General features: G+C 37.1%; 7 protein-coding genes across 13 annotated transcripts; 6 read left to right on the forward strand and 1 right to left on the reverse strand.

Annotated features, from left to right (window-relative positions):
- The first annotated feature begins 2,832 nt into the window (after window positions 1–2,832).
- Window positions 2,833–10,055, forward strand: rab5aa (RAB5A, member RAS oncogene family, a). Its single transcript, XM_067361791.1, has 6 exons — window positions 2,833–2,997; window positions 5,141–5,373; window positions 5,449–5,600; window positions 5,724–5,846; window positions 5,939–6,032; window positions 9,497–10,055. The coding sequence occupies exons 2-6, from the start codon at window positions 5,208–5,210 to the stop codon at window positions 9,610–9,612; spliced, it is 651 nt and encodes a 216-aa protein (XP_067217892.1). The 5' UTR covers window positions 2,833–2,997; window positions 5,141–5,207; the 3' UTR covers window positions 9,613–10,055.
- Window positions 10,056–10,201: 146 nt separating this feature from the next.
- Window positions 10,202–34,246, forward strand: kat2b (K(lysine) acetyltransferase 2B). Of its 3 annotated transcripts, XM_067361790.1 has the most exons (19): window positions 12,485–12,625; window positions 14,465–14,659; window positions 16,494–16,632; window positions 16,941–17,086; window positions 17,793–17,879; window positions 18,793–18,974; window positions 20,626–20,817; window positions 21,372–21,469; window positions 21,558–21,683; window positions 23,045–23,208; window positions 23,308–23,516; window positions 25,329–25,455; window positions 25,561–25,671; window positions 25,932–26,075; window positions 26,209–26,323; window positions 27,029–27,059; window positions 27,150–27,213; window positions 27,307–27,391; window positions 32,751–34,246. In XM_067361790.1, exons 2-19 carry the CDS (start codon window positions 14,633–14,635, stop codon window positions 32,945–32,947), a joined length of 2,244 nt encoding a protein of 747 aa, XP_067217891.1. In that variant the 5' UTR covers window positions 12,485–12,625; window positions 14,465–14,632; the 3' UTR covers window positions 32,948–34,246. The 3 variants fall into 3 exon arrangements, with proteins under 3 accessions (XP_067217889.1, XP_067217890.1, XP_067217891.1); XM_067361788.1 differs by lacking the exon at window positions 14,465–14,659 and having other exon boundaries at window positions 10,202–12,625; XM_067361789.1 differs by lacking the exon at window positions 14,465–14,659 and having other exon boundaries at window positions 10,202–12,625; window positions 23,069–23,208.
- A 611-nt stretch (window positions 34,247–34,857) lies between these two features.
- ngly1 (N-glycanase 1) lies at window positions 34,858–43,796 on the reverse strand. Its single transcript, XM_067411576.1, has 11 exons — window positions 43,618–43,796; window positions 43,285–43,399; window positions 42,919–43,158; window positions 42,560–42,722; window positions 41,982–42,201; window positions 40,045–40,166; window positions 38,160–38,416; window positions 37,880–38,056; window positions 36,600–36,788; window positions 35,673–35,850; window positions 34,858–35,530 (listed from the first exon to the last, which is right to left on the reverse strand). Exons 1-11 carry the CDS (start codon window positions 43,716–43,718, stop codon window positions 35,355–35,357), a joined length of 1,938 nt encoding a protein of 645 aa, XP_067267677.1. The 5' UTR covers window positions 43,719–43,796; the 3' UTR covers window positions 34,858–35,354.
- Window positions 43,797–45,281: 1,485 nt separating this feature from the next.
- Window positions 45,282–47,629, forward strand: nutf2l (nuclear transport factor 2, like). Of its 2 annotated transcripts, XM_067412253.1 has the most exons (5): window positions 45,282–45,381; window positions 45,496–45,660; window positions 45,842–45,913; window positions 45,996–46,094; window positions 47,295–47,629. In XM_067412253.1, the coding sequence occupies exons 2-5, from the start codon at window positions 45,562–45,564 to the stop codon at window positions 47,409–47,411; spliced, it is 387 nt and encodes a 128-aa protein (XP_067268354.1). In that variant the 5' UTR covers window positions 45,282–45,381; window positions 45,496–45,561; the 3' UTR covers window positions 47,412–47,629. The 2 variants fall into 2 exon arrangements, with proteins under 2 accessions (XP_067268354.1, XP_067268353.1); XM_067412252.1 differs by having other exon boundaries at window positions 45,301–45,660.
- Window positions 47,630–49,824: 2,195 nt separating this feature from the next.
- On the forward strand, window positions 49,825–57,221 carry adnp2b (ADNP homeobox 2b). 2 transcript variants are annotated; one of them, XM_067411219.1, is made up of 5 exons: window positions 49,825–50,028; window positions 52,330–52,409; window positions 52,841–52,958; window positions 53,077–53,169; window positions 53,295–57,221. In XM_067411219.1, the coding sequence occupies exons 3-5, from the start codon at window positions 52,851–52,853 to the stop codon at window positions 55,935–55,937; spliced, it is 2,844 nt and encodes a 947-aa protein (XP_067267320.1). In that variant the 5' UTR covers window positions 49,825–50,028; window positions 52,330–52,409; window positions 52,841–52,850; the 3' UTR covers window positions 55,938–57,221. The 2 variants fall into 2 exon arrangements, with proteins under 2 accessions (XP_067267320.1, XP_067267319.1); XM_067411218.1 differs by lacking the exon at window positions 52,330–52,409.
- A 347-nt stretch (window positions 57,222–57,568) lies between these two features.
- On the forward strand, window positions 57,569–60,411 carry txnl4a (thioredoxin-like 4A). The gene is made up of 4 exons (XM_067411878.1): window positions 57,569–57,697; window positions 57,939–58,115; window positions 58,258–58,361; window positions 60,004–60,411. Exons 2-4 carry the CDS (start codon window positions 57,963–57,965, stop codon window positions 60,173–60,175), a joined length of 429 nt encoding a protein of 142 aa, XP_067267979.1. The 5' UTR covers window positions 57,569–57,697; window positions 57,939–57,962; the 3' UTR covers window positions 60,176–60,411.
- Window positions 60,412–61,373: 962 nt separating this feature from the next.
- On the forward strand, window positions 61,374–74,013 carry cndp2 (carnosine dipeptidase 2). Of its 3 annotated transcripts, none has more exons than XM_067412093.1 (12): window positions 61,374–61,392; window positions 66,818–66,919; window positions 67,152–67,295; window positions 68,085–68,247; window positions 69,160–69,248; window positions 69,947–70,147; window positions 71,209–71,293; window positions 71,531–71,691; window positions 71,968–72,132; window positions 72,255–72,396; window positions 72,927–73,074; window positions 73,267–74,013. In XM_067412093.1, the coding sequence occupies exons 2-12, from the start codon at window positions 66,860–66,862 to the stop codon at window positions 73,331–73,333; spliced, it is 1,425 nt and encodes a 474-aa protein (XP_067268194.1). In that variant the 5' UTR covers window positions 61,374–61,392; window positions 66,818–66,859; the 3' UTR covers window positions 73,334–74,013. The 3 variants fall into 3 exon arrangements, with proteins under 3 accessions (XP_067268194.1, XP_067268192.1, XP_067268193.1); XM_067412091.1 differs by lacking the exon at window positions 61,374–61,392 and adding an exon at window positions 66,363–66,412; XM_067412092.1 differs by lacking the exon at window positions 61,374–61,392 and having other exon boundaries at window positions 66,511–66,919.
- Window positions 74,014–144,179: the final 70,166 nt, after the last annotated feature.

Below are 144,179 nucleotides of genomic sequence, written 5' to 3' on the forward strand. Positions count from 1 at the left end.
CAGCCTCCAGGCATTGCTGTAAACTTACATTTAATATTGAATTGCATTATTATCAAATGAGGTCTATATTCTTTTGAGTCCAATTATTGCAGCTTACATCAGGCCCCACGGGGTCCGCAATTACAGTAGCAGACTCTTGTAATTGTGACACAGTGGGTCACAAAGGCAGCTAGTGAGATCTGAACATTGACCTTTTTCTGCCAGGAAACAGAAAAAAATGCTAGTGTTTGACCAACTACTGGAAAATCAGCATAACCATTTATACACTATAAGAGCAGCTTGACTTGCACAATCATCATGTATACATTTGAAAAAAACAACTTATAAAACAGTATAACCAGAATATTACAAATTCTACAACAAAATGTAGTTTCATTATCAGGTGACAGCACCAACATAGAAAAAAATGTATGTCATCTACAAAAAGCAAGGTCTTAATCAGATGACTTCAGCTGTTACACGAGATCCGAGAATGATAACAGCAAATTCAGCATTTTTAGTGCTCATTGATTAATCATTTGATGAATCGCCTCAATTACGGCAACGGAACCCTTTAGATCATTCAACACCTACTTTATATGACACTTCTGCCCATGATCCTTTGGGAACTGTCCTCTGCTTGACACATGGAACCAATTTAATTGTCCGATTCATCTTCATTTTTTGTCCCAAACTATTTCAGGCTATTATTTATGGTACATACAGTACTATGTCAGGGGGTTGTGTGTGTATGATATCATTTTAAAGGGCAATTAAAGTTTACTCTGTGAGCCATTTCCTGACTGCTTTAATGAACACTGTCTGTCTCCACCAAAACATTCCTTTCAGTATTAGAGCAACATATCAGTGATCTTTAGATCCATCTGATAGGCTATTTTATTGAGGTTATGCCTCTGCTCAAAACTATAGTTTGAATTACACAGTTCTTCATATCACTTTTAGATGCTTTGCATGACATCTAAAATTGCTAGATTTGTTTATTTAACCGTGTAAAAATAAAATGTTTTAGAAGAACATGAAATAAATCACATTTTAGAGGTAAGAATGGTCATGTCATGTCGATGAACAATGTCTTTTGTCATAATATCTGAAACGCCTGAATGTTAAAATCTAACTGTTCTTCTCCAGACAGTGGCACGTTTAAAGCAGAATCTAATACACTTACAGCATCCTTGCGCCCTCTGTTGATAGACATTACAACTGCATGTCAGAACGAACAGATTGAGACAGACAGACATAAATTATATATATATATATATCACATAACATTGTGACCACTGACAGGTGAAGTGAATAACATTGATTATCTCTTCATCACGGCACCTGTTAGTGGGTGGGTTATATTACGCAGCAAGTGAACATTTTGTCCTCAAAGTTGATGTGTTAGAAGCAGGAAAAATGGGCCAGTGTAAAGATTTGAGTGAGTTTGACAAGGGACAAATTGTGATGGCTAGATGAGTCAGAGCATCTCCAAAACTGCAGCTCTTGTGGGGTGTTCCTGGACTGCAGTGGTCAGTATTTATCAAAAGTTGTCCAAGGAAGGAACAGTGGTGAACCGGCGACAGGGTCATGGGCGGCCAAGGCTCACTGATGCATGTGGGAAGCGAAGGCTGGCTCATGTGGTCCGATTCAACAGAGCTACTGTAGCTCAAATTGCTCAAGAAGTTAATGCTGGTTCTGATAGAAAGGTGTCAGTGCATCGCAGTTTGTTGCATATGGGGCTGCATAGCCACAGACCAGTCAGGGTGCCCATGCTGACACCTGTCCACCGCCGAAAGCGCCAACAGTGTGCATCAAAACTGGACCACGGAGCAATGGAAGAAGGTGGCCTGTGGGAAGAAGGCTGGGAAATGTTCTGCTGGGAAACCTTGGGTCCTGCCATCCATGTGGATGTTACTTGACACGTACTACCTACCGAAGCATTGTTGCAGACCATGTACACCCTTCCATGGAAATGGTATTCCCTGGTGTCTGTGGCCTCTTTCAGCAGGATAATGTGCCCTGCTACAAAGCAAAAATATTTCAGGACTGGTTTGAAGAGCACAACAACGAGTTTGAGGTGTTGACTTGGCCTCCAAATTCTCCAGATCTCAATCCAATCGAGCATCTGTGGGATGTGCTGAACAAACAAGTCCGATCCATGGAGGCCCCACCTTGCAACTTACAGGACTTAAACGATCTGCTGCTAACATCTTGGTGCTAAATACCACAGCACATCTTAAGGGGTCTAATGGAGTCCATGCCTCGACAGGTCAGGGCTGTTTTGGCAGCAAAAGGGGGACCAACACAATATTAGGAAGGTGGTCATAATGCTATGCTTGATTGGTATATAAATAAGAGTAAATATAAAAATACCTAGTAGTAAAGTTTCCATCAATACAATATTATAATAGCGCTACAAAGGCAAATAGTGCAAGACAAGCTGAAGGTGTATGAGAATTCTTCTTTTGGGGTTTAACGGCAGCTTGCATCCAAAGGCGTTGCACTACTGCCATCTTCAGGGTCTACTTTCCTGTAATGTATGCTATTTATTACATCATATTCTCCTAATAAGACCTGTCCTTGTTTTAAAAAAAAAATGCAAATACATCTTCTGCCTTGTTCATTCACACCACTTTCCAGTATATCCTTTATTCCTGTCCCTATTAAAAAAATTTTTTTCTAATTCTTCCCTCGTGTTTTTCCTCTGTTCTTCTTATTGTCTGCAAATCATAAGCACATGTTCTATGACATATTCGATTGACGACCAAGGATGTTTTATTCGGTGGAAGTACGTCATTGCAGGGCGGAAGTGTCATCTGACGTGGCATGAGGGGCGGAAACGCTTGTTTGTGTTTTGGTTCTAAAGGGGAAGTTGCGAGAGAAAAGAAAGGAGGAGACTTGATCGGGGTTGGTAAAATTCCCACTAACCGACCCCAATAATAAGGAAAACCTCTCAAAAAATTTAGCACCCCGTCGTCGGAAATCAGTTCAAGCAACCTGTCGGCTGACTTTCAGGTAAAAAGACACCGAATACCTCCGTTGAATGTGCCGTTTTCTGGTTTGGCGTATCCCTCAAGCTAGTTAGCCACTTTAGCTTGGTAGATTTCGTCAAAAATGTTACAGGCCCCTTGTCCTAATTCTGCCTACACAAGTCATCAAATTTGATCTACTTTAGCCTAATGTATACATTAAACATGATCTTGTTTTTTCAAAATCGTGAATATATATTCATCCTGTCGTGGTATGTTTAGCTGAGGCTTATGATGTCGGAATGCAGTTTGGTGCAAACAGGGTGGGAATGCTGTAGTGAAACTGAAGTTACAAACTATATTGACGTTATTATCTGATTCTCATAGGTATATTGCCGAACACTGCAGTTTAATAGTCTTGGCATCTGACCTGAGTACTTTGCGAGTAACAAGACAGCTTGTTCCTTGGCTTTTGAGGCTCAGGGTGTGTTGAAAAATAGGGGAATTGTTTAGGTTGGCTATACTGAAGTCTAACTAATCTAAACTAGAAGTAGTGTGAAGTTGAAAATACAGGTTTATTTTGGGTAGATGATTCATGTACAGGATGACTGTGTGTCAACCTTCAACACAGAAATCACAGGTTTGTTTTTGTTAGGCCTGTCATTAAAACGGACCACAATCTGACCAGCAGCTCTTGACCAAATCGTCTCACAGGTGATTTGTCTTTTGCAATGTCATGACTTGTTTCATAAGCTGTGCTTCTTTTTATTGTTGTTTCGCTTTTGAATATTGTATGTAAGCCGTGTCATTGCACTCTGGGGAAGTGTGAAAAGACTTCTTATATCAACTGTTGTACATACCAAATGGATGAATACAGCAGTTTTGGCATGGTTTGTATCTTAAACCAGATTGATGTGACTGAGCTCAAAGCAGATCTTGGTTTCTCTCTTATAGAAAGATCAGCTTATGGTGATGCAATATCACAGCAGCCACAGGAGCATCAGGGGTCTGTTTTTATGTTCTCCTATTTCACAACAGCAGTTTAACTGTGCAATTTTGACAGGGAAAGTGTTTTCCCTGCTGTTTTAAGCCTTGAGGTCACTGCCGCAGTAAATGTCCATGAAATTCCTTGAGTTTTATAATCGTCATTTGAGTTGGTGGATGTATCTCTGGTATTGTATCAATCCCAGGTATGTGTAGTCATTCTGAAGGTACTTCGTTGGGAAGTGACATGTGAATTGCTGCTAAATTGTTGCTTCAGGCTTTTTTTTTTCAGGCTAAATGGGAATGCTTGTTTTGACTGCTTACTCAGGACATTCTGTGCTAGAATGAGTTACCATAGCTACAGACAATTATTTCTGCAAGGATTTCAGCAATGTTAAATTATGGTCAATAAAACAATTGTTTTCGAGTTCCCACAGTCATGGAAATATTATTGAATTTTTAACGTCATAAAAATCTTATGTATATGTGTGTGTTTGGAGTTGGAAAGAAGTCTGTTAAGCTTACCAAGTCAAGTATTTACCTGTATTTGATTGAAAATACAGTAAAAACAGTAGTATTGTGAAACTATTACATTTTTAAAATGAAACTTATTCCTGTAATTGCAAAGCTACATTTTTTTTTAGCATCATTACTCCAGTCTTCAGTGTCACATGATCCTTCAGAAATAATAATCTGATTTGCTGCTCAAGAAACATTTATTATCAGTGTTAACAGTTGTTCTGCTTAATATTTTTGAGATGAATTGTGTCATATAGATATATAAATATAAATGCTTTAAATTATTGTATGTGTTTTTTGTTTTGAGGCATTGTGATGTTCAGTTTGTGTGTGATTAATTTTATCATATAACAAAACATTGTAATTGAGTATTTTTAGTCACTTCATAAATTACTGAAATTAGTTGTCACAGTGTCATATATTCAGCTGTAATGTAGAAAATGACAGATGTGTAAATCGATTTATTTTTGTCTCATCCATTTTTTTTTTTTTTTTTACTAAAAATGCTCAAAACCAAAAATAGCATTGCTAATCGCTATCACTAAAGCCAAGATGTGCGATTTCCCTGTAAGTGAGCTTTGAATAGAGAAAAAAAAAAGAGAAGAAAGAAAAGATCTTTGTCTGCAGTCAACATGAAAGTGCTCTTTTTCATTTCTCTTTTTTTGGTTACATGTTGCCTTGTGCAGCCAGTACTGGGACAGCTCTCGGTGTGTGTGTGACCGCCTAAAGGAGACGGGGTGATTGACAACTGTCATGGCCAATAGGGGAGGAGCAACACGCCCCAACGGGTCCAACGCGGGCAATAAGATCTGCCAGTTTAAACTGGTCTTGCTAGGAGAGTCGGCTGTGGGAAAGTCCAGCCTCGTACTGCGCTTCGTAAAGGGGCAGTTTCATGAGTTCCAGGAAAGCACAATAGGAGGTAGGGGATTTTGTGGCTAAATTTGTGTGTACCTGTTTGTACATGTTATTAGCAACTTCTGACTTTTTCTTCCAGCTGCCTTTCTAACGCAGACGGTGTGCTTGGATGACACAACGGTAAAGTTTGAGATTTGGGACACAGCCGGACAGGAGCGTTACCACAGTTTGGCCCCCATGTACTACAGAGGTGCCCAAGCTGCCATTGTAGTTTATGACATCACCAATGAAGTGAGTCAGTTTGTACTCTTCATGAATGAATAGTTGTTTTATGACCAACTTTGTCATATTGTCATACTTTTTTGTCTCTTCGGTGCTTCTTTTATTGCACCATTGGCTGTCTTCACCTTGAAGGAGTCGTTTGCAAGAGCAAAGAACTGGGTTAAGGAACTTCAGAGGCAGGCCAGCCCAAACATTGTCATTGCACTGTCTGGGAACAAAGCTGACCTTGCCAACAAGAGAGCTGTGGACTTCCAGGTATACATGGCTTCACAACGAGACCAACCAGAGAGAGTTTCTACATGTAACCAAAGCTGTCTACCTCACCCGAGTTGTTTTATTTTCTATAGGATGCTCAGTCTTATGCAGATGACAACAGTTTGCTGTTCATGGAGACGTCAGCAAAGACTTCCATGAATGTGAATGAGATCTTCATGGCCATTGGTAAGTTTTTACCTCATAGTTAAACCTAACAGTAGCTAAATTTACATGCACTCAAATAATTTGTTAGTAATCGGATTGATGGCTCAGTCGAATTGAAAAGGCTTCATGTAAGCGCTTCAATCGATCCGCCGAGCTCAATACAAATTCAGTTTCGATCAGATTGAAAGGTGTAGTGTAGCCCTAAAATAATCCAATCAATACTAAAAAAACTTGGCATCTAAATGCTTGATTCTCAGCCGGATACAAAAATACTTTTTGTGCTGTGATGCATATGTTTACCAGAGCCTTTTTATAATAAGATTTCTGATGTTTGCATACATTTTACTTATGGATGTGCATGTTTATTTACATCTTATGAATTGGTCAGTGGATGAGTTTGATTATTTACTAAATGAATAATAATAAAAAACTCTTCTGACATGTTTGTCAGCTTTTCTTTTAGATACACTGCCCAGCCACAAAAAAAAAGTTGCTGTTTGGATTTTAATAGGCAAATACTTAATCTATGAATGGATCATTATTACAGTGATTATTATGTTTCTAGCATGTTTTATGTTTTGCAACAAATAGGGATGTGCAACGATTAATCGCGGTTAATCGTTAGCAAAATAAAAGTCTGTGTTTACGTAATATATGTGTGTTTTTTATGTATAATAATGTATATAGAAATACACACACATACATGTATAAATTTAAGAAATATGAAATTTATATATAAAATATTTATATATATTTTATAGTACATGTAAGTATAAATATTTTATATATAAATCTAACATTTTTCTTAAATATATACATGTATGTTTCTGTATTTATATATACATAACTATTATAAATGGAACACACACATATATATTACGTAAACACAGACTTTTATTTTGATTAATTAATCACGATTAATTACGGTTAAAAGAATTGTTGCCATACATAAAACATGCTAGAAACACAATAATCACTGTAATAATTATTCATTCATAGATTCTCTTAAGTATTTGCCTATTAAAATCCAAACAGCGACTTTTTTTTTTTTTTTTGTGGCCGGGCAGTGCATGTCATCAAGGCCAAAATGCCAATTATACTTGTGGTAGCTTTATGTATTCCAAACATAACTTCTGCACATGTAATTGAAAAAGTGAATCTGATTACAAAGTTTAGGGTTCATATAAACAGAACTTTCAGTATCAGACTGGATTCATTCAGATTGATTTGAAAATTAAGTGATTTACTCTGGACGCAAGTGGCGCGATGGGATGCGGCAAAAGACAATAGAACCCATTATAATCACTGATGGTGTGTACACTGGATGCGACACGACATGACAAATCCCCGACAGTAAACTGATGCTTCATTCTATTAATGATGTACGCCTAGCGTTCGTGATACTTCTCACAGGAAGGACAAATGGATTTGCAACTGTTGCTTTGTCACGTCCAGTGTAGACAGCTTCTAGCTGTTGCGGTGTGGCGACGCGTCAATGGTCACATCCGGTGTAGACACGGATAGTATTCTTTTTGATGCTTTGGTGCGTAGAAAATTGTAATATTGAATAAATATTTTATTATTATTAATGATTATTTAATAAGGTGTCAGTAATGACATTTATAACGGCTCTCACACTGCAGGATTGTGCGCCAAATGACACTGCCAGAATTTCGTCAGAGGTAAAAATTGGATCACAGAAGTCATTAATCGGCGTTCAGTGAACATGTCAAACTAGCAATCAAAGACTGCAGATTTTAGCCTAGGATTATGGGAATATTTTAGGATTTTGTCTCAGATGACCAAATCGTGGCCAAAATCGCACAGTGTGCCCCCAGCTTATGTCAGACTGTACGACGGTTAAGACACGTTAAAGACGAACGTGCACATGAAAACTCCGGAGTTTTACAACAACCCATACACATTCGGTGACAGTGAGCTGCATTACCCGCAGGTCTCAAAATGGTGGCTAACAAAGAAATCTCTCGCGTTAATTTTGACTTGGAAAAACAAGTCAATTTGACGTTCGCCGTAGAAGTCACACTGCAGAACTGTGCGCCAAATCTTCTGACACTGCCAGAATTTCGTCAGAGGTAAACTTTGATCGCGACTAGACTTGTGCTGATATTCGGTAATGCGATAAATCGCGATAATGAATATGCACGATATTGTAATCATCTGCACTTCAGAATACCGTAAATAATAATTTATTACCAATTATTAATTTTTTATAAGGCAACTAAGAAAACTTTACCCATCAATCGTATAAAATGCACAACACCGCTGTATTCTGCGTCAAAAGGACTCGCACTCAGATGTAAACAAGCCCAACGTGCACGAGAAGCACATGGCGGAACGAGTGAAGGAGATGAGACGAGCTGAATGAAAGTGCACGTTCACTCTGACAGCAGAGGGCGCTGATGGAACAGCAGAGTGCAGCGGTTACCACGGAAACCATGCAAACAAAGTAACTGCGCCAGTGAAGTTTTTAAAATGCTTCAAACAGCCATTCATTTTTTTATAATCTCAGTGTTGTTCATCACAGCACCAAATACTGAATACTTAAAAAAGACTTAAAAGGATATTTATTTTCAAACCTAAACATTTTGATATTTTAATCTGGACTACAACATGCCCTAATGATTAGAAATCTTCTGATTATTTGTTATTGTTCAGTAAAACTTTGAAAACATACAGCTTCATTAGTTAACATGTTAATTCATTATCACTAAACTGACAATAAAAATACTTATAAAGTATTAATTATTATTAATTAATGTTTATTTCTTAGTTACTGTTTAATAACATTACTAAAAACAAAATAACTTATTTAATGGACCTGAGATAAAACTAACAATGATCAGTTGTTTCTAAACGAACATTAACAAAAAAATAACACTTTCTGTATCAAATGTAGCTATTGCTCAATCTTAGTTAATGCATTAAATAAAGTGTTATCTGTTGTTCTTTATAGCCTAATTCTTTTGCATTTTAATCTGTTTGAAAATTTCAGTCAGAGTTGTTTTTGTTTTATTGCAAAAAGAGTTCTTAAACCTGTTAAACTATGACAAAAATGGTTTTGCAACTTATTTTAATATTATGATAATACCGTATACCTTGATAAAAGCTTCGTCAATTAATCGCAACAGGAAAATTTGATACCGTCACATGCCTAATCGCGACGGTCATTAATCGGCTGTCAGTGAACATGTCAAACTAACGAGCAAAGACTTCAGATTTTAGCCTAGGATCAGAGGAATCTTTTAGGATTTGCAGAATTTGTCTCAGACGACCAAATCGTGGCCAAAATCGTACAGTGTGCAATTGTGAATTAACATAATTATATTGTGAATATATTGTCTAATTTCTTAAATAAACACTACATATTCAATGATTGATTATATTAGGCATTTCTAGTTTTTTTTAAATCTTTTTGTTGTATTTTATTTATTCTAACGTTCATTTCTTGTTTTGTCTCTCTTCAGCAAAAAGGTTGCCTAAGAGCGAGCCCCAAGCTGCTGGAGCCAACAGTGGGCGGAGTAGGGGCGTGGACCTCACAGAGACAGCCCAACCCACTAAGGCCCCCTGCTGCAGCAACTAATGCAAAAAAAAAAAAAAAAAATCCCCCCTCACAAAACTCTGTTACCGCAACAACTAACGCAAGGTCCCGCCCTCCAACTTGGTTTTGACTAACTAATGAAATGCCTCTGCTTTCCCCATTTCCACAACTCCCTTACGCTGTAACAAAAGCTCTGCCCCGCCCATGTATCTGCGGTGTTTTTGTTTCATTGTTTTTCTGTAAAAACCCAGGCCTCTTACTGTATTCATGCTTCAGGTCATGCCTTGTCTCCAAACTGTAATATATGCCGTCACAAATATCCATCAGAAAAAAAAAAAAGCCTTTTGCCTGACAAGGATGAAAAGGGGTGGGGCCTCTGCCCTGTCATAATTCAGAACTCTACTTTGTCGTTTCTTTTCCTCAAATCAGTTTTTTATGATTTTGTTTTATAAAAATGTACTTTTCAGAGTAATGGATGCATGTATCACTACAAAGCCTGAAAGAGGTAAATCAAAGTTTTAACCTTATCCACATGGTGAGAGAGGACGTGACAAATTACCCGGCCCCTTTGCTCCACCCCGCCTCGTTTCCCTGCTCGTTCCCTCTCGCTCTGATTCTGGATGTCCCAGCGGCTCTGTTCAGTGGCAGACTGCCCACTTCCTGAGGCTGCGCCGCTAACAAAAAGCCCACCTCCTTCTTAACCACACACACACACACACACACACACACACACACACACACACACACAGCCAAGATCCTGCCCCCCTGTTATTCTCTCACCAGTTAGCAAGCCTTCACTTTTTATTTTATTTTTTTCAGCATTATTGGCACCATCCTATAACTGAGTGAATATCTGGCTGCGCTTTCACTCAGCATGAAAGGCTTACACAAGGATGTGATATTCAATTAGTAAAAAAAAAATCCCTGTCTACATACAAAAGTAACTTCCCCTTCACAAACATGCACCAGTCACACTCACACTCTTCTGGTTCTAACTCACCCAGGTGTTTCTTACTTCATGCCTTGCACTAATTTTTGGTCTTGATATTATCTCTTGCAAGAACAGCCAGAGTGATATAAATATATATAAATAATTTACTGTAAATAGGGTGTTGCAATGTATTCGTCTTTTCCATTTACTGTTGCAGGACTAATGCTTGATAGGGAGTTAGATAATCATTAAAGAAAAAAAAACAAACAAAAAAAAAACAATTGTACAGTAACCAGGAATTGCTTTGATAGGGGGTTGGAGTTATGTTTCTTTTTCACAAAATGGTTAAATTATAATCAATGGTGGTCTTATAAAAATGTATGTAGTGTTATTAACAAAAAAAAAAAAAAAAAAGCTTTTCTTTAGTGGTCTGTTTTGTAATTTTCATGAGAAAGCAAAAACGTTCACTAACAGTGTCCACATGAACAGATTATGATGGTTCTTCCTCTGCTTTTCTTCCCAGTATCAGACAACACATCCACTTTTAACATACTCTCAATATTCTACCCTTCAGGATACTGGTACCACATAAATTCGCTGCTACATTAAATTTTTGTCTTTTTTTTTTTTTTTTTTAAGCTTTTCCCCTTTGAGACTAAAAATGCAGTTACCTTAATATTACTGTTAATGTATCAAATAAATTTCTTATAAATGGTATTGATAATGTTGTGTGTTCAGAGGGCCAAATTAACTTCTTGTCTTATCACTGAGTGGAAATCCCCATCCCAGTGCAGATTCTTCTGTAATCGCATTTGTTTGTGATAATGACGCATAATAAGTAAATTGTATACCTTGAATCACAACACTTATTTGTTTGCTCATAAAGAACTGATTGCTGATTTTATTCTATGACTGATTGCGGATAAGCTTCATTTTACAAAGTGTTTCTTTTACTGTTTTCTTGATCACCTGTGTTTTAGTGCATTTTTGAGAATAGGTGATCATCTGTATTTAAGTCCCAGTGTTATTTTAGTTTGATCTATCTTCTATTATAGTATTTATTCATATTTCAAATTAGTTAAATTTTTTTTTTTTTAGTCTTCAAATTAAATTTTTTAGTAATTTTGTATTTTTAAAAATATTTCTATATAGCTTTTACATTTCTAAATGAATTATTTTCCATCTAAAATCTATATATGTAACACTAGCTGGCCTCCGTTACACACACACACACACATTTTTATATATATAATTATAAATATAAATTATAAAATATATATAAATAAATTTCAATTACCAAAAAACAATTTTTAATAGTTAATAAGTCCCTAAGCATTCATCTGCCCTTTAACAAAGTTGGTCTTCTTTTTGCCTTTAACTTTATTTAAATCCTTTTCATAAAGGTTATAGAGGGATGGGCAGGTCTAAAGTATGTTTACTAAAAAGATGACATTACTACTAGGCCATTATTGTATCACAAGCATAGTTTATGGCTTTTTATTTATTTATTTTTAACTTTTTATAAATATCCTAAAACCAGCCGAAACTGGTCAGGCTTGTCTGTTGGCTGAGTTTAAAGCGGTTTTGGTGGCTTTTAGGAGGGAGACTACTTTTAGCAGGGTTATTGAAAAGTATGTTTCTAGCTCGTCATTTTTTGGAGCAATAATGTCTCTACAAATCATGTCCAACCCTTTTAATGTATTTGACCTTGAACGGTTCGTTCAGAATCATGACATATTTGTATCCCTCTCCGAATCATAACGGGATTCATTTTGTGCCTCCCCTAGCGGAGACGAAGCGGATTTACAATGTCATAAAAAGCAGGGATGAACGCCATGTCTGATCCCGCTGTTGAGGGGTAGAGAGAGCGAATAAAAGCGGGCGGACTTCGAGGATTCGAGTCTGAGCGCGGTACCAGGCTCGATGTCGGAAAGCACCGGGATTCCTCAAGGCTCCCCGGCGGTGGGCGCGGCGGGTTCGGCTCCGGCTGCACCAGGAGTCGGTGGAACCGAGTGTTCGAGCGCTGCTGTCGGTTCTGCACGTATTGCCGTCAAGAAGGCGCAGCTCCGCTCCTCCCCGCGTCCGAAGAAACTGGAGAAACTCGGCGTTTACTCCTCATGCAAGGTACGTTAGAGCGTAAAAACATTGTTTACGTCTACAGTGCAAAGAAAAGACTCGCTTTTATTTGTTTATCTGATAGCTGAAACTAGCTGTTACCTTACTTTACCCACTCTTGAATTTGCAAGCACAGCACAAAAAGCCATCTCTTTGTCCTCCATTCTTTTAACCTGCGAATGTGTGTTTTCGCGAGCTAATACCTTAAGTTAATGCACAACAAAAACATATATCAATGGACTGATCATTTCCGTGATCTGCAGAGATAATACCGCTGTGTTAGCCCATAGTGGGTAATATGACGTGAACATTGGGTGCTCTTGGCGGGTTGTCAATGTGTTTTTTCTTTTAACTGTAAACGTCGTTTTTTATTGTATTTTGTCAAGTCAAACTGAAGTCTCATGGCGCTTTGGTGTGAGAGTTTTGCTAGAACAGGAGAGACAATCTGAAGTTGATTACTCAAGAGGCGAAAGCGGCGTCTTTGTTTTGACAGGATGACAGCTGCTGAAGGGGCGTGGTCTGTTGCCGGGGGCGGGGTCTGTTGCTGGGGGGCGTCGTCTGCTCATTGTTGTCAGATCATGCACAAGAAGCATATGGAGGGCCAAATTATTCAAACGTTTTGAAATACCCTATCATGCATGATTTATGACAACCACAGTCAGGATTTGTTTTTTCCTATGTGTTTTTATTGCTCTCAGCAATTTTTTTTTTACACATTTTAAAAGGAGATTTTCAGCATGTGCGTTTGTTTTTAACTGAAAAGATGCTGTATTAAACATAAAACAACAATAGCTCAGTAACTTTGTGTATTTAACAAACCAGTTAATATAATTAATACTATAAAATATGTACAATACAGCTTCGATTATTGCAAATGCAACTGAGTTTGTTCCCGTTCGACCAGCAGACATACAAGTTAAATGTCACGTGTGTTTGATATCAGAACATGAGGACGTGATTCCATCAAAGATCTCTGTAACCGGTGAAGATACAACTCTCTGGAAGCCCAACTCAGACCATTTAGATAATGCTCACACAACCTCCAGTCTACCAGAGTATGTTCATTTACCCTTATTAGCTGATAATTCTGATTATATTCAAAATGGACAAATTTAGCTCTCCTCTCTCAGACTGCATTGATCTATTGTGGAAAAACTAGTGACCAGGTGTTTTCAAATGTCATCTGGAGCAGTGTTGCAATAACGCATTACAAGCAATGTGCATAATGTAATCAGATTACTTTTTTGATGTAACGAGTAAAGTAACTCATTACAAGAAAAAACCCCGAACACACCAAGCCAAAGCCAACAAACTAGTGGTGACGAAAGCAGACTGCGGGATTGGCTCACGTCGGCAGCGTCTGGGTCCAAAGTTGCCCTGACACACCAAACCAACGCTCGACACCCGGCCAAGTAGCACGTTCGTTCTGCGCCTGCGTAAGAAGAAATGCCTTTCAGTAACAGCAGGTGGTAGTAGCTGGACAGTCAATCAGAATGATCAAATGGCCCGACAAATCGGCCGAAAAAAGCCTCCAAGGACCAGTTTCAGCTGACGGCGTGGAACGCACTAAGAAATCTTAGTTGGCTTCAGTTTAATTTTTTGACAAAACTGCAAATTATTTGCAGCCAAAATAGTTACTACAGATTAAGTATTTTCAAGAACAACAGTCACAGTAATAGTATGAATTGTGGCTGAAATATAGATAGTGATGCATGATGTCCAATTTAGTGGACTGATGATTAATCAGAATTTCCTCCCAATCAGTACTTGGAAAATTTAACAATGATATGACTCATTAGATGTTACTTGATGTTACAACAATTTTTTTTGTTTTGTTTTACCTGCAAGAGTCTCCTAGGATAGAAGGAATGGATGGATATTCCGGAGCAACTTGGCATTTCTGACTGGCCGTCGGCCATCTTGGTTTGGAGAAAAACAAATTCCACATACAAAGGCTTGCCACTTGGTGGCAGTGTATAAGATGATGCACTAGAGTCCAGTCCACTTTAGTGGTTGATGTGCAACTATGCCATCAAAACCCAGGTATAAAATGGCTTTTTATTAGCTGTCCACTGTAGTAACCTCTATGCGTGAAAGGGTTAAATACGTAAATTGTTAATAAAACATAAAAATCATTAAATTCATTAATTCCTCAAACAAATTAATAAATGTCTGTATTTCATTATAGTACTAGTTTGCCTTCACGTTTCATTTTCATCATTTTCTTTGCATTGATATTTAATTTAAAATCACCATGAAATAAAAATGGACCATTCTTGTTTGTTTATGGAATATTGCAATATTTATTATAAATTATTTATTCTTGGGCATAATTAAAAAAAAAAAAAAAAATTCATGTGCCCTCATAATCTTTAATCTAAATAAACTCCTCTACCCCTTGCAATGACATCTCTTCTCTGGTGTTGTGTTTCGGCATGACATTGCAGCAATAACAGACCACAGCATTCCAATCAATTCCTGATAGACAAAATCAACATTTTTTCTTGTTCGTGAAGCTGTTTCATTTGGATATACGTCACAATAGGGAATTTCTTTTCATGCCGACTTGAAGCATGAGCAGCATGTGCCATTTCATTTCCATACGCGGGGTTACAGTTGTCGGTATATCACTCAACAATAGTGGGCGTCACCTTTTAAGCTTGAGTGATGATTTAATTTTGATTAATTAACAGTGTTGGGAAGAGTTACTTTTAAAATTAATGCATTACAATGTTGCATTACTCCCTAAAAAAGTAACTAATTGCGTTACTTAGTTACTTTTATGAAATGTAATGTGTTACATAACTTTTTTGTTACTTTTTCTCACCTGGGCAGGGCTTGCTTGTTTGTATTTTTTTAATAAAAGTTGTATTTTTGGCAAATGTTAAGGCCCTTTCACACTAAAAGTGAAATGAACAAGCTTCAGGCTGAAGGAATGCATATTAAATCTGTACAGTAGAGAGCACAGCTCAAATAAACCTTTCAACTGTGCTGCCATTCTGGATTAAAGATGAATTGGATACAGGAGAAGGAAGTTCAACACTCTTATTTCTAAATCTAATCTATAGGAATTTTTGCTTATTAGTATGGTTGAATGAGATAATTGAAGGTCATCAGCAAATACATTGGTTAATAAAGTGAGATTAAATACATAAAGTATGTTTATGTAATTTAATATAGTTAATTATTACAGGTTTGTATAAAACCTGCATTTCACTCAGTTTTTTTTTTCTTTTCATTTTGAGGAATACTGAATGTTTAATGCAAGTGAAATGAGTAAATGCATGTACACATTTAGACTAGAAGTACTATAACCATCATGTTCACACAGCGCACACAACACCTCTGCAATTTATTTCTCTCAACAGGAGAGCTGTCAGTCAGTAAATGTCAAAAAGTAACTTGCATTACTTATTTGAAAACATAACTTCGATATTTTGTTGTAAATTGAAAAAGTAATGCATTACTTTACTAGTTACTTGAAAAAGTAATCTGATTGCATAACTTGAGTTACTTGTAATGCATTACCTCCAACATTATTAATTAAGCCCTCCACAGAAAAAAGCATTAAAATCATAGATTAAGCAAGGCTAAATAGAGTATTAAAATTTGTACTCCTAAAACCTGTAAATCAGGAATTCTCTATGGACTTTAAGGATGCCAGCATTTAAGAACAGACTTTAAGGTTTTTGGATTTATGCATAAAATAATAAAATCAAGTTTTTTTTTGTTTTTTTTAAAATCTATACTAGATTCTATTGTTTCAACGCCGTGTTTCAGTACATGTTGTAGTAGCTTTACTGTTTATTATGAACTTATTCCTAATGTAGCCATTTTAGTGTCTGTTTTTTGACTGATCTGTTTTGTCCTCACACAGGCTGAAGGAGCTTGTAAGTGTAATGGCTGGAAGAGTCAAAATCCACCACCAACTCCGCCCCCTCCAACCCCGCCCAGGGCCGAGCAGCCAATTGCTGTTAACCTAATGGAGCCATGCAGAAGCTGCAGCCACGCCCTTGGTAATGACTGCTTATGTAATAACAGAGCACAACAGTAGAGTTCCGGAAGATAAAATCCCGTTTCTGTCATCCATATAGAAATTTATGTTTAGTGTTATAAAATCTAAAATGATTTATATGCTATAGGTTGTTAAGCAATAGTATGTTTTTACACAAACGGCTTACACAAATGACGTATTTGAATATTTTGCAGTAAACTAAAAGTGTATGTTATTTTATATTTAAAATGAATACCTTATAGTTAACAGTTTTATGATTCAGCTACATCATTTGTATGGCTTCTTTCATTCTTTTGTGTTTCTGGCCAGGTGACCATGTGACACACCTGGAGAATGTGTCAGAGGAGGAGATGAACAGATTGCTTGGAATCGTACTGGATGTGGAGTACTTGTACACATGTGTCCATAAAGAGGAGGATCCTGACACTAAACAAGTTTACTTCTCTCTCTTCAAAGTGAGTCTAATGTACATGTTGTGCAGTGGTGTTTTGCTGTTTTGGAAATATTAAAAATATTGATCACTAAATGAAACGGTGACAGTTATCTGTTTATATATTACAATGAATATAATTATCAAAAGTTGAAAGAAGCCTAAGACTGCATTTATTTGAACAAAAGAACAGTAATATTGTGAAATATTATTACAATTTAAAATAATTGTTTTCTATTAATATGTTTTATAATGTCATTTATTCCTGTGATTGCAAAGCTAAATATTCAGCGGTCATTACTCTAGTCTTCAGTGTCACATGATCCTTTAGAAATCATTCTAATATACTGATTTCGTGCTCAAGAAACATTTCTTATCAATGCTACTTAATATTTTTTGTGGAAATTAAGAACAGCATTCATTTAAAATAGAATATTATGATCTTATGTCACATTATAAATGTCTTTACTGTCACTTTTAATCAATTTAATGCCTCCTGTAGTTGCTGAATAAAAGTATTAATTACTTTCAAAAACAAAAAAAAAATCTTATTGACCCTAAACTTTTAAATGGTACTGAATATTAATGTAAATTTACATTTGGCTGTATTCTGTTTGCTACTATTTGTCCATCTTACCTACTTATATATATATATATATATATATATATATATATATATATATATTTATATTTTTTTTTTTTTTTTTTTTTTTTTTTTTTAATTTTCTTAGTTGCTACGGAAATGCATCCTGCAGATGGGAAGGCCAGTCGTGGAAGCTCTGGAAAGCCCACCTTTTGAAAAACCAAGCATTGAACAGGTATGCTTTGAACTGCATTGAATATCTAGTATTAAATATTTGGTTGCATCCTTGCTAAATAGTACTAAACAGTAATAACTTTTTACAGCAATAACTTTTTCTTCACCATCATGTTCAAACACCATATCAAAAACAATATCAGCATCAGGAAGTGTGAAGCTGCAGACATAGATAAACCGCCAAAGAGCTCAACAGTAGCTTTCTTCTGAAACAGCCATTGATAAAAACAGGACATTTTGAGGAACCTCTTTAGTGTGTAATGTTGCTGTTTGAGCATGAACAAGGATGTGATATGATTCTCTATATCAGTAAGCGACGTTTCTGAACTCCCTGAAATACCTCGATTGTAGTCTTGAGTTTTCTTCCGGGAGCACACACATTACAATATTCCTCATTTAAATAATTCTCATATGTCCAGGGCATATGCAAAAAAAGGGGCGAGGCCTGGTTGAGTTAAGTTAGTAGTGTGTTGAAACTCACGGTTGTGGTAAGAGGGTGTAATTTTTCCAAAGCACACTTGAAGCAGTTGGCCAACCAATCAGAGCATATTGTGCTTTTTGGAAAGAGGGGCTTTATAGAGACAGGAACTAAACAGAGCGTTACTGAAAGACAGGGAGGGAGAAAGGGGAAAGGGAAGTGCTTCAACTATGTAAAATATGTGAAAAAATGTTTTTTGAACAAGCATGCCTGAAAACCTATTCTAGTAGACGTAAAAAAGTAAATCAAGAATTTGAAAAAGGGCTTTAACAACATTTTCTGGGTTACCACAGCTCTCACGTTTCTTGGTTAATTTGTAGGCAGTGTACTTTGCATGTGATTAACGAGTCAAAGAGATACCAAATAACACTAGACACATTCCTGACATCCTTGCTGTTGGTGTAACACATGTTTTTTCTTGTTGTTTTTGTTGCAGGGTGTGAACAACTTTGTACAGTACAAGTTTAGCCACCTACCTTCTAAGGAAAGGCAAACGATTGTGGAGCTCGCAAAGATGTTCCTCAACCAGATAAACTACTGGCAGCTAGAGACGCCCTCACAAAGAAGGCAAAGAGCACCTGATGATGACGTAGCTGGTTATAAAGTCAATTACACCAGGTGACTGATATTTTTTTTAAATTCAGGGTCAGAGAGGAGGGTCTAATTTTCTTTAAAATATATATATAAACCTTATTCCCTAGGTTTCACAGACAAGGCTTAAGCTTGTCCTAGACTAAAATGCATGTTTGCACTGTTTTAACTGAAAGTAACTTGCACTGACATGACATATCTTAAAATATGTCAGTGTAATTGTTTTGTCTTAAGATGCACACCAGTAATGTTTTTTTCTAGTGAACGTTTATAAAGCTACTTAAATGTGCAATATGTAAACTTTTTGCAGTAAAATATCCAAAAACCACTAGGCCAGTGTTATATATTTTGTTCAGTTGAGTACTTAAAATATCCCAAATGTTTCCAACTATTTGTAAATCGTGAGAATAATGCAATTTTAACCAGGGCTCCGGGACGTGTGAGGAGTCCCCTGTCAATGATGTCATACCCGCGTTAACCCTCGGTCTGCCTCGGTTTCTGGTTTTATTTTGTAGAAACCATGGAAACGCCAAAGACGCTTTAATATATTACACATTTAGATAAGGGAACAACTGTTTTGATATATTTATAGACAGAAAACTAATTGTTGTTATATACTGTAGCTCAACACGTTTAGTCTTATTGTTTAAATCTAATTTCCTTGATTTTTTGCGAGTACCATGCTTTACCATGCCTCAGAGAAAAACACTATTTTGTCAAGTAGCTAACATAGCATAATCACATGCAGCTTTATTTTTAGTAGCAGTAATACAGAATTTTCTCCATCATACAATACATTTTAAAATTAATTGCATGCCATTTATCAACACAAGCCATCAAGCATTTAATATGACATTCTAAAATCGATCTAGCTTACTGAAGTGTGCAACAAGTGTCTCACCGCAGCCACCGAGCGAATGCTCAGAGTAACATTATAACATCATTTTCAACACACACAAATGTATCTAATATGATAAACAGAGCTGCGTTACCTCATACTCATGACCGGAAAAGCGGAAGCGGCGCCGGCGACTGTGTCATAATAAAAGCTCCGCTGCTCTCGGCGTGTGTTGCGCAATCGCTCCAGCGGCCTCGTTCAGCTCTCACAACACACAGTCCTGCTCTGCTGCTTCATACTACAGTAACGTTAATAATCGCTTCCATGAACATGATTTCTTCCCAAGTCCTATCCCTATTCTTTTGCACTGTCCGTTGAGGTAAAGACCACATGTCCCAAGATTCCGCGCTCAAACTTGGCGTCTTCAAGCTACGCCTTTGTTTTGAATAGGCATCTAGCGACCTCTAGCGGATAGAATTCTAACTAAGGCCTAATCCTGGCTTAAGCTAAGCCCTGTCTGTGAAACCGGGCCTTAATCATTTATTAATTTATTAAAGTGAAACTGCTTCTCAAACAAGAAAAAAATGTAGAGCCAGACTTAATTTTATCTATCTGGAATTGATTGGATCGTTGGATGTTTGTGGTTTGATATTGCTGTAATCAGTTGTCCCACCCTCACGCCGAAAACAGAAATTGCAAGTGCATGTCATTGCAAGTGGCAGGGGAAGTTCTTTTGATTTAAAGATTATGAGGCCACATGAATTAAAAAAGATTTGTAAATTTTGATTTCATGGTGACTTTAATACACATTTCTGGTCTTCTTGTGTGTTTTTGCTGCAGGTGGCTGTGTTATTGTAACGTGCCCCAGTTCTGTGACAGTCTTCCTCGGTATGAGGCCACACAGATTTTTGGACGCACTTTTCTGCGCTCTGTGTTCACTGTAATGAGGAAACAGCTGTTAGAACAGGCCCGACAGGAGAAAGATAAACTACCGCCTGAGAAACGCACACTCATTCTCACACATTTCCCCAAGTAAGCACACAACCACACAGACAGACATTACCACAAATAAAGCCCAAAGCACACTTTGGTTTTTAGGCTAACATACTACGTCAATGTACAGTGTGCATGATGCAAATTTCATCACCAGAATAGTACATTTGTGCTGTTTGCACGACGCCCGATTTGCTCTGCTTGCTCTGCCCCCACTCTGCTTACTTTGTACATGCAGGTCGCACATGTGCATTGAATTTGTTTTGCACTAATTAGTTGTTCCACAAGGTGGCAACACTGACCCAGGCCGTTGTTTCACAGTAGAAAACTAAACTAAAGAGACGCAGCAACAACAAAAGGCAAAAGACATTTTTATCGGTCATAACTTCTGAAGAAAAATAGCACAGACACTAGACAAAGATGAAACTTTCTAGAATGCATGTCTCTACCGCCTGTGTTCAAATGGAGTGTACTTTGAAGGGCTACACGTTCGACTGTACACATACATTGGCGTGTGCATTAAAAAACAAAGTATACTTTGGGCTTAACAGGTCGATATTGTGTGTATGTGAATGTGTGTTTGTTGTGCCTAGGTTTTTGTCTATGCTGGAGGAGGAGGTTTATAGTCATAATTCGCCCATCTGGAGTGAAAACTTCATGGTTGGTTTATCAGGTGGACAGATTCCCACAGGTGATTAGCAATGTTAGAGTTAACTTTATTCAGTCACATATGTGGCATGGCTATGTAAACAAACGTTTCTCTTTTCTGATTGGTGCAGTTATCAGTGCTCCACCCGTGACCCGCCCCCTGTACTATAGCAGTAGTCCCGCCCCAGTGGAGCTGGCAGGAGGAGGCAGCGTAAGCCCAGCCCGGAAAGCAGCATCCGGTCTGGAACCCAATCAAGGTATCAACCTATTTCATAGTATTTTATTCAAAATTGCTTTGCCATTTATGTAGTCTTAATGATAAATCTACTCTACTGTTCAAAAGTTTGGGGTCAGTAAGATTTTTTTTTATTATACTTTTAGGATGCATTAAATTGATCAAGTCAAGTGACAGTAAAAATATTACTTTGTTATAAAAAAATTCTATTTAAAATAAATGCCTTTCTTTTGAACCTGCAATTCATTAAAGAATACAGAAAAAAAGCATCACAGTTTCCTCATAAATATTAATAGCACAACTGTTTTCAATATTGATGATCATAAGAAATGTTTTTTTGAGCATATAATTTCTGAAGGATCATGTGACACTGAAGACTGGAGTAATGATGCTACATTCAGATTTGGGAATAAATTACTTTTTAAAATGTATTCAAATAAAAAACAGTTATTTTAAATTGTAATTCTACACTGTAAAAAAATCCCTGTAAAATTTACAGTAAAAATCATCAGCTGTGGTTGCCAGAACTTCACTGTTAAAAAAAAAAAAAAAAGCTGTAGTGGTTTTTGGTTTTAAGGGAGTTCAAAACTGTATAATTTAAAGGTTTATATTGTAATAATTACAGTTCTATAATTATGGTAAAAACAGTTTAACGGTATTTTACCGTAAAATTACATTAAGTGTATCCTTAGATCTATTACAGTTATTCACTGTATAAAGTACAGAAACTTTCTGTAAACCAATTAACTGTTTTTCACCATAGCATTTTTACAGTCTTTTACCATTAAAATCAGTCATTTTTTGCAGTGTAGTTCACAATATTACAGTTTTTACTTTTTTTTTTACTTGAAGTATAATATTACAATAATTTAACAACTCATTTGTAGTTCATGGTTCTCGGATGATGTTGACATTCAGGTAAACAAACAAAATATAACATTTTTGTAAGGTTTTTATTTTAATTATTTAAAATTATCTATTCATTTTTTATGCTTTGAATATTTATTAGCTGTTTATCAAGTCACAAACCCACTGCAGCTCCTCAAATTAATAGGCATTTTATTGTATAGTTATAACTTAGAATAATAACACTCTATATGATTGTATCATTACATTATGATTTGTCTTTTTCTTAATTTTATGTTATTAAGTAACTTTAAAATACATTTTTACCTATTTAATCCATTCATTTAAATACCATAACATCATATTTTATATGATAATATAGAATATAATACGATATTATACTACATGTTCCAAATACATATGTACTGCAGAGAGTTGATGTATTAAAGTTGCTAAATCCTTTTGAATCCGATTAGAGGGACTGTGAAGAGTTTTACTAAAGCATCACAGTGACCACTGATCTTAATATCTTAATAGATTTGACCCTGTGCACACATGTAGGTGGAGAAAAGCGAAAGCCTTCTGAGCTGTTATCTCACGAGGACTGCAAACGACCTCGTGTGGTTGGTGACATTCCTATGGAATTAATTAATGAAGTCATGTCCACCATTACAGACCCTACAGCCATGCTGGGACCAGAGGTAAACACAGGGAGTGTGTCTGATGACATATGGCAGTGCTCAAACTGGAATTGCAGAGACTGGACCATGAAAGTGTTTAACTGTATCTCTTTCTCTCAGACCAGTCTTCTCTCAGCTCATTCTGCGCGTGATGAAGCTGCTCGATTAGAAGAGAGGCGCGGCGTCATCGAGTTCCATGTCATTGGAAATTCCCTCAACCAAAAGCCCAATAAGAAGATCCTCATGTGGCTTGTTGGCCTGCAGAACGTCTTCTCACATCAGCTGCCTCGCATGCCTAAAGAATACATCACACGCCTTGTATTCGACCCGTATGTTTTACTATTATACCTGTTTTAATGCATTAACCCTTAAATGCATACCTTGGGTCTTTAGTGACCCGGGAAGTCATTCATTACCCTCCTTCTCATTAATTTTTTAAAGTTAGACATCAACATTCTTGGTATTCCTCGATCAATTCATTATAAAGAATATAACAAGAAAAAAATCATAAAATTATAAAAGAATGCCTATTTTTGAATTCATTTTTTGTAAAAATTGTAATAGGGTCGCTAACGACCCGAGGTATGTATGAGTGTACGTAAATTTTGGCATAAAACATCTGCTCAAACTGAGCCCTTTCAAGCTCCAAAAGGTAACAAAATATGATTTATTTTATTCTTCTGTAATTGTTACTCTAATAGCAGAGGAGTTTTATATTATTGCGACAGGAAGAAATCCTTCCGTGTTAGATATAGATCCGGGTCGATAAAGACCCGAATGTGTAAGAATGACTGGTGAAACAGTCATGCATTTAAGAGTTAAAGACCTTTGTCTGATGCTCATAGTAACAAGTCTGTTGTGGAGTATTTAAACCCCTATTATGCTATTTTAAAGGTTCCTAATTTAGTTTTGAGGGTCTCCTACAATAGGTTTACAAGGAATTTTTGGTATGCATACTTGTAGTGTATGCTGGAAACTAAACACCGATTACAAAATCTGAATTTCAGATTCAGAGGCATACTTAGCACTTAAAGGGTTAGTTCACCCAAAAATGAAAATAATGTAATTTATTACTCACCCTTATGTCGTTCTACAGCCGTGAGATTTTCGTTCATCTTCAGAACACAAATTAAGATATTGTTGATAAAATCTGATGGCTCAGTGAGGCCTGCATTGAAAGCAAAGCCATTAAAACTCTCAAGATCCATAAAGGTACTAAAAACATATTTGAAACAGTTCATGTGAGTTCAGTGATTCTATCTTAATATTATAAAGCGACAAGAATACTTTTTGTGTGCCAAAAAAACAAAATGATGACTTTTCAACAATATCTATATGGGCTAATTTCAAAACACTGCTTCATAGCTTTACAAATCGAATTAGCGAATCAGAGCGCCAAAGTCATATGATTTCAGCAGTTTAGCTGTTTGATAGGAGATCCGAATCACCAATTTGAAACATAAGATTCATAAAGCTCAGAAGCTTCATGAAGCAGTGTTTTGAAATCGGCACATATAGATATTGTTGAAAAGTCGTTATTTTGTTTTTTTGGCACACCAAAAATATTCTTGTCACTTTATAATATTAAGATAGAACCACTGAACTCACATGAACTCAAAATCTGTTTTTAGTACCTTTATGGATCTTGAGAGTTTCAATGTCTTTGCTCTCAATAGAGGCCTCAACAAGCCATTGGATTTGATCAAAAATATCTTAATTTGTGTTCTGAAAATGAGGTCTTACGGGTGTAGAACGAGTAATAAATGACATTATTTTAATTTTTGGTTGAACTTACCCTTTAATACGCAGTGATGCGAATAGTAATGATGGCGTCGATTTTACCATATCAATTCAAGCCCAAGTCCGCATACTCATCCTTTGGTAGTGAATGCAAAGTTGATGCAACTACAGAAGGCAGGTCAAAGTAGACATTTGCGGGAACTTTGCAGACCTTTTACATTCACAAACAGCTATACAAAACTACATTATTTGGGGTACTTATAAACTGGTGCTTTTCTAAAATTTTAACAGTTAACTTTGTTTTGGTTTAGGGTTAAATCGTATTTGGTTAAAGTTAACTTATTGCTTCCCGTTATGGCATAACATTGTTATGAGTCAGTCTATTTCCTTCTTTGAAACAGGAAGCACAAGACTCTTTCTCTGATTAAAGATGGCCGTGTTATTGGGGGAATCTGCTTCCGGATGTTTCCGACTCAGGGCTTCACTGAGATTGTGTTCTGTGCCGTCACCTCCAATGAACAAGTCAAGGTGTGTTTTCTTATAAATACTGTGATGCTTTTCCATTATTATCTGTCATACCTCCTTCCTCACTCATTCCTAGCTTGATCTTTATTCATTTAATTGCTGTTTAAGGGTTATGGGACTCACCTGATGAACCATCTGAAGGAGTATCACATCAAGCATGAAATTCTCAACTTTCTCACCTATGCTGATGAATACGCCATTGGCTACTTCAAAAAGCAGGTTAGTGCAACCGTTCTGACCATGTTTTTTTCATTCTTCCATTACAACTAAAGTGGATGGTGAAGTCTGACAAGCTCCAAAAATGACAAAAAACATGGATTTTCTGCCTAACATTTCAATTTGTGTTTTATTATATATTTTTTAAAAATAAAACAATGATGGGTTGGAATAACATGAAGATAACAATGAGAAATATTTCATTTTTGGTCGCTTTAAGTATATGTCCATATCTTTATTTTGTTACTCTTGTTTCATGTCAGGGATTCTCAAAGGATATTAAAGTGCCGAAGTCTAAGTATGTGGGCTACATTAAGGACTATGAGGGAGCCACTCTCATGGGCTGTGAACTGAACCCCTGCATCCCTTACACTGAGTTCTCCGTCATCATTAAGAAACAGAAAGAGGTGTGTGTGTGTGTGTGTGTGTGTGTGTGAGCATGAGATCTGATGTGTGTCAAAGAGGTTACTCAGTATGGTAATATTCATGATTCTGTTATCGCTTAAAGGCTTTTCTATTTCTTTCTCACCCTTCTCTCAGATCATTAAGAAGCTTATAGAGCGCAAACAAGCGCAGATTCGTAAAGTCTACCCAGGCCTATCCTGTTTCAAGGAGGGAGTTCGCCAGATTGCAATTGAAAGCATTCCAGGAATCCGTATGTCTTACTTTGATATATAATTTTTAGATTTTTTTTTATAATTAATATATTTATAATGATATTACAATATTTTATGTAATTTATTTTACAGTAAATTATATAATAAATTATATGATTATATGATGTTACTGGTTTTATTATAATAAATATTGTTATTTTAATTTTTTTAACTATATATATATATATATATATATATATATATATATATATATATATATATATATATATATATATATATATATATATATATATATATATACAGTATATTTATTTTTTTTCTGTAAGATTTTTAAAATGTTTTTAAGAAAAAGTAATGTTCTCTTATGCTCACCAAAGCAGATTATTTTATCAAAAATACAGTATTATTACAATTTAAAATTTGTAATGTTTTCTATTTTAAAGTATTTTAGAAAAGCTGAATTTTCAGCATATTACAGTCACATGATCCTTCAGAAATCATTCTAATATGCTGATTTGCTGCTCAAGAAACATTTCTTATCATTATCAATGTTGAAAACAGTTGTGCTGCTTAATATTTGTGTGAAAACCATGATATATTTATTAAGGATTCTTTGAATAGAAAGTTCAAAAGAACAACAATTATTTGAAATATTAATGTAAATATTACTGACTAAATATTTCTGAATATTAATGTTTATATATATTTAATTTAAACTTTAATTTACTTCTGTCTTTGGACAGGTGAGACGGGGTGGAAGCCTTTAGGGAAGAGGTGAGTGTGTATCTATTAGTCACAGCTAAATAAATCTTATGTAACTAGTTTGGTGTAGTTTTGAAAAGATGTTTCTTTTTTGTGTCACAGCAAAGAGCTGAAGGATCCTGACCAGTTGTACAGCACCTTGAAGAACATCTTACAGCAGGTCAAGGTAATGTATATCTGTTTGGCTTTACATGTTTCAAAAACAATATTTATGAAAGAACATAAAGGACTAATGAGGAATATGTATTGTACCCCTCAGTCACACCAGAATGCATGGCCCTTCATGGAGCCTGTAAAGAAGAACGAGGCACCTGGTTATTACCAAGTCATCCGCTTCCCTATGGGTATGCAAAGATCTCTTATGTACTGGTATAACGATAAACACGATAGATCGGTAGAAATTTGTCAACCGGTGGAGATTTTGAAATATTGTCTCTGTTGTGGTTGTGGTCGCCATCACGAAAACGTATAATTTGAATGCATTTTTAAACCTTGTGGCTTAAAAACAAGTGATTTAAAACCATTCAAGTGCAATAATCAGCAAAAGAAAACTCATTTCGGTATATGCATGGGCTGTCTGAGAGACTGTTTCTGAGTGCACACACCTGAAAAAGAACTTAGTTCAGTACTCACACGCTGTAAGAGCAACAGCTTTATGCGTGCGCGAGTACTGAACCGAGTTCTTTTTGCCGCCTTATTGGGCTTGAATGGTCAAATAGACACACTTATATGCCAAAATGACCATTTTCGGGAATATCCTTGTAAACATATTCATAAGTCGTAAGTGAACATAAACCGTTGAAAAAGAAAGCTCTTATGTAACTGTTATGATATAGACACGGAGGCAGAGATAAAAGCAATCCAGGTGAGTTTATTGGAACAATATGTGGAACACAGAGTGGTAATGGCTGTTATCAGGTTCTTGAGAGATGAATATAAAGTAATACTGTCCTTGTGTGGTTTGTGGATCCAGGAGTTGAGCTGAGATGGAGGGAGACGTTGGAGACACTCACACACACAGATGGGTAAGCACACGAAGGGACCGGGAGACGAAGGAGATGAAGGAGATCGCTGGAGCAGGTAAGTATGTTGAAGGGGAGTCCTTAAGGTAAGCATGTACATGGCGTAGTGCAAACGAGACCGGACAGTGAGTGTGTGTGAGAGTGGTGGTTTTGTAGTGCTGGTGATTGCAGAGTGAATGAGGTGCAGGTGGCGGTGATTAATAAGCTGGTGATTGGGTGCGTGGGTACTGTGGTGAGGTGGAGCCTGGCGTGTCTGTGACAGTACCCCCCCTCCCACGGCCCGCTCCTGAGGGCCGCGGACCCCGACGTCGTGGTGGTCTTCCCCTGGGTCGCGGGGCAGGTCTGTCTGGATGGTTGGTATGGAAGTTCTGTAACAGAAGAGGATCAAGGATATCGTTCCTGGGAATCCATGAGCGTTCCTCGGGACCATAGTCCTCCCAGTCCACGAGGTATTCGAGTTTACCACCACGGCGCCGGGAATCCAAGATCTCGTGGACCACGTAGGCTGTGCCGTCTTCTAGGAGAAGTGGAAGGGGGGGCTCGGCGGCTGCCACGTCAGGCTCTGTGGAGGGAACAACAGAAGGGTGGTGAGGTTTAAGTAGAGACACGTGAAATGTAGGATGGATTCTACTATACTGTGCCGGGAGTTGGAGACGATAGGTGACGGGGTTGATCTGCCGAAGGATGGTGAACGGGCCAATGAAGCGGGGACTCAGCTTTTTGCAGGGCAGACGCATCCTGATGTCCCGGGTGGACAGCCAGACCTTCTGCCCCGGCTGGTAGACAGGAGCCTCGGAGCGTCGAAGGTCGGCTGCCATCTTGCGTCTGCGCAGGGCCCTCTGCAGCTGGTGGTGAGCTGAGTCCCACACCCTCTCGCTCTCCCGGAACCAGTAGTCGACTGCCGGAACGTTGGAGGGTTCCCCGTCCCAGGGGAACATCGGGGGTTGGTAGCCGAGTACGCACTGGAAGGGTGTTAGTCCCGTTGAGGCTTGGCGGAGAGAGTTTTGTGCGTACTCGGCCCAACCCAGGTACTGGTTCCAGGAGTTCTGGTGGCCGTGACAGAAGGTACGCAGGAAGCGGCCGATCTCCTGGATCTTCCGTTCCGTCTGCCCGTTCGACTGAGGATGGTATCCAGACGATAGGCTGACGGTCACACCCAGGAGGGAGAAGAAGGCTTTCCAGACGTGTGAGACAAACTGGGGTCCTCTGTCGGAGACGATGTCTTCAGGTAATCCATAATAGCGAAAAACATGATTAAACATTAGTTCTGCGGTGGCCATGGCGGTAGGTAGACCCTCCAGGGGTATCAGACGGCAGGACTTTGAGAAGCGGTCCACCACCACCAGGATGCATGTGTGACCGTCAGACTCGGGGAGATCGGTGACGAAGTCCACTCCCAGGTGTGACCAGGGTCTCTCAGGAACGGGCAGAGGAAAGAGCTTGCCGGTGGGAAGATGGCGTGGGCTCTTGGAGATGGCACACTCCCTGCAGCCCTGCACGTACCCCAGGAACTGGACGGAGGGTTGGTGGAATGAGCATTTTTCAGCCTTGAGGAAGAGATGGAACTGCCGTAAGCGCTGGAGGACCTCCGCAACGTGGTGGCGATGTTCGGCCAAGCTCCGGGAGTAGATGAGGATGTCATCTATATAAACCAGAACGGACTTATGGAGAAACTCCCGGAGCACCTCGTGGATGAAATCCTGGAATACGGAGGGGGCGTTGACCAGGCCATACGGCATCACGAGGTACTCGTAGTGTCCAGTGGGCGTGACGAAGGCGGTCTTCCACTCGTCCCCCTCACGTATCCGGATGAGGTTATACGCGCTGCGGAGGTCCAACTTGGTGAACACAGTGGCACCGCGGAGATGTTCCAGGGCCGCTGGGACGAGGGGAAGTGGGTATCGGAACTTGATGGTGATCTTGTTGAGTGCACGGTAATCGATGCATGGCCTCAAGCCTCCGTCCTTCTTTGCCACGAAGAAGAAGCTTGAAGCAGCAGGGGAAGTAGACGGGCGGATGTAACCTTGTTCGAGTGCCTCCTTGATGTATTCCTCCATGGCCTTCTCCTCCGGTATGGACAGGGGGTATATGCGTCCCCTGGGCACTGGTTCACCCGGCAGCAGATCGATGGCGCAGTCCCATGGCCGGTGTGGAGGAAGCTTGGAGGCGCGTTGCGGGCAGAAGACGTCGCTGAAGGGGGCGTAGTCAGGGGGAACATCCACCGAGCGCTTCTCAACAGGGCTCTCGATGGACGTGGCATTCACGAGAAGAGACTTGGAGAGTGGAGGTTTAGGAACAGGAAGCGCTGGGAAGCAGTCTGGGAAGCAGTGATCGCCCCACTTCAGGACTTCGCCCGTGCGCCAGGAGATGTTGGGGTTGTGTTGTTCCAGCCACGGGCGCCCTAGAACCACGTCAGCGGTGGATTCCTCCAGAACCAGCAAATGGATGTGTTCAGTGTGCAGGATACCGATGCTGAGTTGTAGTGGACCCACGCAGTGACGGATGTGTCTGCAGCTTAGGGGTTTGCCTGTGATGGAGTGGATTTGATAGCTCGTCGGTGAAGGAGAGATCTTAAGGTTGAGTTGTCTACAGAGGGTGCCTGAGATGAAGTTTCCGGCTGACCCTGAATCAAGGAGCGCCACCACTGGAACAGAGATGTTAGCAGCAGTAAGAGTTACAGTTGTAGTGAGTGGTTTCATTTTCTGAATGGAGGGAAATATTGCACTCACCACGGGTCGAGGAGGACGGATTGGGCATGTGGAGAGATTATGCCCCATTGTTCCGCAATAGAGACAGAGATTCAGGGCCAGCCTTCTTTGTCTTTCGTTAGGGGTGAGACGAGAGTGATCAATTTGCATGGGTTCGTTGGCTGGTTCTGGGGAGCTGACGGGTTCGGACCGACGGAGGAGGTTAGTGGTGGATGACTGGCCCTGGTGTTCTTGAATGCACGACTGCATACGGGACCCCACGCGGATGGCGAGTTGGATGAAGCGTTCTAATCCCATGGAGTCCTCGTATGCAGCGAGATGCAGCCGCACGGAGGGTTCCAGCCCCTGACGGAACGTGGTGATGAGGGCTTGCTCGTTCCATCCGCTGGTGGCGGCTAGCGTTCGAAACTGCAAGGCATATTCGTTAACAGATAGGTTTCTTTGCTTTAGATTATAAAGTTTCTCACCAGTCGAGGAATCAGTCAGAGGTTTCCCGAATACTTCCCGGAAGTGGGAGACGAACGCCGAATAGGATTGGACGACTGGGCCTTTCTGGGTCCACAACGAATCTGCCCATTGCAGAGCCTTCCCTTGCAGTTGTGAAATAATGAACGCTATTTTAGCCGTGTCTGTGGTGTAGAGGTGCGGCTGCATCTCCAGGACCAGCTCACATTGGAGAAGAAATCCGCTGCATTCCTCCGCCGATCCAGAGTAGGGCGCCGGTTTGGCCATGGGACTGGCGGTGAATGCAGGTGAAGGAGTGGTGCTGGTGGGTGCGGAGACAGCCGTGTTGTGGGATGACGATGTTGAGGGCTGTGGTGTGAGTGCTCGACGCAGCACGTCCACGAGTTCCTGGAATGGATCGTTTGTCATCATGCCGTTAGTTGTTATGGTCCGGTCTTCTGTTATGATATAGACACGGAGGCAGAGATAAAAGCAATCCAGGTGAGTTTATTGGAACAATATGTGGAACACAGAGTGGTAATGGCTGTTATCAGGTTCTTGAGAGATGAATATAAAGTAATACTGTCCTTGTGTGGTTTGTGGATCCAGGAGTTGAGCTGAGATGGAGGGAGACGTTGGAGACACTCACACACACAGATGGGTAAGCACACGAAGGGACCGGGAGACGAAGGAGATGAAGGAGATCGCTGGAGCAGGTAAGTATGTTGAAGGGGAGTCCTTAAGGTAAGCATGTACATGGCGTAGTGCAAACGAGACCGGACAGTGAGTGTGTGTGAGAGTGGTGGTTTTGTAGTGCTGGTGATTGCAGAGTGAATGAGGTGCAGGTGGCGGTGATTAATAAGCTGGTGATTGGGTGCGTGGGTACTGTGGTGAGGTGGAGCCTGGCGTGTCTGTGACAGTAACGGTATATTAGATAAGTGCGGCAGTGACAGCAGCCTAATAAACCTGCTGCTGTCTGTGTCATTAATGTTAATCAAGCAACAAAAGAAATAAGAATATTTCTCCCTGATCTTGACTGAATCACTTTTGTAACTTTAATACAAATGAATGTAGTGACGACTGTGCAGTGTGCTGTGTATGCAGTTGTACATTTGATTACTTTATACAATTTATGTAGTATTTCTTATTTCTAATGCTTAAAGCTTTTCAGGTAGGTCTATTTCATTTGTGTGTCTTTTTTTTTTCTATTGTAGTTTTTGTGCTTTTGCTTGTAATTAGTTTTTTGTTCTTATTTTATCACTGTTTACTTGTCTTCAGTAAGCTTGTTTTTTACTTATTAGTTAGGCTAGTATTAGTTTTCTGTGATACTGAAGTTGATGAGATTTATGAAATTCCACGAACATGAAATGGTTTCAAAAATGTTGATATAATCATAAAAACCTTATTTAAAGCAAAAATAACTACATTGTGATATGCATGTCATTATAGTGAATTGAAATGACTCATATCAGGATATATGATTTTGGTCTTACTGCCCATCCCTGAATGAATGTTCTTGTGCATTGTAGACTTGAAGACGATGAGCGAGCGCCTGAAAAGTCGTTATTACACCACGCGGAAGCTGTTCATGGCCGACATGCAGAGGATCTTCACTAACTGTCGAGAGTATAACCCTCCTGAAAGCGAATACTACAAATGTGCCAACCTACTAGAGAAATTCTTCTACACCAAGATCAAAGAGGCGGGCCTCATCGAGGCTATGTAATCCAGCTAAGGGGTGCAAGCAGTCCGTTTCCCTCTTCCCCTCCCTTTTCTCTACCTCTTTTTCTCAACATTTATCATATATAACTCCCTCAGTGTTTTTGCATCAAAAGGAGGGTTGTTTGAAATGCAGGCGTTTGGTGTGTGTGAATATCCGCATGACCACCATATGTGGAAAAAGTCTCTTTCTTGTCTTAAAAATTCCTTCTGCCAAAATTGCGGAACAATTTTATGGTATGTACGGCTGTATGCATTTGGCGTGCATGTGTTCATGCTAGCGTGTGTGTATATAATAGTGAAAATCTGTTTATATAGATCAATTTTATGAAAAACTGTATATTTTATATAGTACCAACCAAGAAAAATTACTCTAATTACCTAATGTTATACCTTCAAACAGCACTTATTTATTATTAAAGAAATTGTGGTAAATACTAATATTCATATGATGAATATTCCTAATCAGAAACCCGCACATTTGCGGTCTTTACCAGAGCTTGTACGTGACATGGTGTAATGAGGAGCATTCCCTGTGCAGTGACAAAAACAGTCTTAATATGCTAACGAGAACGTACGGAATCTGTATGTAAAGATGACACGTGCAATGACTCCTACTATTGTTGTTTTCTAAAATATTTGTACTTTTAAATACTTAAGAAGAGATAGGCTTTGTACTACATTCTGGGAATTGGGGGGGAAAGGCTATTTTAAGGTCTTTGTACCTTTGCTTTTAAAGACATATTATGTCTTTTAAAGATTTTTGCTTTTAAAGCATATTTTATAGAATGATTAAATCTTTAGAGCAACTAATGTGAAAGAAATGTCTACTTTTGTGTTTGGACTCTTTCAGTAAAGTTGCACAAACTGCACATCTTTTTTTTTTTTTTTGTTCTTGCACTTTTTTAGATCTAGAAATTGTTAAAGAAAAAAATCACAATCATCCATTTCTTGTGTTAATACACCTGTTAATGTTTATTTTATTAGTAATCGGGTGACATTTTTTGTCAGCTGACCAATTTAGGTATGTTATTAAGCAGAAAATGCATATGTCTGTATATTTTTATTGAAAATGAGTCAACAGACTGGAGTTTCTGGATTTGTGCTGAATTTGCTGGTCTAGTCTAGCATATCACCATGTAGCTTATAACAGTGTTTCAAATACTATAAAGCCAAGTTAAAAAGTTTATTTACTCATCCAAGAAACCTGTTTCCTACATAGCTGTGCTTGTGTTTTGTCTCTCCACGATCTCTACAAGACAATAAAATAATAAAATCATTTCAAATCAGTAATACCAGCATTTATTTATTTATCATTAGTTCATTTGTGCTAATGACCGGCTGCCTGTTTTTTTCCACCTTTTTCCTGAGTAATCGATGAGCGCCATCATGATGGATTCTAACCCGTTTGGAACCCATCGTTAAAATGGGGTAAAAAGAGCAACTTGTATATAAGAGTGAACACAAATTAAGATATTTTTGATAAAATCTGATGACTCAGTGAGGCCTCCATTGACAGGAACATAATTAACACTTTCAAATGCCCAGAAAGCTACTAAAGACATTTAAAGTTACAGTTCATGCGACTACAGTGGTTCAACCTTAATGTTATGAAGCGACCAGAATACTTTTTGTGTGGCACAAAAACAAAATGACGACTTTATTCCACAATATCTAGTGATGGGTGATTTTAAAACACTGCTTCAGGAAGCTTCGAAGCTTTATGAATCTTTAGTTTCGAATCAGTGGTTCGGAGTGTGTATCAAACTAGATTTTAATGATATTACAGTGGACATACTGAACATCACACACTGTGCAACATCTACTATGAAGCAGTCTAAATTATAGTGTAGTAAAGATTTTACACACAACTGAAGAATGAAATAATTTAATGTATGAGTTCAAGGTCATATTTATTACAACTTATGAACAGGAAAAGATGATGTAGTCTTTTAAAATGTACAACAGTGATGCATTAAACTAAAAAAAAAATAAAATAATAAAAAAAATAAAACTTATGCAAGAACAATGCCAAACTATACATTTCCAAATCTGGTGATCTAAAATCTAGTGCTGTCAAATTGATTAACCACATCTAACATAGAAGTTTGTGTCACATCTAACATAAAACTTTTATGTTTGATTAATCAATTTTTCATTTATTTGACATATTACAATTAAACACAGTTCAATTTGTAGAAACAACAAATAAAACAAATGGTAAGAAAAAAAAAAATCATCCATAAAATGGTATACAGTAAGAAGACATGCAGATAAGACTTAAGCAGGGCTTTAAAAGAAAACACGCTAGTGCCTTTAGTAGTGGGTTGCATTTAAAAGAAACCTAAAAACTTTTGATACTTCAGTAAATGCGTACCTGAAAGAGATATGAATTTGTACGTGCTTATCTCTCATCAAGACTCTTCCATTTCAACCAACATTTCAAATAAAACTTTCTCTGTGTCTTTTAAACTCTGTCTGAAGAGCTGAGCGTGTTGCCATGACACTTCACCCTCTCCTCCTGTGAGTTCCGCCTCCACAATCAGCTCTTTGCCTCCGGACAGACTTGAAGAGGAGTGCAGTTCACCATCTGTGAAAACAAACCGATTACTAATATTATAATCAAGCTTAATTGGTGCTAATCATGTTATATTTAAAAACCATTTCAGTTTTTGAAGCACAACTTAATACACAAAGCACAGAGCTGATGCATTCAGCAGTGAGACTGATACCTCCAGGGAACTCTACGGTGGTCTCGGCGGAACGTAAACTCCAACGCACGCTGCCTGAATGGAAGGTCTGGCTGAAGGCTCGGACTGAAGCGGACTTGATCTTCATCCCTACTGGAGAGCAGTTAAATTTCCAGCTTATTTTTCCAAAGGGAGAGCCCTCTGTTCTAGCCAAATACACCTACAATCAGAGAACCAGCAAAGTAAATATTTAAACCAGCTGCATTTAAACACAAGTAAATGTGTTCTTTAGGACAATGGCTAATATGACAGAATGGCCAACAATTAGGAATGCATGGATACTGTATTTCTGGTCGGTACGATAAGTTGATCATTATTTTAAATGTAATTGCCTAAAAGTCTGGGGTGATGTATTAAATTGATCAAAAGTGACAGTAAAGACATATTACAAAAGATTTCTACACATTTAACTTTCTATTCATCAAAGAATCCTGAAAAACTGTATCATGGTTTCTACAAAAATATTAAGCAGCAATACCATTTTCTAATAATTGATTTGTAATATTTCACAATATTACCGTATTTTTGATAAGATAAATGCAGTCTTGGTGAGCAAGCATAAAAGACTTCTTTCAAAAACATTTCAAAAAATCTAACTTTTGAACGGTACTGTATAATAAATCTATATTACTTTGCCAACTTTTTCTAATTCATTGAAAATAAAGAGTATACAATTAAATAAATTATATCACCAGGTTAATATTAAACAATATCAAAAATAAATATGAAATATAAATAAATAAAAAAACATGTTAAACAATGAAGAAATGAAATTTAACATCAAATGATATCATTACATTAAATTAAGTCAAATTAAGATAGAAAAATAGATATATCAGTAATATTGGTTAAATAAAGAAAGGAATTTTCCTTCATCTTCAAAAAAAGAAACCGCTGAAAGAAACAAACCATCTGCCAGTCAAGCTCCTCTTTCCGGAACATATTTTCTGTCCTCCAAACACCTTTCTGCCATCCTGGGATAGTCTCTTGGCCATTGCTCACTCTGAAGTAACAGTCTTTGGTCATATTGTAGCAAATGTGAAAGAACTTGTTTTGCTTCTCAGATTCTGAAGGAATGAAGACACATTCCTGTGCATTCTGGGAGGAAACATACATAAAATGTTAGTTAAGTTAATTATAGATCTAAACAAACACACATATATACACATATATAATACACACAATATATATAATATATATCCAGTACAGTCCAAAGGCTACATTTATTTAATTAAAAATACAGTAAAAAACAGCAATATTGTGAAAATAAAAAACATTTTACAAGTATTTTACAAGTAAAACATTTTAGTATTACAATTTAAAATAACTGTGTACTATTTAAATATATTTCACAAAGTAATTTATTCCTGTGATGGCAAAGCTAAATTTTCAGCATCATTACTCCAGTCTTCAGTGTCACATGATCCTTCAGACATCATTCTAAGATGCTGATTTGCTGCTCAATAAATATTTATGATTATTTTCAATGTTGAAAACAGTTGTGTACTTTTTTTTTCAGGATTCCTTGATGAATAGAAAGTTCAAAAGAACAGCATTTATCTGAAATACAAAGCTTCTGTAGCATTATACACTACCGTTCAAAAGTTTGGGGTCAGTAAGAATTTTTATTTTTTTGTAAAGAAATTAAAGAATTTAATACTTTTATTCAGCAAGGATGCATTAAATCAATCAAAAGTGGCAGTAAAGACATTTATAATTTACAAAAGATTAGATTTCAGATAAACGCTGTTCTTTTGAACTTTCTATTCATCAAATAATCCTGAAAAAAATATTGTACACAAATATTTTGTACAATTGTACACATTAAATGTTTCTTGAGCAGCAGATCAGCATATTAGAATGATTTCTGAAGGATCATGTGACACTGAAGACTGGAGTAATGATGCTGAAAATTCAGCTTTGCCATCACAGGAATAAATTACTTTGTGAAAAATATTCAAATAGAAAACAGTTATTTTAAATTGTAATAATATTTTACAATATTACTGTTTTTACTGTATTTTTAATTAAATAAATGTAGTCTTGGTGAGCAGATGAAACTTCTTTTAAAAACATTAAAAATCTTAGTGGTTCCAAACTTTTGGACTGTACTATATATATATATATATATATATCACACCAATGGAATAACCAGTAATGAAACACTGGGTTACAGTTAAGCATCTCACCCCTTTAGAGTCGCTCATACCAGTCTCCCCTCGAGCTGCCCTCCAAGCCAGAGATCCTGAGACACGACCACCCAACTCTCCAGATGCAGGGGTCTTGGGAGAAATAAACTCTACCAGCTCCACCAGCAGTCTTTGCAACAGCTGCTTCTTCCTCTCTTCTCCTAGAGACTGCTGCCTCTACAGGTATGGAGTGGTATAGAGTTACAGTCAGATACATTTTTTAGAGGCAGTGATGAAAGGAGCTGTACTTTGGATGAGGACATGAAAATATGAAACATACCGTAGAGTTGAGTGTGTTAATCGTATGAAGTAGCCATGTCTCCTGAACCTGTGTGCGTCTGGAAAGGACCTCTGGGTGTTTACAGGAGTACCTCCACGTCACATCCACAACCTGGTCCTTAGAGAACGCCAAGATGTAGGAGAGTTTCTTCCCCCAGCCGACTTCATACAGGAGGGGTTTATCACACGTGTTCTCGCAAGGGTCACAGTGTAGCCAGCGATGCTGTGACTGAGAATACACCTCCGTCCACACGTGATCTGAAAGCAGGACAAAACTTTATGTTTCTATTCCAATACAATATCATTGTGGTACAGCAAAGGCCCTGATATACTTCAAATGAAATACTGGTGTGACATCATTTCAAACATATCAGGCCAAAACAAAGTTAATTTGGAGTTTGTTCTGGGATTTCGAAATAGCTTGCGAAAGCAAACTTCCTGGAAAAGTAGGCTCCAGCTGGTAAACAACTACCATTCGTCCATGGCGATTATGTAATAGATAAGTGTGGCTCTGAGGCTCTGCTTTTTTAGACATGGAAATGTTCTCTTGTTCATTTCTTCTGTTCAGTCCATCAAGGTCAGACGCAAGTAAAAACATGAACAGCCACTTCATAGTACAAACTGTTGTAGTATAAAAGTTGTAATTCTAAATGAAAGCAACACTGGCACTGTTTCACGTTTAATACTGTAAATTGCTTGCTTCAAAGCAATCTATTGTATAAAAGTGCTATACAATTTAACGTGACTTGACTGAAGTGAGCTGGTGCAAATATACGTTGCTAATATGATCACATGCTTTCTTAACTGCTGTTTTGTCACTGTCGCTTTTTGTTATGCGTTTATTTTGTTATTGAGAGGAAAGCGTGCAGCACCGATTTACACACTCATCTAAACGATGCTTCCAGCACAGAATGCTGCTGCACATACCTGCCAAGGTGTGTTGAATTTCTTTTTACCCCTAAGCTAAGAACAAAAAAAAGAACGTCACTGGGAGTATATCAGGGCCTTAAAGGGGTACTTCACCCCTGGAAAGATGAATGTGTATTTAAAATTGGTCATTTATGTAGTAGAAATGTGAAATTATTTTTGAATTTGGAACTTTCTAGACTGAGAAAAGGCAGAAAATGTATTTTTGACTAATGTGGATGAAAGACAACAACTCCCATAATGCACTTGTTTTGCTGCCCTTGCGAGGCCACGCCCAAACCACGCCTAGCGGTTACAGGCGGCATTCAGGAAAATTCAAACAAATAAATCGTGAGTTAGTTCATACATTTACAGCGAAATGGTGCTAAATTGCTTTGTACCTGGATGTACACCCAAAACCAGGAAAGGACAAGTACGTTTCCGTCATTTTCCGATTAAGTTAAAGATTTGGAGCGATGTAAACAGTGGCTGCGGACCATCAAACACCCGAAGTTTGGAGATGACACCATTATAGAAAACCTAAAAAAACGCAGAATATGTAGTCTCCATTTCAAGCACGAGGACTACGAACCAAATATCTTTGCAATGAAGAGAACCATTCTGAAGGACACCGTGATAACATCTATATTCACTTTCCCAGAGGACGAACAGCCTGGCCTGATCTATGTCCGTGAGTAACCACAAACGCGCATATGTATGGGCGTGGTGAAAAAATGCGGAACTACTTGCTATTACTGGCAGTAGTTTTAAGCCTCTGGCCAAAAAAGCCTCCGATGACGCAAAATGACGATTTTTGCGTCATCGGAGGCTTTTTTACAGAATAAAAATGCATAAATCTCTCATCTCGGGCTGATATGAAGGGGGAAAGCACGCTAATTCGAAAATACTAGTGGTATTCTACTAATACAAAGCTTAATGCTAAATCCTGAAGTAACCCTTTAATGCTGTAGGATTTCTACCTGTGCTGTCCCAGATATATCTGGCCTCAAGGCCTAAGGCTCGGCAGAGCAGCGTGAAACAGTTGGCCCATTCCCCACAGCGCCCTCTCCTGGTCTCCAAAAGCTTCTCTGGGTTATTGTACCTGTGGAAAGGAAAAGTAATGTGAATTTGGAATTATGATATGAATAACATTGCCCTTTTCCCAACCAAAACACCATAAAAGTGTTGTGTGGTGGAGAGGAGGATTTTTAGTGAATTTTAGTCTGTTCCTCACACTAACCTATTGTATGACTTTTAACAGCAAACAGATTCATATAGATTACTAGATAGTTTTGTGGTAGTTTTATAGTGGTTTTTTTTTATTTTTTATGAAAATTCTGTCTTTCGTTCATCTTTGGAACACAAATGAAGATCTTTTTAAATGAAATCTAAGAGCTTTCTGTCACTTTATTGACAGCATACGCAAATACAATGTCTGCTCTCTTGTCAACGCACCATGCATGCGTCGTGGTTCTCTCGTGAACATGGTTTGGAGATTAATATTTTGTAAATAAAGTGGTAAATTATGTTTTTTTGCACAAACAAAGGTCTCGTGTTGCTTCATAAAATTGAGGTTGGAATCACATGGACTACATTAATGATGTCTTTACTACATTTCTGGGGCTTGAAAGTGGTAGTTGCATAGGCTGTCAATGTAGGGACATAAAAGCTCTCAGATCTTCATTTGTGTTCTGAAGGTGAACTAAAGTCTTACGGGTTTGGAGTAATTAATGACAGAATTTTCATTTTTGGGTGAACTAACTCTTTAACAACCCCTGGTCACTATCTCATTTTGTTTTTTGCAGCATAAACATATAAAATTTATGATTTTGTGTTCCACAGAGAATTTTCGGGTGAACTATCCCTCTATGATTATTTATTAATTTAAAGCGTTAGTTCACCCAAAAATGAAAATGATGTCATTAATGACTCACCCTCATGTCGTTCCAAACCCGTAAGACCTCCGTTCATCTTCGGAACACAGTTTAAGATATTTTAGATTTAGTCCGAGAGCTTTCTGTCCCTCCACTGAAAATGTATGTACGGTAGACTGTCCATGTCCAGAAAGGTATTAAAAACATCATCAAAGTAGTCCATGTGACATCAGTGGGTTCGAAAAACTAAGACTTTATTCAGCATTGAATTCTCTTCTGGAATCCTTTCCATTGAATTGATTCCATTGAATTGATTCCATTGAATTGATTCCATTGAATTGATTCCATTGAATTGATTCCATTGAATTGATTCCATTGAATTGATTCATCTGTCGGCGTTGGTAATGCACTTTTACGTCATTGTTTTTGGCGATTAGGACATCCGTGACATGCAACACTTACGCACCATCTTAAAAAATATAGCAATACCAAAATGCAAACAATGTAGAATAGCTTGAATACAGCGTGCGTCTCCCTCAGACAGTAAACGAAGCTCGGGCGCACCGGATAACACGTCAGCAGCGTCTTACATCAGCAGAGTCACTGCGGAGTCGTGAACCCGGATTGACAACAGACCCGGAAGAGAAGACAATGCTGAATAAAGTCGTAGTTTTTGTTATTTTTGGACCAAAATGTATTTTCGATTCTTCAAAAACTTCTAACTAACCCACTGATGTCACATGGACTACTTTGATGATGTTTTTAATACCTTTCTGGACATGGACAGTATACCGAACTTACATTTTCCATGAAGGGACAGAAAGCTCTCGGACTACATCTAAAATATCTTAAACTGTGTTCCGAAGATGAACGGAGGTCCTACGTGTTTGGAATGACATGAGGGTAATTTATTAATGACAGAATTTTCATTTTTGGGTGAACTAACCGTTTAACATGGAGAATATGGAATAAAATTGCTGCATAAAATTTAATGCAAGATGCTAGTCCTTCAGTATCATTAACAGTGTTAACTGTAGATGTACCTTGGAAATCTAGTGGAGATTTGGCAGGTGTGACAGAAGTGGTTCTCTACACGGCCTGCATCCCAGCGTAGGTCATCACTTGAGGCGGGGAGGGATCCAGAAGGCTGGGTTGTACCTCCACACCGGCTACATGGCAGATTGTCTACCCAGGAAAAGAAGTCCCCTTTGAACCACTGCAACAGGTCTAGAAGTAACATGTCCTCCTCACCTAGATTACATGCTGAGAATAGATTACAACACAAACATGAGTCAACTTGTGATAATCTTCATTTCATACAAGTATAAATCAGTTTAAACAAATGTCTTTGCATAAAACATTTAAATGAGAAATATGAATTGTTTAAAGTGTCAGAAAAACCCTAAACCACATTTTTTGAGATGTTAACAGATGTGTACATCAATGAATATAACAATAGCACTCATTATGTTTATTACTAAGGGTAAAGAGGTTGTTTTTTCCTTTTTGGAGCCGTTTCGTTGAACCAACATCAAGAAAAGTGAATTAAATGTAAATGAATCAAATTTTATATTACGAGTATATGCGTTAATTCAGAGTGGTGATATCATGTCTTGCTAACCTGGATCTGCATCCTTGGCTTGTTTCAGCCGTTCTTTAGCCCTGGACCTGAGCAGTTCATGAGGTATGCAGTTCAGAGCCTTCTGCTGCAGTTCAGGGCTCTCGTATATCATCACATGCTGGAAGTTTGACTGTACAGTCCTAAAGAATGTCACGCTGCTCGACTAATACAAAAAGAAAAAGGTGAAATGACTGAATATGCAAAGGATGCAAGTCTTCAAATCATTTATTAATTTTGCTGTTTTATTTGGTAGTGCAGAAAGTTTATGATATCATCCTTAAAAGAAAACATGCAAATAGGACTCCAAACCTGTAAAACGAAAACTAAGAAGTAGGAAGAAAAAAAGAAAAAAAACTCACAGTGAAAGGCATAGCAGCTGGTGCAGGCATAGGGGCAGCAGTGGCAGACGCAGGGCCTGTAGAAGAAGAGGAGGGTAGTGGTGGTGGTTGGGCAGGATTTGGAGGAACTCTGGCACTTTGTGGGTTGGATGCAGCTTTGCTCGTACCAAGCCTCTGGTCTCGCTCAGCGGCAATTGTCTCCCGCACCTGCCTCAACCTCTCCACAGATGCTGACTTCGGAAACACCAAGTGGGTTTCAGCCTAACAGGGACACATACAAATAGCAAATCAAAAATGTGATCATGCTTTGAAAACATAAAAGGTAACTATATATGCTTTTACACAAACACACATTATATAATATATATATATATAACCAACACCAACCTCTTCAAATCCCATCTCAAAGAGACATTCAACTGCTCCTTTGACAGGCAGAAGCTTGGTGGAGAATGTTGGGTTTCCAATACGGATTGATCTGTATTTATCCTCATTTGGGTTCCTACAAAACACACAAATGCACAAACTAGAAAGTGAAAAAATCCAGAGATAGAAATAATTTGTAATTTAGATGTCGAATACAATATGGTGGATATAGAACAAGGAATTAAAAAAAAAGAAAAAGATAGTTGGACACACTGTCCTATGGACAACATACACACACATCAAGCATAACAACATTCCACCGGCACCGTGGAGTCTCCGAAACACTTCACTCACCTAAGAATGTTGTCCGCGTATGTAATAAGCAATTTAGAAACATCCAAAAACACCTCGGTAGGATTTTCGCACAAAGCAGTGACTCCTTGAGACCCAGACATGGTTTTACATTTAACTTCTACAATTACAGTAAGTACATCCGCGAGAGAAGACGTAACCTACTTCTACTGCAGGGTTGCCAGGCCACGTCGGAAGTGCGTAACAAAATTAGCCCAATGGCCAATTAAAAGTTGCCCAAAAGTAGCCCAATGACCATATCACAAACATCAAAACTCAAAATATGCAATTCCCTTACATAAAATACATATTTTACAGTCACTGTTATGTAAATTGAAAACCACTATATCATAGTTATCATTAAAAACAGTGGCCCTCCTTCACAAAACTTAACATCTAGCAGTTTATCATTGGTAGAATATAAACTATTTCAATACAAGCATTTCAGTCAAATATAATTTATGCAATATGTCAAATCTTTACCCACGGGAGGAAAAAAATCAACCCGTGGAAACAATTTAAAAGTATCCCAAATCCGCAGGAAAACAGCGGACTTGGCAACCATGTCAATGAAAGTTGCGAATTTATAGCTGTCCTTTATGCGCCTGGTTGATATTTTCTATAAAGAAATGTTGTCTGATATGTTGCCTTGTTGTTTAATTTTTCATATAACTATAAATTAAACAAAATGTCTTTAAACATATTTTTAAGTGCACGTTTTGGCACAACTAAATCGTCTACATGCAATCATAGATGGACAGGCGATCCCATAGCGACTTCAGAAATTATGGTATGATAAGAGTCTTTTAAAAGTCCTTACAAATCAAATAAACCAATTCTTCAACCAATTTGTCCTGCTTTTTATTTAATTTTTTTTATTATAATGATAATTTACTTTTGGTACATTGTGCTTAGAATGATCATTTTACACCAAAACACAAGATAAGCTGTATATTTCACAGGATTTAAAATATCATATATTATACAATTATTATAATAATTGAATAATATATTACTATAAAAAAAATGTTTTGAAAATGCATAAAATATTGATATAGCTAATATTACTGGGGGAGTTGGTTACATATAAAAGTAGATCTGGCTCCAGACATTTTAATTATTATAATTAAATGTAATGTATAATTATAATAATTAATTAATTAAAAATAATTATTATAATTTTATATTACACATACCTGTTTAATTATTTGCGCAAGCAATTTTATGCTGCACAGCTGAATATTTTAGAGTATATTTCTCTATTTATATATTCTTTAAATATTTTAATGTATTTAATGTTTACTATTTTTGTTTTATGTCATAATATTAAGATCTTAATATCACTATGATATGGATAAATAAGTATTTTCCCTGTTTTTAATTCTTCATTTCTTCACCATAATTTATACTTTATTTTTCATAATGCAATATTTATACATGCTATACTATAACATGCTGTATAGTGTAGTTCACTTTTAATTGTGAATAAACAAATGTCTATTTTACTTATATGTCTATTATTATTTATGTTCATTTGCATATAATAATTAAATTTCTCAGCAAGTGTCAGTTCTGCATTTATTTTATAAGACCGAAAAATGTATCCAGTTTCCCAACATCTGAATTCCTCTGATTCATCTGCTCTGCTAAAAGCTGATCTCAGATCTGCCGGTACTCCTTCACTACTTTGAGCTGCTTCTTGTTCCGGCCAATAAGGCGCGAAGTTATTCAGCCCAGGTAGCGTGCCATCACTTTGAGGTGGTCTTTGTAAGTTTGAAAAATAATATCTATAGCAATAATGTTTTAAACACGACGTTACCTAAAAATACTATACTTTAGTTTAAATCTATCAAACAGCTCATTGTCAGTGTTTGTTTGCAGCTACAGCTACACGTGGAATTGTCTGTTCAAACTTGCGCAGGAGCTTTTTCATACAGTGAAAAAACAATGGCAGAAAAACCGATGTGGGAGCAAATCGGCACTGGATTCGTGCAACACTATTATCAGCAGTTTGATACAGACCGCGTGAAGCTCGCCGACCTCTATGTAAGTGAATTATTGCGAGTAAATGACTGTCAATGAACTTCATTATCTCGCGTAATGAGTGTAAGTTACGATAGCAGAATTATTTTGATTTCATCCATGATTTTTGTGTTTTAGCTTTTATTATTACTCAATTCTATGCTTGTATGCCTGATTATGATATACATTTTTTTTTCTCTTGTAGACTGATGCTTCCTGTTTGACATGGGAAGGGGAGGGATTTCAAGGGAAGACTGCAATCATGACCAAACTAAATGTAACTTACCTTATTTACTCCTGTCATTACAGTCATATGCAAAGTTGTCTTCCTAAGTTTAACGGAATGTTCCTATCTGCAGAGCCTTCCCTTTCAGACCATTCAGCACAGCATCACCGCTCAGGACCATCACCCCACTCCAGATAGCTGTGTCATGAGTATGGTCATGGGCCAGCTCAAAGTAAGATGTGATAATAGATTGCATTTATTAAAACGGTTTTGTTTCATCAGACAAGTGTTTGTAAAAATTGAGATTAATTGGTAGATTTATGCAATTTTGTTTAAAGGGTCAGTTCACCCAAAAATGAAAATAATGTCATTTATTACCCACCCTCATGCCGTTCCACACCCGTAAGACCTTTGTTCGTCTCCGGAACACAAATTAAGATATTTTAGTTGAAATCCGATGGCTCAGTGAGGCCTTCATAGCCAGCAATGACATTTCCTCTCTCAAGATCTATAAAGTTTCTAAAAACATATTTAAATAAATTCATGTGAGTACAGTTGTTCAATATAAATATTATAAAGCCACGAGAATATTTTTGGTGCGCCAAAAATAAAACAAAATAACGACTTGTATAGTGATGGCCGATTTCAAAACTGCTTCATTAAGCGTTATGAATCTTTTTGTGTCGAATCATGATTCGGATCGCGTGTCAAACCGCCAAACTGCTGAAATCACGTGACTTTGGCGCTCCAAACCTCTGATTCGACACAAAAGATTCATAAAGCTCCAAAGCTTCATAAAGCAGTGTTTTGAAATCGGCCATCACTATCTAAGTCATTATTTTGTTTTTTTTGGCGCACCAAAAATATTCTCGTCGCTTTATAATATTAATATTGAACCACTGTACTCACATGAACTGATTTAAATATGTTTTTAGTACATTAATGGATCTTGAGAGAGGAAATGTCATTGCTGGCTATGGAGGCCTCACTGAGACATCGGATTTCAACAAAAATATCTTAATTTGTGTTGCGAAGATGAACGAAAGTCTTACGTGTGTTTAACAGCATGAGGGTGAGTAATAAATGACATTATTTAAGTAAATTATTATTAAAGTCAAAATCACGATATAAATTTGCAGAAAAAAATCGATTAATTTTGACTTGATTTCGTGCAAATCCGAGTTTAAAACTTTTTTTCTTATAATTGTGAGATATAAGTTAAAACTTCCTTTTATATTTTATATAAATTCTCAATTCTGACAATAAAATCCAGATTTATGAGATAAAAAGTTGCAATTATGTTTTTAACTTTTTATTTAGTGGCAGAAACAAGCTTCCGTAATTATAAATGACTTATTATTATTATAAATGTCTTACAATGTAGGCTGTAAAAAATCATGAACATTTATATTGTTTTTGTGTGTTTTTACAGGCTGATCAGGACCAAGTTATGGGCTTTCAACAGGTCTTCTTGCTGAAGAATGTAGATAACAAATGGGTCTGCACCAATGACATGTTCCGATTAGCTCTTCATAACTTTGGAGCATAGTGTTGTAGTATTTACAGTCCATGCAACTTTTGTATCCGGAGTATGGTTACACATTTCACATTCTGAACTGGTTTCTTCTTACTTTGCCAAAGATCTTGAAGTTCCATGATCATCTCCAGATTAGAAAAAGACATGTTAAAAACAACTGATTATAATAATCGTAATTTGTATGTTGTGGCATGCACTGTGTGAAAACTTTTGATAATAAATTTCCTGTTCGTACAATCCATCTTTGAAAAACTGTGTTGCAATGTTTTGGTAAAACATCTTGGATCCTGATTTATGATCATTTAAATAATAAACAGATTTTACATTATTGAAACAAGGCCATGACAAAAGTTATAAACTAGCAGAAAAACATTAACAGATTCCCCAGTCATGATTTTTACCTCAAAGATTCATTTAAATTCATAAGAAAACATTTCTGCCATTGCAAAAAAAAAAAAAAAAAACTGGAATGTTTTTGTAGGTTAAACATTGTCTATCCATCAGAGCACAGCTACCAGTTCAGATCAATATATTTATGTAATATAAATAGTTCTTGACTGGTACTGGATGCTGATTGGTCAATACAGTATAGTCAAGTGAAGAGGTTTATTGTCATTTCTGTCAGAGGAAGAAACAAAATAGTGTCTGAAAACATTTTACATATAAAACAGGTCCTTATAAGGCCAGAATTATAAAAAAAAAAAAAAAACTATAAATACAGACAAAATAGAAACAAGACAAATACACTCCAAAGTAGCTGATCTGACCCCCCTAATGAAGGCTTGATCCCCCTGATGGACATCAGAATAAGATATGGGGGGAGGGGGGGTCAAAGAAAGTAGTCTAACCGTAATGTGAAGCATTACCTGTAAATATGAAGATTGCAGCATTGCATTTACAGTAGATTTGTTCATGTTACATCATATTTATAGTCATTTTCTTTTACGTGTAATTGGAGTGTTGAACATTACAACCAATCACACACATCTTTGTTGAGCTTAGGAATGCAATGTCCAATCAGAGGCGTTTTGATTTGTCACCGCGCAAATGCCGGTGTCATGAGTGTTGTGTGTGAGTAGTGCGAGTACGCCATTTTATTTATGGACAATATTTTTGTAGTGGAAGGTTGACACTTAAATTTGCTTAACATTTTAATGAAAATCTGTCCATAATTATATAATAATAATGTAACTTGTTATTTTTTTATACAATATTTAATCATTTTAAATAATTCAACATTACATTTATTTCACGTACAACATAAAATTGCAGAATTTTGCAGAAGATTAGCACTGTGATTTTAGAAGATTTTTAAAGGAAATTCTGATTGACGATATTAAAGATCAATACATTATCTAATTTGGTATATAGGTGCAATGCCGTCATGAAAGGTACGTCGCGATTAATCGCGATAAAACGTTTGCAAAATAAAAGTCTGTGTTTACGTAATATATGTGTGTGTGTGTTATGTGTATAATAATTATGTATATATAAAAACACACACATGTATATTTTTAAGAAATATATGCATGTATAAATAAATGTATATATACAATTTATATTATATATAAATATAAATATTTTATATATAAATATAACATTTTTCTTAAATATATACATGTGAGTGTATTTATACATAATTACTATACACATATATTACGTAAAAAGACTTTTATTTTGCACATGATTAATCGCGATTAATAATTGTGCAGCCCTACCGCATAGTAACCATTGTTTGAAATGTTATCAGGTCATTGAATAAAAAATAAATAAAAAAAAGATTTCTGAAATTTGCAAACACGCATTGTTTGTACATATTTTTACATTGGATCGGAAATTAAAATTTTGAAAAATGCGAACGGAATGTATGATCAAATCCTTCAAAAATTGCTTCTCGTGTTGTCCAATGTAACTTTTTTGTCATGCAATTAAAAACATAAGTGAATTGTTAAAAAAATTCATGCACCGTCATTGCAAGTAGCTATAAGCCGTTTTTTATATGCCTATGCTAGTATCAGTTACTTTCTACCCATTGGATGAAGACTAGTGGTGTGATATGACTTCAGCAACAAAACCCCTCCCATCTTGTGCTGTTGCTCAGCAACGAGCTGACTGTTCAAGGTGCCATCTAGTGGCTATGCCTGTAAATTACAAGCAACTGCGCCCCCTCATGACCAGACCACTTCTAAGAAAATCCATTATCATGATGAATATTTGAAAGACTGAAACTAACCACAACCGGACCAGGTCCCAACTTAAAAGTTGTGCATACTTCTCCACGTGATTACCCCTGAGAGCCAGCAGGAGTGATATATAAGAACTTTTTTCCATTTCAAGCGTACTAAATTTCGATTGGCCAGCCACGCAGTATGATAATTATGCCCTGACGTCACTTCCCAGTTGTTCAATGCGCCATTTTCTCGAGTCTAAACGGCAAGCACAATAAATGAGTCCTACTTGCAAAAATTAATAAATACTCTTCATTGCTGGTTTCCATAGTTGAGAGCGCAGAATTATTGTTTCAACATCCTACACCGCGTCCACATCTTCTATCATCGGTTTTGGCAAGCACGCGGATTGGTGAAAGTAGCTAAATCCCCTCCCTGAGTCTGTGTGGCGGTGAAAAAAGGTAATGTCCTCACAATTAGATAGCAGCGGGAACATTAGCTTTTGCGTTTAGTTGTTGCGGGTTCGGTATGATCAGGAAGTAGAACGAAGCCCATTAGCCGAGAGCTGCGAAGAGGTTACTTTATGACATCACTGCGTTATTTAGAATCGCGCGTTCTAGAAGGGAATCAGTTGTTCTGCGATGTGAAATAATTCCTGTCGAATTCTTAGTGATGTGGGGCGCATGGAAAATTACATTTCGCTAGTTTAGAGTTACGGTAGACTCTTTTGTTTCGAACATTTAGTGTGCTTTGGCGGGCGTGGATATGTTTGGTCACCGGTCGCAGTTGATGCTTGTATTAAATAAATAATTACAGCTTGAATTAAATATTCGCTCTGGCACATATAGGCTATGACAATGTAAACGGATTCTGTCGTAAAGTGTTTTTATTTGACTGATGCAGGGCTGAGATGTGATTTTGCACAGTGTCTGTCATAGCACTAAATATATATGGGTAATAGCGTGTTGATTTCGTGAATACTAAGTTGTAGATATTACACGAGGTAGTCCTCCATGTGAGTGAGATGTTGTATTATTTGCTGTGGTACTGGATTCATCAGATTGTGTTATCACTGCATGCATGTTCAACAGGCAGAGATGTGAAGCATCTATTAAGAACATCATACGAATTTTCACCACAAAATAAATAATTTTTTATTTTACCAAAAGAAAATGAAGTACTGTCTTTTCATGTCAAATAAGCACAGTTATCTCCAAATTCAGTTTTTGAATTGAGTAATGATGATGATAACCTTCCAGAAATGAATCCAGTCAAAAGTGACTAAGTTCCCAAAAATATTTCAAATTTGCACAGGCAAAACACCTTTTTATTCAGACTGACTATTTTAATAAGATAAATAAAAAAATCCTGAAATACAGTTGCAGGTGGGAAATACCATATAAGCTAATCACATTTTATATATAAATTGAAACTTAATGGCTATTATAGAAGAAACCTTCAAAAGTAAAATATCCACACTGGCATTACTGTAATGAACGTGAGAGGGATAATATGTATGTAACTAATAAAATAAAAATCATAATGGTCTTTTCGGGGGATGAAATGTGACAAAACATGTAGTCATGAAATTCTACTGCTTCTTGAATTTTGCAGTTGGATTAATGGAAGTACTCACACTCACCAATGTTACATCTATGATATAATTTGAAGTATATGAACATTATGCTGTTTTCATGTTACCACAATTAGTTAAAGGGTTAGTTCACCCAAAAATGAAAATAATGTCATTTATTACTCACCCTCATGCCGTTCCACACGTGTAAGACCTTTGTTAATCTTCGGAACGCAAATTAAGATATTTTTGTTGAAATCCGATGGCTCGGTGAGGCCTGCATAGCCAGCAATGGCATTTCCTCTCTCAAGATCCATTAATGTACTAAAAACATATTTAAATCAGTTCATGTGAGTTCAGTGGTTCAATATTAATATTTATAAAGCGACAAGAATATTTTTCGTGTGCCAAAAAAACAAACAACGAACTTATATAGTGGTGGCCGATTTCAAAACACTGCTTCATGAAGCTTTGGAGTGTTATGAATCTTTTGTGTTGAATCAGCGGTCTGGAACGCCAAACTCACGTGATTTCAGCAGTTTGGCGGTTTGACGTGATCTGAATCATGATTTGGCACAAAAGATTCATAACGCTCCTACGCTTAATGAAGCAGTATTTTTAAATCGGCCATCACTATATAAGTCGTTATTTTGTTTTTTTGGCGCACCAAAAATATTCTCGACGCTTTATAATATTAATATTGAACCACTGTACTCGCATGAACTGATTTAAATATGTTTTTAGTACATTAATGGATCTTGAGAGAGGAAATGTCATTGCTGGCTATGGAGGCCTCACCGAGCCATCGGAATTCAACAAAAATATCTTAATTTGTGTTCCGAAGATGAATGAAGGTCTTACTGGTGTGGAACGGCATGAGGGTGAGTAATAAATTACATTATTTTCCATATTTGGGTGAACTAACCCTTTAAGTTACTTTGAGTGGAGTTCCATATTTTGGGTTATTTTCTGAGAGATTATGCAAGTATTTAATTCTTCTGATTCACTATTAATTAGGGTTTAATAACAAAACATTTTAGGCTTTTTTTCTTCACAAAATAGCACACTCTTGATTTGTGTATTCAAATCAGAACTGAATGTCCATACTATTACTTTGCAAGGGATGAATTTGGATCCATTGCTCAGACACTGTAGTCAATATGCGGTATATCTATGTTGTTTTCCATAGTAATGATGTCGGTGTCCACATGGTATCCGAAGAGTTTCTACAAAAGCTGAGAGTAACAAACTACCAGGGCTTGGAATTTAGTAAGGATGCTAAGGACATGTCTCTACCAACATTTAGTTACTACTTACCATTTTTGATCAAACAGTTAAAACATATATAACCACTGTTGTCTATCAGTGTCTTGTTGTTATAGACAAAGTCTAGGTTGAGATTTTCTGGTGTTCTGAATGGTTTTGTAAAAATTGTATTGTGTGTTTTCTGACTGTAAAAACTATTCTGACTGTAAAAACTAAAGTGATTTAAATCAGCAATGCAAAACAATTTTTTTTCTTCCTTTCTGAACAAAATGATTGGTTAAGAAGTGTATGAAATACTCCTAAATCTGTCACTAAGCATTTATTGTAGTCTTACATAATCAGGCTATAGGATTTCAGGGTTGGTCAATAAATCAAAATAAAAATCACAAAATAAAGACATCATCCAAATGGAAACCAAAGTGATTCTTTTTCAGGCGTACAACCATGTACCAGTTTCCAGTCAGAGGGTTGGAGAAGATCCGCAGAACAAGACGAAAAGTGAAAAACATTCTTGGAGAATTTGGACTTGAAGAATGTCTTAATTTGGGCCAGGTATGTTTATTTGTAAAAATGAAATAACTGAAATCTCATGTCCATGTGTATCAAAATAGCCTTTTATTTTAAAAATGTATTTCCATTTGAAATGTCATCTCTCCTTTTTGTTTATCAGGAACTCCAGGAATTTTACCCAGGCGACAATGTTTTTGATGCCACCGACTGGTGCAGTTTATCTGATGGCTTTGATGGCCGGTGGAGGAAGAAGGTGAATGTCACTTCAATAAATGTGCTTAGCTTTACTGAGCAAAAACTATTTAGCTAAATAATGAGCATCTCTGAATATTGTGTGACAACTGGTTGAAATTCTAACCAAGCGTTCTCCATTCTCAGTGGGAATATCGTACACAAGGATTGTGCTGCACCTTGTGCGAGTTCTCTACAAGATCCTGGCATGCCTACAAAACCCATGTTCAGCGCTACCATGATGAAGAAGAGCGCCTGTGCAAGCTTTCAGCCTGTACTTCCTGCCCATTTATAGCTCACCCAAGATTGGTCTCCAGGCACCTCAAATTGTTCCACGTTGAGGACGCAAAGATAGAAACCCCTGCTGTCCCACAGTTGCCTCCAAGGGCTGTAAACGGCACCACATTTCAGTGCCGAAGATGCCATATACAAGATACTCTTTTGTACAGTGTTAAAAAGCATGTTCTTCTATATCACTACACTTCCACGTTGAATAAATATGCCGGGCAGAGATCGGAGCGGGAACTTGTGGCTCTCGGAGATAGGTCTCAGAAATTCTACTGCAAAAAGTGTTACGTATCAGCTGAGACATCCGAACACTTGCTGTATCATCTTCTAACCTCAGAAAAGCACAAGGAGCTGGATGTGCATATCAGAGCTCTAATTTTTGAAACAGATAGTAAGAAACAGTACCCTGCTCTAGCACCGAAAACACAAGGCCCTCCTGCTCTCTTGATGATGAAAGATCCGCCAGCGGTGACCGCTACACTGGCTGCTGGTGGAATTAAAGGGCCGGAAAGTGGTGGTTCTGCAGTCATTGCTGCCCCAGGAACCAGCCAGGCATTTCTCCCAACTCAAGCTTCTGCTCTGGTTCAGCTTGCAAGCGCTGAAGCGAAGGGTTTACTGAGGCCTGGAGTCCCATTGGCTTTTCAGAACGCCCAAATCACCAGACCTGCTGTGCCTCCTGCTCCTATTGGTGTTCCTCAAAACCAGGTGTCCGTCAGAGTAGGCCTTCCTAATCAGTCACAACTGCAGCCTGTTTCCCGCCAAATTGTCCTACCACCAGGTGTTCGTCTTAATGTACCTGCTGTTAGGCCACCGCCACCTCAGTCCCTCGCTGCTAATCCAAGATTGCCCATAAATCAACCCACCTCTGGAGGCACCATGCTAACCTCTCAATCCCTTCTGAGTCATTTGATCCCCACCGGCAACAAAGTTGATGGTTTGCCTACCTACACTCTTGCACCTTTGCAGGTCCTATCAGTCCAGGGAAATAACTCCCAAGGAGTCAGCAAACCAGCTCTGCCTGCATCCCAGAACAACCCTCCTGCTCAGCAAAACAAACAAATCAGCTCTTTGCCAGCCCCTAAACAAACCAAGAAGTGGATCACATGTCCTATTTGTAATGAACTCTTCCCATCTGATATCTACGAGTCCCATCCAGAGGTTCACAAAGAGGCAGCTAAAATGCCCAAGATTGGTCTAGCTGCTCGTGCTCCATTTTTGAAAAAGATGCCAGATAAGACGGTGAAATGCTTGACATGCAAGATCTTGATTTCGGAAAAGGGAGTTTTTGAACACCTGCTTCATGGCATGAATTGCTTGTTTTGTTCTGGGCTCTTCTACTCCATCAAGCAGCTTGTCGACCATATCCAGATGGAGCATAATGTGAACCGAAAGAGCAACTGTGACTTCATGAGGCGTGAATACAGACTGTATACTGATGATTCGGGGAATCTGCTTTTCCCTTACTTCGACATCCGAACCACGGCTCCTAAACTTATAATGGGTGAAAAAGAGCTCAATCTTGCATTGGTCACAAGCTCCCTCGATCTGATCTTTGTGAAGATGTTGCCCAACAATCCTCAGGGTGTTGGGAAGCTATCCACACCCTGCAAGATGCCCACACCCAATCCTGACAGCACCGAGTGCCCCTTCTGCTCGGAGAAGCTTCTGAACAAGGAATGCTATCAAATGCACCTCAAAGAGAAGCATTTCATTGTGCCCACTCTGCATGCTATACTTAAAACCCCATCGTACAGATGTCTCTACTGTGGTGGTGTGTACACTGGGAAGACCACTACCAAGGCCATCATTGTCCACTTGGCTAAATGCCGCAGTGCACCGAAGAGTCTCAAGGATAGTGATAAACTGACTTCAGGATTAGCTGTTACTCCCAGAGCAAACCGAGCACTTGTGTCATACCCAGCTCATCCAAAACAGATCACTGGTCCAACCCCGACTTCAGTTCAAGCCTCGGTTCCTGCCACAAAGCCACTAGAAACCGAAGCGGAGATGCAGAGCAAGTTGCGCCTGGAAATAGCCTTCAGAGAAGCTATGGAGGCCAATAGAAGAGAGCGGGAGGAACGGTTGGCAAGGAAGAGAAAACTCGAGCGAGATAGGTTGGCTGGTCTGACGGTCCCCTCACCTGAAGTAGTAATCGATCCTTCCGTAAAATTAGCATTGGATCCTTCTGGAATGGAGTCAAGCTCCTTCGAAGAACGACGCGAGTTTGTCAATAAGTACTTTAATACACAGCCTTACCCGCTCAAGAAGGAGATCATTGCCCTGAGTAGCCGTTTACTGCTTAACAAAACTGACGTGGCTTGCCAGATTGGCACAAAGCGCACCAGATGTCTGAAGAACATACAGAAAACCAAGGCCGTGGTACTTTTAGGCTTCAATATGGCAGAGCTGAATAAACTGAAGCATAATCTTTTCATCCCAGAGATTGAGCCCGAGAAGCTGAGCACCGTGACAGACACAGAGATGGAGGTCCTCCAAGAGTAGTTTCCCAATAGTAATAAAGACAAGGAGGACTTGAAATGCAAATTTTACGGAGAGCCTAAACTGTTACGTGTTTCTTGAAACAATGCAAAATATGTTCCATTCTCACCAAAACTAGTGTTAAACTGTTAACCTAGTAGAACTTGAGAGATTGAAACAAGTGAAGATGTGTTTGATATTGGCTGCTGTTCATTAACGTACGTATGTGTGTGAATGCTTGCGTTTTGTTTCATATTAATCATTTTAAAGTATACATCCATTACGTTTCACTGAGACATCACTTCAAGCAAAGTTCATGTACAAATAGATGTCTGTAGCCCATTTATAGTTCTAGGGTTGAAGAATTTATGTGATTATACTTTTTATATTTTCCAAACCTCATAAACTGTTTTTTTGTTTTGTTTTGTTTTGTTTTTGACATGTTCTTTATATATTTGTTGGAATGTTTAATGGTTACCTGTTTCCTTTTTCTGTTAGACCATGTATATTTCTATTAATCAATTCCATTTATTGTTAAATTTCATTTCTATTTTGCTTGCCTTATACTTTTATAAATATGATATTCAAATTATTGTTTTGATCAGATTTTTTGCCAAAAAAAAGTTTTGTCTTATTAATTCATGCTGCTTACCTAAGTGACTTCCTCTGCGAAGCTCCACACTTTAGTTGTGAGGATTTTCATTTGTTTGCAGTTCATTTCAATTGTATAATGATTGTAAGCATCAGGATATCTTGTAGACCCTTGGTTTCCCACTTTATTTCCCCTGTTCAGTATTCATAAAGTAAATGACATGTTCATATTCACAGTAAATGACAACATCTAAGCTTACAAAATTAAAGCTGTGTAAATAAATTAGAGCATATAAATATATATTCAAGTTCACTTTTTTCAGTTGTATGTTCATGTGAGTAATGGGCATTGTTAAAAACTCAATCCTATTTGTCATTATCAGGGAACAACATTTATTAGTTACCCATTATGTAGTTTATTTAAACTAGTGTTTATTTACAGAACACAAATGAAGAAAATAAATCTTCTAAAATGTTATCAGTATACATATTTGCTAACACAGTGTTCATGCCGCCAGTTGTGAGATAGTCCTTGAAATTTAAAGAGTATTCTGTCATAAGCTATATGAATAAGTATTCCAGTCTTTTAATTAAAATAAGTTCACAGAGGATGAATGCATAGTAATTAAGAAACAAACAGCAAAGTACTATTTTGAATAGTTTTAGCTGCAAGACACACTTTCCAAAAGTATTCCATGTTACCCATTTATTTACAGTACGAAAATGGGGGAAATAAACATTTAGCTTTAAATAATGCTGTGATCAGATCTTTTCTGAATAATTGATTCAAGGAATAAAAATCTTTCTTGTTTGCTTGCCTGCGCATTTCATGTAGGACATTCAGCAACATACACAAAAGGTGTTGTCACAAGACAACATTAGACAGTAGTAGAATTCATTGCTGTGCACATTTGTTCATAATTAAGGCCATATAATAATAATAAATATTAATCTTAAATCTTGATTCCTGAATGACCCTTTGAATACATTTTAATAATTTAAACAATACTCGGACGAGTCTCCAATCCAGCAGGGGGCGATATTGATATCTGTTCATACGCATTGTTCACTAACCGCGGCAGCCGCCGTCGTTGTTGCAGTACGCTTCTTAAAACCGTAGTAAGCCGTGTTATACATCTTATAAAGTCAGAATAAACACTTCATCTACACAAAAAAATCATTTAAACTGTAAGGTAAGGATTGCATTTCCCTTTAATTTTGTTCCCTGTTTTATTGCTCTAATATTTAACTGAAGAAAACTTCTGTCGACGTCTGACAGTATTTTCTAGAATTTTCTGAGCTAATTGCTAACGAGAAATCAACGTGTGAAATGTAAACAAATCAGTTTTGCGTTTTATTTTGTGAAGTTTGAATAGTATATTCTCCTGGGTGGTTTGTAAGCGTATATAACAACAACCTCATGTGCATTTTTAGAAGTGTTTTTGGATTACCATCAAAATGTCGTACATGCTCCCTCATCTTCACAATGGTTGGCAAGTGGACCAGGCTATTTTATCCGAGGAGGACCGTGTGATTGTTATACGATTTGGCCACGATTGGGACCCTACGTGTATGAAAATGGATGAAGTATTATACAGCATCGCCGAGAAGGTATTTACAGTTTACCAACTTGAACAGATAGTATTTGGTGTAGGACTTGTTGATGAAGATGTCTTTGGGAACAGTTATTTATGTACCATTATTCTATCGGTGTTTTGTGTGCCTAATTCCTAATATCATGTATTTTCCTCAGGTAAAGAATTTTGCAGTAATTTATCTTGTGGACATCACAGAAGTGCCAGATTTCAACAAGATGTATGAGTTATATGATCCTTGCACAGTCATGTTCTTTTTCAGGTAAGTCTTCAGATTGTATAATGACTACAGCAGGTGAGGCAGTCAATCCAAAAATGAGAAATTCTCTCATTTACTCACTCTTACGACTTTCTTCTGTGGAACACAAATAGAGAATTTTAGAAAAATAAAATGTGAGATAATTTTCATTTTTGGGTGGAGTGTCCTATTAACCAAATGGGAGTCCATCATTATGCAGGGTGTTTTACTGAGTATTTAAAGGGTTAGTTCACCCAAAAATTAAAATTCTGTCATTTATTACTCACCCTTATGGTGTTCCACACCCGCAAGACCTTCGTTAATCTTCGAAACACAAATTAAGATATTTTTGCTGAAATCCTATGGCTCCGTGAGGCCTTCATAGCCAGCAATGACATGTCCTCTCTCAAGATCCATTAATGTACTAAAACATATTTAAATCAGTTAATGTGAGTACAGTGGTTCAATATTAATATTATAAAACGACGAGAATATTTTTGGTGCGCCAAAAACAAAACAAAATAACGACTTGTATAGTGATGGCTGATTTCAAAACACTGCTTCATGAAGCTTCGGAGCGTTATGAACGTTTTGTGTCGAATCAGTGGTTCGGAGTGTCAAAGTCACGTGATTTCAGCAGTTTGCTGGTTTGACATGCGATCTGAATCATGATTCGACACAGAAGAATCATAACGCTCTGAAGCTTTCTTACTTTTCTGGACCTTGAATGTGGTAATTTCATTGCTTTCAATGGAGGATAAAAAATCCTCTTGGATTTCATCAGAATATCTTAATTTGCATTCCGAAGATGAACTAAAATGTTAGGGGTTTGGAATGACATGAGGGTGAGTAATAATGGCTGAAATTTCATTTTTGGATGAACTAATCTTTTTAAGGCCAGTGCTGCCTTCCCAAACTGTGGGCCATAGCGGTATTGGAGGGAGGCCACAACCTTGGCTAAATCAAAATTTTAAAACATTCATTGAAAATGAAGTATTCTAAAGTATTCACAGACATATCTGTCAATCTCTTGAACGCAGTGGCCACTCAGAGGTTAAGTTAGTCAGAATGTGCAATGCAGACTAATAGATTAATGGGAAAACAGTGTAATTTTTGTATCGAAATTACAATCCAATTAATAAGAGCCTTATAAAAGACATGTAAATAATCTTGTAAATCTCTCAAAAGGCAGTGACAACATCGTATGAGGTATCAAGACTGATACCTCATACATCTGGAAAGACTAATGCTATAGATAAATATGTAAGTTTACCAGCCGCTAAGCAGATGATCAGCAATAAAGTGCAGGAGGCAATAACATCTATTTATTTTGCAATTTGATCTCTGAAACATTGACATTTTACATTCACAAACAGCTATACAACACTACAAGGTAATATCCAAAAGAAGCATAATAGGGGCACTTTAACTGTTGTCACAAGTGTAATGTGATAGAATCACTTTCTGAACTTGTCAAAGTTATAGACAAAAATAAATATCTCCAATGCAACAGTAGTGGATCAAAAACATTCATCAAAGTTGTCCTAAGAACTAAGTTGTCCAAAGAAGAAGGTTTCAGAAAAACTTTGAAAGGTTTTGATCCTCTGTAGTTTTACAGTGCATATTTATCCTAATGTATATTTCTGCTTTTGCTTGTCTATCTCAGGAATAAGCACATCATGATTGATCTTGGCACTGGTAACAACAACAAGATAAACTGGACCATGGAAGATAAGCAGGAGATGATAGACATTGTTGAGACTGTCTACAGGGGGGCGAGGAAAGGACGGGGTCTTGTGGTTTCTCCTAAAGACTACTCAACCAAATACAGATACTGATCTCTGTGTGCTCATTTAGTCATTGCATATATATTTTTTTCTTTTCATCAACATTGTACAAGATCTGAGTATTCAGCAGTATGGTCATTTGGACTGTTTAATGGCCTTGTTTAGGATTTTCAACTTTATATTTAAATGTGTTACTCTGTTGCTGTTGTTATGGTTACCAGTCTTTTATAATTTTGTTCGTCTGAAAATGTCCCTGTGTATTGAATAAATTAATAAATATTGAATGTGTTTTGTATTACTAAGCACTAATTTATCATTGCAGTGCTAATTATTAGGTTTCTTAATATAAACCATGTCAGAATTAAAGTATGTTTAGCTGAATCAACATGAACTACCTTTATTAAGCTCAAGGATACTCCATACTAGTATAGAGGCAAAACGGGTGCAAATATGCTGTGGCACTATGTAGGTTAAGACAATATTTATATATATTTACACTACTTAGCCTATTTAGTGTAATTTTTAATGCTTACAGTAATTAGACTAAGTAGATCAAAATATAATGTGTGGGTGTTTGAATTGCTTTTTCACATTTTACAGTACAATAATATCTCAGCTGTTTTTCTAGTCATTAGGATTTTATGCATCACAGTAATTTGAGTCTTTTGAGTTTGATCACCAGAAAGATTAATTTACTGACTTTCAAGGGCCCGTTATACAGTAGTCACCATTTGAAATGGATCAAAACCTTTTATCAAAGTTGTCCTAAAACCTACTTAGGACATCTTAGTTCTTAGGATAACTTTAATGAACTTTTTTGATCAACTTCAAATTTTGAGTACTGTAGTTACCTGTAGCAACAAGCAAGAATATTTTTTGTGCTTCCAGTTCATTATTTGAGTCATTAGGCTTGTTCGAGATGCATCGACGCTGCGCAGACCGATCGGAGTATGACATCAAAGTATCGCGAGAGAAATTCAAAAGCATTGGAGTCAATAGGCTTGTTTGAGATGAGCAAATTCTGCGCAGAACCGATCACCGGTGATCACCGCGAGATGCATGCCGGTTAGAAAAGTGTCCGAGGGTGGTCCGCCTTGCTCTGATGTCATGCTGACGTGTGTCAAAAACCTCTCGCGAGGGCGAGGCGGACGTGTCGGATTCTGCAGTCGAGCGCAGTTCCTCTCCACCGACTGCGCTGACAAAAAGCACGATGGGAAACGACTTGATGAGGACACAGCTTAAAGCTTATTGGTTTAAACAACCGTGATGTATTGATCTCTTTTAAAATGTTTGATTTTGAAACACTAATACCATGATTTTATGCGTATAAATTATGTGTGAATATTCCAAAAATCTCTGACAGTGCGATCTCTCTGTGGGTTATGTGATTGTTAGGCTATTTATAAAAATATATAAAAACATGCCTGTAATTAAAATAAAAATGATTGATACACACATCCTTCGAATGGAAATAAATAACAAGTACTCTGGGTGTGTTGTTCATTATGTTTATTTTCATATAAAAGCAACAGAACGTAAATTACATCCAGTTTATCAGCAACACAGCGCACAAGTGTGAATCCCGCGATATCCGCCTTTGATCTCGCAGGTGTCTGTGCACCACGAGAACGGAGAATTGTCCATCTTGCCTGCACTTTTTTTCACTCCTCCCCTCACTGCAGCCGCCTACTCTCGGCTGAACTTCAGGCGAGGCTAGGCGCATCTCAAACAAGCCTGTTATGCTCTCCAAGCGCTCTCGCGGTACTTTGATGTCATACGCCGATCGGTCTGCGCAGCGTCAATGCATCTCGAACAAGCCTTACTCGACCAATTCGTTAATAAAAATAAACAATTAAAGTCGTTTATGACCGAATCAAATTATATTATTCTTTATTAAAATGTTTGTGTCTACAAATTTAAGAGACTCCACAAACATTGTCTAAGCATCACTACAAATCACCTCTTTCATTTATTTGCCTTATGTTTGATTAACTATAGCCTACATAAAATCTGTTCATCAAGGACACCAGAAAAATTTGGATGAACTAGTAGTGTCTGATATCTATCAGCCATTGTTTAATTGTGACAGTGAAATCCTTTCCATCAAGTTTGCCATGACCCGGCACTCAGATCCTCGCCTGATAATCAGTAAGTACTTTTGAAATAGTATTTGACAGTACTAGATTTTTTTTTAAAGATTCAGCTGGAAGCACATCTAGCAACTAATTAAGTTAATTGATATCAGGTCTGTAACATGATTAGATATGTCTTAGAGAAGCAGAGTCTCTCCAATCTGTTACAGAGTGCGTAGAAAGATTGTGGAATACTTTAAAAACAATGTTCCTCAACGTCAAATTGCAAAGGTTTTGCAAATCTCATCATCTACAGTGCATAACATCATCAAAAGATTCAGAGAAAATGGAGAAATCTCTGTGCGTAAGGGACAAGGCTGAAGACCTTTATTGGATGCCTATCGTCGTCTGGCCCTCAGACAACACTGCATCACTCATCGGCATGATTGTGTCAATGACATTACTAAATGGGCCCAGGAATACTTCCAGAAACCACTGTTGGTAAACACAATACGCTGTGCCATCTGCAGATGCCAACTAAAGCTCTATCATGCAAAAAGGAAGCCATATGTGAACATGGTCCAGAAGCGCCAGCGTGTCCTGTGGACCAAGGATCATTTAAAGTGGAAAAGTGTTCCATGGTCAGACGAGTCTAAATTTGACATTCTTGTTGGAAATCATGGATGCCATGTCCTCTGGGCTAAAGAGGAAGGAGACCTTTTAGCATGTTATCAGCATTGAGTTTAAAAGCCAGCATCTCTGATGGTATGGAGGTGCATAAGTGCATACGCTATGGGCAGCTTGCATGTTTTGGAAGGCACTATGAATGCTGAAAGGTATAAAAGAGCAGCATATGCTCCCCTCCAGATGATGTCTATTTCAGGGAAGATGATGTGTATTTCAGCAGGACAATGCAAAAACACATACTGCAGCTATTACCACAGCATGGCTTCGTCGTAGAAGAGTCCGGGTGCTGAACTGGCCTGCCTGCAGTCCAGATCTTTCACCTATAGAGAAAAATGACGACCACAAACTCTTCAGCAGCTGGAATCCTATATCAGGCAAGAATGGGACCAAATTTCAACACCAAAACTCCAGAAACTCATAACTCGATGCGTGACACTGTTTTGAAAAGAAGAGGAGATGCTATACCATGGTAAACATGCCCCCATCCCAACTATTTTCAGACCTGTAGCAGGCATCAAATTTGAAAAGAGCTCATTTTGTGCATAAAAATTTAACATTTCTCAGTTTAAACATTTATGTTATCTATGTTCTATTGATTTATGTGATTTGAAAGTCTTTTAGTTTTCATTTTATTCAAATTTAAAAACATCCCAACATTTCCGGAATTCGGGTAGTAGATTTTGTTGCTGTCTAGCTTTTTATTTATTTTATGTTCCCTGCTTTTGTTCCTAAATACGTTCTTTTGTTCCCTGCAAGGTTGCAGTCTTGTTTTATATAATTTGTTTGCAGTTCCAGTCACTTATTCCTAGTAACCATTTATTTTGCTTTTATTTCTTTTATATATTTTGTTTTTCTTTTCTAATTCATTTCTAGTTATGTTTCTAGTTTATCTTATTTTCTCTAGTTACAGTTTTGCCAGTTTTTATTTTACTCTTGTTGTCCTGCTTCCTGTGTCCTCCCTGGTCTCTGACTTTCCTGACCTGGCAGCCAACTCTGGTGCTTCTGCAGTTGTGTCTCGCTGAGCCACTGCCTTATCTCCATGATTGCCTTGGCATATGGAGATGCTTTATCCCTGACCAGCCTCCTATTGTTTTGATCAAGTTTAGTATCTGGCACAGAAGCAGATGACATATGGACAACAATGTGCAATAAGCTTAAGTTCTGGCGAGCAAACCTTCACTTCAAGCTACCTTTGTATGCGAGTTCCAGATTAAGGACCTTCTGCACCTACATCAGGGTTCCAAATTTTAGGATTCTTTTTGTGCTCCAGGAGATCAGTATCCCACTGAGTTTTGTGTTCAATGTTGTTAAAACGGATTCCGGCTCCTTTTCCCTCTGCATTGTTATACCCAGCACAACCAGTGGAAGAAGTCATCGCCATCGGGACGCTCACTCGACCACGCGGAACGCAAATATCACTTAACCAAACCCCTTTCAAGAGACCTTGCTGTTGCTGTATATTATCAGTATATGATTTTCTAATTTAAGTTGAACAGTATGTTTATTTTTCTAATTTTCATTTATTTGTTTTATGCATAATAAGGCTTTTGTTTCAAAGAAATTACCATTTCTTTCCACAAGATAATGTAACTCTGCCAACTTAATCACTTGTATTTTATGCATCTTATGCACTTTGTTCTTTTATCCTTCATGATATTTAGTAGTTGTGTTGGTTTACTTTTATCGTTTTGTTAATAAAATTAATGTGTCTTGTGTTGATTAATACAGAAGAGGCTCTACAAGTTAATGATATCTCACAAATCCTTCAGATTGGTCAGATGACAAACTCCCTCCAATTTACATAATTTTATTCATTCAACAGTCATCTTTAATTGTTATTTTACTGTCAAGATGTAATTCCTTAGCTGGTGCCCCGAGGTAAAAGGAGTAAGTGGTCATCTCCTCTGACACTTTCACACTCACCTTAAGTTACGTGACTAAAGCTCACAATATTAATTTGGTGCCACCTGTAAAACTTCTATGTAACCGGTGCCTTGTGAGAGAGAAAGCAAAATCATTACACCCTCAGTAATCAGAATCAGATGCAGCATAACTGTTCGTGAGGTAGATTGTCTGGTGCCCTGTGCTCTATATTGCCAGCCAGACTGCAAAAGTTCAAAGAGAAGATGGCTTGGATGTGAGGGATACAGAGTGATTTCCTCACTCTGGATGTATACAGTTTTTGGAGTGTTGGCAGGGGAAGGGAGCACCAAAAGACCTCTCAGTAGTCTGAACTGTCCTTTGTTGTCTTGGTAGCTGAGCCAAAACAGACAGTTATTGAAGTTCAGAGGACAGCCTCAATGACTGCTGAGTAGCTGCATCTGAAGTGCCTGTGGCAAATTGAACTATCATCTCCACTGTTTTGAGTGTGTTCAGTACCAGGTTGCAATTACTGCACCAGACAGCCAGCTGTTCAGCCTCTTCAGCTCTTCTGAACCAGAGGTATAGTTCCTGATAAGGGTCTGTCCTCATATGCAGACTTTGCACTGGAAAACTTTTCTGCTTACGTGACATATTTCTGGTATTTGGCAAATGGCATGAACGTGTTTTACTTGATTACCTTATGGGAAACACTTGTGTTGTAAAAATGCAAGTAAAGGTTTTACAGACCTTTATTTACACAAAATCTTGTGAATGTCTGTTCGGTAGTCCGTATGTGACAGATGAGTTTTTTTTAGTAAGTGTGATGCTTCTAATTAAGTGATAAAGCAGTGACAAACATTTCACAAAATACATATATCTGCGCACCCACAAAATGTGCTGGAAAGTTTTCCTCAACATTTCAGGGCACATGAGTTCCTGTATTTGATGAATGATGGAATACGCTTAGCCTAAGTGTTCATATAGTGTGCATACTTCCTGTTGAATGCACATGCTCTCAAGTCTCCAAGATCAGAATGGAATGGGTTTTTGTTGAGGGAACCAGGGTGATGCTAACTTCTGGGTAAGCCTACAAAAATATGTAATCACTGCAGCACTCTACTGGGACAGGCACTAAGGATGGACAACTAGGAAGTGTCTTACTCTTATGAAGATTAACCATTATTATTGTAAAAGTGTAGTAACCATGTTTTTGTTTTTTTTTTGGCAGATTGAAAACCACAGTTTTACTACAAATACCATGGTTAAACTATGGTTATAGTGTAACAAAACCATGGTTAATTTGTGGTTACATTAGTTTAACTACTATAACCATGTTTTTTAAAAAAAAAAAATTATTTGTATTAAAGCAATGGTTAATTTTCATTAGGGTATTTTTTTAATCGTAATATTAATCTATAGGCTAATTAAAAAATATAACAAACTTATTTTTGTGAAATGTTTTTCTTGAAAAGTGATAAATGCCACTTGATTCATATTTTATTATCTACTGTAATGACATGCATGCACAAAGTGTGGCTTAAATTTGTAGACATTTTTTGAGGCAACTCTACAGGAAAGCTTTTATTTTGAAAGCCATTAAACTTGTCGGAACTCATGAGTTGCTTCTGATAGCGTTCTTCACAGCACTGATGCAAAAAGATCTAGGGTAACGTCAGAGCAGCTCAATTTCAGTTAACTTTAAGACGTTTAAGTATTTTTTACTCAGTAACTATGCAGTTGTTGTTGTTGTTTTGTTAGCCATTGCAAGCTATATTTTATGAATTTCGGAGAACGACGTATTAATTACCACTGGAAATAGTTTTAAGCGAAATATTTCTTCTTATCATTATTATTTAAATTGAAACAATAGTTGAGATTGACATCAAAATACGTTTTTGTTCAACACATTTTTAAACAACATTTATGTGTCCTGTTTTAAAGTTGTAGAGCAGAGTCTTCCTGCCCTTCTACTCAGATAGTGGGAATGATTTTGTCAGCAGTTACAGAGTTGGGAGGAGTTTCTTTTCCTCTCTGTAAATCTTTATTACACGTCAATCTTCCTTTCCTTTAGGTCAGTTCTTCTGTCACTGAATGATTGGATCACTGTGCAGCAATGTCTTACCTTCCAACTCTCTTCAAATACGTCGATGAGCACCAGGACCAGTATGTTGAGGTATTGAGACTTTCTTTTATATTATACTACATTGTGTTATATTATATAGCCAAAACTGGAAAATGTGTCTACATTAAGCTAAAACTAGTTTCGATTTTTTTTTTTAATATATCTTTTTTTTTTTTTTTTTATTCCTATATTTCCATATATTATTCCAAATTTTGCATGACATTACTATAACTTGGACAATGAGAAAATTATTTTCTAATGGAAAATTTTGTGTTTTTTAAAGCGCCTGGCAGAATGGGTTGCTGTACAGAGTGTGTCTGCCTGGCCAGAGAAACGAGGAGAAATCAAGAAAATGATGGAGATGGCAGCCAAGGATATTGAGAGACTTGGGGGAACTGTGGAGATGGCTGACATCGGCATGCAGAAGGTGTGTTTTCTTAAATTTACAGTTAATATAAATCTTTCGCCATGAAGTCAGGAATTTCTATTTTAATGTCTGGCTTTAGATGTCTGGCGTTACTGATAATAGCTTTTAGCTCCAACAATACAAGCTGCTTCCTGCTTTGTGATTTTTGTGGTTGACCATCTGACTGCATGTCACATGTGCCACAAGACTGCAGTTGTGTAATTATACTTTGAATGTCATAAACTCAGATCAAGTAGTGAAATTTATTTCCATTAATGAGTTGTTCAACACAAATTTTGGTCATTATTTGCTCACTCTCATGTTGTTCCAAAACCATAATTATTGTGAAAATGCAATGAAACATTCCAAATTGTGTGAACATATTTTTTGGCCCGGCTATCATACAAAGAAATTATAAACGCATGCAAAAACAAGAGAGAACTAACAAAATATAATTAACTAATTATGTTGTAGTCATTGTATGCTTTTTCCTGTGAGCTGTAGTTTTTTTGCTGCCAAATAATTTTGACAGATAAATTCGTTAACCAAGCTTAGTGTTTTGTTCTTCCCTCATATTTAAAAATATTTAAAAATATAAAATACTTTCCTCATATTTTGATGGTTGAATCAAAATTTCCAATTCAACCAATTTCCTTCTGGACATCACTTATGGCCACTACTGTATATAAAATGACTAGAAAATAAATGTAAAATGTATAATAAAACATTTAATAAATATTTTGAAAATAAATAAAGTTTAAAAAGACATAATTTTAAACTCATTAATTCCCTCTACTGGTTTTAATTTAGTTGCCAAGTGGAGAACAGATCCCTCTTCCTCCAATAGTTCTGGGCAGACTTGGCTCAGACCCAGGCAAGAAGACCGTGTGCATTTACGGACACTTGGATGTGCAGCCAGCCAACATTGAGGATGGCTGGGACTCACCGCCCTTCACTCTGGTGGAGAAAGATGGTATGAGTGTGCATGCACACGTGATCCTTTTTTTCTTTTTTTTTTTAACTGTGTACAGTAGCAGTCTCTTGGGATTGAGGATACTGATGCTAACTCAATTTATTAATGAAGCCTCTGAGCGTATTGAAGAAACCTGTTTAGACCAAATGAGGTTCTTCAATTGATTTGCTTTTTGTGCAATACTCTGCAAGCATTGCTCCCTCCAGGTAATATTTCACATTCAATTTGGCTAAAATTAGTCACCACTAGCATTTTTTTAAACAACTTTTTTTGTCCTGCTTGCATGTGGCTGTTGACACAAAAAAGGAAGAAATCTCACCGACTCAGCATGTTACATTTGTGTCCCTCCAGCCCGAAGAGATTTCAAGACAAATCCTATTGTCTCTTTTTGCTGAGATAGATCTGACGCTTGAGCTTAGCCTTGCGACTTGTCAGCTGATTCCCATAGAGTTTTTTATTTTATTTTATTTTTTAACTGGGACAAATTAATATTCATAATAAACCAAATTTTTTTTTTTAATTAAAATTTTGCATATTATTAAAAACAGTTAATTAGTTTTATGTTTATATAGTGCAATCATATATTTTCTCCTTAATAAATATTTTTTTCTGACACCAATTCTGAAATTTCACAACTAGGTTCTAATTTTAAAATGCTCTAAAATGAAAGTCTCTCATACAGGATCAGCCAAAACATCATGTTTTTGTGTAGTAATCTTTCACAATTGGCATGAAGTTATAGTTTTATAAATTAATAACAAGGCCACACATCTGTGAGGGCTTTTTATGCACTTTTATATCTATTGTAAAACTCTTGCTGAATTGAGATTGTAGATGGAAATGCATTATTATCATTACACTTTACGGCATTTTATTTGACTGTGGCACATCCTTCATTTAATTGTGTTGCAGGTAAAATGTACGGACGTGGATCTACCGATGATAAAGGCCCTGTACTGGCTTGGTTCAACATCATTGAGGCCTATCAGAAGATTGGGCAGGTGCAAACACTATTTTTTTCCCCTTCAAATGATACTGTCTGCTTACTTATTAAACCTGTAACACCTGTGCAAAGTCCTCATGCATTGCAAGCAGTATGACGGTATCAGTGGATAAAGATGTCAGTTGCAAGAATTTTAACATTGCTTGCATTACTTAATCTTGTCAATATATCTTTTTTTTAACAAGACAGAAAGTGATTTAAATTGCAGTTGCATGTGCACCTAGTATGACTGAAACTGTGAGAAACAACAGAACACTGCATATCATTGTGTTAAAAATCAATTCACATTGCATACAGTATTTTGCTTATCCATTACCTCAGCCTCTCATTATCAGAGAGTGAACTGTCACTGGTTTTAAAGTTCCTCAATTACAGACGTGAATTGAGAGCAGAACAGTTTAAAGGTTGTTTTGTGATCTTTGATCATTTTAAAGTCTTGTGTCAAGCTGATTTAATTGTAAGGTGAATTGTAAACTTATGCACTGTTTCTATAATGTAAAAAGTTTGGATAAACCTACTTAACCTTTTTGTTCCTAATGTTCATGTTTTAGTATAATAAAATGTTTGGTTGAAGAGATATTTTTACAATTTATATAGATAGATTTATATTGACTGCAGAAAGCACCATGTAAAATATTTGAAACCTCTTGTTTAATGGATTTTTTTCCACTAAAACCTACATTTACTTTATCACAGGATCTGCCCATCAATATAAAGTTCTGCTTTGAGGGAATGGAGGAGTCTGGATCAGAGGGATTAGACGATCTGGTTTTCTCTCGCAAAGATACTTTTTTTAAGGATGTGGACTATGTCTGCATTTCTGATAACTACTGGCTGGGGAAGACCAAGCCCTGCATTACCTACGGCCTGAGAGGAATCTGCTACTTCTTTATTGAGGTAGGAGTTAATGAGTAACTTTAATATCAAAAGATTTCTAGCAGTGGTGCTTAGTTAAGGTTTTATATATATGTATATATACACCGATCAGGCATAACATTATGACCACTGACAGGTGAAGTGAATGACACTGATCTCCTATTAGTGGGTGGGATATATTAGGCAGCAAATGAACATTTTGTCCTCAAAGTTGATGTGTTAGAAGCAGGTAAAATGGGCAAGCGTAAAGATTTGAGTGAGTTTGACAAGGGCCAAATTGTGATGGCTAGATGAGTCAGAGCATCTCCAAAACTGCAGCTCTTGTGGGGTGTTCCTGGTCTGCAGTGGTCAGTATCTATCAAAAGTGGTCCAAGAAATGAACAGTGGTGAACCGGCAACAGGGTCATGGGCGGCCAAGGCTCATTGATGCACATGGGGAGCAAAGGCTGGATCCCTATCACTGACACGTACCACCTACCTTTCGTGGAAACAGTATTCCATGGTGGCTGTGGCCTCTTTCAGCAGGATAATGTGCCCTGCCACAAAGAAAAAATGGTTCAGGAATGGTTTGAAGAGCATAACAATGAGTTTGAGGTGTTGACTTGACCTCCAAATTCCCCAGATCTCAATCTAATCGAGCATCTGTGGGATGTGCTGAACAAACAAGTCCGATCCATGGAGGCCCCACATCGCAACTTATAAGACTTAAAGGATCTGCTGCTAACATCTTGGGGCCAGATACTACAACACACCTTCAGGGGTCTAATGGAGTCCATGCCTCGACAGGTCAGGGCTGTTTTGGCAGCAAAAGGGGGACCGACACAATATTAGGAAGGTGGTCATAATGTTATGCCTGATCTGTGTATATTTATACATTTGAAAACAGAAAATGTTTATTATTAATTCACAGTTTTTGGAGCGACACTAGGCCAAGTAGGCAACATAATGGCTGATTACTGCCTGATTAATCTGCCCATCTGACGTTTCAGTTTATCACTATTCATAATCGTACTTAAAGAAGAGAGCAAAGGCAAAGATTTGAGAGTTTTCTCATGGCTCAGAAACAACATTTACGTTTTCAGATGGAATGCTGTGATAAAGATCTTCACTCTGGCGTGTTTGGAGGATCCGTTCATGAGGCCATGACTGACCTCATATCTCTGATGGGTGAGACTGATACATACATATTCCTTCGGTGGAAATAGGATCAGTAGGTTGGTCATAAAAATATTCAGGATGACAGGGATTTCCTAGATTGATATCTTTCTTCTGTTGTTGACATACTAACGTTACCTGTCAGCTTAGAGCAGTTGGCAATAATTTCCTCTTGATCAGCTCACCTCACAATTTCACTTTATTATTTTTGCTATGCTGAAAAGTATATTAAGTATGTTGTATTTTTAGGCACTTTGGTGGATAACAAGGGGAAAATTCTAGTACCAGGGCTATACGACCATGTGGCTAAATTGACTGATGAAGAGAAGAAGCTTTATGAAAAGATTGAGTTTGACATGGAAGAATACGCCAAAGATGTTGGAGCAGGCAAACTACTGCATGACTGCAAAGTAAATCACTCCTCTCTTTCCACATTTTCAAGTTCGCTGATGTAATATATATGTTTCTGTTCATTTAAATCAGGGTTATTGTCATTAACTAAAACTAAAACCTTTAAAAATGGCCTTACTTGAAATAAAATGAACATTATCTGAAATAAAGCAAGTTGCCAAGGATCTAAAAAATGCCTCATTTATTCAGGCTGCCTGACCTTTCTGTAAATTCTTGTTTTATGTTAAATGATGTGTATAATAAACCAAAACATTTATATTGGTTTGTCTGTGCAGGAGCAAATCCTAATGCATCGTTGGAGATACCCATCCCTGTCTCTGCACGGCATAGAAGGAGCGTTCTCCGAGTCTGGGGCCAAAACTGTTATCCCCCGCAAGGTCAATGGCAAGTTCTCCATCCGCCTTGTCCCTGACATGGATCCCAAAGTGGTGGAGAAACAGGTTTGAAGCTATTTTATCTTATTTAATGCTCTACCGCTCACATTGAGTCATCTGCATGCTTTTCAAACATACTTGTTGTGCTACAGATGTGATTTTGCTGACATGTTCTGCTTGTCTCACAGGTAATAACTCACTTGGAGAGCAAGTTTGCAGAATTGAAAAGTCCCAACAAACTGAATGTGTACATGGGACATGGAGCCAAGGCCTGGGTGTCTGACTTTAACCACCCTCACTACATGGCTGGCAGAAAGGCCATGAAGACTGGTAAGACACAATATACGGTATAACTGTAGAAACAAGATTGCTGATCTTATTCTACTCTATGTTGACATGACGTGACTAAAGTTCACATGTATACGGTGTGATATTCTATATTCCATTTTAATCTGTTTTATTTTATTTTACTTGTTTCATAATTAAGTATGTTGCTTTAACGAGCCCCTGGTAATTGATATAATACATGTATTTTTTGAAAACTTGTAATTTTTAAAATTAATTTGTCAAATTAATGAAGGGAAAATGTGATTTAAAAAAACATAAAAGAATGGACAATGATGTCCAGTTGCAGCAGCTAAATCACAGTTCATATCATACATATACATTTTATACTCATTTTTATATTGATGGATATTCAAATGCATAAGCAACCCATGCATGATATTTGTTGGTACTTCTAAAAAGGTGATGTTTTTGCCTTGTGTCTGTTATGTCAAACCAACAATGAAGCTTTTTTTCCCCTCCAAACACTATTTATTTGTGGTCTAACATAATTCTGTACCTGTCGCTGGTGTTAGTGTTTGGCGTTGAGCCTGACCTGACCCGTGAGGGAGGAAGTATCCCAGTGACTCTAACCTTCCAAGAAGCAACCGGCCAGAATGTCATGCTGCTGCCTGTCGGTTCCTCTGATGATGGAGCTCACTCACAGAACGAGAAACTCAATAGGTGATGTTTACGCATAGCTATGACAAAAATCTTGTTATCGAAGTCTGTCTGCATATGATACTGCGTATGATAGGAAGTGACACCTCTGTAATCATCTGATTGCTCTCATAGGCCAACTTTATTTATGCAGAACTCATTATCTGACAGATGCTTGAAAATGTTAATGGCAACCTCCTTTTTTTGCCTTGACAGATCCAACTATATTCAGGGCACCAAGATGTTGGGAGCTTACTTCTATGAAGTGTCTCAGCTTAGCTAACTGGAACTTCTGATTCGACATGACTATGAAGGTGTATTTTTAATCCTCTGAAGATGCGATGAAATACTTGGATAAGGGTACAGTCTTTAAAATGATGCTGAAATGAAAATGAAGTTTTCTTCTGCCATGGTGTCGTTCATTCAATGGTCAGGGAATGGTAATAGTATGGTAGTGGTCTAAGCCTGATGTCCTGATGACAGTCCAACTGTTTTATACAGTATCACATGTGACATGTAAAAACAACTTAATCGCTCTTTTTGGCATTTTGCTGCTAGATTTATCAGTATATAGTAATTTTCAGAATATCAGATGTATTTCCATCCAGCTCTTTTTTTTTTTTGTCCTGTACTCTTTAAGATAAACCATCAAACAAGTGTTTTTAAGAAGGAAAAAAATAAACTGCTGAGACCAAATAGGCATATTTAGTCTCAAATATCCCTAGTAGCTGTAATACTAGTGTGGCTGCCTGTGTCTTAATATCTAATTTTCAGCTACAGTTCACTCTGAAGGGATAGATCACCAGAAATGAAAAAAAACTTCTTCACCCTTGTAATGACAGACTTTTTATTTGAAGGTGAACAGTCTCTTTAATATGGTATATGACAATCGGTTATCTGTTGTAATCTGTTTACAAATGCATGAATTAATATGACATATGCACACCTATAAAATGCAAATTAAAAAAGAATTTTGATTACGCGTGATTTTTTTATTCACTGAATGTGGACTGTTTTGAGAACGTGAGAATGAAGCATATCACTTTTTTTTCAAACTATAGATGCTGAAAGAAATAATGCATGGTATATAATTGGTTGAAAAATGTAACCAAACTACTGGTCTCTGAGTAGTTTATACAACTGCTTAAATTTTATCGGAAATTTGATATTTCCCTGAAGTTGTAATTACGAGCTCATCGCATTCGAAATGGGAGGGCGTTCATGTGCACTTTTTTTTTTTTTTTTTACCTTGGAAACTTGTATTTACAATAATGGAGCACCTGAAGGCAACATTAATAGTCAATACATCAATACGTCTTCCAAAACGTGTTTTTGCCTTAGCCTGATGCACTATGGCAAGCCCATAGACAGTAAAAGAGCAAGCCTATTAAAGTGTTTGTATTTAAAACCTAATGAAATTTTTTTCACAGGAAATTGCATACATACGTCACTCACCCGTGCGTGGCTCATCATATCCGCCAATGGAGAAAAGTTGCTCCGTCTACTCCGTGTGTATGATGTTAGTTGTCAAAAAAAGCATGAAAGGTTGACATTGAGCCTCTAAATCTTGAACATTTTAAACCGTTTAAAACTGCCGACCAGAGGAGAGTCTGCTGGCAAAAAGAGAACTTGACAGAGCTTATAATTAAATAAGAATCAACACTGGCTTGGCTTTTTGGAGATGGCGAGAACTGAGGGATTTGAAGTGTAAAAGCAATGCAGAGATGAATTTTTTTATTTCTCAACAGGTAAGGAATTTTATTAAACAATTAAACACAAATCATCTTTTGTGAAGGGTCATTTCATTATGGGTTGTAATGCTGTGTTGGATTTTTTTTTCAAGGAAGTAAAGCTACAGTAACATCCTCAGCTAGTCAGCTTGAGATCCTTTCTATCTAAACTGCTTATATCTCTTATGCCTAGTAATGAATGTTTTATGAGTAGGATAACCATATTTATCTGCACAGTCACACAGTTTTTTCTTTTTAAACAAAATTACATAGTGGTGTACATTTTACTTTCAACTTTTGTGCAGTTTGATTTGGCCTTTAATGATTTGAGAATGTGCCAAAGAGCATCTTGTGCTTCAGTGGAAGCAAGAAAATCTGACCTTTTGTACATAAAAATGTACATATAGTCAATGTCACAAATGTCTATATTTTAATAAGTGACCTAGAAATAGAGCAGTGTCTTATATAAAATATTTCTAATTAATTTTTATTTAATAGCATGCCTTGATAAACAACAATGATAATGAGAAAAAAATGTTTCTTGAGCTCCAAATCAGCATATTAGAATGATTTCTGTAGGATTGTGACAAAAAAATAAAATCTTAACCCAAACTTGAATAGTAGCATGGGTATATAATATATTATGTATCTATATATATATATATATATATATATATATATATATATATATATATATATATATATATATATATATATGTGTGTATATATGTGTATATATATGTATATGTATATGTGTATATATATGTATGTATGTGTGTATATATATATATATATGTATGTATGTGTGTATATATATGTATGTATGTGTATATATACTACCAGCCTGCATGGAGAGCTTCTTGAGACTCCAGAGACACCAGCAGCTAAGCCTTTATCTGACCGAGTTCTGCTGTGCTCTAAATCACTCACAAATTTTATAATTCGATAATCTCCATTCAGTTTCACACAATATTAGTTGTTTTCATGCCTTTTGCACAACATTGCACCATTTCATGCTCTTCATCTTCAGAAAGATCTTTCTTCCTCCACATCCTGCATGAGAACTGTGACTTGCTTAATAATGTGCAACAAGTAGGGTTTCCATAGATCTGGCAAATTATTTTGTCTGAGATTGATACCAGTTATCTAAGAAGACATGGATAAACAAACAAACAAACAAACATTTTCTTAGAAAAACTAAAATCTGAATGTTTATTGTACTGAAATCTTACTGATATGTCAGTTGCATAATAATTTGGAACGCAGTATATATATATATATATATATATATATATATATATATATATATATATATATATATATATATATATATATATATATATATTAAATATACAGAGTAAACATATATGGTGTAAACAAAATTTTATTTTGGATGCGATTAATTGATGATTAAAAAGCTTTTTAATGCAACTGGTTCCTTGCTAATGGAAAATATCACCTCACTCGAGTTCGAGTTTGAGTATAAATAAACTCGCTAATACATATCCAAGATATCCAAACACTTTTTTTTATATATAGTTGTCATTTACTCATCCTCCATTTGCACAATTGTGCATTTAAAATAGCATGCATAGGGTGTGATGCAGTGAAAGTGTGTGTTTATGTGCGCTCTGATGTCTGATGCTCACAGGTGGACTGACAGCGCACTGGTAGCTCTGCCCTCTATGAGCAGTAGGTCACATTTATCCCGTACCTCCTCCTTTATAGCCCCAGGAACGGTGCAACCACAGCCAGGCGAGGTAGATGAATCTAAATGGACAAACTTGTCTGGTGGCGCTATTTTCCCTTGACACCCAGTCTCTAAATGTGACCAGACAGCCTATCTCTGCCCTTAAGATTTTTTTTACGTCTCTCCCTCTCTTTCGCTGGTGTTCAGAACAGTTTCAGTCCATCTGACATTTTTTTTTTGAACACACCATGTTGAAATGCACATCGGCTTTGTGAGATATCTTGGCCTGTGGCAATGGCTGTCAGTAGGAAGAGATGCAAAGCAGGAGAATTTGAATACAAAACTGTTTACCAGGCCTTGCTGTAAGGAGCAGAGCCACATTTCATCAGGTCTGACTAGTTCAAGAATGTCAGACCTCACAGAAACACAGGTTGTCCTGTCTACGATCTAAAATTGGCCATGAAATGGTCTGATGTTTACCAAGACAAAAGGTTGTTATGTGTTGTTGAGCAACAGTCCTTGCAAGCTTGTACTAATGCATTACTTGAGCAAGAACTACTGCTCTTCTGTGTACCAGCATTACAATCTTTTTTGTGCCACCTTTCAGTAGAGAAAAGTAAGTGAACATTTGTAAGCATGGTCATTGTTTAAATTCCCCTGGGCCCATTCGGTAGGATATATTGTCGAGGCCCCTACTGGGTCCCTCTCGTCTCAGGGGCCGGGACAATGGAAACTTTTTTTAAGGTGTTAAAGCAGCATTTTTTTGGTGGGTTGTTACAATAAAGTACATATACTTCATGTGCGGAGAAGCTTTTCCTTATTTTTGCCACTAGATGGCGACAAAAGCTTGTTGTTGTCAGATTTCAATACATTCGGTTTTCAATATTTAGCAACCAGGACACGTGATTTGAGTGCATTTTGAAGCACTTAAACCATATTCTTTTTTAAATGAAATGCCATAGCAACAGATTCTTCCAAAATAACACGTTTTTAATATTTCAAAACTGCAATGAATGAATATCGAAATCAGGCTATATCAAAACGGGTAAGAACCTTTCAGAATTTTGTCTTTTTTAAATTCTTTTGTTTATGACAGTTGTGAACATCAAGATATCACAATTGCATTTTAGCCTATAACTGATAATAGTAGCATTTTTTCCCCCTTTTAATAACTGTAGTGACTATAGTATTGTCGATTAAACTATGGTTAAAAGGACAAATCTTTGGCTTTTAAGGTTGTTCCAAACTTTTGAACGATGATTTCTGCTGACGTAGGCCTAACCGGTAAATTCTCCAGGTAACGTACGCTAGAACAGTTGTGAGGTAAGACATTTGCTCTTCGAGATATGACATTTTAATGACAAATATTATATGAATGTAAGTGTAGTCTGTTCAGAATTGAGTTGTGAATGTCTTTTAAATTACAATTTGATTCCTGAATTTGAATTGAGGTAAAAAAAACAAAAAAACAAACAAGGATTCAGAATTCCAGTTCAAATGTGACTCCAAGGAAATCGAATTAAAATGAAGTGAAAATCAAAAAAATTACATATAACCGATATATATATATATATATATATATTCCCAAGACAAACTCTGAATTTTGGTTCGAAAAAACGTTTAAAAAGACGGTTTTGAATAGATAGATTGAAATGCCACTTATAGAAATTATTATAATTTTATTTATTGTTAAATTAAGCATTTTGGATCAGGGTGGCCAAACACTTAATTTCCCAGAATGCTTTACAATCTTGAATTTCTTTAGTTCAACTTTCTGTCAAGAAAGTCAGTTCCTTAACTGTGACTTATTGCCAACCTTGATAGTCGCGCTGTGCATGTGTAAATTTACCACAGTATTGTTAATGTTGGTCATAATGCAAAGATAACCTATGATCCAATTTTATTACATTTCTCATTTGAAACTTCAAACATATAGACACATGCTCCATGTTTTTGTCTATCTAACATGAGATGTGCTGTACAGAACAGACAGTAAATCAGGATCAGTCTCACCTGCAGCCAGCCTCCATAAAACTGAAGGAGGAAGTTGAGCTCCACTAGTTTTATGAGGTCTGGCTCATTACCAGATTACATTAGCTTGTCTCTCTTACACATTAATAAAAAATCTGAATTTTTAAAAGTTTTCAGCAGTGTTTGCCCTTTTCCTTTCAGTGAAGTCAAACATTTCCAGCCTATGAGGACTTGTCTTGCTGCTGAAGAGATGCCAGGGCATGTGTCCGGGTCGCACCTCCTTTCATGTTGATGTCAGATTGGCACGACACATGGTAGGCACTTAAGTCAGTCGCCTCACTCTTGAACTCCTTATTTTCACTGTATCAAGTGTATTTGGACTTACTGTCCGGCATTCGTATTTTCTTGATGTCTCTCTCTCATGCGTTGTCAGTTGCAGCATGCCTCGTAGCGCGACTCATTTCAGATATTATTCAGTTCTCTAAAGCCGTTGATCAGCATACTAAATGATGATTTCTGAACAGCCTAACACTCCCTTAACACTCTAATACAATTAGGCCAAGACAGCTCGCCTGGTTATGTTTAATGGGGATGACATCAGAGGAGATAGCAGAGAATGAATAAGTCATTCTTGGTCTCATTTCAAATGTGAAAGATTCATACCAGTAATTTAGATGACAGTATTAATTTAACATGACACTGCATTAATGGTCGATTTTAGATTCACAGAACTCGTTTAAGTGGAATGGACTTCCTTAATTTGATGAGATGTGATGGCAGCGCGATGCCACGTCTCTCTCCATCTCTCTCTCCCTGCGGCATGGAAAGCACACACACATACACAGATATACGGCAAGCTTTAGCTGGTGTCCTCAACACGCATGGTAAATGACTGCGCGTGTGTGTCTGCATGTGTTTTGAAACAAACGCACTTATGGGTGCTGGTTTTTGAGTGAATATTTCTGTTCAGAGGTTAAAAAAACTAGAATGGGATGAATTTAGATGGCATCTGTGAATAAAATGCACATCTACATCATCAAAAAGATCATAATGATCCTAATTTAAAAAAACAACAAAACTGTAACAGATACTCCAGTCTTCAGTGTCACATGATCCTTCAGAAATCATTCTAATATGCTGATTTGAAAACAGCTGTGCTGGTTAATATTTTTATGGGAACTGGTACATTTTTTTCAGGATTCTTTGATGAAAATGAAGTAAAAAAAACAAACAAAAAAACAGCATTTATTTGAAATACATGTTTTGTCACAATTTTAAAAATGTCTTTACTGTAATTTTTTTATCTATTTAATGCATCCTTGCTGAATGAAAGTATTTCTCTGCAAACGTTTATAATGTAATCTATGCGTGTGTGGTAAAATTATTTAAAATTTAAATGATTTAAAATGAATTAGTATCCACTGTGAACTTTGCAAAAGATATATAAAGTAAAATAACATTATTTTAACATTTTGACATTGATAAATCTATTAAAATGTAAATAGATTCAGTTCAGTGGGGTTCAAATATCCGAGAACACTATAGTGAAAATGCTTTTGTTATTTAAATACGTAACAAAATTTTTCATTTTGATTGGAAATTTCCCATGCTATCCAGCATGATTTGTGCTTTCATTTACTCAGTCGGTTTCAAAATCTAGAGCTTTTAATTCTTTTCCTAGTTTGAATTGAAAAAAATCCCCAATTTTCAATGTGGTCTGAGACTTTTGGATGTCTCTATGCACTGTACATCGCAAAATCCCACAGCGCCCTGCTTTCTGCAACATTCGTTCTTTTATTTTAACTCGCTCCTTTGTACGTGACTGATGATTTTCCGTGATCGTCGTCTCCTGGTTGGTTGCAGAAGCCACAGGTTGATGAAAAAGTTAGGCGTATTATTGTCTGAGCTGCCGAGTCCCCAATGCGGCCGTGTGTCTCAAAGGCTTCTTAATGACTGGACTCTCCTGCACTCTGCCTCTCTGATGGATGGCAAGCAGGGACGGCCTCTCTTTCATCCCGACAGCCTGACTCGTCTGATTTATTAATGACAATAATTAGGAGTAAACCTCTCTGCAACCAAACCCAGAGTGATTAGCACAGTAACGATGGCGGGGAGGGGTTGTGGATATGGCGATCTGATTAATGTCGGCCATTTTGACCTTTCTGAGCAGGGCTTTTCTGCAGTCTGGGGAGAGATGAGGAGAGAGAGGGCGGCTATCTGTGGTGTCCACTCACAATTAGGTGCTGAATGAATTAGAATGCAAAATGTACCACTCAGGTCATTAGCTGTGCTGTTCACGACATGCTTATTCTATTGGAACGAATCCGTTGGTGAGCTTCTGTGTTATTTATATATGACAAAATGGCACTGTTCACTTTATTCGAGACTTGTTTTGCAGATTCTCATTTCAGCTGTGTGGACGATAATTAGATTCAATCTTCCTTTTCTCTTAATGATCTGAATAAATCTCATCTTACCTGCATCTTGTTCTCAGAATCAGCCCAAAGCGGCAAACACCACTGAGTTTTCTCCACAATTATCCGTTCTTCCTGCACACGTAGGGGTTGCAGACCCTTCTATTTACCTGTTTGAAAACACAAATCATCTCAAGAGATAGACACGGACTCGCTGATAAAACGCAGACTCTGTGTGACATTTGATTAACGAATGTAAATGAAGGTCAAGAGTCATTTTGTGTGGCCATCTTCCCTTTGCTGGGCTTTGACAATGAAATCTTTGCAGACACCGGCTCCAGTAATGGCCACATTTAAACCGCAGTCGTTTAAGAGCTTGTACCCAGTACAGCTGCATGTAATGGAGTTGGTCGGAAAGGTCAGAGTCTTTATCTGGGTCAGATTGGAGTCAGTGAAGTCGGCAGCCAATGAATCGGAGACAGGGGAGATCAAAGTAAAAGCCATGTCAAGTAGTGCCGGTGAACGATCGCGGAGCTACTCTTCGACGGCCAGCTTTGGGATCGGTTTCAGATTTTGGTTCACCACGGTTATGAGGTTGGCGACTGATTTCGGATCTGTTGTTACGTGTATGTTTAAACTTAGCTGTGACCAGAAGCTTCTGTAAAACTCAAAAAGATTATATTTTGAAAAATTTCTCAGTGTCTTTTTGTCCACACAATGAAAGTCAGTGGGGTTCTACATTGTTTTGTACCCCACTGACTTTTATTGAATGGACATAAAGAAACTGAGACATTTTTTTAAAAATATCTTTTGTGTTACCATTTAAAAATGTACAATTGTCAAAATTTTCAACGATTTGCATTAATTGAAAGATTATAATGAAATATAACACATAAATGCTTTCCAAGCAAAACATTTAATCATTTTTCTGGTTGTTTTTGTGGAACATGTCCATAGTAAATGTGATGGACACTTGTTGAAAACTTTTTGTTTAAAAATCATCGCCATAAAAGGTTTGTTTGCTGATGCCACTTGGTTTGATATTGTATTTTATTTGATTATTAAATACAATGAAATTAACACATTTTAAGTGTCCAGATACTTTTTGTGCCCACTGAATGACGTCGTCAAGTGAAACACTTTTTCTTAATAGTTTCTCTTCCGCAGGAAGTGAGGTTGAAATCAAGGCCGATCGCCCTGTCAATGAGTTCGCCACATTTGAAAAACGCTCTCTCCATGTAGGTCATGTAATGAAACTTCTCGTCCCTCGCAGCTCTCTGCTGCCCAAGTCTAATTTGTCCTCATTAAAAGTCCCCCTGCCTCGTGTTATTATTTTCCTGCCCCATCTCCTAAAACACAAGGAACTGATTGAACACGGGGTAAAGTCGGTCATCATGACATGACCTGCAGAAACAGCAGAAAGAGTGCGACGGCTGACCCCGGCAAACTGCCTGCCTGCACATATTGCACAATCCTTCATATTTAATGGGGAAACACGAGCCTGTGATTTTGTCTGCATTCTCTCTAGTGTCTGCTGCTCGGGGTGGAGTGAAGCCACTTAATGAGAATCCCCTGTTCTCCTCCATCATTTTTAAACAGGCAGTGCACTCAGCAGCCTTGCCTTCCCTCTAAGGACCCCCCACCCCCCCTTCCCCGACATGCTGTGCTCGTTTTTGTAAGCGCTAAATTATGTATCAGCTCCTTAAATGCTGTGAAACATTGGTTTAATATGGAGTAAACTTGTTTTCCATAATTCCACACTCAAATTAGGGCAGGATACTTAACTTTGTTGGAGGCCGTCGATTTGCTTATTTTGTCTTTTAGAAACATTTACATCAGACAGCAACATAGGGAAGCGCAATTATTGTGTATTTTTTTCCCCGCACTTTTTTTTCTTACGTTATCCTTTATCATTTATATGGTAATAAAGTCTTACGGAGTTCATAAGAGGATGGATGGAGAAACGGAGTCTGTTGCTTGATCTTCCACTTGGCGTTTCCTCATTTAGATTAAACTCCGACATCAGTAACGCTTTACCCCCAACAATAATGTCCCTCCGTTAGCGCGTGAGGCCTGTCCCTGACAGCAAACCGACATCTTGACTCGCCTCATCCCGCCGCAGCCAGCTCTTAACACAACTGCTATTGTTAAACGTCCTCCGCAGCTGTAATATCTTCTAATCCTCAAATAGAGTGGAGTTAAAACTACAAGCTCCAAACTATTTTTACTTGCCTCACTAGTTGTGGCAGATGAGAAGGGATCTCTGTGTAGATGATTATATTGTCATCCCCTGATCTTTACTGCTGGAGTAATTGTAAATCATTGCTTCATGGCACGTCAGAGGTTGTCGGTAGCAGGCAATTAAATGGCACAATATAATAGAGCAAATTATTGCCTGTCAGATTTTGAACAACACAGTTGGTATTTGAATTACACTTAATCATTACATGCATTAGAAAGCTCATTGGAATCCTGCTTAGGACTGAACATGAGCCATTGCATTATTTAAACCTCTAATTGTGAAAGCCATTTATTTGTGGTTACTGTACAACAAAAAGAGTCTCACCAAGCGGGTCAGCTTTAAAAGCTCGATATATCCAAATCAACGTCTTCAGACGTATGAACCAAATTGGCCAAAATGGGCAATTTCGCCGGGGTGGAGAAACATTTAGCCATGCAAAGTGTTTTGTAATTTCAGACTGCGAGGATGAATATTAAATATTTACTTTTAGCCAAGCCCAAGCCAGGTCCCCTTTTTGCATAATTCATTAGGCAAAACAGATGAGGTTATAATTTGTCTAGACGCCACGTATCTGTTTCTCAGGGCTTTCTCGCCCCTCCCCGCTCACACCCTGGACCCGACAACCCGATTCTTCAGTTGCGAAGCAGCCGGTGACCAAACGTCAAAATCGCGTAACGTAAATGTTTTCATTCACGCCGAAGTTTGTGGTGACTTTTAAAAAGGAAATAATCGATCTTTCGCAACCTGAGCACAGATAATACGTATATGATGCTTAAACTAATAATCAGTTTTAGTTTAGGTTTCCTGACGCCGCTAATTATTAGCAGCATATTATTCATATTCTTTCACAACATAGGAGGAAGTTACTTCACACAATCTGCCACAAGGGCCAGAACAGACACCCTGTATTAACAAGACTTAAGTACTGTTGTCATGGCCATGCCGCCAGCTCATAGATTGTAATTATTGGTTAGCACTATACTGTGATGCGTATGGGTTGAATAACAATATTAAGAAGCGCCGTGATGTTAAAAAGGATATCAATTCTACAGGTCTGTGTCTGTGTAAATATGCCACAGGGTTTCTGTTATGTTTCTTTTATGATCTTTTTTTTTTGTGTTTCATATGTCAAGTTGCCACAGCCATTAAAAGTTGCTTTGTGGTAGGGGTCCTCGATCGCCCCTGTGTGGCGTACTGAGATCTTTTTCGGAGCCCTTCCTGTTGTTGTCAAGCCATCTCGGCCCTGTCTGTCATATCATATCAGCGCGCCACTCCCACCCTGTTTAAAGTACCGCTTTGGCTCATGTTACTCCAGAAGTCAGTTCCTCCAGAAACATCTGTTTCTTTTCAGAGGGAGGAGAGACAAATAGGCCCATTGTCACCCCTGTATCTGTACTCATATCGAGTCCTTTGGCTTTTCGGACAGGTTGGAATTATCGAGGGAGGGTGAAAGGCAAATAGCCCTATAGCTCAATCACCATTGTTTGGAATCAGTCAGTGGTAATATTAGTGTTGCCCAGAACACAATTACTCAATAGCGGCGTCTTTAACGTCGTCTTGAATTTATCCTCTTGACAGATCCGGAGACTGATAATTTAATGCAAGTTATGATTAAAATCCCCTTACTGTCAAGCCCTTTGGAACAAATAACAAATACCTCTGTTTGGAAAAATGACAGTTTTAAAAATAAATGAAATTACACGTTAGAGCCGGCGCGGGGAGGGGCGCGCGGGAATTTATTGAGACGTTGCGCGGGAGATTTAGGATTCGGGCTCGGGAGGGGGGCGGGAGAAGTTAATGACTGATTAACAACAGCAATTAAAAGATGAGGAAAAGGTATATAATTAAAATGGAAGTTCTTGCTTGTCAAGTGCGCGCGTGTCATCCATTGTGAGGCTTGTTGAAAAGCCGGAGGAAAAAGAAACCGGTACTTAATTCCAGGCTTTGGCATCAGGGAAGGGCGTTGATCGCGTGCCCGCGGACGCTTTTCTGAAGGCTGTAACTCAGCTGAAAGTGAGGCCGTGTCATTAGAAGTTCAAAGCCGTGCATCTTGTGTTGACAGTCATCGGCAGCGAATATTTGGCAGTCGGGAGTAATTTCACTTAATTAATGGGATGCATATTTGATGGGGGAATGAAATATTCAAGCTCAGCAAAGTGGAAAAAAGGAAAGATTTAGTGCAGAGTAAAAAGGTGGAGGGATGTAATTTGTGCATTCACTTCAGAGGCTACCAGGGAATAGAGATAGAAAGATGCAAGGAGGTGAGGAGGAAATATGTGGGGGAATTCACAAGATAAACAGTGTAAAAGATAAAATGCAGAGGAAATGGGTACGGCAGAGGAGAATGGAAAAAGAAAAATGGAATTGGTATTGCTGTGAATATGAACTCAGAAACATGCAGATTTTATAACACTGCCACAATGTTACCTCTGCTCTTCATCTGGTTTGATTGCAAACAGTAAGAACATGGCATGTTAGCAGCTGAAGCTGACATATCCCCATTATTTTAAACATTTATACACATCCAGTTGACTTCTCATAGTGACAATCTCTGATAAATAGACTGCAATAAATAAATATAGACGTAAAATGCAGATGCATGCTACTTTCAGCTCTATGCATTTATTTTTATGGACTTATCAATTGTATTGTCAACTGTTGTGTTCGTTAAATACACACATTGAGCACGAAGCCAGAAATACCCCCTTTCTGCTTTTTGTATCACATATACGCTTTTGAGTGCTGTTTTTGTTCCAGGACGTATTCCACATATTAGAAGAAAAAGTTCTATATAGACATGTGCTTTCATATTTTTAGGGCTTCATATCATGGGATCATTTTATTTAGCTTGAATATATATATTTGTTTTAATTCATTTTTTGATTTTGATTAAATTATATGAATTAAACAGCTCGTAAACGTATTAACGATAAATAAAAGGATTTGAAGTAAATTGTTAAACATGAGAGTATTATGCAATCATTTAAGATTTTGCATAAAGTGTTCTTAAAAAAATGAGTCAAGAACCTTTTATATAGAACCCATTTTCAAAGAGTGTATTTATTAAATATTATTTTAATTATTAAATACATGATTATTATAATTATTAATGTAATGTGTTTAAATTTTTTGTATTAGTTTAATGCATATTTTCAATTATCAGTCAACTTGTTAATACAATGACTGATATTACTATAATACATATTGTCTATTCTTCATTAGGGCCACCCAGTACTGAAAAGAAATGCTAAAGTCTTTTATTCATCTTTTTTTTTTTTAAAGAAACATTTAATTGCCACAGTCCTCTGTGTGTTCGGTTTCAAATGCTGCCCGCCACATTTAGAGTAACAGCGAAGAAGGCTTTAGAGGGAAATGGAGAGCTTCCTACTAATGACTTGAGGGCTTTCTGCTTATTGTGTGTTCAAAAGCCAATGAGCTAATGTGTAGCACTCAGCCAGCAGAGTTCCACTGCTCTCTCAACCCAAGAGACTCCGCGGGCCGGGATAATTGGCCAAGGCTTGTCTTCCCTTTTTTTAATTGAGACTCGTTATTTACATGAATTTAAGTTCTTTGCTCGAAACATTAAGGCGAAGAACATCTTTCAAGAATGCAGCTAATTGAAGTTTTCCCCCTTTCTTTCTGTGTGTCAGGGCAGAACAAGAAACTGAAATAAATGATAAGGCAAGGAGATGAAATTGTCCCCTTTAAAATTTGCAATTATTTCCCAATTAAGGCCGGCTTGGATAGAGATGTTGGTGCTGTGGGGTTGTTTGGACGCTTTTGGGCAGTAGATGGCGTTAGCTTTCTTTTCCATGCAAAAGGAAGAGCTGGATCTTTGAATGGATTTAACAGTGTGTGGCGTCATCGTCAAAGTACACTAATTTGATTTGAATGTCAGAGCAAGAATTTCACCCGGACGGTTCAACAAAAATTAAAAAAGGATGTTTGACCAGCTTCATTTATTTATTTTTTTCCTCACTGAGAATATTAACTGAAGTGTTTATGGTGCAGAGCTCGGGAGAAATCATTTACACACACTATAGAGTCACACAGGGGTGTTTTCGTGTGGATCCTTTGGGCCACGCAGAGGCTAGACGATGGTGAGGTCCCCGGGGGGGGGCCCGTGGCACTATGTCCAGGGAGCTTGTACGTTAAAGTGAGAGGAGGAGGGGAAAAAAGAAAGGCAGTGGAGAATGGGGTGTCGGGAGGGCAATTATGGCAAGGACAAAGCACATGTAATAGGAACTCCCCTTATAGAGCACCTTAATTAAAAGAAGACTTACACTCCGAGAGCAGCACCGCTGCAATTAACAAGCACTGATGATAATGAGGGTGTAAGATCTGTGAGGTGTGTCTCTGTGTGATGTGTGAAGTTTGAATCTTGGGCACTTTTAGCCAGGTGTTCTTTTTCTTTTGCTGTTCAGGTGATCTTGAAATAGACTGACATTTGGTTGCTATCTGGCGTTGTAACATCTGTTTTTCTGCAGTGCACTTGTGTTCATATTTGTGCGTTTGTGGAAAGCACTGTGAAAGGGTGTGGGGACAGGTCAAAGAATGCAGACACACACTGTTGATTATTACAGATTCAAAAATGGTTCCTTGAAGAGATTATGGACTGAAACAGTGATTTTTGTGCATTATAAAAAGGAACAATAGAGTTAAAATAGCTTTATTTTAATCACATTTTATTCCTGTAAATCATATCACTTATTTTTTTTAATATTTCCATGCTTCATAAATAAAGTGTTCTTTTTTGAGCTCGTTAAATAATTGTCCAAATTTGTCTCTTCAGAATTTAAGCCAAATCTCAATTTCTAGATTTTTTTAAATAATAATAATAACAACCTTTATTTTCTATCGCGCTCTCAAAGAACGCTTTACAGAAACAAATAAAACAATAAAATTACACCATATAAAATAATACACAATATAAAATTAAAGTTAAAGGAACAAAATGCACCATATAAAATAAGCACAATGAAAGATTTATGAAATTATTCAATTAAAATTATCAATTATACTATATCAGTTTTTCATATGCAAAGATCTGCTATTATTTTACCCCCGAGAAGGCATTTAATAGCATCCCACAACACACACACACACACACACACACACACACACACACACACACACACACACACACACACACACACACACACACACACACACACACACACACACACACACACACACACACACACACACACACACACACAGCCAGATCTGATAAGAAACACACAAGGGCCTATTCAAATCATTATGTGTTGGGGAAGAATAGAAGCAAGTAAACATCAGGTCTGATAACTGTACAGATGGCAGGGGCAGGGAAAAAAATCTCCTGGTAAACAGACTTAAAATGGGATTATTATTTAAAAAATAAGAAAAAGAATTCCTGGACTATTATAGTCAAATTAGTTTATTAGTTTTAAACATATATATATTCTGTTTTTACATTTTATAATATAGACTTAAATTAATAGTCTATATTAGTTTTAGTATATTAATGCTAATATTTTTAGTAATATATGTTTTTAAAGAATACATCATTATGTATTAATATATCTATTCAGTTTTGTGCAGTCTGATTATTGCCATTTAATAGACAAAATATTCAAAAATATTCTGTTTTGATTGGGGTATGAGTTTTAATGAAATGTAAAATCTGGGGTGTGAATTGGCTATAGTGACATTATAAGGGCTATGACTGATTCTTGCCCCACCCACTGTGCGGATCTATTAAAATGAATTAGTGTAATGAGCGAACACCTAGCCAATGAATGACATTTTGTGTAGATAACATTAATTATGCATACGTTTCAGAAATTAGCATACATCTAATTGCATTTTATTACATGTATCAGATACATTAAATTGCCAAATATTGTTTAATATTACAACCAGGGAAATGTGAAATGTGAAACATATTTTGACAAAGTGATTGAAAACTTTTATGAAGAGTAAATATTACATGATTTATTCTTTTGTTCTGTAGCTGTATCAAAATTTGTGCGTGATAAAATAATAAAATGAATTAGCTTCTTGTATGGTTAATGACAAAATGACCATTTGATCGCTTCACAGAGTCTATTCAGTATGGCACATTTCTCCGCCGCTTGATGCAGCCAACTGGCCGAATACTAGTCAGTGCCATTGTGAGTGTGTGTGTGTGTGTTTTCGAACGTCTCCTCCCGTTGGGGAACCTATAAATAGTGACACCCTGTATAAAGGGATGTGGCAGAGAAAGTTTCCCCGTTGGAGAGGAGAGGGCCAGGTTCTGCCTCTCTCTCAAACCGTGATTGAATTTGTCGTGAAGGAGTGTCACACTTAATCACATGTTTATGTACAAAGGTTAGCAGGCTCTCTTTCTCCACGTCTCTCTCCATCTCTCCCTTCGTGCTTTCATCTTGAAGCTTTATTTCTATAAATTATTTCCGTTTTTGACCTTAATTTTGCGTGGTTAGGAGCTTGTGGCCGCAAAGCAATTACAGCAATCTCGCCTTTTCTATCTGCTGTCTTTCCACTCAATGGAGTTGAGGCGGGCGACGGGAACGGCTGTTTTTCAGGGATTCATATTTCTGATAACTTCTCCCTCTTTGCTTCAGTTCTTCCTTCTTCTTCATCAGCCAGCCAAAGTGATGATGCTTTGAGGACATAATTAAACATATCGTTCAAAACATATACTCTGTGCATCCTTGAATTATCACCGTCATTAAAATCGTACAAATATGGAAATATGATTGCCAGGGGCGGATAAATCAATGATCAGCCAGGCTTCCAAATCCAATAAATATGCGGAGTTAAATACTTAAATATGCAAATTGCATGCACACGATTTGCATATGGTAGTATTTAAGGGGAATGTCTGGGGCTGTAAAAAATGGTCGAGGTATAGTGAACGAGAACTGAAGAGAGGGTTGTGAGGACACAGCCGATGCATTTTCTTGCTTTTTATTTACTTATTTTTTTAAAAATCAGACTTAGTCAGCCTGATGTGATTTTTAAGATTTTAAGAAGAATGTTATCAGCATGGATATGCTTTTGTACAGAAGAGCTTGTGCTTTAGGATGTCTGAAAAATGCCTTGGAGAAACGTGAATAATTAAAGCATAATTATTCCTCCTCATTCATCTCTTAATCCAGAGACAGATTTAGGGGAAGGAATTTATAATTGTTCCTTTTTTTTTCATCTGGTGTCCTGTGTTGTCACTATATTATAAAGCAAGGTCACATTGAAGCGACCGACCTAACAATGTTTCATAAAACAATCCGTTATTGAATTTGAGAAATGCAGAAAAAAAAATACTAATAAAAAACAACCTTTGATATAGAGATGATCTAAAACCATGTCTGTTATTACATCTTTAATCTTCATATTTATTGTTGGAGGATAGAGTGAAGTTGCAATATACGCAACAGCAGAGGGTGCAGTTTTTATCTGGATCCTGTCACAAATCTGGACTCGAGGGGACAGCCGGCTGTGATTCTGCAGGGATAGTTTTCTTAATGCAATTTTTCAGTTTATACATTTTACATTTTTCAATGTCATCACACCACATAAAACGTATTTAATTTAGTTGAATAATAAATCCTCTCATGAGCGAATGCTCATTGATTGATGTGTGATATGAGAATTTACATTAGTTAATTTGATTTTCATTTTCCAAACGCACACTTGGCTCAAAGCATAAATAATATGTGTGATTTAACAAGCAGGGAAATGTATTAAAATCTCTCGAGAGATGAATTTGGAAATTCATCCGACAGTCCCAGACAAGTGATTTGGCCAGCGGTGACGTGCTTGAAGCCAGCACACCAGAGACGTCCAAATGTAAAAGGCCCACCCAAACAAAATGTAACTCCTAAATGCTGAAGAGTCAGAGAGCAGGAATCAATGGCAGTGGTGGTGTGGATATGTTCAGGGGCAAGTTGACATGGTCGGGTTAAACAGAGACGAGATCCTCATCAGGAAAATCAATGTTGTTGTAGGATGTGACCCACACGGTCTTGGAGTGAGCGAGTCACATTACTCTACCTTGCCCCGAGTGTGTGTGTGTGTGGCGCCCGCAATATTGACCAAGCCGAGAAGAGAATGACACTATCACTGTGCATACTGATGACAATTGGTGTTTCACAGAAACCAATGAATCTTGTTAAAGTACTTCTCTGTTTATCACTGGAGCTGTAATTATCATAAAATGCTTTGTGCATTAATCTCATTTTGACCATTTTTTCTTCGCAAACTTTATTAATTTCAAAATTAAAAATCTGTCAGGCACAAAAAAAAAAAAAAATCACGAACTTGCTCCCTTGTTATGCGTGTTTGTAAGTTTAAAATAAACTTTATTTGATAAAAGATACAGTAAAAACAATAATATTGTGAAATATTTAAATAGAAGAGTTTTATTATGTTTTCATTTAAAAAGTGTGAAAATTTTTGTTCTACTCTTTTGTTAAGTTTTGTAGGAATGGGGTTTATGCTGAATGAAATCATGTTAGCCAGAAATTCTATTGAATTGCCTTCACGGGCTGTATGCAAGAACAACATATTGTTTAACGCGTAGTCCGATTCATGAACAAATTACTTTTTTGTGAGCTGATTCTTTTTAGCAAATCAAAAACATACAGCACAACCACTGAGGTCTGATTCCCTAACAAATGACTCTTATGAGCTGCTTCTTTTAATGAATCATTTAAAAAGACAAGTTGAATCAGTCTTAAGAATACTTTTTTGAATCCACCAGACAGTTATAGACTAACTCAGTGAACAGGAATATTTTCTTCTTGCCATGCATATTTTTGTGTCCAAGTGCATTATTTCCTTTTAAAATAATTTGATAAATTCATGATATATCACTTTATTCTATACAACCTATTTAGTTTGAATAATTTTTTAGTACATTTAAATAATACATATTATTTTATGTTTTGTTATATTCCCCCCCCCCCCCCCCCCCAAATGTCAGGTGGTGCAACCATCTGAACAAATGAACAGACTAAGAAAACTATTTAAAATGGTGTATTAATAATAACAAATTAAAAACAAATAAAATTGCATCATTTTAGGTTTATAACCTTTAATATAAACACATTGTATAAATATCAGTAGCTGTTGAAAAACCTTTGTCCAGCCATTTGTATATTCTCAAATGTCAGGGTGGCACAACTGCAAACATGGCTTTTTTATTTTTTATAATGAATTGACAAGGTAACAAAAGTAAACTTGATAATGCATCATCCAGAGGACCCTAATTGATCCTTGTGGCAGAGTGTAAAGGTTTGTAGATCTCTCTCAAATACTGGTAAAAACTGCTAATTTCAAGTATGGGTAGGTTTGTACATTTTCCATGTCAGGTGGTACAACTACATACAACTATTTGGTTGTATCGCCTGACATGAAAACTGTCAAAAAATGAATTTAAGCACTTTGAAATGTGAACAACTGAAACAGGAAAAGGGTAATTGTGGTAATTGTAATTTTACAACATTAATTATTGGCTTTATATAAAAACAATGGTCTGCGGTTGTCATTTTAGCCAAAGTGTGTGTTTGAGTGTATGAGGGAAGAAGAAGCTTATGTGTGTATCTGGTATATTTCTCTATACCTGCCATTGCCCTTCCTTCCCAAATTTCAAAATGTTCACAATGATATAATGAAATGTAATGATAATTGTATATCTGTGCAGTGTTACTCCATGGTACCATGCAGGCTGAGGGGAAAGAGTGTGAGAAAAATGGACTCTGGAAGATGTTTTCCCTTGGTTTTTACAGCCCTTGGCCCTCTTTCACATCCCCTGCACTCATTTATTCCTTTTTCCTCGGCTTGAAAACGTCAAGGATGAAAGAGAGTGTGACATCACTGTTTTGATAATTGGCGTCTAATATTTCTGGCCGACCAAGCTGACAGCTATTGGTGGACGAACTCTTAAAAGTGGGGAAAAAATATGTGCCAATGTAACACTGGCATCTGATTCTGATTTGGTTTTTGATCCCCAAACCTATTTTGTGTGCTTAGGTTGTAAACAGTTAGGCTATGAAGTATAAATAAAAGTATATTAAATATTAATAAGAGGCCAGAAAACCTTGAGAAACGAGGCGGCTGCGTTTTTAAAAGTTATTATCTTGTTGTTGTACATCAACATTCGCATATATTACATTAACAGACCACAATGAAATCAAATACAGCAGCAGTACACTTTTTTTGTCACCAATCTAACATGTCCGTTCTTGTTACTTGTGTTTTTTCTTTTTTTTGGGAAACAGTATATAAATCAGTATGCCACTTACCTGAGGACAAGGAGAACATAAAGCGGAATATTTGCATTCAGAAGTGTAACTTTCCCCAAATAATTTCAATGGGGATAATTTGAATTTATGGAGAAACAGTCCGCACTGAATTTCAAAGTTGCTCGTAATGAAATCATCCAGCGGCAGAGACGGTGGGAGCCGCTCCTGCACACAGTAGGTGGGGGTAGTTATAGAGGTGCAGGTGGGGGATGGAGGTACTCATAGTGCCCTGTGGAGGCATTAGTGTGGACGGGTCATTACATCAGGGATGGGAGAGGAGAACACACACCACTGAGCAGCCCATGTCATTTACTGAGGCCATCAGGGCCCATAGCACACTATAACATTCACTGCTTCATTTCCCTCAAGCTATCGCTCTTTCTTTTTTTTTTCTTTTTTTTTTTAAATGAAAGGATGTAGATGTTCAGAGACAGAGAGAGAGAGTTTGCAAGTCGCACAGGGAACATTTTCAGCTTAGTTTGATCTTTTTTGGAAAATGCGTAATTCAGTTTGTTTACGTCCAGCGCAAATATATTTTCCGTATAATTGTGTAGACGGCATGAACTAATGGTTTTGTTCAAGAAAAACACATTTTTTTAGACTGCGAGTGCACTTCCTCAAAAAGTTTTCGAAGAAATTATTCACATTCCATTACGCTTTTATATTCTTTTTCTCTACTACTTTTTCTATATAAATCTATTTCTGGGAGTACTGTATGTGTCTAAAAAATACAAGTACACAACTTCAAGACAGTCGACGGTGACCCTTTTTGTCAAAGAAATAGAGGACGGCCATCACATCCATGAATATTTGCACATCCAAATATAAAAACCCTCAGCTACGCACGTCCCCTTAATCAAGTACTTATTTTAATTCATTTCCTCGCAGGGTTTTATTAGTATGCTAGCTGTTGGCTAAATGATTATGACAAGGCTGCGTTTTCACCAGATTCTGCCAGGATAAAAATACACAGGAAAGCCCAGCAACCCAGCTTAAAAACCTGTCTCCGGTATTCCTACAGGGAGATGACCTTGGTCATTAAGGACATTCACAGTTTTGTTTAGGAATAAAATGACAGAAAACAGAAAAATATGAAGTGCCTCCTTGAGAGGAATCGTTTGTTGTTGGCTAAATTATGCAGCACATCATTATTTGGTGGCATTACTATTATGAGCTGTTTATGTCTCTGACCTTAATTTTCGCACTGCTTTGGTGTAATGTAAGCAATTCTCTCTCTCTCGCTCTGGCCTAGACTGCAAAAGCAGCCTCTTTTGCATTTAAGTATGATGGTTTGATTGTTTTAAAGTATCCAACAACAATCCTAAATCAATAAACTCCTCACAATAATCAGTTCAGGGCGAATGCGCGGCACTGTGAAGTTTCTAAAAATTGTAAAAGAATATTACGCGGTATATGATATGTATTTTTATGCAGTAAATATAGCTGCTGCTGGAGAGTACGGCCCCACACAACCCTTTCTATCTGTTCACTCAGGTTCTGAATGGCTCCGGGACCGGTGAGCCTGCAGAGATGCAGCCAAGCGCATGGCCGGCTGAATTTGTTTGACTCAGGTAATTGAAAGTGTTTTAAACTATTATAGCAACTTGAGGGCTTGTTTAAGTGTCGAGCTGTCCGTCAAACGTACATGGGTGGAAAGCATTGGCCTGTCACCCTGTCAGTCACGGGAAACGAGAAGTGTCGGCCTAATGGATTTCTTCAGGCGGACGTCGGCGCGGCGGCAGAAGTAAAATCAATGTGTTGTCATGTGTGAGAGCGGAGCATCAAACAGGCAGGTGAATTGGAACTGTAGTTTAGTTGTAACGTCTACATTTGCGAGGAGGCGGCCGGAGACAGACAGATGCTGCGTGGCTGGAGCTGAGAGACCGTGGAGGGCCTCTTGTTATGATTGCCAGTGTGAGAGGGGTGCCTGACCTGTTTTTTTTTTTGCTCTGCGTCCTGTGGCTCTTTCCCCTGCTGTTTGATGGTGCGGGCTGGCTACCGTGTGTGTTTATGTCATCACACTACATGCCACAAGTGAGAACGTAAGGGAGTGTGTTTACAGACAGAACACGGAGAGCTGAGCGGCGCTGCGGTGCTGCTGATTAATTGTAGTGATGATCTGAACTCACAGATTTTAATCTGGTTTGTCTGGTGTGTTAACTTTATAGCAGCAGTAGTGCATCTATAGTAAAGTCATAGTCACTGTTTTTCATATTATGCATTACATATATACCTGGATAGCTGCTCACTGATGATTTGACAGGGTTTTTCAAACTTTTTGATACCAATGACCCCCAAATATGAGGATCTTCTTCTGAAAGCCCCTCTTTTTGAAATATAAATTCAGCATAATAAATAAAGACTTTGCTTATTTATGCTGTATGAGAAATAGTAAGTGTGGTATTATGAAGGTGTGTTGTTTATTAATTTTATAATTAGCATTTACATAGTGTACTAAAGCATACATATATATACTGATCAAAAGTTTGGGGTCTGTAAGATATTTTTTAATTACATTTAAAAAAAAGACATTTATAAAGAGTTCTATTTCAAATAAATTCTGTTCTTCTGAGCGTTCTATTCATAAAAGAATCATGAAAAATTAGGCAGCACAACTGTTTTCAACATTTATAATAATAAGAAATGCTTCTTGAGCACAAATGCACATATTAGAGTGATTCTTGAAGGATCATGTGACATAAAAAATGTTTTATATATAGACCTATAAACAGTGTTGACTTTTTTTTGTGTGCGGAGCCTACCTGGTGTCAGGAAATGTCAGGTCTGCCATAGCATTCTATGGAAGCCACGGAATAAAGGAATAAAAAAAGTTAATTTTGAGTTTATATCTTACAATTCTGACTTTTTCTCTCGCAAATCTGAGTTTGTATCTCACAATTCTTTGAAGGTAAAACAGAATTGTGAGATATACTTGTTATTCTGTAATTTTTTCCTCAGAATTGTGAGTTTATATAATGTGTTATAGGTTTAAATCATAGACTGTAAAAAAAAAAAAAATGGACGATGCACCTTCGCTCTCTTCCATTGTAGTAACTGAAGCCACCAGTGTGCCAATATGGCACTGACATCTTGGGTCCCGAGTCTGCGCATAGTGAACTTGGAGTCCGAGTCTGTGCAGTAGTGAGCAAGAAGTGTAGCCGCGATATCAAGGTCCCGCCAGCACTCAGAACAACGCATTATGTCAGTGTGAAATAAACAGTTATGGAAATGTAAAAAATTAGAGATAAAGCTCTAATCACCTCGCGAAGATCCAGAAAAAAGTCTGTTGGCACCTCAGTGACTACTTCACTCAGAGGCTGTCAATCTCAGCTGTCAATCATGACATCACGCTCCCGTTTTTATAGCATCAAATAACTAAAATCAAACTTTTTTTTAAAGAATGAACACTTGATCTAACACCAGCCTGATAAAAACTGCCTTAAATGACAGATTGTCTTTGGGAAAAAAATATTTGAACTATAATTTGATTGTTTAGTTTGTCTCATGTCTCATTACATTTCATGGAGAGGGCGGGGTTTATGACCATACATTTTTCAGGACTCGTGTGGCACGCTTGGTTTAAATATTATTTCAAGCTGTAACTGCTATGTATGTATGTCCCCTATAACCTGCATATATCAATATTATGTACTGTTTACATCAGATTCATGCTTTAATAGTATTGTAGGTTTCATCAGTCCAGTTACAGACACCAACCCTTGGTATTTCCTTTTTTTTTTTGTCCTGGAAAAAAATTGTGTTCACAAGGTACTGATTAGATATAAGGAACACTTTTGTTTTTCTGTTTAAATGAGCAATTGTTGGTCAAAAATGTATCAGGCTTTTTCCTTAGTCTAAAATCTGACTGCCTGAGACTAATACATTAATGAAATGCAATTGCACTTAAATGCAAATGCACTTTTTTGAATTTTTACCTCCCTGTTGCCTCCATTATTATTAAATACATGCCCATATTTAATAACACAAGATGCAGGATAATCACCGGATTATGCAAATAAATTTACATGTTATACATTTTCTAATGGCTTCTGTTAATCAAATCCATTATCATTATGTGATTAAAATGGTTCACTGTGCGACAAAAACGTGTGTCACATACCTGAGATTATTCCCAGATGGCTGTGACTTTAACCAGACACCCACACACATTCTCTGAGGTCCATTCGGCCCAATCTGGACCAGTTGCCCTTGTCATACCCTATAATGGGCGACCTGACAGCACAAAAATGTGTGGTTTCTTTTGTCAGGTGTATGAAAATGTGGCGAATGTCAAACTGGAGTGAATTTTGATGGTCAGGGTCTTTCTAGAATCCAAGTTGGTTAAATTTATCTTATTATATATTTGTATAGCAATTTCAGAAGATATTTTGGAAATTTCTTGGCAAAAATGAAATGTGTGTTTTTTTTTTACAAAGCTTTTTGTTTGACTTGGAAGCCACTCTGTCCATTTTAATCATGTCAGACAGTATGTTCACTAACAACATGCTTGTGCTGAGAGTGGAAGTCATGATTATATTTATTTTATCTCTCTAATGTGGGTCACACCAAATGGTTGTTTTCCCCGCCATATTGTCATTTCCTCCCAATACGACTGTAACGTGATTTATGGCCGACAGCTCCGATTCCGTCACTGCGAGGGATCCGGCGCTGTCGTGCGCCATGCTAACTGGCTGCAGACATGCTGTCTCTTTTGAGCTAGACCAGACCTGTCTGAAAACCAATCAACTTATTTCATCACGTTGGAAATGAAAAGACGTAATTATTCATAATTGGCCTTTATATTTTGCACTTCGTGATTTTTGCAGCGTTTTAGGTGACGTTCATTCAGTGCTTCGGGAAAAAGATGAGAACAATTTTGCGTTCTGTTTGAAAATGAATACATGTGACGCGTGACAGTTTTTTCTCTCTCCTTTTGCTTAGATTTTTTTGTGGGATTGTGCTTTGATAACGCTGTTACACTTTCGTTTAGAGTTTTGTAGCCTAGTTTTCTCCTTCTGTCTCCAACAATGTTATTATCTCTGAAGCTAAAGAAAGAGAGAGAGAGTTTGTGAAAGAATTGAAGTAGCTTATTTCAGCTGCTTGTGCCACTTCTGCAAGTCACGGTAATAATGGAAGCCAGTGATCCAATACGCTTTCAAGCATTTCCAATGCGTAGTTTTCTGTTTTAACACACTTTATGCCATGTGCCCTAAAATGTGCTGAAGAGAGTATTTTTTCATGCCGTCAGTGATGAATCTGTGTTGGTTGCAGGCTGCAACATTTTTACACTCACTTTATATAATGTGACAATTTGCTTAAAACATTTTTTTTTTGCATTCACCTGTTCTTTGCACTGTGGGGTTTTAAAACTAGCATTTGTGTGTTGAAACCAAATGTTTTGTTTTACACAAGTTGGTGCTTGATCCCTTGTGTCAAAGAAAAAATTAAATAACAGCACAAAAGCACACTCACAAATGGAGCATTCTGTTAAACTGCTGCCTTGTCTAGATTGATAAATAGTTTTTAAAGTAAATTTCAGTGTATTATTTCAGACTGATTTTGCTGAAGTGTTAATACATTTATTGTGCCACATAAAGCTAAATTCATTTAAAAATATTTTGGGATATAATAAGGGCTTAAGTTGACAGTTTTACAGTTTAATTTGACATTGCAAGCTAGTTGTTTATTTTGTAGATAATAAGGTAACATTAAGATTATTTTATTTAAATATTACTTAATAAAAAAAGTATGTATATATATATATATATATATATATATATATATATATATATATATATATATATATATATATATATATATATATATATATACTTTTTATTGTTTAATATTATTTATATAAAATATAAAGCTAAATATTGAATTAATTAATTAAATATTTATATAATATTTGATAAATTACTGTTATAATGAAATTTATAATAAATATTACAATTTAGTGTGTGTATATATGTATGTATATGTATAACTTTAAATGTTTATATATATATATATATATATATATATATATATATATATATATATATATATATATATATATATATATATAAAACTTTAAATGTTTTCTTTATTTTATTTATATTCTGTTTTATTTATATTTTCTATATATGATTTGTCAAAATGTGGCACATTTGCTAATATAGCAAGAAAAAAACAACGACAGTAAAAAGTATAGAAAATAGTGTTATTTTATGACATTTTTAAAAATGTTTATATTCACACACAGTAGTAGCTGACAGTCTATTCTTTGTTAAATTCGCATATGCAAATGCGGGTCTCAAATGGCATCCGTTTTGTAGAATGACCCAAATGTCTTTGAATGACAACACTTTAAACATTAAAGCATCATCTTTTAGACCAGCATAGTTACACTCCACTTACTTCAGTCATTGTTCACTGGCGGCTCGATCAATACAATAAAACCTGAAGCTAAAGCAGAACTAGTTGACCCCAGAAGCCTGAGTGAAGGGAAAAGGAAAAAGAGAAAACAACGAACAGAGAAGGAGAGCAGACAGAGGGACAGAAGGCGTCATATCGCTCTAGTTGAACACATGAGGCTGGGAGAAGTGACAGTGTGCTAGGGGTGTTTTCAGGGCCTTTTTCTGTGGCTGTCTGTCCACATCAGGGACTGATAGAGCTGCCTGGTGGCTGGTGTGTCATAGCAGGGGGGTGAGCGGATGCTGCGCGCTCCTCTCGTGGAAAAATGATGGATTTGGTTTGATCTAAAGCGCAGGAACAGGTTTTCCATTGCAAGGGCTGGTGCTGTCATTCTGTGTGACTGCGGCTTCCTCTTTGCATTTAACTTTACACTTTCTGCCTGGATGCTCTCTTTTTTTGTTCATCTACTTTGCCTATTTTCATTTAAGTTGTCTGGAAATTATATATATATATATATATATATATATATATATATATATATATATATATATATATATATATATATATATATATATATATATATGAAGACTTCAGATGCAAAAGCCTCTAAGTGCCATCTTCTAAAGTTCTAAACTTCTCATTTTTATCAAGCTTGTATGTTTAGGGTCAGTAATTTTACTCTAATGGCAATGAACTATTCCTGTTCTGATCCACATTATGTGCATTTTCATAAATTAGTTTCATATTCAAAATATATGAATTGACTCAACTTACCCCACTCTCTTATAAGTTTGATATGCAGTTGGTTTGATGGACTCAATGCATGCCAGGCTTATAATATGCTCAAAATTGATTTTAGCACACATTCAAAAACTGTAGGTAATTCTGGCACAATGTTAAGCCCATAAACCAGTAAGAGGTCGAAAATGACTGATTTTATTAGTAATACTATCCCTTAGTTTTGAATCTGTCCATGAGAAGGTATGAAAGAAAGTAGTTCATGGTTTGTAGCACAGGGAACTGTACAAGTGCAAGTTCTGATTCATTATTACCCAAATAACAACAGTGTATACAAATCAGTTGCCATGGGATTCAAGACCTCATCATAACAAACAAGACATCAGCTTCATGACCAAAGACTGAATTCGGCACATTTGGGGCATTTGTTACATTGTTTATGGTTATTGAAAACACTGTTTACGCTATATGCTGTTTCCCAGAAGTCTCACAATATGTTTCACATTAGCTACAGAGTTTATATGCTACCAGTGATTAGCACTTGTTGAAGCAGTTAATGAAAAAACAAACAAACAGCCAATTCATTTACAGTTAGTCATTTAGGAAATGTAATTAATTTACTTTATTTTACTTTTTCTTTTTTAAAATTCTATTTAAATCTGGAAATAAACTCTGAACAAAGCTTTAGGATTATGAAACATTTTAAACAAAACTTATGTAACATTAATATCAAATATTTCAAATATATATGTAAAAAAATATGTTAAATTTATTTCAAATGACAAATTATTTAAATAAAATATTTGTAGTATACTAATTAAATTTAAGCAAATTTGTGATACTGAGCATTTGAGTGCCATTAAAACAATTTACTTACAATTTAAGATTTTTGGAAATTCATGTACATTTTTCAGTTCAACATTTAATTCTAGTTTTTAAGTTTTTAAGATAAGGATAAATTCTTTATTCTGATTCGCAGATCATAGTAGGAGACATCCCTTTATATTCACTACCATTCAAAAGTTTGGGGTCTGTAAGATTTTTGTTCAATGTTTTTCAAAGTTCCAAAAGATCACCAAGGCTGCATTTTTTTTAACATATATTGTGAAAAATATTGCCATTACTCCAGTCTTCAGTATCACGTGATGATTTGGTGCTCAAGAATCTTTTTTTTTTTTTATTATCATCAATGTTGAAAAGACATATTTTTGTGGAAAATGTGATCATATTTTCAGGATTCTTTGATGAATGGAAAGTTCCAAAAGAACAGCATTTATTTAAAATATAGTGTTTTTTAACAATGTAAAAAATGTTAAACTTTTGATAAGTTTGTGTCCTTGCTGAATAAAATATATATATTTTTTAATTAAAATCTTCTGACCCCAAACTTTTGAATGGCAGTGTATGGAAAACATTACTTTAAATATAAAACAAACTGGTTATCTCAAGCATCTGTTTAGAAGTGTTTTCCGTTCTTCTCCCTTACCCCTCCTCTGGCACACACACACACACACCGAGGCATTCAGAGGGGCTTAAGCCTCCAGAGAGTTGACATGTGGCACATAAGTTCTGTGTGAGGAGTGAAGGTGTGGTAAGATGCATTGAGACAACGTTTCTTCAACTTACCATGACTTGGCCAGCTGTGTTTCCGCCCAACAGTGGGTGACGTGCAATCGGGCTGATGGGTGTGTTCTGTTCTTCTCTCTTTTTATGCATTCATCTGTTTATCCCTCCTGCCCCAGTGTCTGCCGAGAGGACGTGCCCTGTCACTTCAGGTGTGTCACGCTTCCCATATGCCATGGATATCTGAATCTCGGCCAATCAGACGCCACCCCACTGACCTTCTCCGGAGCAATGAGCATGATGGGAGCTGAAGGCTGGAGCTGGTGGCACACTGAATGTGAAAGACTCTTCGGAGGGAGGAGAATGGGAAGAGGCGGGGGGCCGAAGGGTCGAGGTCTCGCCCCGATACAATCGCAGGTTCGAATTAGATGATGTTTTTGTTGGGACGGCACCCTGCCCCCATACCTCGACCTCTCCTGCACCCCTCCTGCGCGGGCTGTCGTTGTGCACTCGGACGGCCAGGGTGTGGATTTACATGGCTGTTAATTAGAGTGGAAGAAGTGATTGGCTGCTGGATGCATTGTGGTAAAGAGTGCACAGATGCAGCCACACTGGCGAGAGTAACGCAGGCAGGCATGGTGCATCAGCCCACGTCACACTGCTGCAGCTCAGCCGAGCCCTGCCCTGTCTAACACGATTTGCAGAGTGTCACCACCGTCACACCGCTCCTGTACCGCAATACCCCTCCCTCTATTCTCTTTTACCCCTTCCTCTGATCCTTATTTTCTCCAGCTACCCCTCTTCTCCATTCAACCTTTTCCATTCTGTATGCCAAACTACCCCTTTTCTCGGTGTGTATGCTATTTCTTCGGGGATTAAGTTTAGTGGAAATATAAGGGGCTTAAGAGAAGGATACAGAAAGCAAAAACTATTTTTTAGACATATATATATATATAGATATTTAATAGTGAAATGTGTTCATATGTGCCATCAAAACTAATGATTGAGTTTTCAAAACTAATGATTGTTGTCAAACAAGTATCCACATCTGCTATAGGTCAGAAAGCCAGATAAACCCGCCCCCAACGCACACTACAAACTCTTTTTCACACTTATTTAAATTGTAAAGTTTAATGTATCAAATGTATTTATGTACAAAAGTACATACATACATTGTGTCATATTTGTTGGCATTACATTTCAGAAAACATTACATTTGAGTGTATCTAGCACAACGGCTGAGAGATTTATGAGAAATCTTTTTCTGTTCTGACCATTGTATTTTTATCCTCTTTTGGAATTTCATAAAAACTATATAGATTTTATCTTTTGATATTGGAGCAAATGGGAACACAAAAATTATATTTGTGCTAGTTTCCATTTACCACTATAGAAGTTTACCCAACTACGACAGCTTTCGCCTCTGAGAACCTTGGAAAAGTGAAAAGGGTCTATTGGGTAAATCAAAGTTGTGTCAGTTTTTACATTTTTCTTTGGAATGCACTTACTTAAAGGGTTAGTTCACCCAAAAATGAAAATTCTGTCATTAAGTACTCACCCTCATGGCATTCCACACTTGTAAGACCTTCATTTTCGGAACACAAATTAAGATATTATTGAAAAAATCTGATGGCTCAGTGAGGCCTTCATTGCCAATGCCAGCAAGATAATTAACACTTTCAAATACCCAGAAAGCTATAAAGACATATTTAAAACAATTCATGTGAGTACAGTGGTTCAACCTTAATGTTATGAAGCGACGAGGATACTTTTTGTACGGCAATAAAACAAAATAACGACTTTATTCAACAATCTAGTGATGGGCGATTTCAAAACACTGCTTCGTGAAGCTTATCAGTGGTTCGGAGCATGTATCAAACTGCCAAAGTCATGTGATTTCAGTAAACGAGGCTTCATTACGTCTTAAGTGTTTCGAAATTTCAGTGGTTCACCACTTGGGGGTGTGACTTTGGCAGTCTGAAAGTGTTAATTATCTTGCTGGCAATGGAGGCCTCACTGAGCCATCGAATTTTATCAAAAAAATCTTATAGGTATGGAACGATATGAGGATGAGTAATTAATGACAGAATTTTCATTTTTGGGTGATCTAACCCTTTAAATAATTGTTTGCTTTACAATTGAAATATTTTGCACTGCACCTTTAAGAATGTTTTTATGACTGACTTCAGATTTGTGACTAAACAAACTGCATTGACATGATGAAATCCCAACAAAATAGCCATAATCCTAAAATCGCTATTGCCCATTTACTGCTCGACGAATATTACATGAGGTACTTAATACTCATGAGCCAGACTGATAAGGTGCTTCTTGTTCTTACTCCCCAGTCTAGAACTATTTGAGACAGCATACAATTATAAATATTACACATGCAGATTTCTCATTGCTGTTGATTGTGTTATTTGCAGCCAGCCATTCATAATTTATTCTTTGAGGGAATTTGATAATAGCGGGGTTAACGAAATAAAGTAAGTATTATTCAACAAATGACGCTCTGCACCTTTAAAAGTGTTTTATGGCCAATTGACATGATGAACTCATGAAAAAATAGATGTATTTGGACAAAGCAGCCTCTCTCTGGCTTGTTTTACGGATTGGGACACTAGTCCCATTGGTGTCACTGCTATTTTTGTGATGTCATAATCAGCATCTGTTGGCATGACGATGGTGGCACGGCGGTTAGTCTCATGACAGGGGTGGCAAATTGATGGTCCCCTCTCATTTAGCACAGAAGAATAAGGAAAGACCAAGGTCTCATGGTTCTTTCAGTTTAAATGCATGGTGACATTATATGAAAGCACCAGGGGGGTCAGAGACACAGACCTCCACCCAGGCTGGCCCATAATAACCGGGGTCTTAAATCAACACCAGGCTTGTAATAACATTTCAGCCAGTGTTATTCCTCTGGCAATTAAGGCCTTCACTAGGCTCCGGTTTTGTGTCTGATGCCTCCTTTGATTTTTCAGTCCAGCTTGGCGGAGGGCTTTTTCCCTTGTTTCTTTTTTTCCCACTGAACATTTGCTTCTCTTCTTACACTGAGCAGTAGATGTGGCAAAGAGTACAGAATTGCACTCATGCCCAAAGCGTCTACATTTCACCTCCAATTCCCCCAGGGTTTTGTAACTACACACACATACATGCATGTTCAGAGAGAGGTGTTAAGTAAGTGTCATAAAATAGGTGCTTTTATTTACGGGTCTGTGCATGAACTGTATGAAAGAATATTCCAACATTTTTTTTTTTTAGCATGTCAGCTAATTTAATATTAGAAGAAACAGGTGCATGTTTACTAGGGCTGGGGGAATTGTTTATTCGATGCACTGCGATTCCTTCTCAAATGATTCTGAATGGATCCACAAATATTCATAATCAAAAATTTGATTTGCACATTATTGCATTAAAAAGCACACATAGAAAAGCAAGCATGCGATGAATACAAAATAAATGCCAAATAGGAAGGAAATAAATGTACACTATCATTCAAAAAGAATATTCTTTCTGAATGATAGTGTACATTTATTTCCTTCCTATTTGGTATTTATTTTGTGGCTGCTGGCTCAATTTTACATTTACAGTAATATTTTTTACTGTTTTACTTAGGGCTGGACGATATGGCCAAAATTTATATCACGATATAATTCTTAATTTCGATCGATACGATATAATTCCGATATCGATATGAACTATATAATAGCCTCAGAAAAGCTGCCAAGAACGGCCACGATGGATGTCTGTACCGACAAACGTCTGAAAAATGAATTTGCCAAATCTATGAAATCTCTTCCTATATAAAAATATTTAATATTTTAGAAATAAAAACAGTACAAATACATTTATGTTCAGCTTTTATTTGTATTTAGCCTTCATACAAACAAAAAAATAAACATAAGACTCACTCACTTTAGTAATATTAATATCTTTAACATTAAACTATAACGTAGGCTGATTTTATTATTCTTAAAGGGTCATGAAACCCCAAAACACTGTTTTTGAGATGTAAACAGATATGTATAGGCTGCACATCATTGAAAACACTAAAGGTAGCCTACTCATTAATGTTATTCATAAGTGAAAAATAGTTATTTTTGCATTTTTCAGAGCGATTTCTGTCTTCCTGTTTGAAAAGCTGAGTCGGAGCAACGTCACAAAATCTGACGTAATCGTGTACTTTCGGCCCAAGTATGGGCATGGTCGAACATGCTGACGTAGACCGTTTCAAGCGAATCTCGACATATATTCATGACATAAAGCTCATTTAATCCAATCACTGTGCTGTAGTATGCATAAGATTATAATTGCAGTATTATGCATGAGGAAGCATCACTTCTCTCAGAAGTGGATTGTTTTGCTGTAATCTACCAGCACAAATGGAAATGTTCGCATGAGATCGCATTACAGCGGACAATTCAAATGTCACAAAAGTGCTGTTCATTCACCTCTGCCTGCCTTGCTCTAGATGCGTTCAAATACGCAAGACGTAGGCTGTTTACCTCAGCACAGCATGTGTGTTGTTTGTATTTTGCTCACGATGCGGTCAGAACTGGAGTTTGAATATGAACACATGAAAAATGCGATTGTTTTTATGATACACAGGCGGAGCGCGCATATGCTTGGTTTCAGCGCGCAGCTCTGCGATGAGTTTAATAACACTAGCCACGTGACACATAGCTCATACAGAATAAAGTATCCGTGTTTAAAGTTTTTATTTCACATATTCTCCTGCACCAAACATTAACCAGCACGGTGTAGTTATGCACACATATTTTCATCAAGCTGTGATAGCTTGTTCCATCGCATTTGCATCATACTCATTTTGTAAAACTTGCCGCGTTCGCGTTTGATCTGAGCACTGGCTGGTGGCTTAAATGTGCTGTAATATAGAAATACCGGAAATGTGTTTAAAAATCATATCACCGTTATCGAAAAAAATTATATCGCGATATATATTGATATTGAATTATTGTCCAGCCCTAGTTTTACTGTATTTTTATAATATACATTTTATATGATAAAAATACAGTAAAACAGTAAAAAATGTTAACTGTAATGTAAAGTTGAACCAGCAGCCATTGTTCCAGTTTTCAGTGTTAAATACCTGTTTTTTATTGTAATATATTTTAAAATGTAATTTATTCCGGTGATGGCAAAGCTAAATTTGTAGTCATTCCTTTCTTAGTGGAAACCGTGATATATTTTATTCAGGATTCTCAGTTCAACAGAACATAATTTATTTGAAATAGAAATGATTAGGAACAATGTAAAAACATTTACTGTCACTTTTGATCAATTTAATGTGTCCTTGCTGAATAGAAGTATTAATTTCTTTAAAAAATATGCTGACCCAAAACTTTTGAACGGTAGTGTATTCCCAAAGGCGTCAGGTCACTCAAATGCAACTTTTCATTTACACAGAACAAAATCTGTAATGCTGCCTCTGATATTATTATACCTGCTTATTATATTTAATTTAGCGGGTCACCAAAAGCATTTTAGTTCTGGCTTTTATGCACAATCTTAACTCGCCTTAAAGATAAAAACTTGAGAAATTGAGATGCAATGAGAATCGTTTTGGAATCGAATCTTGACTCCTTGAATCAAAGATTGAATCAATCATGAGGTACCTTAAAGCCTTATGTTATTCTGTGCTCGTAGTAGATTGAGTAATATAAAAATATACGAATGAAGGGTGAAAGTGCGAGGAAAGTATTTGCATTTAAAGTCGGCACTGTCAGTGGTCTTTTCTCTCTAGAAACACAGCTGTAGGGAAAGCAGAGACGGTGTTAACAACAGCAATTACCTGCCTCTTAGGAGGAAGAAAAGGGGAGGGACTTGTTTCTTCATGAGGTTGTATGTCTTTGGATATGCTGACTGCCGTGTCAACCTTGTGTATGGGCATGGGCGGCACCTTCATTTGTTTAATATATCTGTATTTCCCCCTTTTAAGGTCCTAGATACCAGGGGGCTTCAGGGGGCCAGGAGACCCCCAGCACTACTTGCACTGATACAATCCACCCCTAACTGTCTCCGTCTCTCTCTCTCTCTCTTTCTGTAGCAGGCCTTTGAAGTGGGGTGATGAGGGTAAGTTAATTATCCCCATTACACAGGCCTGGCTACATCCAGCCCTGCCTCAGCCCCAGCCTTCCTCTGCCTATAATTACACTGAGAAGGAGGCAGAAGCTGTCAGCAACATTTAAAACAGACCCTCTGATAAAAACACTCCAGCAGAGAGAGAGAGAGAGAGAAAGAGAGAGAGAGAAAAGACACTGATCCCACATTGACTTATGAAGTCTAAATTCAGGGATTGCTGTTATAAAGCTGGATAGATTAGGTTAGTATTGAAATACTTTTGGGCATGCTACACTTAGGCACATATAGATTATTGCATTTTTTAGCCAATAATAATTATATTTTTAGGCAATACTTTACAATAGGATTTTATATATGCTTAAATTTAAAGGGATAGTTCACCCAAAAATATACATTTTGTCATCACTTACTAACTTTCAAATTGTTTCAAACCTGTATCTGTAGTTTCTTTCTTCTGCTAAACACAAAAGAAGATATTTTAAAGAATGTTAGTATAATCAAACAGTTGACATTAGCCATTGACTTCCATAGTAGGAAAAAAAAAATACTATGGAAGTCAATGGCTACTGTCCACTGTCGGGTTACCAGCATTCTTTAAAATGTTTTCTTTGGTGTTCACCAGAAGAAAGAAACTCATGAGTAAGTAAGTGATGAATTTTTTCTCTTTAATCTCTTTAATAATGCAATAGCTAACATGAAATAACAATGTACAGTACTTTTACAGCATTTATTTATCAGTGATTAATGTTTTTGAACTTGTTTGATCAACAATACAGTAAAAACGGTAATTTTGTGAAATTTATACAATTTAAATAAAATGTAATATTCCTGTGATGCAAAGCTGAATTTTCAGCATCATTACTCCAGTCTTCGGTATCACTCGGTATCATTCTAATATGCTGATTTGGTGCTTAAGAAACATTTCTTCTTGTTATTATTATTATCAATGTTGAAAACGTCTCGGGTTACGAGTGTAACCCTTGTTCCGAAAGGGAACAATTGTGCTGCTTAATATTTTTATGAAACTGTAATATTTTGTAGGATTCTTTAAAGGGTTATTTCATCTAAAAATTAAATTTGTGTCATTAATTACTCACCCTAATGTTGTTCCACACCCGAAAGACCTTTGTTCATCTTCGGAACACAAATTAATATATTTTGATTAAATCTGAGAGGTTTTTTTTTTTTTTATCCTCCATTGAAAGCAACAAAATTACGACAGATAAAGTAATAAAAACATAGTTAAAATTGTCAACGTACAGGCCTGGACTGGTAATCTGGCATACCGGGCAAATGCCCGGTGGGCCGACGCACTTGAGGGCGGGGCCGCTATATGATATGATTTTTTTTAATAAACATAAAATTGGCCAACGACCGGCCCATAAAGCAGGGACAGCGGCCCATTGGTTCATTTTCCATACTGACACTGGGCTAGCCCAATCACATCTCTTAACAGATTCCACCCCGTCCCCTCTGTTTCGCCAGAACATCCGTGGATTAGGAGGATGGAGAAACAAAAGTGCAAGTGCAAGGTGGGTGCGGAGAAGTTGCGGGCAAAAAAAAAAAATCAAAAAAATGTAGAGGTTGATGCCTCAACGTGCAAAAATTACAGGCATGTTTAGTGCGGTTACTATAGCTTCAGTTTCCAAACTTACAGTACCTGACGTGCAAAAACAGGTGAACATAGAAGAACATGGAGGAGACCTGTAAGGCAGAAGAGCAGTGAAGCCAATGAGGGACAGAGTAAGCAGGAGAGTATAATAGAAGCGGTAAGCAGGGTAGTTACATGATTAACAGCGATGGACTCATGATGCGACGACGACGATGATGCTTAAATTAATGAATATTATAAGACAACATAATCGTCGTTGTTATTATAAAGTCAGACTGTCACCTATACTGCACTGGTCACTCAGTCAGCCAAAGTCAAATAGCACAGCAAAAGTTATTTTGCACTGTTTTTTGTAGCAGTGCCCTTGTAGCTATCAGAGTTCACTTATGCAGTAACGGCCCTTCTCATAGAAAAACCTGAAATGATGCAATTTGATTTTTCAAAAAAAAAAAAAAAAAAAAAAATTCAGGTTATTATTATAATGTAATATTACTGATGATGTGTTTATTTCACAACGAGACTATAGGTGTCTATTTATAGCTGTTAGTCGTGATGATGGTCTACTAGATCTCACTTTTCGGCTATAAAAAGTTATGTTTTGTAGCTCTTGTACCCCATTACTCTGGTGTGAACACTTGGTTGTTTACGGCAAGTGAATAGCATTCTTATCATTTTATTAGGACGTTTTTTGTGAGTAATTTGGTAGTATAGTTTTCTTTTTCATTGTTTTTAATGGGGAGTATCTAAACAATGAGAGGTAAATGTTTGATTCTTAAACAGGGGTTTGTGCTGTTAAAACAAAGTATATTTGTAATTGTAAATTATAGTTTTTCTGCTGTCTGTTTCATTGAAATTTTTTTTTTTTTTTAATTCTTTATAGAATTATCAGTATTCTACATCCACGTTCTAAGGGTTAGCTTTTATATCATGGAGCACATTGTCCATCTAGAAATCCTACTCTTACTAAGTGTACTTTTAATAACTTTACCAAATAATTGTAATACTCTGGTGGGTGGTGTCCGACCGATTGTGGTGGGCCGGTCTGAACAAAAATGCCAGGGCCATTTTTTTGTCCCAGTCCAGCCCTGTCAACGTAACTACAGTGGTTCAACCTTAATGATATGAAGCGATGATAATTCTTTTTGTGTGCAAAAACAAAACAAAAATAACAACTTTATTTAACATTTTTTTCCTTTTCCTTGTCAGTATGTTAAGCAGTTGGTGCAGTGCAGCATTTCTGTGTTTACGTCCAAACGCTGACTCATTATTGGCCGGCTCCTGCTTTAGCATCACACGCATGCCTCGTGCTGCTCACGCGAAGAGTCGTCGGCCAATACTGAGCTGCAGTTTGATACATGCTCCGAACCACTGATTTGAAACAAAAGATTCATAAAGATTCAAAACTTAATGAAGCAGTGTTTTGAAATCGGCTATCACTAGATATTGTTGAATAAAGTTGTTATTTTGGCGCACAAAAAGTATTCTCGTCACTTCATAACATTAAGGTTGAATCACTGTAGTCACATGAACTGTTTTAAATATGTCTTTAGTAGCTTTCTGGGCATCTGAAAGTGTTAATTATCTTGCTGGCAATGGAGGCCTCACTGAGCCATCGGATTTTATCAAAAATATCTTAATTTGTGTTCTGAAGATGAACGAAGGTCTTATGGGTGTGGAACGACATGAAGGTGAGTAATTAATGACAGCATTTTTCGGGTGAACTAACCCTTTAAGAAATAGACATCTTTTACAACATTAAAATATGTAATTTCACATCTGATCAATATAATGTGTCCTTGCTAAAATAAAAAAAAATATATATATAAAATAAAATTACTGTTCCTAGACTTGTACTTGAATTGTAGTGTAATTACAACTAATTAACAATAGTTGTGTTACGAACTAACATAAATTATAAACAATAGCATTTTTATAAATTAACATTAACCTAGATTAATAAGTACTGTAAAAAATATTGTTTTGATAATCCTAATATGATTAGCGCCCGTTTAGCTGCTTATCATCTAACTGAATGAGCACATGTTACGTGAACTAATGAATATTCATGATTTTTTCTTCACTCATAACTGTTAGAAACAGCGTTTTGCTAATTCTTTTATAACTGTTATAAATGCAGTTTTCAGTTACCATAGCCATTTTTTTCCCACTTTTCACAAAGACTTTTCACTGTTTTTATCACTCTGCAGGGCTCCAGACTGCGCCTGAAACGGTCACATTTGCGACTAAAAATATTAATTTGCGAGTGATATTTTTGCTGAGGTCGCCATTGGCGAATTACAAATTCACACATTATGTTATTTGCGTGTTCTGTGACCTGTAGCCTATCAAATCATTTGCTGTGTTGACGTAATTAAATGAGACGCTGCTTGTGAATGTTCACTGAGTTAGAGCGCCAAAATATGAACAGGTAGGGAAAAATTTCACACACCAAACAGACGCCAAAGAACTAGAGCTGATGAAAGCCAGCTGAGTAGTCGCCTTGTGTCGCCTGCGTTGGTGTAAAACAGCTGCATTTGAACACACCGTTCTGCTCCTGCGTAAAGGAGACAACTGCGTATTCTTCATATAAATTCGTCCATATTCGTCATTCAGAAGGGGAAACCGGCTCTACAGACTGCAGATACACACACAATGAATTGCATACTTACCGTTTGAATATCAATCATGCTGTTCACTTTCATTATTCCACTCTGCTGATGCTCATCAGATAAATTTAAGGTCATAAAAAGTCTTCAGTACCTTAAATGGTATAACAAGAATATTAATGATCATTTTAAGGTGTATTATATTTAGTGGATGGAAAAACAAATTGTGATACTCCCTAATGTGATTATTAACTTTAATTTAATTAAATAAATGTGAGCGCTGCATGTTTTAAAGTCAAAAGATGGCGCTGTTGCGCTTTCTTCAGGCTCTCGCAACAGCGCTTCAGAGCAGCTCGCAATCAATGATTAGCGCACATTTGTCAACCGATTGCTTATGAACTAATGCTGATCAATTGACAAAGTTTACCTTATATTATTTATATTATATTGTGTTGTAAACGGTTGAAGCAATGTATTTTTTATCTTCCTCATCTGAGCTTGAATGAGCAGCAAAAGTAAAGCACATACATTTCAAAATAAGAGTCCCTCTGTATTTCAAAGTAATAAAAGTAGTATGTATATCAATTTCCCATGTTTGTTATTTGGTTACACACACCACATTTATTATATTTATATATTTATCTCCATATATTTATATTTGTTTTCATTTGATTCAAAGTAAACTGTTGTAGCTTTAGGAAGGAAGGACTAAGAACATTATTTGACACATATTATTCAATATAAAAATTTTACTAGCATCAGGGTTATTATAGTTAACTAAAACCATTAAAAAAAAAATTATTGCTTGAAATAAATGCTAATACTGAAATAAAAATCTATATAACTAAACAGAAATGTTTAAAAACAACAAAAAATAAAACTAAAAACAAAACTAAAAAATGAAAACTTAAAAAAATGAAAGCAGAAAATATAAAAATCTAATCGGATTCAAAATATTAACAAAACTATAATAGTATTAAGTGAAAATAATGACATTAATTTCCCAAAAAAATCTAAATCTCAGAAAATTATTTGGCACCTGTCCCCCTCCCCCCCCATAGTAGCCAATGGCTCCTTAATGAATTTTTTTTTTGTCTGGAGCCCTGCTCTGCTTACATTCATCATGTTGATAAAAAGTCCATGGAAATTTAATGCATCAATTATGGATAAGGTATTTTAATGGAATTAGCCTGCTCAAACATGGTGTGCTATTGAAAGACTGGGCATGATGAACCAAGCGGTTGATATGTTGTTTTTCTTATCCTAGTTTGAAGCTCCACTCTCTCCCTCTTTTTTAACAGCCCGTCTCCTCCAAACACAACAGTGCGGAAACCTCTAAAACTCACCAATACTTCTCAATGACATTACTGTCCCTTAAATTCAGCCCACAAACTCGCACTTAAGACACAGCAAAACTTAAGTTCATTTCTGAAACCTCATGATAAATGCTTTGCTCTAAGAAATCTATCATGGGCAGGAACAAGATTATAGAAATAACAAGATACCGTGGGTGAAATATGAGCTGGTTTTGGACGAAGAGGAAAGAGATAACAGCATGAGATTAGGATGAAATCTAAAGAAGTCTCGCTGGCTTCTTTTTGATGTCTTATAAAATATACGACATGGCGACTATGAGAAGGGCTGCTCACGATGTTAGCTTAGCCTCGTGACTTGATTTTTATCCTGTTATGCTTTTACATTTCGCTACGCTCTTCTTCCTCCTACCCATTTTTCTCTATAATCAGGGGTCCATGTTCTGTGGCAGGAAAGCTATGAGTTTAGAAAAGCGGTCCAAGATGCAAGCTTATACGTTGTATCTTGCCGTTTGCCTGTTGGGCAAACTTTATAGCTCGCCTTCAGAATATTTGTCATTAGTGTAATTCGCCGTTCATTTTTATGCACGAAAAAAAAGCATCGATGAAGACCTCACCTGTTCCGCTTGCTCTCAGAACAGTCTAATTGCAAAAAATTAACCTGTCAGACGCTCACATGGCAGTAACCTAAACTGGAGCAGTCAGATTGCAGGGCCCTGTATGTTTTCTTTCTTTTTCTCTCTCCTTTTCTCTAGCTCTGTACTGCACTCTGTGGGGTTCCAATGGCTTCCCTGAGCCAAAGCACCGAGGCGAGCAATTAAAATGGAAAATGACAGCATGAGGGATGATGATTACCGTTATACAAAAAGCCACATTTATGAATTTAGCAGATAACTGTCACTTCTCCCTTGGCTCTTATTTGCCCCGTGCTTTTGTTAACTTAATGTCTTCAGCGATTCTCACCCGAGGAGAGGTCCAGAGTTCTCTTTTTAATTACTCTGACACTTGACACTTCTGAACTGTTTTTTTGTTTAAACTGAAGAATCAAATATTCTTTCTTTCTTTTTCTTATTTTTGTAAGTCAGTGAGGAAATGCGCATTCATTTACAAAACACCTGGAAATTGATTTTAATGTGAGGTTTTGGGGCCTTTTTTATTTATTTGCTTAATAACAATCCATTTAGCTCCTCTTAGAAATGAATTGCCTAGAGGTAGTTAACGGACAAGTCTAGTATCCCTTAGGATCTTTTACATCACCATAAGAGGAGAGAAATGGCAATGTTCCCTGTGCAGATCTGTCATTTGTTTCTTTGTTTGTTTGCTGAAGGGACTGCACACACATACTTATAAGAGGACTTCCGAATAGAAACGCTTGTGTCCACCTCTGATCAGCTGTAGCAATTTATTCTCAAGGTTGTGAAAATAGCAAATATGTGAAAATAGCAGTTCAGTTTTTCTCTAAATATGAACAGAGCTAGGCTTTTCATCAGTCATTTCACAGATGGATAAAAATGAGACATGATAAAATTAGAAAATCCTTGAGTCATCTCCAGTGTTAGGAAAACTACGTTGAAATTGTAGCTTGCCAAGTTAGAAGCTATACATCATAATATGTTGTTCAGTATATGTACACTCTCTGGCCACTATATTAGATACACCTGTTCACCTGCTCATTAATGCAAATATCTAATCAGCCAATCACATTGTAGCAACTCAATGCATTTAGGCATGTAGACATGGGCTGCATCGAAAAGTCCCCCTGTAGTCAATAATTTTATCCCTTAAAACTCATCTTTAATCACCAAAATGACACATTTAAATGTTTTTTCTTGTGAAAAAATGTCTTTATGCTTTAAAATAGCTTGAATGTAATTCTACACCCTTGCCTCATTTAGTATATGTGGATAAATGAATATGCAAATTAGCCATGCCTCCACTCGTTCATGTCAACTCAGAGATGAACTCACTCAACTAACTGTTGAGTGAATGCAGCACAGTGGTATCGCTCTTTACAACATCGGACACATAACGTAATTAATATGATTACCCTTTTGCTTGACTATGTTATCAAACAGCTAATAATGTGTTGCTAATGTTACACAAACCATGTTCCCGCTCACCATATCAGAGTCGGACAGCTACCTTCTAACTTGTATCCTTAAAAACGCTTTGAAAACCTCAGAACGTCAGTGGAGAAAGACATATAGTTCATCATATCATCGTAATATACATCATACACCTGCCATATTGCTAAATCTACATGATTTTTCATATAAGCAGAAAAATATACATGGAAAACCTGGCTTCTCTCGAAATTCCCCTGCTAGTTCGCTGTTAATCATATGCTAAAACCCGCTGGCACATTGGTTACAAGGTTGTTTGTGACGTCATAGACACCAGCGATTTCAAACTATGGGTTTGAGACTTTTTGTCACTGCAATTAAGGATAAAATACTCAGCAATGGCTTTGACAGATGAATTTGCACATGGTTTGTCTTAAAGCATATTGAAAACACTACAAAGACATATGTTACCCTGGACCACAAAACCAGTCATAAGAAGCATGGGTGTATTTGTAACAATAGCCAACAATACATTTTATGGTTCAAAGTGATTGATTTTTCTTTTATGCCAAAAATCATTAGGATATTAAGTAAAAATGATGATGTTCCATGAAGATATTTTGTAAATTTCCTATCGTAAATATATATATAAAGTGGACATGCATTGCCAAGGACTTCACTTGGACAACTTTAAAGGTGATTTTCTCAATATTTTGATTTTTTTTGCACCCTCAGATTCCAGATTTTCAAATAGTTGTGTCTTGGCCAAATATTGTCCTATCCTTACAAAGAATTTCAAAGAATTGACCCTTGTGACTGGTTTTGTGGTCCAGGGTCACTTATAAACAACATTAAAAACTAGTGATTTTCACCACAGGGGGTCTTTAAAAATGCTACAATGCGGAAGACACATTTCAAGGTAGGAAGGGAGTCCAAGGTAGGAAGGTCCGAGTCCAATGTTAATTTCGCTTCCTGTCTCCTGAGATAACTTTCATCGGATTGATTTTTTAAGGTAGCATAGATAAATACTTCACTGGCTTTGATATCCCACAATCCTATGCGTTCCATTTGGTGAAAGTTGAGCCAGAAAAAGAAAGATGAGAGTTGCGGTTTCTGGTCAGTTTGTTTGTAAATGTGTTTTTGACCACTTTTTCATTTCTAGTGAGAAATTACTACTGTAGTAATTAAATATTTGTTTACTTATCACCAAAGCTTGCTCTATCTTGCTTAAGATCATTAAGCTGTTACGCTGCCTCAGAAGTCTGTCCGAAATCAGTTTCATGAGGTACCTTCATGTGCAAACACTGCCTACAGAGCCATAACCTTTAAGGCAGCGGGGCAACAGCTGCCTAAGATTTCGGATGAAGCCATGATCAAGACAATCTGCTGAAGTTCAAGCTGAGCATAAGTTGACTTTAAATGTGGCATGATTGTTGGTGCCAGACGGGTTGGTCTGAGTATTTCAGAAACTGCTGATTAACTGGGATTTTCACGCACAACCTTCTCTAGGGTGTACAGAGAATGGTCAGAAAAAGAGAAAATATCCAATGAATGGCAGTTTTGTTGATGCTAGATGTTAGAGGAGAATGGCCAGACTGGTTCAAGCTGATAGAAAGGCAACAGCAACTCAAATAACCACTTGTTACAACAGAAGTGTGCAGAAGAGCATCTCTGTACGCACAACACATCGAACCTTGAAGCAGATGAGCTAGCAGCAAAAGACCACACCTGATGACACTCCTGTCAGCGAAGAACAGGAAACTAAGACTATTCGCATGGACTCTCCAAAATTGGACAATAGAAGATTGGAAAAACTTTGCCTGGTCTGATGAGTCTTGATTTCTGCTGCGACATATGGATGGTAGGGTCAGAATTTAGTGTATACAACATGAAAGCATGGATCCATCCTGCCTTGTATCAACGGTTCAGTGGTGGTGGTGTAATGGTGTGGGAGATATATTCTTGGCACGCATTCAATACTGCCTGAGTATTGTTGCTGACAGCGTCCATCCCAGTGTACCCATCTTTTAATGGCTACTTCCAGTAGGATACCATGCCATGTTACAAAGCTCAAATCATTTGGTTTCTTAAACATGACAATGAGTTCGCTATAATACCCAATATGACATCACCAGATCTCAATCCAACAGAGCAACTTTGGGATGTGGAGAAATGGGAGATTTGCATCATGGATGTGCAGCCGACAAATCTGCAGCAACTGCGTCATGCTCTCTGAGAAATGCTTCCAGCACCTTTTTGAATCTATGCCACAAAGAAATAAGGCAGTTCTGAAGGCAAAAGGCTGTCAAACCCAGTACCAGTGGCGGAGCCAGGATTTTTTCATAGGGGTGGCCAGGTAGGGGCCAGCAACCAGTCTGGGGTGGCACAGAAATCTTCATTATTTCAACATAAAAATGATTAATGAACTATAATGCACTGGACTGTGCCTACAACACAACTGAATACAGTTAATTTGTAGCCTACTTAATTGTAATTGAGATAGTGAATTAGATCATGGAATGCTGAGTGAATTTGACCTTTTTTTTTTTTTCTTTTTTTTTTTTTTTTTAATCATTCCTCACTTGCAGGCATATTAATTAAGGGGTTCACACTATAGCTATATCTCAACTTGTTCAGTCAGTTCTGGCTCTCAAAACCCCCAATAGCTTGTTCTCCATTGTTGCATCTCCATGGATGAGACATGCAGATAACTACATACTGTAGTTCAAAGATTATTCAACCTTCATTGAATTTTATGTATAATCAATGAACTTCAACAGTTCAGGGTTTGTCTGTTTCAAAAACTAACCGAAAAAAAGTAAACACTAAATGTTTAGCTTTCTATATTGTCAAAATAAATAATTGCAACAGTTCTATCATACCTAAATTACACTCAGTACAAAGAAGAAAAAAAAAAAAGTGTTCTCTTTTGAATTCCCATTTGCTGATGCGGAAGCGGAAGTCAACAGCACATAAATGCCAGAATGTAAAATTAATTATTTTATACATTTAAATGTGATACATTTTTGTTTGTACTTTATAAATGAATGCAAAATTAGCATCTTCTAGTACAAATGCACAGTTCTTTATGTTTATTTGTGCATCAAAAAAATAATCAAATAGGCCTACATACATGCATGCACAGTTTTAACGCAGCTTTAATCGCCTTTTTGGTTATTTCATGACTTAATAGACGACATAACTACGACGTTGCATGCTCGAAGTTTATTTTGCGCTTTATGTATTTACTAGGGGTGTAATGATACGCTCAGCTCATGATACGGTACGTATCTCGATACGGAGTTCACGATATGATACGTATTACATTATTTTGAACAAAATGAAACTGAAATTCAGACAAGATTTATTAAAAAAACATGAACAAATTTCAATAATTTTCCTTGTTGTACATACAAGATCACATTTCAAGGTTTAATAAAAACCTTCTGTATTCAGATCAACAGCTGAATAGGTCTGTCTGTCACTGAAAAAGAATGTTAAATTTAACATGAACTTAGAATTATGAATAGGTGCCGTTCACATATCGCGTCTAAAAACGCGTGGAAGGTGCGGCCGCACCGCTTCTCCTTCTTTCCAAAGCACTTGCGTTCCAGTGGTGTCGGTCGTTGCTATGCAACCATGAACTGAGCTCTTGAAGAGGATCAGGAAGTTTCTGCAAAGGACAAATGATTTCTAGCCCTTGCATGAGCTTTACTACTAGATATATTTATGGAGATAATGTATAAAAACCACCCTGTACAGCTATTATTAGAAGCTCGAGCTTTTGATGTTTTGTTACAGAAAGGTCAAAGCTGATCGGTTGATTCTTGTCACATGACCTGCGGTGCACTTGCAGAATTCTGAAAAGTTGCGAATTGTTCATCTCGATGTGCCTGGAAAACGCACCGCATGCGCGTCGCAACCGCGTTGATCCCATTATGAGCGCGCCTGTCGCGCGGCTACATTTGAAATAACTGACTTGCACGCGGAAAAGACGCAATATGTGAACGGCCCTGCAGAACTTCTTAAAGCAAAGCATCGCAAGCATCTTTTGCTTTTCTGTGAGCACAGCTGTTGCTGTGGCACTGCGGTAAAGGAAAGCCATGACTTTTCTCACGCGACCAGGCAAGAGACTGACGCGATAAAACGTTTAAACCTGCTTGCAAAATTCAATGTGTGCCCGAAACACTTACTGAACTAGAGAGCTGATTGAGACACATCATTTATATGTGGTGACAACCGGCTTCTCTCACTCCCACTTTGCAGAGTAGGTCACGTTGGCAGCTTAACCAATAAGATTAGACTGCCGTCATATTGTAAAAGCATCGCCATCACTCTACGATGCATATCGCAACATTTTTGCATCGTGAAATATCGTACTGCGATAAATCGTTACACCCCTAGTATTTACTATAATGTAATAAGTAATAACATTTACTATAATGTTTGCTGTTCACTGTTGTTCTGCTGAAGCTCATTCGGCACTTGTATCATTTCCACTCGCGTTTGACTTGCGCCTGGCGCTGAGGCGAAGTTGGAGTGAGTGTCTGAAAAGTCTCCTGTTTTTTGTGGTCTTAAAGAGACGGTTCTGCGTTTAAATAAACACAATTCTTGTCAACAAAAAAAAAAGTAGACAAACAGCAGTGAGCAGGGTAGCCAAGCTTTGGCCACCCCCTGGCTCTGCCCCTGCCCAGTATTAGCAAGGTGTACCTAATAAAGTGGCCGTGAGTGTGTGTAAATATATATATATATATATATAATATACACTGTGTTCCAAATTATTATGCAAGAGACAAATCTGTAAGATTTCTGTACAATAAACATTCAGATTTTAGTTTTTCTAAGAAAATGTTTGTTCGTTTATTTATCCATGTCTTCATTGATAACTGGTATCAACCTCAGACAAAATAATTTGCCAGATCTATGGAAACCTTACTTAGAGGTTGTTCCACATTATTAAGCAAGTCACAGTTCTCATGCAATATGGGGAGGAAGAAAGATCTTTTTGAAGATGAAAAGCATGAAATGGTGCAATGTTGTGCAAAAGGCATGAAAACAACTAATATTGTGTGAAACTGAATGGAGATTATCGAATTATCATAAGATTTGTGAGTGATTTAGAGCACAGCAGAACTCGGTCAGATAAAGGCTTATTAATGAAAGTTCCTGTCAAAAAAATGTATTGTATTAAAAGGGCAGCTATAAAAAAAGCCAGTGTTGAGCAGCAAACAGGTATTTAAAGCTTCTGGTGTCTCTGGAGTCTCAAGAAGCTCTCCATGCAGGCTGGCAGTTGTGCGTAAAGATGCATTTCAGCCACTCCAAACCAAACCTCACAAAGAGAAACATTTACAGTGGGTGTAGAAATACATGAAGACTCATTTTTAAATAGTTTTATTCACTGAATGATGCCGTACTACTACTGGATGGTCTAAATGGATGGATTCCTGGATGGTTGGTGAATGGCCACCACGTTCCAATAAGACTGCGATGTCAGCAAGGAGCTGGCGGGTGATGATTTGGGCTGGAATATTGGGAAGTGAGATGGAGGGTATTAAAATGACTTTTGCAAGATATGTGGAGTTCATAACTGTCCATTTTCAGCTATGGTATAAAAAGGAGGATAGTGCATAGTACAATGCACTATCCCATGCTGCAAAAAACACCACAGCAATAAAACTGTTTGTATTTCTACACCCACTGTAAATGTTTCTCTTTGTGAGGTTTGGTTAGTGGTGGCTGAAATGCATTTTTACGCACAACCGCCAGCCTGCATGGTGAGGTTCTCAAGACTCCAGAGACACCAGCAGCTTCAAATACCTGTTTGCTGCTCAACACTGGCTTTTTTATAGCTGCCCTTTTAATACAATACATTTTTTTGATAGGAACTTTCATTAATAAGCCTTTATCTGACCGAGTTCTGCTGTGCTCTAAATCACTCACAAATCTTATGATAATTCGATAATCGCCATTCAGTTTCACACAATATTAGTTGTTTTCATGCATTTTGCACAACATTGCACCATTTCATGCTTTTCATCTTCAGAAAGATCTTTCTTCCTCCCCATATTGCATGAGAACCATAACTTGCTTAATAATGTGGAACAACCTCTAAGTAGGGTTTCCATAGAATTATTTTGTCTGAGATTGATACCAGTTATCTAAGAAGACATGGATAAACAAACAAACAAACATTTTCTTAGAAAAACTAAAATCTGAATGTTTATTGTACTGAAATCTTACTCATATGTCAATTGCATAATAATTTGGAACGCAGTGTATATATGTATATATATACACAGTACATACAACAGAGAAATGATCTTCGGATGGATCTTTTTTTAAGGCAATTCACTGAAATATACTGTCTGAACAAAATTACTTGTTAAAATAAATTGTAATTGCTTCTGAGCTCATATAAAAATATAGTTTATTTAATAGCATCGCTAGTAGTGGATTCTAGTTGCTCCCCAACACTGATCATCTTATTATTATGGCAAACTCCTAAATTTAAAAACAGCAAACCCTTTTGCAGTCATTAGCTGTCTCATCTGTTCAGTCAGATTTATTTTAGCCCTCTGGGATGAATAACATGATCAGTTATAGCAACCTCTGACTGATCTCAGGCCTTCTTACGTGTTTTCATTTATAAATTGAAGCATCAAAAAAGCAATTTTGCAGCTGACATTCACAAACAGGCTTTTTGTATTCCAGCCACATGACATAAATACCATCACAGTCTCCTCATGTGCGGGTATGATGTCCTCGCATATTTCAGCGTGTGGAGCACATGTATCGACAGCTGAGAGGGTGATGGAGGGCGCGAGCGGGGTTTTATTATTTCAGGTCCATGTGGAGAGGATCCTCAGGGTGTCGTCATCAGTCCTAGTGAGAGCAGACGTCCAGAGCTCTGGCTCCAACAGTCTGGCACCACACTGTAAAGAGATCTAGCTTCTACACACCAGTCAGATCAATAGAGAGAGAGGGAAGAGAGAGACTTCTGTAAGATTCTTTGTTGCATATGCGCCAGGTGGATTAGGCCACAAAGGATGGCCCGGAGGGGCTGCAGTGCATTAGGCGTATAGGGAAGTATGGTGTCTTGTCAGGACAGATTAGAATACCATGTTAATGGACCCTTTTTTACAGAATTAAAATAAAATGTTAAATTTTTTATGTACATTCATAACTCTATACTGTAAAAAAAGACAATCTAGAGTTATCATAGTTACATCATTACTGTTGTGATGTATTTCAGAGTGAAAAGGCTTTTTGAAAAAAATGTATGGCTGGGCTTGATTTTGTCCATCGGGAATTGATTGGATGGTTGTGGTTTGCTATTGGTTGATCTCATGTGAGTGACAGGTTGTCCCGCCCTTGCGCCAGTAAACACGCCATCAGAGAACAGAAAAGATGTTGTTGCAAAGGGGAGGGAAGTTATTTTGATTGAAGGACAGATTCATTTTTTTTTTTATAATGATGTGCACGGATAAATTATGATAAACCTTGTAAGAAAACTTCCCTAAAAAATAAGAATTGTCCATTTTTATTTCATGGTGAATTTAATGGTAAGTTCCCTTATTAATAAACAGTGAAAAACTGTAATGGGACTTTTCATATCATTTTACAGTAAAATACTGTTACATTTACAATTTTTGGCAGTGAAAAAGAACAAGCCGTCTTATAATTACAGTGAAAAAACGTAAATGGACATTCCCAGAATTCCCAGTATGACACTTTTTCTTTAAAATTTCTGTTGGTTTTTAGTTTTGTCTTATCAGCTATTTACATTAGGTTTTTGTTACATTTAATGTAGTTAAATTAGTGATTATTGTATTATTTTGGGGTCTTGTTTTACCATTGTGGTGTTTTGTATTTGTGTGCATGATGTAGTTTTTCTAATACACATTATTACGCGTAGTCTTTCTAATACAACACCTGATTGAGTGATGGCAAATTTGATATTTTTTCTCTCTTCTGACCAACATAATCAAACTCTATATTTTTTCCTTTTTTTGTTAAGTCATAGAAACGCTATTGTGGATTTTTTTCTTTTGCTGTTGGAGCAAATGGGAATGCAAAAATTATATATTTGTTGTAGTTTCCATTCATCACCCTAGAAGTTTACCCAACTATGATGTCTTCTGCTTCAGAGAACCATAAAAATGTAAAAACAGTCCATTTAGACTAGAAAATAATGGAATGTGTAGAAAATGAGTCAGGAAAAAGGAAGGAATAGAAGGAAAGATGATGAATGAAGGTCAAAAGGTCAGAAAGTGAAGACCTAACACTTTCTGTGCCCCAGGAGGTCTTGATGGGATTGGACCATGATTATGGGTTGGATGGGAGGAGCAAGTATCTTCTTATTGGAGAGCTGTCAGCTCTGATGCAATTCTACCAGGCCATTTTATTTTCCCTGTAACCCTGTACTTCCCTCCCGCATTGATTACCTATGACACACGCTAGCACGGGCTAACCATTACTTTGGTTTTCACGCGTTGCTATCCTCCTGTGGCTACTGTCCACTAGCAGTCCTGTCGCCATCCAGACAGCTGCCTCTCTGCAGGAATTATTGCCAAACTCTTCGGCCGTTATAAATTCACCTCTTCCATCCCTCTTTCTCTCTCTGCTGCTGTCTTCACCTCTCTTACCTCCATAACTAACCTATTTTTCCACATAAGCTGCAAATTGTCCTTATGGAATTTGTGCTGGTGATGTATGGTGCCAGGAATATTTTTACAGCCAGTTCTCTCACTCTGTCGCTCTGTATGTGTGGTACAGTTCAACGGCATTGTTTCACAAGCCCAGGGAGATGAATCGGAAAACGCAGCCAGACGTAATGTCTCGTTCACATCCAGACGTTAATCGCTGTCAGAGCTCTGACCTGAGAGACCCCGTCAAAACTGCAAATATTCCTACTGAATTCCACTAAACTAAGATGCCCACTGTAAGTGTAACACAAGCGGATATGTATGTGTTATAAAATAAGAATTGTGGATGGTAGCCAAAGTGTTTCCATGCAGTTTCTAAGGTGTTCTGATTGGCACTAGGTGCTTGTGTATTGTTTGCTTAAGTTTGCTTAGTTTGTGCATTGTTTGCTTGATATTTTCTGCCACAACATTTTAGTAACATGGCGAAAGAAGGCAAAAAATCAAAGATTTACAGAATACAGTCGTAATGTTTTAAGATTAAAAAGTTAAAGGCTGTAAAGACTTTAACATTGTTACAAAATAAATCTATTTGAAATAAATGCTGTTCTTTTTAACTGTTTTCTACATAATAATAAATGTTTCTTGAGCATGAAATCAGCATTAGAATGTTTTCTGAAGGATCATGTGACTAAAAATTCAGCTTTGACTGCACAGAAATACATATAATTTGAAAATATATTAAAATAAGGACTGGCAAGTGATTCAATATTTTTTTATCTAATTACATGATGTAGCAATTAATTAATCAAGTTAATCGCAAATTAATCACACAAAACAAATTTGGCTGATAAATTACTGCCAAAAGATAATTTAAAGTCATTATTGTGTAAAGCATCAAACAGACATGAGAAAAAGTAGCTTCAGCAAGAAATGTTTGATTTGATTCAACTGAATTTTTTACACATACTCTTGGACCATGAAAGTGAGCAAATGATGACAGAATTTTCAGTTTAGCATGAACTATACCTGAAATGTTTTTTTTTTTTAATTACTGTAGAAATAGATTTTTTTTTTATTTTATTTTTTTATGAAATTATACCCTTAAAAATCCCATAAAACTTCAAGCAGGTGACGCTAAATGTCTTAATGATTAAGTTATTGAGACATTCATTCATTTATTTGATTCGTTCAAATGGCTGATTCATACAGGAGTTAAGTAAATGGTTCTCTTTATGACTGGTCCATTGAATCATTAGGCTTTGTTCGAATTGAAGTGTTGCTGATCAGTGTATGACATCAAAGTACTACGAGAGCGATTAGAGAGCAGACAACTCCATATGCTTTTGAATTGCTATCGTGGTACTTTGATGAAATGTCTTTGTTGCTCAGAGACCAAGAGTTCTGTTTTGTCTTTATATTTTCGTTGGCAAAACTGAGCAAAACTGACAATATTGTGTCCAAAATAACACAATATTAACTTCTTATTTATTGAACTGTTGTATAAAATCAGTATCACATTTGCACTCATGCTTTTCTGGACAGAAAAAAACAGCTCTTGTGTGATATTGCGATTGTTGCTCGTGTGATATAGTTTAACTAAAGTGCACAGATGCAAGATTTTCTTATCAAGGTGATAAAATTTTGTGCAGCAAAAGTCAGTACACCCTCCTGAAAGTGTTTAAGGCAGTGTTTGATCAACAGGTAAGCATGTTGAACCGAAACATTTAAAGAGAAGTAATTTCTTGACAATTAAAAGTGTTGTAGCCCACTGAATCATTCTCAGACTTAATGCTGACAAAAATGGAACCACTTGGGAGAGAACAAAAGAGGACAGTGGTACAAGAGGATTACCAAATCATTGTTTTAAGTGTGAAAATATAGCAAAAGTAACAGAGAAATTCAAAAGCAATGGACTTGTGACTAGGCCCCTGAAATAATCAGGCCTTCATTTTAAGCTTTCATTTAGTGATGAGGGATTTTTTTACTAGACAAAGAGCAGGAGAAATACCAAGCGAGTGTCTCAGAGCCAGCAAAAGCTATGAAAAGAGTGACTGTTTATCTCTCAGAGTAAGATGCAGCCTGCAGAAATGACATGCATGGTTGTTGTTCTCACTGGAATTACCTACTGTAGCCAAAGCACAATAAAGTCAGTTAGCCATTTCCAAAGCCCATATTTACAAAATATAGATTCTGGGAATCAATACTCTGGTCTCATGAGACCAAATCAATTATTTTGGATCTAACAGCATCCAAAATGTTATAGTGTTACTAGAGGAGGAATACAGTGAGAAGTGCCTGGTTCCCACAGTAAAGTTCAGTGGTAGTAAAGCTCTTATATAGGGATGTATGAATGCTGAAGGTGTGAGGGAGTTGTGCTTTATCAATGCTGCCATGAATTCCAACACCACCGTGTAATTTAATACACAAACTTGAAACAGAAGATGTTACCCTTTCCTTATTCCATGCATTGTTGTGCATTTTTTCAACATGGCTATGAGGATATGCATTCTCCTAAGGTGAAAAACCTTCTGTGGACATGTATTGCATTCAATCTTAACACTGTTGAGCACCTGTGGGGGATTCTGTAGTTGAGCAACACTCCCGATTAAAGATCAGGGCATTTAAGGAGCTCATCTTCCAGAAGTTTAACAGGACAGATGTGACAGTTTGTAATGAACTTGTACACTCCGTGCCAAGAAGGGTCAGAGCAGTATATTCAAAATTATGGAGGGCATACTAAGTGCTAAAATATTATAAATTTGTTGAATTAAATCTAGGGTTTACTCATTTCTGCAATCCTTAATTTAAACAAAATTGGCTAATTTACTTATTTTATGGCTATTGATGACATATATTTCTCAGTTTTTATTATGTATATGTTTAATACATTTTAGTTTTGCCATCTTTCCATGAATTGTATTAGTGATCATAAAGAAAATAGTAAATAAATATATAAATACATAAATATATCTTTATAGAAAATACATATTTGTTCAGAGGGGGTGTACTCATTTATGCTGTTCACTGTATATTATATGATGTAAATATGAGACAAAAACTTTAAGGATTAGTTCACCCAAAAAATGAAAATTCTGTAACTAATTACTCACCCTCATGTTGTTCCACACCCGTAAGACCTTCGTTCATCTTCAGAACACAAATTAAGGTATTTTTGATGAAATCCAATGGCTCAATGAGGCCTCCGTTGACATCAAGACAATTAACACTTTCAATGCTCAGAAAGCTACTAAAGACATATTTAAAACAGTTCATGTGAGTACAGTGGTTCAACCTTAATGTTATGAAGCGACAAGAATACTTTTTGTGCAGCAAAAAAAAACCCCAAAATAATGGGCATTGAAAGTGTTAATTGTCTTGCTGGCAATGGGTGAACTAACCCTTTAAACAGGGGCATTTTTTGCCCCCATGTTGAATTTTATTGGACATTCTAACTACATTCTATATGCTCCATCACACAGTGAGTTGTTGTAACTCAGTAATTTAACCTAATTAACATGTTAATTCAACAGCCCTAATTGAAATGGAAAACAAGTATTTAAAATTGTGATAAAATGACTGTATTTTTGATCAAATAAATGCAGCCTTAATGTGAATATGAGGCTTTCCGACTATAGTACTATATTACTGGTATTTCCAAAAAAATAGCTAGCCTCTGTTTTGTTTGACAACACTTCAAACGTCAACAGGAAGTTACATCCACCCAAGATCACTTAGAGCACCTTTAAGATGATGCACAGCTCACATCTCTGTCTCAGTAAGTTACTGAAAGCGAAACCACACACAAAACCCCGGCTCTCTCGCACTGTATGACGTGACAGACAACTAGTTGTCCAGTGTAGTTCTGTTCACGCACCGTGATAATTCCGAGAATGCGGAGTCCTGAAAATTTACAGGTTTGAGTTCGATTATTGCATGCGGTTGTCACTCCTGTAAATAACCGTACTGCGCGTGAACGCAACGCAGTATTAAGGACTCAAATACAGGACTGACAACCGTATTCTTCTGCTGTGTGAGCATAGCCTAACTGTCAGAACTAACTGTATTCTAACACATTTTCAGAACTTTAATCTCAAAATATTACATTATTCTCATTATTTTGATTTTATTTTCAAAATTTAATTTTTTTTCACAAATTAACATTAGCTATTCTTGCAATTTTGACTTTATTCTCAGAAAAGGCTTATTATAAAGTGAGTCTCAAAACATTACGACTTTATTCTCAATTTCTTAAATTTTTTTTTATTGTCACTAAAATGCTTTTTGTACTATAAGACTTACAGTACAAGAGTGCCTCAGCAAGCACCCCTAATTAACAACAGTCTTTCTTCACATTATTACTTATAGTTCTTTCACAAATCATATGAAGACAGTGTGTGCCTTCGGCTTCTGTACGTCATTGTGAAGATGAGTGGAAAAGGTTCAGTCTTGGCCAGTTAAATGGCACTCAGTTCATGGGTCTCACCTTCCTTTTTCTTTCCAGGCAGTTTCAACTTCAACCTCACCACCGTGGGCTACCTGTCAATACGATTCATCTCTCTCATCCTTGTTTCCTTGCCTCTCTCCCTCCCGCCCTTTTTTCTCTGGGTGCCAGGGGAGTATCAGTGCGCCGTTTTTGCGGAGAGTGATGGGTTGGTGTCAAGTGTGTGTGTTCGGTTTTTGATACGAGGATGTGTGCTGTCGTAGGGTATCATGTCGGACCAAGGCGAGAGGCCTATCTGAGCTGAGCTGCTTTGCCTCTCTCCCGGTCACCTTTCACTGGCAATTAGTGTCCTACCAGCAAACCGCTCACAAGTTGTCAGGAGTGCTTATCATGAAGATCAGCGCCTATCAGTCTCTCCATCTCTTCCTCTTGCGTTCTCGCTTCAGTTTCGGTATCATCTCACTTTCCATATGTGTGTGTGTGTGTGAGTGTGTGTGTGTGATGGGTCCCAAATGCCCCTTTACTTGTAAAAGTTTTATGTAGTGAGATCATGTACAGGGTATCATTGATGTCTTCAATCAACTGCACTCGTCCTCTTATGTCGTTCTGCATGCCAGCTTCTGTCCTTGTAAGCCCTTAATGCCTGGAAAGTGTTCTTGTCACTTCCTGTTTTCCTATCTTGTTGTAGATTATTATTAGAGACCAAACCAAAACTGGGCTTTTAGGCCATTAATATGCTAGTGTACTTTTACAAGTGGACAAAATAATGTCTAGCAAATGGATCCATACTAAAAAAAAATATATATATATATGTATTAATAATGTTCTGCTCCAACTTCCTAGGAAATGCAGTATTATGGGAAAGAAAAATGACAATTTCTATTCTTCATTCTTTCCTTTTTGTCTCTCTGTCTTTGTTCCTTCTCTTCTTTTTGTATCCTTCCCTTCTGTCTGTCTGTGTTCCTTCCTTTTCTGTCTTCCTTCTTTTCTGTGTTCCTTACTTACAGTCTGTCTGTGATCCTTCCTTCCTTCCTTCCTTACTGTTCTACCCTCCTCTTTGTCTGTCTTCATCTTTCTTTCCTTCCTTTCTGTTTGACATCTTTCCTTTCTGTCTGTGTTCATCCTGTTTTTCTTCCTGTTTGTTTTCTTTCCTATCTGTTTCCTATCTATTTTCCTCTCTTTCTGTCTTCTGTCTCCTTCTTCCTTTCAGTATAAAGTCTTTCTGTTGTAACCTTTATTTGTCCCAATTTGAGATTTGAGTTATTTTCTTTTGTGTTCTTTCTTCTTTCCTTTCTTCCCTTCTTCCTTTCATGTCTTTCTTTCTTCCTCCCTTTTATCCTGTCTGTTACTACCTTTGTACCTTCCTGTCTTCCTTCCTTCCTATCCCTTCCTTTCTCCCTTCCTTTACTGTCTGCTTGTGTTCCTTCCTTTTCTTGTTATTTCTTCCTGTCTGTTTATTTGTGTTCCTTCATGTTCTGTCAATTCTTCCTTCCTTTCATCCTGTCTGCCTGTGTTCCTTCCTTTCCAGTCTGACTGTCTTCTTTCCTGTCTGTGTTCTTTCTTTTCTGTCTGTGTTCCATTCGTTCTGTCTGTTTATTCCTTCCTTTCCTTCTTTACCTGTCTTCTTGTCTTCCTTTCATTTCATTTCATTTCCTTTCATTTCATTTCATTTCCTTTCATTTTTTCTTTAATTCTTTCTTTCTTTCTTTCTTTCTTTCTTTCTTTCTTTCTTTCTTTCTTTCTTTCTTTCTTTCTTTCTTTCTTTCTTTCTTTCTTTCTTTCTTTCTTTCTTTCTTTCTTTCTTTCTTTCTTTCTTTCTTGTGTGTATGTCAAAGTGTGTGTGACACTGACCTGTCTCCGCAGTGCAGGTTTTGATGGTAATGTGATGTGCTGGATTCCTGCTGTTCCAGCACAGTGTCGGTATCTGCAGGACGCCTGTAGACGTGTGTGTGAGTGAGCGAGCGAGAAACCCAGAGAGCATGTGTGAGTGTGTGTATTTGTGACAGTGCTGGTGCTGACTGGTCCTGGCAGGCTGGAGATGTCGCTCTCCATGACGCGAAGTGTGCCAGAGTGGTGCTTCATCTCAGGGCTGACACACATACACACAGGGCATCATGATCCTTGGTTGCCCTTTTTCCCATCATACTCGGACACGCCTCTACTCTGCTCCCATGACTGTAGATTGTGGGTCCGAGGCTCAACATCTGTGTTGTGGCTGGGTTTTTAAATCACAGTATATCTGATGTAAAACTGAATGTTATTTACGAATTGAAGGGGACCTATAATTTTTACAAGATGTAATATAAGTCTCTGGTGTCCCCAGAATGTGTTTGTGAAGTTTCAGCTCAAAATACCCCACAGATCATTTATTATAGCTCCTTATTTCGGTATGAGCAAAAACACAGCGTTTTTGTGTGTCCCTTTAAATGCAAATGAGCTGCTGCTCCCGGCCCGCTTTCCAAAAGAGGGTGGAGCTTTTTGACAGCTTGCGCTTCGGTTTCTCAACAACAACAAAGCTGGATAATCTCACGCAGCCAAAATGACAATTGTCAGTAAACGCGTTCAGCCTTACATTGTTCAAACCGGAGTCTTCAAGATGGAGAGACTCTTTTAGAATGCAACTGGACGTTTCTGAATGGTTAGTGGATGCATTTATGTAGTTGCTTTGGAGAGTTGATTCAATTCATCGATAACATGTGCCGTCATGTTAAGGCCATCCTTAAAAATATTTTGGTTTGCAGTAACAGTAAAAAAATAAAAAATAAAAAAAAGGGTCGGTAGGTAGGTCTATATATTTTTTTTCAAGTTTCAATGTAAAAAAAAAAAAGGTACAATTTTGGTGATGGTGATTACGTAGGTATGAATTTAAACAAATTAGCATATTGTGACGTCACTGACTGGGTCTTTCAACCCGTGCCTTTGGGCGCAGCCGTGTTTCCCCTGTCGGGCCTAAAGTGGCCGTGCTAGTGCGTGCCAGGGCAGGTCGCGTTTTCACTGTCATTTCCTGGGCTTGATTTTCCAACGGCCCGGGTTTTTCGGCACGCCGAATACCTTGGTCCAAAGCGGGCTAGCTCGGGCTTGAGGAGGGAGTGGTTACGAGCAAAGGCAGAGTTTATCTGTGTGTGGAGACGGAGGCGCCGATGATTACATGTAGGTTACCAGCTAACACCAGCATTAAAGACTTTTAAAATCATTTTAGCTCAAAACTCACTTTCAGACAGCAGCAAGTGTTTAAAAAAACTTATGTTTGTGATCCGATGTGGATTCTGATCACCAAGACTATGCACGCTTTTACCATAGTAAACATGGTAAATACGACGGCTTGAAGAAATCAGACAAAATATACGTAGGCTATCACAATCATGTAATTATTTTATCTGTCAGCAGGTCTCGTCTCTCAACGGGTTGAGACAAAGTGAACGCACCGGCCATAGTGTGACATCCGTTAACCAATAGTATAAACATAGATGACGTCACATAGATGACGGTTTTTATTTAAAAGAAAGAACGTAGCCTTCGTTTGTATGTAGGCCTAGGCTATTTATATATTTACAATACTTACTAAAATATAATTAATATTATTTTATTGCTTTTGTGTTAGTTGTTTGAAGAGTAAAAAAAAAAAGGTCGGTCTTAACGCAAATTTACAACCCGCAAGTTGGTCGGACTTAAAAAAATTTGAGTCGGTCCTAAATTGACAGGGTCGGTCGGGTTACGGCAAACTAGAATATTTTTAAGGATGGCCTAATCTTTTGTGCAAATCTAGTGTTGAACTGACCCTCATTTGTGAAGCAGTCCAGTGTAAAATGACGGCACGGCAACAACACTCTACTACAACAATTCTTCCTCTTCTCTAAAGCAGCCCAACATGACCTCACCCCCTTTGTTGTGTGTTCTTGGGGGCAGGGTTTATGTAAATTTTACATTTTAAATTTTAAATTTTACAAAGAAGCTTACTGTATTCCCTATTAGTCATTTGTTGTAGTCCTTAAACAGAGAATTATTTAAAAGAAAATATCTCCCTTTGCATTGATCTTTGAGCATCATAACTTTGCAGATGTTTATGCTCAAACAACAACATTACACACTAACTAAAGTCAAAAAATGAAATCACAATCAACCACCCCTTTAAACCATACCTAAGCTCTGTAATGCAGCATGTTGAGTATTCATGCATGTTTAATGTATCAGGAGATGTGGGAATAGGGTAGCATAAGAGTCCTGGCATAGAGTACAAATGTGCAGATTTTGCAGTTTGTTCAGTTCCATCCCAGAATTCCAGGTCAAATACTCAAGAAAAGAGGTGTAGTACAGCTATACAGTAGATATATGTGCTTTTGCACATATACAATGAGGAGGGTAGTAAGATAACTATAACAATGCCTGATTAAAATACAAGAGCAATACAAGATCAAGTGTCAAGATGTTACAAGAGGTTAACAAACAAGATATGTCCAGACTAGCCATCAAGAAGATCTATCTGCTTCCTTGGTGCAGGAATATTTTATTAAATATTTCTTTAGTAACGTTAAAAATTGAAACAATGAGACATACAGTGGATACAAATCCCCTGCAAAGACCTCGTCGACATTACAGTCATCGGCAAAGATCCTCAGCAAAGACCACATTAAAGGATTAGTTCACTTTCAAATTAAAATTTCCTGATAATTTACTCACCCCCATGTCATCCAAGATCCATGTCCTTCTCTTTTCAGTTGAAAAGAAATTAAGGTTTTTGATGAAAACATTCCAGGATTATTTTCCTTATAGTGGACTTCAATGGCCTCCAAACAGTTGAAGGTCAAAATTACAGTTTCAGTGCAGCTTCAAAGGGTTTTAAACAATACCAGACAAGGAATAAGGGTCTTATCTAGCGAAATGATCAGTCATTTTCTAAAATATATATAATATATATATATATATGCTTTATAAACAAACGATCGCCTTGCAAGTGCTTCCTCCAGACCGCCTTCCGTATTCTTCAAAAAGCTTACGTTGTATGTCCTACACCTTCCTATTCAACTCTTATTCAACTTACGTAACGAATGTGGCGCCCGTTCCGTTTTTTCCATAAGTTGAATAGGGAAGGCGTATAACATACAGCGTAAGCTTTTTGAAGAATACGGAAAGTGACTGGAAGCACTTGCAAGGCGTCATTTGTGTTTATAAAGCATAATTCAATTCAATTCAATTCACATTTATTTGTATAGCACTTTTCACGATACATATCATTTCAAAGCAGCTTTACACAGAATGCATGTCAACATTACAATTTAAAGAACGCAGTTAGCAAATAATGTAATAATTTAGGCAGTTAATTTACAATCACTGTTAGCAGTTTAACTGAACGTAGAAGCAATGAGCTCCTGAAAAAAATGAATTACATTAACAATAATTAGGATATAGAAATTGTGCAATGTGCAGCATACACATTTTGATTTTTTTTTTTAGAAAATGGCCGATCGTTTCGCTAGATAAGACCCTTATTCCTCGTCTGGTATCGTTTAAAGCCCTTTGAAGCTGCACTGAAACTGTAATTTTGACCTTCAACTGTTTGGAATCCATTAAAGTCAACTATAAGAAGAATAATGCTGGAATGTTTTCATCAAAAACCTCGACTGAAGAAAGAAGGACATGGACATCTTGGATGACATGGGGGTGAGTAAATTATCAGGAAATTTTAATTTGAAAGTGAACTAATCCTTTAACCAGACAAGTCCTCTGCACAGGCCAGCTTTGACTCTTCCCACCATATGACGGCATGCGATATCCAGTGTGCAAGCAGAAGGAACTGGATGAAATATTCTGAATGATACCAATCCACAATCTGACTAGTGATGCAGCCTGAATCATAACCAAACCACGTTGGTTCGTTTGGCCAGAGGAGAACTGGTCCTCTGACTGAGCATGGTTTCTCCCAAGGTTTTTTTCTCCATTTCTGTCACCGATGGAATATGGGTACTTTGCTACTGTCGCCTATGACTTGTTTAGTTGCGGACACATACAGTAATATTCAGCAATATTACTGATTTGACTGTACTGACACTATCAGATGAGAACTGAACTTTTCTCTTTTGCTTTATAGATGAATTGAACTCATTTCATATTTGATGATCTTTACACAGTTATAGAAAAAGAATTGAATCAACACTGAACTGATTTCAGCTGAACAATGACACTAATTTCTGCTTTACAGTAGAATTGAATCATCATTAAATCAATATTTTCCTGGTTATCCCCACAAAGCTGCTTTGAAACTATCTGTATTGTATAAAGTGCTATATAAATAAAGGTGACTTGACATACTCTGAAAAACTGGTCTTACAGTAATTTTTTAATGAGAAATTTAATTTTTCTCAGTCAATCTCAACCTTTTTGACTTGAAGGGCCATCATTATATGAAGGCCGTCTTCACCTGACAAAGGCGCTAATATTTCTGACATTTTTCATTTCTAGAATTATGACAAAGCTGCTTGTTTTCAAACTTTTTAACAAAAACTGGAATTATTCATATATTTAATTAACCATGATTCATTTTGTGATTCCAGAAATTTCGATAACTGTATGTCCTTCAATAAGAAGAAACATGATTGTTGTTTAACCACTGACTTATGTTGAAATCTACAACTTTGGATTTTAGGCTTTGGTATTTTATATGTTCAGAGTTTGCAACATTATTAAGATTGCTTCATAAACTCTAGAGCGGAAACATGTGAGATTACCCTTTTTTTTCTCAGGAGCAAAGCACTTAAGCAGAAATCTTCATTTGCTCTCAATTTAATCTCCTTGCTACTTAAAAGAAACAGTTGAGTAATTAAAGAGATCTCATATGTGATTTTTCTTTCCTGTTCCTATGCTATGCAATTATTCAAAAGCCAAACACATTCTCTCCTCTATTGCCATTTAATTGTATTTACAGCTAGTTTTTCATGCTAACGTGAGTTCTGTTTCTCAGGATCACATCATGGGGCAAAAACCTCCTAAGCGTTCGACCAGCACAAGCATGTAAATGCTTGTAGAGGTGGAGCGGTCCACCTCATCTGCTCTCTGCCAGAGCCAGAGTGTGTGATAAATGGTGGGTGTGTGTGACACCCCCCTCCACCCTCCCAGCATGTATAAGTTTTGCCTTTAATTACCATGGCTGATAATGTTTCCTATCCATAACTGTCTGTGCAGAGAGGAGGCCAAGTCTGCTTACTGATGCACAAGAGATACCGAACCAACCCCCCCCCCCCCCCCCCACACACCTCTCCTTACCACCCCTTCATCCACCTCCTCTTCCTCCATCTTTCTATGTAAGCGGGGCATCTTTCATTTCAATATTTCAATATTTATGCCTAATCTTTACAAGCGGAAAAGTTCAAAGTCATTGTAAGGGTATGTAACTTGGCCGGTTCGCTCACTGTCAATTACAGTCTACTGGCAGTTGGGTGTGTGTGTTTATTTATTTATTTGTTTGACAGTCTTTCCAGGGATTTCCGAGGAAAGAAGGCCTGAGAAAGACAGCCCTGTCATATCTGACTTGTCGACATACTTCCCGAAATCCTGACGAACTGAAACACTTGGGCCGGTCCTAGCAGACAGGCCTGCCTCTCTCACAGCTGTAGCTTGCTCTGTTTGTACTCTCATTGATTGCTGTAATTAGTCACTATGGTGTTTCGGCTGAAGAGGGGGAGAGTATTTGTTATGCCTCGATATAATTCCGGGTGTGCGCGCGTCTGCGTCCGCTTGCTTGCCTAGCGTATGTACACATTTCTCCATTGAATGTGAACTTGAATAAAAAAAGCCCAGAAAAGGTCACACTCATTTGCATGATGGCCTTCATTAGAATATGCTAAGGACGGACGCGGGTGCTTTCTTTCTCCACCGTGATGAATAGCTGCAGCATTACCTACTCGCCTCAAAGTAGTCCTCCGTCACCCTCATTTACATATCCCTCCCTTTTATATTTATTTCGTACATTTACGAAATGCTCACAGATATTGCTTCTGAAGAGACCTGGCAACCTATTTTGCAATTTAAATTGGCGGTGCTTTATGGTGTAATAGTCAGCTTGTCATTTAGAAGCACCGGTGCTCTCACGGCCTCTTACGACTCTCAAAGAGTTCGATTTTAAATCAAACCTTTGGGGCCTCTGCAGTAAATTAGGCTGAGTTTAAGCACCCTTGATTGGATGTTTCTGGCCCATTTTAGACCATATCTTTCGTTCATGCCAGATGGTCGAACTTTTGAGTTGATGACTACTTTTTAAATGTAACGTGGTCAAAACTGATTGTTTGTGGATTAGAAAAGAAATGTTTGCTAGTTCATCATTTTTTTTTTTTAGCTTCCAAGAGCTGATGTTTAGTAGGATAAAATATTATAATACACAGTGTTTTTAGTAGGAGAAAAGTAAAATAAAAATAATAAAAAAATGTAAATAAACATATTGAGTGAAAGCATATTGAATATTGATCTGTGAAAAGCAGTAATACCGAATTGCTTTGCTAGCAGGTTTATTAGTTCACAAGAAATTGATAATTTTATTCAGCATTGACACATTAAATTTATTGAATAAGCCATGTATAATATTACTTTCTATTTCAAATTGTTCTTTTGAACATTCTATTTTATCAGAGAATCTTGAAAAAATGGTATGTATCATGGTTTCCACAAAAAATATTAAGCAGCACAACTGTTTTCAACTGTTGTAATAAATGTTTTGTGAGCAACAAATCAGCATAAAATATTGATAAAATGATTTCTGATTATGTGATACTGACAGTATTTACAACAGCAACTTCTAAAATGTAGAACATCCTTGTAGATCTAAAATGTATACAGTACATAAGTATAATCATTATATGTGATAATATGTATAGTTTAATAAGCAGAACTTTTTTTGTAGATAATTCTTTGTTTTTAAATGTTAATTCAGCTTTGAAAAATTGGTTAAATATGACTTATAATTGTCTGACACTCATTTTCATACTTTGCACATTAGCATCAAATGAAATACTAATTTCATTTACTAAAACTATATGCCACTTCAGGCAGAGTAAAATGGACTAAAATGAATGACAATGACACAATGAAATATTGACCAAGTTATAAGCACATTGTATGTGACTAAAACACGGTGAAAAAGCAAATGCTTAGTGGTCTTGGTAGTATCTTCATTCTGTAATATAGTACCGCATTGAAAGCCCAAGAACATTCTCTAGGCTGCAGGAACATACACGTCCTATGAAGTCTTTTTTCCCCCTAAATTTATGAAAGCATTCATTATTTTCTACAAAAAACAATTAGACATTGTTACCTTTTAACAGCATATACTGTATATATTTGGACAAACCTTTTTTTAAATCAAAGAGTCTGTAATATGTGTGATCTTATTAAATAGACAGAGAGAATTGACTGACCCTTCTATCTACATTTGGCTTCTGTCACCCTACAGTAAATGGACAGGCCCTTTATGGTGAAATATTCATAACACTGGGAGAGGAGAGGAAAATCATATCTGTCATTGATAAAGGTGATGAAAATCAAAGAGACTCGTACTGTTCATCGTTTTTGGAAGCTGAATACCCTAGAGTTCGCCTGCTCTTTTATACTTAGGGGAAAATTGTAAAAAATTAATTTCCTCTCTAAGGCCCGGTAGAAACAGTAAACAGTAAACACTCTAAATAAATGATGTTTTTTCTCCTCTCTCTCTTTTGAATGGACAGACAGCCCCTGCTGGGGCCTTGGTCTCTGTGGCCCTCCGCGGCCCTGGATGTGGATAGCGAACCTGAGCGGCGGACCTCAGTGGTTGTTTAATCGAATCAGCGCGGGTCTGAGTGGATTTGACTTTTCTCCTGTCCCGAGTGAGGGCTTCCAGTCACTGCCTGCCATGGCTACCCTTCAGCCCCTATAAACAAACCACAGTAAATCCCATCTGAGAATGCCCGTAGTTAGAGCTTCTGAGCCTCAGCGGAGACATGAAAGTTCCGACTCTCGGTTCAGGCTTTCATCTGCGTTCATTTGGTGTGAGTTGATACAACCGTATTTACGGTCAAACTGTAAAGCTTGAATAAAAGGAGGCCTAATAGGAGTTGCTGGGAATTTATGAAACTTAACTTTAAACGTACGCAGTTCATTTGGAAGGTTTGAGGGAGGATTTGTGGTATCAGAACTACATATGCTATCACATTGATGCTTAAGCATGAATGTATAGATTTTTTGAAATGTCATAAATTTTACTTTTCTGTATATCTGTATACATCACACTGTTTAAATGTTTGCAGTTCTTGAAAAAAAGAAGAAAAGAAGACTCTCATGCTTACTAAGGCTGCATTTATTCGATCCGAACACAGTAAAAATAGAAATATGGCAAAATATTATTGCAATTTAAAGTAATTGTTTTCTTGAATATATTTAAAAATGTAATGTATTCCTGTGATGGCAAAGCTAATTTTTTTTTCAGCTTTGCCATTACTCCAGTCTTCATTGTCACATGATCCTTCAGAAATTATTTTAATATGCTAATTTGCTGTTAAAAAAATATTAGTATTGTCACAGTTGGCAACATTTGTGCTGCTTGTTATTTTTGTGGAAACCATAATACATTTGAAGTAGATTTTTTTTTTGTTACAGTGTAGAAGTCTGCCATTTTAATACTATTGTTCTTTTTTTTGAAAGAATTTTGCCCCCAAACATTTCAATGGTAGTTTTTACAAAATAATATTATTTTTATTTTTACTAGTCATTTTTATTGTGTGTGTATATATATATACAGCTATGGAAAAAATTAAGAGACCACTCCAAGTTCAGAAATCAATGTTAAGTGGTCTCTTAATTTTTTCCATAGCTGTATATATATAATCACAGTTAAGGACTTTTATATTCTGTTTTGTTTCCCTTTGTTCCTGTTTCTCGGCTTTGTTTAGTTTTCGTCACTGCTAAATAAAGACTATTCTGAGTTCATATTCAACTTCATTGTGCGTGCAGACCAGACCGTTTCATATATTCTATCTAGCAATTATATAAGCTCTTCAATTTGTACATGATTTCAGGAAAAGTTTCAGGAAAAGTGAGAAGGCAATAAATTGCAGAAAAGAGAGGAGCAGTAAGTGGGGGGTGGGGGAGTAAATGCTGACCCTTTCTTTCCTCTTATGAGAGGAGAGGGGCCATTTTGCTCTGAGTTATGCATACAGAATTTAATCCCAGTGGAGTTTTTTTCTTCAGTTAGATTTTCTTCGTCAAAGGCATATGAATTTTAGGTCTTTGTTGCAACCTCTACTAAGAGATGGAGAAAAAAAAATACTCTGTGATCCTGTACAGTTTTGTTTTCCTTTGGGATGGCTATGTATATTTCACTTTTCACATATCATGTCCCAAAAGGACACCAAGAGGACAATTGCACCCCTAAACAAAGTGGGTACTCTATCAGACCTATTTAAAAGTTCAGTATGCAATATGCTTTCTGACAGAGAGGTGTAGAGACAAACATTAAAATCTCATCTTAAGTGCCTTTAAAAGATCCAGAAGAGCCTATCAAATAGTTTACTCCTTTCTTGTCTGGTTATTTTCTTTTTTGTATTGTATCCATACATTGTTCTTTTTTCCCAAATGAACAAAGAGGATAAGATCTATCATTCTCTGCCTACAGTTATCAAAGTATCATGTCTTCAGTCTTCACTCACAACGAAGGAATAAATTGGTTATATATTAACTTTATACTGTTTAGAGTAAAACTTTTCCGGAGGAGTGAAGAGACAGGACAAGATAGGGTAAGGTGGGACAGAACACAATTCATTTAAGCCTGCGGGCAGCTACAGCTGCCAAAGGCTCTACCGTTCTTTTTCCATTTGTAAACATTTTTGGCTGACTATAGATGTTTTAAAGCCCCTAGGAAGGGTTTTTGACAACTTGCAGAATAATGTGTCATGTGGTGGTATTTAATTCATGCTCCCATTTCTTTATGTTTACTCAGAAATGCACCTGGGAACAAGTAATGTGGGCAAAACCCCTTATTATCTCAATCTTTGCATGTGTTTCTATTGGAGTTTCTATATATAGATACTGTATGTGCCACCAGTCACTGAAGAGCTACATTGGATGTTCATATAAACGATTGTGCACATAATTAAGACATCTCTGCGAAAAATCTGGACATTGTTGGGTTAAAAATATTTGAAATCTAGACCATAGATTGTTATTAACTGGAGAGAATGATTCCCATGACAATAATTGCTTATTTGCTGTAAGTAAAGCATTTGTACTGCTTTAGCTGTTGACTCAAAGTGAATACTGTCAGGCTGGGTGTTGTGTTTTGTTGTAGAGCCTGATGTCTACAGAAAGGAAAGATTCCAATATCTATTTTTTTCTGGCATATTGGTGTAATCAGTCTGTTTCTGAAGAGGCTTTTTTGTCTATGCATTGTAGAATAGGATGCATTTCCATAATAACATGCGGTTCGGAGAGAATTCCCCTCTCTACATGTGTCTGTGCTGTGCAAAGGCTGTAACAGAGCCAGTGTTTTTGATGGGTTTGTTCAGATCACCTGTCTAGATGCAGCTGCCATGCAAAGCATACCACCGGGCATATAAAAGAGAATGGCAGGGTGAGAGGGAGGTCTGATCCCCCTAATTAGGAAGTTAAAAAAATAATATAAGGAAGTTTGTTTCTTTAAAAAAAGTTTGCACATACTAAACTGTTCTCAATTTAGAATGCGAGTCTCTGAAATTCTAAATTCTGATTGGACAATCACTGCATTCTGCTGTCAAATATCTTTGTATGATGTCATATTTTTTATGATGTCAAATATCTTTGTATGATGTCATATCTTTGTATGATGTTAATTATCTTTGTATGATGTCATATCTTTGTATGATGTCAAATATCTTTGAATGATGGTCAACTGAGACTTCTGGTGTTGTGTAGTGAATGGAAATTGTGAGAAAATTAGGCACAAAATTAAATCTTGAGAAAGTGTCAACCGGACACATTGATATAATCCACCTTAATGTTATTTAAAGCTTTTGGAACTTAGGCTACTAAAACATTATGTTTAAATATAATATATGCATGGCCATAACCACCATAGACATTAAAGGGGACAAGTCCGCCCCCAATAATTAGAAATGGCCAAATTGTCCCCCCCAATATTTGAAATTCGTCTGCTTCAGTGGTCTAACAGTGGTCGTCAGTGTCAATGTGATGAATATGATGGCCAATCAAATCAAAGTAGGTGGGCTTAAGTGTTCACAGAAGCAGAATATGAATTCCAGCATGAAACGTCAGTTTTAACATTGTAAAAGAGCAAGGCAAGATAAAAGTATATTTCACAAATGTTTTACAATAGAAATGTTAAACGACCAACATTAACATTCTTCCTAACTAGAATTTCCTTCACTGTTCTACTTCTTTATGCTTTTCTTTATGGCCCCGAACGTTTAAGATATGGTTACTTCCTTGAATATATGTTTACTACAGTTAATAAAATGTGCCTATATATATAATATATTATAATAAATAGATGTGATCAGTAATTAAAGCTGCAGTCCTTCGTTTTGCCTCTTTGTCGCCATCTCTGTTTGAAACCTGCAATTGACCCTTTGCTGTGAGTTTGATTGACAAGCGATCTAACCAATCAATCATAACACAGAATCCGCCATTTTGTCCGAGTTTGAAGATTAACCTCGGTGGACTTGAAAAATGGTGTGTATTGACATCTTTTCGCGTTTGAAACAACATTACTTCTCATGCTCATTCATGTTTATTTGATGCTATAAATTAACTAGTAGGAAGAGATGATCAGTTCACGAGACGCTTGAGCTAAGGTGCTACAGTGATCTGTCACGACTCATTTCTCTGTTTGCGGAATTATTATCTGTACGTGCATTGTGCCTCGGCACGGCTCCTCAGCGCGGATGAATCTAATGTTTGCTGTCAATCACTACACTGGTGTGGATAATGTAGTCTTGATTGTAGTCTTGAAGTATATCCAATATAAGAAGTTTTAATGGAAAATGTCATTTGAACAAGTGTGTATATTTTTTTCAAACTGTTAATGTTAACAACATGAGCATTGTGTGACTATGTGTAGGCTATTTCATGTGTATTAGCGTTACCTAGATCTAGTCTCTAACATTAATTTGTCATACCATACAATCCGCCATCAAAATCATAAGTTTAATTATTGCAGCTGCTGTGAGAAAAGGCTATAAGTGATCCTCCTCACATGTGATGTAGTGTACTAGCTGGGACTCGTTCTTTATGTAAATGCTCGAATTTCCCGCTGAAACCCAACAGTACCACCCGAATTATAAAACATTATTACAAGCTTACCATTGTGAATTGGGCTAAGGTAAAGAGATAGTTTTGAACACTGGCTGGTTATGTACATGCTCAAAAATTGATTTTGGATCATTTTTAACCAAAAAAAGTTAGGGACAGGGGCTTTAATTAAATGATCGTTTGTTAGTACCACAGTTTCCCAGCTAACAAGAATATGTTCTAAAAACATTTCAGTTATGTTACCATTAAGTTATGAAAACATGATTTCTGAATGTTCTCTGAAAGGTAAAAACATCCAGTTTTTAGAATGTTTTAAAAATGCTTTTTTTTTCTTCTTGCCTATGTTAAGGAAATCTTCATCATTTTGGGAATTATGGGAACGTTACTTTTGAATGTTCTCTGAATGTTCTTGTAACCATAATGCTTAGTTTTGTTTTGTTTTCATAGTTTAGTCTTTCTGTTCCATTTTTTTTTCTAGTTTTTCCGCCATCATCAGTTGCCATGGACACTTGTTCACTTAATCACCACAGCTGTTAATCTTTATGTTCATCATCTCTGTGTATTTAAGTTCCTGATTGTTCTCTGTTTATTGTCGGTTCTCGTTAACGTCTACACTAAGTTCTGTTGAGGTTTAATTTCTGTTATTAAAGTCTGTTTTAAGTAATCTTTTTCATCCTGCCTGTCTACCTACACCAAGCTTGGATTACGTGACAGAAGAACTGACCATGATACCAATATTCCATTCATTTTTGCACACTCGCCCAAAGGACTGCTTTTGATGATGGGACACTTAAATTTCCTATATTAGTTTGGACCAGCCGCTCGACCAGACATGACCGAGAGGACAGGGAGGGAGGCCATCCTCCGCTGTTTGAAGAGCATGCACCCCAATCCACACCAGCACCTGCATCAGCAACCCCAGAACCCAGCCAGCCATCACTCATGCCTATTGATGACAAACCTGAGCAAACCACAGATGGAGAGCTTACGCCCGCCCCGGACCCTATGCCTCTGCCTACAAAGGAGCCTGAGCCTTTCGTTTTCATTGTTTC

Source organism: Chanodichthys erythropterus, chromosome 15, assembly GCF_024489055.1.
Source record: "Chanodichthys erythropterus isolate Z2021 chromosome 15, ASM2448905v1, whole genome shotgun sequence".
In the NCBI taxonomy this organism is placed as follows: Eukaryota; Metazoa; Chordata; class Actinopteri; order Cypriniformes; family Xenocyprididae; genus Chanodichthys; species Chanodichthys erythropterus.

Excerpts from the sequence above, each read along its gene's own strand:
- adnp2b (XM_067411219.1), top strand. The coding sequence starts at position 52,851 with ATGTACCAGTTTCCAGTCAGAGGGTTGGAGAAGATCCGCAGAACAAGA. Across the intron at positions 52,959-53,076 it reads AATGTCTTAATTTGGGCCAG|GAACTCCAGGAATTTTACCC; the intron begins GTATGTTTATTT and ends TTTGTTTATCAG. Across the intron at positions 53,170-53,294 it reads ATGGCCGGTGGAGGAAGAAG|TGGGAATATCGTACACAAGG; the intron begins GTGAATGTCACT and ends CTCCATTCTCAG.
- rab5aa (XM_067361791.1), top strand. The coding sequence starts at position 5,208 with ATGGCCAATAGGGGAGGAGCAACACGCCCCAACGGGTCCAACGCGGGC. Across the intron at positions 5,374-5,448 it reads CCAGGAAAGCACAATAGGAG|CTGCCTTTCTAACGCAGACG; the intron begins GTAGGGGATTTT and ends TTTTTCTTCCAG. Across the intron at positions 5,601-5,723 it reads TTTATGACATCACCAATGAA|GAGTCGTTTGCAAGAGCAAA; the intron begins GTGAGTCAGTTT and ends TTCACCTTGAAG.
- nutf2l (XM_067412253.1), top strand. The coding sequence starts at position 45,562 with ATGGCAGAAAAACCGATGTGGGAGCAAATCGGCACTGGATTCGTGCAA. Across the intron at positions 45,914-45,995 it reads CAATCATGACCAAACTAAAT|AGCCTTCCCTTTCAGACCAT; the intron begins GTAACTTACCTT and ends TCCTATCTGCAG. Across the intron at positions 46,095-47,294 it reads TGGTCATGGGCCAGCTCAAA|GCTGATCAGGACCAAGTTAT; the intron begins GTAAGATGTGAT and ends GTGTTTTTACAG.
- kat2b (XM_067361788.1), top strand. The coding sequence starts at position 12,425 with ATGTCGGAAAGCACCGGGATTCCTCAAGGCTCCCCGGCGGTGGGCGCG. Across the intron at positions 12,626-16,493 it reads GCGTTTACTCCTCATGCAAG|GCTGAAGGAGCTTGTAAGTG; the intron begins GTACGTTAGAGC and ends GTCCTCACACAG. Across the intron at positions 18,975-20,625 it reads TATAAAGTCAATTACACCAG|GTGGCTGTGTTATTGTAACG; the intron begins GTGACTGATATT and ends TTTTTGCTGCAG.
- txnl4a (XM_067411878.1), top strand. The coding sequence starts at position 57,963 with ATGTCGTACATGCTCCCTCATCTTCACAATGGTTGGCAAGTGGACCAG. Across the intron at positions 58,116-58,257 it reads TATACAGCATCGCCGAGAAG|GTAAAGAATTTTGCAGTAAT; the intron begins GTATTTACAGTT and ends TATTTTCCTCAG. Across the intron at positions 58,362-60,003 it reads ACAGTCATGTTCTTTTTCAG|GAATAAGCACATCATGATTG; the intron begins GTAAGTCTTCAG and ends TGTCTATCTCAG.
- ngly1 (XM_067411576.1), bottom strand. The coding sequence starts at position 43,718 with ATGTCTGGGTCTCAAGGAGTCACTGCTTTGTGCGAAAATCCTACCGAG. Across the intron at positions 42,723-42,918 it reads CAGCTGCTATGCCTTTCACT|TCGAGCAGCGTGACATTCTT; the intron begins GTGAGTTTTTTT and ends TTTTTGTATTAG. Across the intron at positions 35,851-36,599 it reads AGGAGCTTGACTGGCAGATG|GTGTATTTGGCTAGAACAGA; the intron begins GTTTGTTTCTTT and ends CTCTGATTGTAG.
- cndp2 (XM_067412093.1), top strand. The coding sequence starts at position 66,860 with ATGTCTTACCTTCCAACTCTCTTCAAATACGTCGATGAGCACCAGGAC. Across the intron at positions 67,296-68,084 it reads CTGACATCGGCATGCAGAAG|TTGCCAAGTGGAGAACAGAT; the intron begins GTGTGTTTTCTT and ends GTTTTAATTTAG. Across the intron at positions 71,294-71,530 it reads TGACCTCATATCTCTGATGG|GCACTTTGGTGGATAACAAG; the intron begins GTGAGACTGATA and ends TTGTATTTTTAG.